Here is a 140,360-nt window from a genome sequence, read left to right on the forward strand (position 1 = left end):
ATGAGGTCCTGTACAAGGAGGAGAAAGGCAGTGATAATGTACCACAGGCATATCAGAGGAAAACTCTTTCCATTTTCTCATTTAAAATCACCAAAAATTGCCCATTTCTAGGCAGATATTTTGAAGGTCTCTTTCATTGATTCTGCCTGAGAGTGTTTCTGGGAGCAGGAGACTTTTCTGTGGGCAGTGGAAGAGATAGTCCTGCACTACAGCCAGAGGTAGTAGCATGGTAGTAACATGGTAGTAACATGGTAGGAATATGGGGTAGTCTCAGATTCACTTTACTGCTGATATCAAAGAGATTTCTCCGGTTTTGCTCCCAGTTCACCTAACTGCAGAGCAGAGGTGTGAAGATTTAGTTATATAATTATTTGTTTTCTATTTTTATTTTTTACCTGCCCCACCACACCTGAGGAGTGATTCTAAGGCACAAATCCTTGGCGTTCTGCTGCACTCCAAGCAAAACCTTTTGGATCCTCAGAGGCAAAGAGACTGTCCCTTTAGTGCAGAGCGTCCCACAAAGACAACAGCCAGTCTGTTCATCAGTGCTGGTCTCAGCTGGGCTGGCATCTCTTCGACTGCAGGACGATTGCACTAAGGAGGTTGTCCTGAGAAGAGCTTGAACACTGCTGAGAGCAGAGGAATCCTGGCTCCAAGTGCCCATCTCCAGACCCCTCACCCTATCCCCGTACTCCCCTTCCCCCAAGCACCCCGAGGGCTCACTCCATGGGCAGGTGAAACCCCCAAACCCAGGCAACCTGGGAACAAGAGCAGCAGCAGCACGGCCAGGTGGAGAAGCCAGGAGGAATGGCAGCGTGCTGCTGCCAGGGGAGGCAAGGCCAGGGAGGGACAGACGGACACTCAGCACACCCTCCTGTGCTGCTGCTCTGCCTGCAGAGGAGGCAGCTCCTGCTCACTGCAAACGATCTGTGCTCCCCTCAAGCCTGCAAAGACCTCCCAAAGGCAGGGCACTGGGCATCGGAGGGTTTGCAGCTCCCAAAGATCAACTAGGATAAAGCCTGAGAGGACCACAATGACGGTGTTGATGCAGTCTGTGGGCTGAGGTGCGGGAAGGGACTTTATGAAGTTCATTGATGGCATATTGGTCCCTCTCTGCAATGCTCTAGGAGTCTCAATCTCCTGTACAATCCTGACAAACCATGACCATGAAACCTGCCTCCCCTCCACTGCAGGATTCTTCAGGCACCGAGTGCAGAAAAAGTCTTGCCTTTCTGGTAGTCCCTGCCTTGGTCTTTCTCTTGAAAATTGCAACCATAAATGCCATTCTCTACAGCATCTTCTACTCCTAGCTGGAGAAACAGAGAGACCCATCCCGACAGATGCTATTAGGCATCGGATGTGCCAGCTGTAGAAGACCCCTCTGGCAACCCCACCTGCATGGCCCTGCTGCCACAGCCTCACGGTGCCAAGAGCCTGCAGATCTGTCCTGCCACACGCTGCCCTCTGTTGCTGCGCTCCTCACTGCCTCCAAGCCCTCTCTCCTTCTCTCCTGTCCCCGTGCCAGCTGCGGTCAGAGCCCCCAGCCCTGCTGCGCTGTGCACAGGAGCTGCTCCTGGGCAGAGCTGTCTCTCTGCACCAGGGCCCTCTTGCCATGAGTTCTCTCTGTCCCACTGTCTTGGTTCCAGTTAGGACAGAGTTAATTTTCCCTCCTAGTAGCTGGTAGGGTGCTATGTTTTGGATTAGGATGAGAAGAGCGCTGATAACATGCTGATGTTTTAATTGTTGCAGAGCAGTGTTTACACCAAGCCAAGGACTTTCCGGCTTCTCGCTCTGTCCTGCCAGCGAGCAGGCTGGGGGTGCAGCAGGAGCTGGGAGGGGACAGACCCAGGAGAGCTGACCCAAACTGGCCAAAGGGGTATTCCATACCATCTGACGTCATGCTAAACAATATATAGGGGTGGCTGGCCGGGGTGGGGGGCCGGCTGCTCGGGGATAGGCTGGGCGTCGGTCAGCGGGTGGTTAGAAATTGCGTTGTGCATCACTTGTTTCTTACACATTATTATTATTAATACTATTATCATTATCACTATTATCATTATTGTTATTATTATTTTCCTGTCTTAATAAACTGTCTTTATCTCAACTCACAGGCTTCACTTCCCCGTTTCTCTCCCCCATCCCAGAGAGGGAGGGGGGAGGGTGAGCGAACAGCTGTGTGGTGTTTAGCTGCCAGCCGGCTTAAACCACAACAGCCCTTTTGGCGCCCAACGTGGGGCTCGAAGGGTTGAGATATAGACAGATTTGACCTGAGTGTATTAAACTAAAATTGGTATAAGTATTGGACCTGCTTAATAGTTGCTAGTCACGATGGTGATTGCCTTACTCTCCAGTCTGCTGTGCCTGTTTTCCAAACTGAGTTTTATAGCGCGTTACTTTCTGTATGTGCTCCCTGTTGCACTGTTTATCCTTTCCGGGCCCTGGTTTAAGATTGTTATGGTACTGTGCGGTGTAACAATGGCTTATGAAATGATGAAATATCTGGTCACGACTCTAACCTGGTATTTGTACTCAGCACTGACGTCGACTCTATACTTTGGAAACCATATCTCGGAAACTATTAGCAATTACACCTATTGCCTTTTTTCTTTAGGGAGCCAATCTGTGAAGGGGACAGGGGAAGACATGTTTCCCTCCCTGTTCACTCTCCCTTTCTCCTTCACCACCACCCTCTTATCCCCCAAGCTAGTTACGGTGGTTCTCCGAGATGTTGAATATCCTTGGGATACTCAGACCAGCCTGCTCTTGTTGTTATGTCTCCTGAATGCGCTTCAGATTTTGTTGAGGGTTAAACAACTACTTAGGAATCTCATCCGGAGATCTGTCTTGAGGTGGGATAGTTGCGAGTGGCAGGGAGTGTGGGAGGATATGGGCAGGTTTCTAGAGCAGTGGGCACCTCCAGTGTTTTGGACATTCACCCCTGAACAACTGCAAAATCCTAAAAAACTGCTAGAATGCTTGAAAAAAAGGTGTCATGACTCTGGCAGTTCCAAAGTGACACAAATCACTGTAGCGTGCTGGGGTCTGGCTTGTGCCTATCGAGCTGCAATTGATGCTACTATCGCTCCAGCTCCAGCTCCTGCAGCCGCTCCAGCTCCAGCTCCCGCAGCCACTCCAGACCCTGCAGCAGCTCCAGCTCCTGCAGCTGCTCCCACTTCTGTGGCTGGGTCAGAGAAAGGAGCTGTAGCAGTGCAAGTTGACCCCGCAGAGGGTATTCCAACCCCTGTGGCAGACCCTGTGGCTGGGTCAGAGAAACGAGCTGTAGCAGTGCAAGTTGCCCCTGTAGACAAGGTGAAAAAATGGTATAGAGGCTCAGGTCATTTAGAACGCAGAGTCTTCTGCGAAGTCTGGGCATAGTGAAGACGAGGCTGGGCCATCAAAGGTGCAGGAGACTGAAGATGAGGATGGGGATGTCAAAAAATCAACGGTAACTACCCGGACTCTATACCAGCGTGAGCTACGAGATGTGCGAAAAGATTTTGGTCGCTGTATAGGCGAGCAGCTTGTCACCTGGCTGCTCCGGTGCTGGGACACCGGAGCCACTTGTGTGGAATTGAGGGCAAGGAAGCCAGGCGGCTGGGATCCCTTGCTAGGGATGCATGTATTGACAAAGCAATTGGAGATGGAGCACGACCTCGCAGCCTCTGGAGGCGTCTCCTGTCAGCTGTGCAGGAAAGGTATCCCTTCAAGGAAGAACTTGTATGTCTACCAGGCAAATGGACCACCATGGAGAAGGGAATTCAGTACCTGAGGGAATTGGCCGTACGGGAAGTAATTTATAAGGACCTAGACGACGCACAAACATCCGCAGATCCAGATGCAGTCCGGTGTACACTACCCATGTGGCGGAAGTTTGTACAGAGTGCCCCATCATCATATGCCAACTCATTGGCAATACTAGCCTGGAAAACGGAGGAGAATCCCACAGTGAATGAAGTGACTAAAATACTCCGGCAGTACGAAGGAAATCTCTCCTCTTCCCTACAGGCCTGTGTCTCAGCTGTGGAGAAACTCTCTGAAGAGCTCCACCAACTTAAAGAGAATTTATCTTCCCCTCCACCTGAACGAACCAGTGTCCACCAGCTAAAAGAGAATACTTTGGAGAAACTTTCTGAAAAGATCCACCAACTTGAAGAGAGATTATTTTCCTCCCCACCTGTACAAACCAGTGTCTCAACTATTAGGGGTAAACGTTCATCTGTGCAAGGAAGACAATATGGTGGGCACACACACCGCGCCACCCTGTGGTTTTACCTACGTGACCATGGAGAGGACATGAGAAAATGGGATGGAAAATCTACTGCGACCCTAGAGGCACGGGTACGTGAATTGCAAAGGAAAACAATTGGGAAAAAGGAGTTCTCTGAAAAGTTTGCTGCTCCAACTTCCAGCAGGCAGTCCTTTAAACACAGAAACAAAGATTCTGACCAGAACTAGAGGGGCCCTGCCTCCAGCCAGGGGGAGGAAAGGGACAATCGAGTTTATTGGACTGTGTGGATTCGATGGCCTGGCACGTCAGACGCACAGAAGTATAAGGCTTTGGTAGACACCGGTGCACAATGTACTCTAATGCCATCAAGCTATAAAGGGCCAGAGCCCATCTGTATTTATGGTGTGACGGGGAGATCCCAGCAGTTAACTGTATTGGAGGCTGAAGTGAGTCTAACCGGGAATGAGTGGCAAAAGCACCGTATTGTGACTGGCCCAGATGCTCCGTGCATCCTTGGCATAGACTATCTTAGAAGAGGATATTTCAAGGACCCAAAAGGGTTCCGCTGGGCTTTTGGCATAGCTGCTTTGGAGACAGAGGACATTAAACAGTTGTCTACCTTGCCCGGTCTCTCAGAGGACCCTTCTGTTGTGGGGTTGCGGACGGTTGAAGAACAGCAAGTGCCGATCACTACCACAACTTTGCACCGGCGGCAATATCGCACCAACCGAGACTCCCTGAGTCCCATCCATAAGCTAGTTCGTCAACTGGAGAGCCAAGGAGTGATCAGCAAGACTCATTCACCTTTTAATAGTCCCATATGGCCAGTGCGAAAGTCTAATGGTGAGTGCAGACTAACAGTGGACTATCGTGGCCTGAACGAAGTCACGCCACCACTGAGTGCTGCAGTGCCGGACATGCTAGAACTCCAGTATGAACTGGAATCAAAGGCAGCCAAGTGGTATGCCACAATTGATATCGCTAATGCATTTTTCTCCATCCCTCTAGCAGCACAGTGCAGGCCACAGTTTGCTTTCACTTGGAGGGGAGTCCAATATACTTGGAATCGGCTGCCCCAGGGGTGGAAACACAGCCCTACCATTTGCCATGGACTGATCCAGTCTGCGCTGGAGCAGGGGGAAGCTCCTGAACACCTGCAGTACATCGATGACATCATTGTGTGGGGTGACACTGCAGAAGAAGTTTTCGAGAAAGGGAAGACAATAGTCCAAATCCTTCTGAAGGCCGGTTTTGCCATAAAACAGAATAAAGTTAAAGGACCTGCACGAGAGATCCAGTTTTTAGGAATAAAATGGCAAGATGGACGTCGTCAAATCCCAATGGATGTGATCAACAAAATAACAGCTATGTCTCCACCAACTAGCAAAAAAGAAACACAAACTTTCCTAGGTGTCGTGGGGTTTTGGAGAATGCATATTCCAAATTACAGTCTGATTGTAAACCCGCTCTACCAAGTAACCCGTAAGAAGAATGCTTTTGAATGGGGCCCTGAGCAACGACAAGCCTTTGAACAAATTAAGCAGGAAATAGTTCATGCAGTAGCCCTCGGGCCAGTCCGAACAGGACCAGATGTAAAGAATGTGCTCTACACCGCAGCCGGGGAGAATGGTCCCACCTGGAGCCTCTGGCAGAAAGAACCTGGGGAAACTCGAGGTCGACCCCTGGAGTTTTGGAGTCGGGGATACAGAGGATCTGAGGCCCCCTATACTCCAACCAAAAAGGAGATATTGGCAACATATGAAGGAGTTCGATCTGCTTCGGAAGTGGTCGGTACTGAAGCGCAGCTCCTCCTGGCACCCCGACTGCCGGTACTAGGCTGGATGTTCAAAGGAAGGGTCCCCTCTACACATCGTGCAACTGATGCTACATGGAGCAAGTGGGTTGCACTGATTACTCAGCGGGCTCGAATAGGAAACCCCAGTCGCCCAGGAATCTTGGAGGTGATTATGGACTGGCCAGAAGGCAAATACTTTGGGATATCATCAGAGGAGGAGGTGGTTCGTGCTGAAGAAGCCCCACTGTACAACAAGCTACCAGAAAATGAGAAGAAATATGCCTTGTTCACTGATGGGTCCTGTCGTATTGTGGGAAAGCATCGGAGATGGAAAGCTGCTGTATGGAGTCCTACACGACGAGTTGCAGAAGCTGCTGAGGGAGAAGGTGAATCGAGTCAGTTTGCAGAAGTGAAAGCCATTCAGCTGGCTTTAGATATTGCTGAACGAGAAAAGTGGCCAGTTCTCTATCTCTGTACTGATTCATGGATGGTAGCAAATGCCCTGTGGGGGTGGTTACAGCAATGGAAGCAGAACAACTGGGAGTGCAGGGGCAAGCCCATCTGGGCTGCTGCATTGTGGCAAGATATTGCTGCCCGGGTAGAGAACCTGGTTGTAAAGGTACGCCATGTAGATGCTCATGTGCCCAAGAATCGGGCTACTGAAGAACATCAAAACAACCAGGAGGTGGATCAGGCTGCTAAGATTGAAGTGGCTCAGGTGGACCTGGACTGGCAACATAAAGGTGAATTATTTATAGCCCGATGGGCCCATGACACCTCAGGCCATCAAGGTAGAGATGCAACCTACAGATGGGCTCGTGATCGAGGGGTGGACCTGACCATGGACACTATAGCACAGGTTATTCATGATTGTGAAACATGTGCTGCAATCAAGCAAGCCAAATGGTCCAAGCCTCTTTGGTATGGAGGACGATGGCTGAAATATAAAAATGGAGAGGCCTGGCAGATTGATTACATCACACTCCCTCAAACCCGCAACGGCAAGCGCCACGTACTTACAATGGTGGAAGCAACCACCGGATGGCTGGAAACATATCCGGTGCCCCATGCCACCGCCCGGAACACTCTCCTGGGCCTTGAAAAGCAAGTCCTATGGCGACATGGCACCCCAGAGAGAATTGAGTCAGACAGCGGGACTCATTTCCGAAACAACCTTATAGACACTTGGGCCAAAGAACATGGTATTGAGTGGGTGTATCACATCCCCTATCATGCACCAGCCTCTGGAAAAGTTGAACGATACAATGGACTGTTAAAGACTACACTGAAAGCAATGGGTGCTAGGACATTCAAAAACTGGGATAAACATTTGGCAAAGGCCACCTGGTTAGTCAATACCAGGGGATCTGCCAACCGAGCTGGACCTGCCCAATCAAACCTGTTACACACTGTAGAAGGGGATAAAGTTCCTGTAGTGCACGTAAGAAACATGCTGGGTAAAACAGTCTGGGCTACTCCTGCCTCAGGAAAAGGCAAACCCATTCGTGGGATTGCTTTTGCTCAGGGACCTGGATGCACTTGGTGGGTAATGCAAAAGAATGGGGAGGCCCGGTGTGTACCTCAAGGGGATTTGATACTGGGTGAGAATAGCCCATGAGTTGAATTGTAGTATGTTAATTATCATATAATACTGTATGTCATCACTACCATGATTGCTATATCTCATAGATGAAAATGGTGATTAATTACAAGGTATTGGAAAGAGTGTAACCTGAGCATGACATAAATGGTATGGAATAAGGGGTGGATATCTGTCCTGGTTCCAGTTAGGACAGAGTTAATTTTCCCTCATAGTAGCTGGTAGGGTGCTCTGTTTTGGATTAGGATGAGAAGAGCGCTGATAACATGCTGATGTTTCAATTGTTGCAGAGCAGTGCTTACACCAAGCCAAGGACTTTTCAGCTTCTCACTCTGTCCTGCCAGCAAGCAGGCTGGGGGTGCAGCAGGAGCTGGGAGGGGACAGACCCAGGAGAGCTGACCCAACCTGGCCAGAGGGATATTCCATACCATCTGGCGTCATGCTAAACAATATATAGGGGTGGCTGGGCGGGGTGGGGGGCCGGCTGCTCGGGGATAGGCTGGGCATCGGTCAGCGGGTGGTGAGCAATTGCATTGTCCATCACTTATTTCATACACATTATTATTATTAATACTATTATCATTATCACTGTTATTATTGTTGTTATTATTATTTTCCTGTCTTAATAAACTGTCTTTATCTCAACTCACAGGCTTCACTTTCCCGTTTCTCTCCCCCATCCCAGAGAGGGAGGGGGGAGGGTGAGCGAACGGCTGTGTGGTGTTTAGCTGCCAGCCGGGTTAAACCACAACAACAAGCTTGAAATTTGGGCCCATATTAACCATGGAGGGTCAACAAGTGCAAGTGCAAGGTGCTGCACCTGGGCCGGGGAAATCCCAGACATGGGGATAGGCTGGGAGAAGAACTCATTGAGAGCAGCCCTGCAGAGAAGGACTTGGGAGTTCTGCTGGATGAAAAGCTCGAAATGAGACAGCAGTGTGTGCTGGCAGCCCAGAAGGTGAACTGCATCCTGGGCTGCATCAAGAGAGGAGTGGGCAGCAGGTGGAGGCAGGTGATTGTCCCCCTCTGCTCTGCCCTTGTGAGGCCCCACTTGGAGTCCTGCATCCAGGTCTGGGGCCCCCAGCACAAGAAGGGTGTACGCTGGTAGAGTGGGTCCAGAGGAAGGCCACAAAGATGATCAAGGGGCTGGAGCACCTCTCCTATGAAGAAAGGCTGAGAGAGCTGGGGCTGTTCAGCCTACCAGAAGAGAAGGCTCTGGGGTGATGTTGTTGCAGACTTTCAATACTTAAAGGGTGTTATAACGGGGATGGAGAAGGACTTTTTACTCAGGTAGATAATGATAGGACAAGGGGAAGTGGTTTTAAATTAAAAGGGGAAATTCCTATTAGAGGTTAGCAGGAAATTTTTCACTCAGAGGGTAGTGAGGCACTGGAACAGGTTTTCCACAGAGGTATTGGATGCCCCGTCTCTGCAGGTCTTCAGGAGCAAGTTAGATGAAGTCCTGAGCAACCATGATCTCCTGGGAGGTGTCACTGCCAATGGTAGGGGGGTTGGAACCAGATGATCTTTGAGGTCCTTTCCAGCCCAGGCCATTCTGTGATTCCATGACTCTATGACTGGTTAAAAATAATTTTAAAAGTTGTTATGTAGAAGGATAAGAATAACATTATTTCCATCAATACAAAATGTTGTTAAAATATTAATAAAAATATACTTAAGGAAATCATTCTATGTGTTTCACAAAAAAATATCTAGTCCTGTTAGGATTATTTCTAATATTACATTTTGATAATAAGTTTAATAATAAAATGATATGGTAATAATCACAATAATGAAGTCATTCTTGATGATGAAGAAGCATGTATAGAAATAGTTTCCTCACTGCATCTTTGAGCTCCTGGTTCCTCATGCTGTAGATGAGGGGGTTCAGTGCTGGAGGCACCACCGAGTACAGAACTGCCACCACCAGGTCCAGGGATGGGGAGGAGATGGAGGGGGGCTTCAGGTAGGCAAACAGGACAGTGCTGACAAACAGGGAGACCACGGCCAGGTGAGGGAGGCACGTGGAAAAGGCTTTGTGCGGGCCCTGCTCAGAGGGCATCCTCAGCACTGCCCTGAAGATCTGCACATAGGAAAAAACAATGAAAAAAAAACAACCAATTCCTAAACAGAAGGTGATTACAGTAAGCCCAACTTCCCTGAGGTAGGCATCTGAGCAGGAGAGCTTGAGGATCTGGGGGATTTCACAGAAGAACTGGTCCACAGCATTACCTTGGCAGAGGGGCAGGGAAAATGTAGTGGCCATGTGCAGGACAGCATTGAGAAAGCCACTGCCCCAGGCAGCTGCTGCCATCTGGGCACAAGCTCTGCTGCCCACGAGGCTTCCGTAGTGCAGGGGCTTGCAGATGGCAACGTAGCGGTCGTAGGCCATGATGGTGAGAACATAAAATTCTGACAAAATCAAGAAGACAAATAGAAAGACCTGTGCAGCACACCCTTGATAGGAGATGGCCCTGGTGTCCCAGAGGGCATTGGCCATGGCTTTGGGGAGAGTGGTGGAGATGCAGCCCAGGTCGAGGAGGGCAAGGTTGAGGAGGAAGAAGTCCATGGGGGTGTGGAGGCGGTGGTCGCAGGCTACGGCGGTGAGGATGAGGCCGTTGCCCAGGAGGGCAGCCAGGTAGATGCCCAGGAAGAGCCCGAAGTGCAGGAGCTGCAGCTCCCGCGTGTCTGCGAATGCCAGCAGGAGGAACTCACTGATGGCACTTCTATTGGACATCTGCTTGTTTTGGGATGTGGTCCTGCACAAGGAAGAGAAAGAACAGTAATAATGTACAACAGACTTACCAGAAGAAAACTCATCCCATTTCTCATTTAATATTGCCAAAAACATTCTCCACTTCCAGGAAGACATTTGGCGGGTCCCTTTCATAAGTTCTTCCTGATGCTGCCTGAGGGTATCCCTGGGAGCAGTGGACTCCTTTGTGGGCAATGGAAGAGTCAGTTATGCCCTATAGGCAGAGGTAAAGAGGAACATGGGGTTATCTCAGATTCACTTCAGGCCTGATATCAAAGAACTTTGCCCCAGTGTTGCTCCCAGGTCACCCAACTGCAGAGCAGATATATATATATGGATTTTTTTTTTCATTTTCCTTTCATGGGGTCATATTGTGTCTTGTTGCTACCCCACAACACCTGATGAGTTTTTCTAAAACAGAAATCCTGGGCATTTCTCCTGCACTTGAAGGGAAACTTTGTGGATCCTCAGAGAAAAAGGGACTGGCCATATAGTGCAGAGTGTCCTTTAGTGAGGACAGGCAATCTGTCCATCAGTGCTGGTCTCAGCTGCCCTGTGAGAGCTGCAGGAAAGCTGTACTCAGTTGTTCATCTGAAAAGAACCAGGACACTGCTGAGAGCAGAGGAATCCAGGCTCCAAGTGCCCATCTCCAGACCCCTCACCCTGTCCCCGTACTCCCCTTCCCCCAAGCACCACGAGGGCTCACCCCATGGGCAGGTGAAACCCCCATCCCTAGGCAGCCTGGGAACAAGAGCAGCAGCAGCACGGCCAGGTGGAGAAGCCAGGAGGAATGGCAGCGTGCTGCTGCCAGGGGAGGCAAGGCCAGGGAGGGACAGACGGACACTCAGCACACCCTCCTGTGCTGCAGCTCTGCCTGCAGAGGAGGCAGCTCCTGCTGGGGACAGCGGGGGCTTGAGGGCAGAGGCTGTGCTGGTGGCAGAGGAGAGCAGGGGGTGTCCCAGGGAAGGCGCCTGCCCTGCAGGGGATGGCAGGGAGGTGCCTGAGCCCTCCCTCGCACAGCATTTCTGGCAGCAGCTCCCTCTCACCGCCTGCCCATGTCCCTGCTGCCTGCCCGTGTCCCTGCTGGGAGCCGCTTCTGTGTTCTCACGTCTCCTCCCTGTCCATGCTCACAGACCCCATCCCACAAGCTGTGCGCTCAGATTCACTCAGATTCCCTTCCAGAACAGGAGTCTGAAAGCACAGAATCCAATAAAAGGTCTTTCCCTTTCAGATAAACCAAGCCTCAGTCTTCCTCTGGAAATTTCCTCTTGTAAATGCCATTCTCTACACCATCTTCTACACTTTGCTGGAGAAATAGAGATACACCTATCCCAACAAATGCTGTCAGGCATCGGATGTGCCAGCTGTAGAAGACCCCTCTGGCAACCCCACCTGCATGGCCCTGCTGCCAGAGACTCACGGTGCCAAGAGCCTGCAGATCTGTCCTGCCACACGCTGCCCTCTGTTGCTGCGCTCCTCACTGCCTCCAAGCCCTCTCTCCTTCTCTCCTCTCCCCGTGCCAGCTGCGGTCAGAGCCCCAAGCCCTGCTGCGCTGTGCACAGGAGCTGCTCCTGGGCACAGCTGTCTCTCTGCACCAGGGCCCTCTTGCCACGAGCTCTCTCTGTCCCACGAGCCCGGCCCAGCTCAGCACCACACGCCCAGCCCAAGGCATTGGAATCCCCCCTCGGGGGGCTCTGGTGAGGAGCCCACGAACCTCAGGCACTGAGAGACAATTGAAGACATCTCTCAACAAGTCCAAGTCAGAGGCAAGTTTCCTGCAGTGTCCCCCTGAGGGCCAGCACTGACACAGCCTCCCTTGGAGCTCGTTAGAGCAGAGCATTGGAGGCAGTGAGGACAAGGAGACAAAGGCAATGTGAAGGTGACCCTGATGTGTAGGAAATCTGGATGAGTTTCACCAAGCACAAGGGTCTGGCCTTGACCCCTGGAACCCTGGAAGAGAGACCTGTTCCTGTCACACCTTGCTCAGGGCTCTTCGTGGGGCAGGAGGAGATGGGGATGTGCATGGCCAAGTGCAGGAGAATGGTACGAACCCTGCCTGGTTCGTGGGTGGGGGCGAGGAGACAATGAGGCCCTGGTGCTTTACCGATAAGCTGTCTCCTCCTAGGCCTCAGTGGCAGAGACAACAGCCAGAGCCATGGACACAAAGCCCTGGGTCCTGTTGGGACTCTCAGCCTTGTTACAGCCCTTGCTGCTCTCCACACTAGGCTGTCCTAGGGATTTCCAGACCTGTACCTGTTTTCTTGCTGGCTGCAGACCCTTGTCCGTGTGGTATCTCACAGGATCTGACCTGAGTCTGATAACTCAGATTTTTTGGTGGCCATGCTCCTCGTAAGGCAGCTCTGTAGGAAGCTGGCCTGGTTCCTGGGGAGCAGCACCACTGCTCGTATGGCATCCCTCGTGGTGCCCAGGCCCTCCTCCTCCTGGGCACTGCTCACTCAGCAGGGTCCCAGTCTGCCCTGATGTGCGGGGTTATTGTTCTTCTGGTGCAGGACTGGGCTCTTCTCCTTGTAAATGCCACGATGTTTCCGTAGGCAAAATCCTGCGGTTTCTCAAGGTTCTCCCACATGGATGCTGCATTCTGTCAGCTGTTAACATCTGCAGGCAGACAGTTCAACCTTCGTGTGATTGTGCTTTCTCTGACAAGACAGCGGCATGAGGAGCTGCAGGAAGGTTTGGATAACACAGGAGTAACCAGCTGAATGGAATCGCAGCACAGAGTCACAGAAGGGCAGGGGATGGAAGGCTGCCAGGTTCCACCTCCTCTGTGCTTCCTTCTCATGCATGCTGTCAGTTTGTCTGGAGCTGTGTCCGGAATGTAATGGGACTGTGCAGGTCAAAGATAGAAGGGCCAAAGCGCTGGTAGAGCTTGTCCTGGTTCCAGTTAGGACAGAGTTAATTTTTCCTCCTAGTAGCTGGTAGGGTGCTATGTTTTGGATTAGGATGAGAAGAGCGCTGATAACATGCTGATGTTTTAATTGTTGCAGAGCAGTGCTTACACCAGGCCAAGGACTTTTCGGCTTCTCGCTCTGTCCTGCCAGCGAGCAGGCTGGGGGTGCAGCAGGAGCTGGGAGGGGACAGACCCAGGACAGCTGACCCAAACTGGCCAAAGGGGTATTCCATACCATCTGACGTCATGCTAAACAATATATAGGGGTGGCTGGCTGGGGTGGGGGGCCGGCTGCTCGGGGATAGGCTGGGCATCGGTCAGCGGGTGGTGAGCAATTGCATTGTGCATCACTTGTTTTCTTACACATTATTATTATTAATACTATTATCATTATCACTATTATTATTATTATTGTTATTATTATATTCCTGTCTTAATAAACTGTCTTTATCTCAACTCACCGGCTTCACTTTCCCGTTTCTCTCCCCCATCCCAGAGAGGGAGGGGGGAGGGTGAGCGAACGGCTGTGTGGTGTTTAGCTGCCAGCCGGGTTAAACCACCACAGAGCTCAATCTGTCTACTACTGTCAAAGACAATAAAAACCGTTTATATAAACACTTTAATAAAGGAGGACTAAGAAGACTCATCATCCTTTAATGGATGTGGGGGTAAACCTGGTGACAAGAGATGAGGTAAAGGCTGAGGCACGTAATGTCTTCTTTGCCTCAGGCTCTAGCAGCAAGACCAGTTGTTCCCATGGACTTTTCCTCCTCCTCATGGTGAGTGCCAACATTCCAAAGTGAATTCTGTGGCACTTTTTTCTCTCCTGCTCTTTCCTACTACCAAAGAAAGCTCCATCAGGGTGGAAACCACTCCTGAAGCAGGCATCCCAACCCATCAGGCTCCTTGCGGCCTGTCAGCCAAGCAGACAGAAGTCACCTCAGCAGCATCTTCCAAGGCCTGGGCCTGCTGCTGGCCTTGCAGCTTCTTGGCTAGACACAGCCAAGCCTTGTGCCTCCTGCTGTCCAGTCCTGGACTCAAGCAGAAGGGACAGGACAACCCCTGTGCGGGCCTTCTTTCTGTCTGGGTCCTCCTGGGGATGGAGGCAGAGGGGATCCCACAGGCAGCATGCCAAGCAGGGGCCTTCTGCTGGCCTAGCAGGGCCACTGGCAGATGGCAGCCCCAAAGTGCACATCCCAGGGAGAAGTCAAGGCTGACCTGCCACCTCCAGACACAAGGGACCTCACAGTCCCTTTGCGTGACACGTTCCTGCTGCTGCCATATCAGCTGCAGAGACAGAAGTGACCTCCCAGTCCCTGCCCCAGTCACATTTCTCCTGTTAGTGTTGGGGAGAATCGAATGGATGTTTTATTAATGTCTCTTAGGTGATGGGTCATACAGTATAATTAAGCATTGCCAAATGTACTTACATTATCAATTAATTTATGTATACTGGGAAGTTTAGGGAGTATATTATCAAATACTGGGAAACTTAGGGAGTATACTGAACAGTCAAATGAATCTTTGAAGGGGAACCCTGGGAGGGAACAGGTACAACCTGACCTTGGATAAGGGCCTGGAAGTGCTGAAATGAGTTGAAGCAGAACCAAGGAGCGGAGGGAGCATGCATCGAGTGAGAAAGGTGAAAATTTTAGCAGAGAGGAAGACTCCTTACTTCATCTGGACGACCACCTGGACGACCACCAGAGAGCACCACGCATGTGCAAATGGGAGGAGAGCTAATTATAATGGAATGCGAGGCTGATGTTGCAACCTGTAATGAATATGTATGCCTTACGTAATGTTGAATGTATAAATAATGGCTGGGAAGTAACGGGACTTGAAGCCAGATTTGGGCACCTGCCCCGGCTTCCAGTGCTGAATAAAGCACCTTCATATAATCACTTGGTGGTTATGTGGTTGCTACGCTAACACTCCTGCTGGGGCAGGAGATCCTGAGGCAGAGCTGAGCTCAGCAGAGCATTCCCACCCATCTCCTCCTTGTGGCCCACAAGCTGATCAGATCCATGGCCCCTCACACTCATTTCTGAATGCCATGTGACTGCACAGCAACCTCACTGTTCCTGCCCTGCTCCAAGGGGCCAAGCACCTTAAGTTAAGGCTTAGGAGAGGGGTTGAAGGTGACGATGTTAATGTACAGGAGGACAGGTTTCGGATGTTAGCTGTTCATGTATGGCATTAGGGACTACCGCGAACCTTTCCGGGTGAGAGCTTAAGCAAATATTGAGTGGGAGGGTTTGGTGTTGTGCTTGGGGTGTCAGGTCTGTGGTTACGGTATGGGCAAGCTCTTTGGTTTAGTGTTTTATTTAGGTCTGCAAGAATACTAGAGTTTATTAGAGCATTTAAATGCTAGTGTTAAGGGCAGGGATCAGGGTGAGCAATAGAGTAAAGGTAATGTAAATGACGTTATGGACTAATTTTGGCTTCAATGGATATTGTGGTCAAAAATTAGAGCAGTGGATTCCTGTCAGGGTTTGGAGTGGCATTTAGATTTTGGAATTAATATTACAGGCTAAAATAGGTTAAGGGCCTCACATGACTGCTTTAAGTCTGCATTATGGTGGGATCGACATTACCTGAGCATTCTTACCTCTCCAAAATCATTAGCTTCTGCTGGCCAAGCTCTTCTTCCCTCCCCCAAATCTCACATCTCTCCTGGCCAGGCTTCTCCTGACTTCCCCATATCAGTCATCTTCTCAGGGGCAGCTTTCTGATGGCTTTCATGAACTCAGAGTATCTGTCTCACCTCTGTTGGCTACTCTGCTCCTGAGAAAGAATCAGCTTTCAAGCCAGCATGGAGAAGCACACAAAGGCTGTAGGAGCACCCTGGAGAATGTGCCCAGCAGCTCTGCACCACCACAAAAGCAGCCCTGAAAGATGAGTTGAGGCAAATGCTGAAACCTCTGACATGACAACCCGTATTCACGACCTCTTCCACTATGGGGGCTACCATCTACTTAGGAAGAGAGGATCTCACAAACTGTGTGCAGAGCAGACGCATCTGGTGGCCTGTCATGGAGACCAGCAGATGTGAGCCTAAAGGCACAGATCCCAGCCAGGAGTCAAGGGATGACCTGTCAGCTGCTTCAGAAAAAAGTCACCTCCCAGGCCACTTAACAGCCATTAGCTTCCTACTGGACTTGGAGCTTCTGAGGCACCACTGAGCTCATAATACCACACCTACAAAACAACCCCTTTTTGGACCAGAATCTGCCCAGGTAGAAGTGATCTGGTTGTGATCCTTCCAGCCCATGGCACAGCTCCTGGGCTCCCAGCCTCTCTGGCACACAGGAGCCAGTGCTGTGCCAGTTCTGGGAGGTGCTAGGGTAGGAGGGACCTTGCAGTCAAATCACTCGCCAGACTCCTTGGCTGGGGCTGCTGCATGCCCTGGGGCTGCAGAGCTCTCCTCTGCCTGCTCACAGCAGACTGAGCCCTTGAGCTGTGGAGAGTCCACCTTGGAGGAGATCCCCCCTTAGGAGGGAAGTGCTGCAGTGCAGGCCAGCTGTGCCACTGCCGTGCCCACTGCCTGTCCCTGCCTGCAGTCCCAGCACAGCCCCACAGCAGCACTGGCACCAAGCTACAGGAGCAGCCGGGCCTGACCCCACCAGCAGGGCTCAGCACGAGAGGGGGGCAGTGGCAAGAGAGCAGCTCGGCATGCCCCAAGCGCTGGTGCTCCCTGGCCGTGCTGCTGGGATGGGACTCTTTTCCTCTGCAGCCCTGCACATGGCACTGCCCCTGCAGAGCCAGAGCAGCTCTCACAGGAAGGAGGTCACACAACGAAGGCAGTGCAGGCTCCTTTCTTTTATTTCAATTCACAGAGGGCCTGGCTCCTCATATACAGCATCTCTGAGCTATACTCGACAGGTACATAGCGTGAAAGAAATGAGAGGAATCATATCATTTTAATGGGCAACTTTAGCCGTATTAAAACAAAGTCCTGTAACGAAAACACTCATAAATATACAAACACACACAAAAATAATCATATCTATAATATTAGTTGTTCTTGTAGTCATTGACATTATTAGTCACCTGCAGAGGTAGAATGGAAATTTATTGCTTCCGAAACACATCTAGTCATCAATTTCCAGAGCACATGATTGAGCTCCTTGTTCCTCATGCTGTAGATGAGGGGGTTCAAGGCTGGAGGCACCACTGAATACAGAACTGCCACCAGCAGGTCCAGGGATGGGGAAGAGATGGACGGGGGCTTCAGGTAGGCAAACATGGCAGTGCTGACAAACAGGGAGACCACGGCCAGGTGAGGGAGACACATTGAAAAGGTTTTGTGCCGGCGCTGCTCAGAGGGCATCCTCAGCACGGCCCTGAAGATCTGAATATAGGACAAAACAATGAAAACAAAACAGCCAGAAGCTAAAGAAACACTACACACAAGTGCCCCAACTTCCCTGAGGTAGGCATCTGAGCAGGAGAGCTTGAGGATCTGGGGGATTTCACAGAAGAACTGCTCCACAGCATTGCCTTGGCAGAGGGGCAGGGAAAAGGTAGTGGCCGTGTGCAGGACAGCAGTGAGAAAGCCACTGCCCCAGGCAGCTGCTGCCATCTGGGCACAAGCTCTGCTGCCCACGAGGCTCCCGTAGTGCAGGGGCTTGCAGATGGCAACGTAGCGGTCGTAGGACATGATGGTGAGAAGGGAATACTCTGCTCCAACAAAGAAGACAAAAAAGAAGACCTGTGCAACACACCCTTGATAGGAGATGGCCCTGGTGTCCCAGAGGGCATTGGCCATGGCTTTGGGGAGAGTGGTGGAGATGGAGCCCAGATCGAGGAGGGCGAGGTTGAGGAGGAAGAAGTACATGGGGGTGTGGAGGCGGTGGTCGCAGGCTACCGCGGTGAGGATGAGGCCGTTGCCCAGGAGGGCAGCCAGGTAGATGCCCAGGAAGAGCCCGAAGTGCAGGAGCTGCAGCTCCCGCGTGTCTGCGAATGCCAGCAGGAAGAACTCGGTGATGGAGCTTTTGTTGGACATCTGCTGTTTAGTCGCATCGGGTTCTGCTCAAAGAATAGAAAGACGTTAATAACGTACATCCTACTTAGCAGAGGAAAACTCCCACTATTTCTCATTTAAATTTCCCCAAATGAACTCAGATCTTCTTGGTGGCCATGCTCCTCGTAAGGCAGCTCTGTAGGGAGCTGGCCTGGTTCCTGGGGAGCAGCACCACTGCTCGTATGGCATCCCTCGTGGTGCCCAGGCCCTCCTCCTCCTGGGCACTGCTCACTCAGCAGGGTCCCAGTCTGCCCTGATGTGTGGGGTTCCTCTTCCTGTGGTGCAGGACTGGGCTATTCTCCTTGCAAATGTCAAGAGGTTTCTGCAGGAGAAATCCTTCATTTTTTCGTTGTTCCTCCACACTGATGCTCCATTCTGTCAGCTGTTAATATCTGCAGGCAGATGGCTCACCCTGGTTATGCTGTCTATTACAAGATAACTTCATCAACAATTGCAGGACAATTTGGACAACACAGGGTTTAGTGGAATAAAACTGGAGCATACTATCACGGAATTATAGGGGATTGAATTCCACTGGATTCTACCTTTTCTCTGCTTCCTTCTCATGTATGTTGTCATTTTGTTTGGAACCGCATTCTAAATGTTGTGAGGCTGTGCAGGGACAAAATTAGAAGGTCGAAAAACCAACTGGAGCCCAACCTATCTATTAAGGATAATTAAAAAAATAATAATTATTTTTTTTTAATTCATAAAATAAAAAAAATAAAAGGAGGAGTAATGAGAATCTTCATCCTCTATTGGTTGTGGGGGGAAACATAGGTAAAGGTGATGAGTAAAATGCTGAGGTTTTTATTGCTTCCTTTGCCTCATTCTCCAGCAGCAAGAACAGTTGTTCCCCTGGTACTCAGACTCCTGAGCTGGTACATAGGGACAGCGAGTGGCATGAAGCCCTCATAATCCGTGAGGAAAGGTTTTGAGACCTGCTACTCCACTTAGATGTACGCAAGTCTATGGGGCCAGGTGGGATCCACGTGTTGGTACTGAGGGAGCTGGCAGAAGTGCTCACCAGGCCACTTTCCATCATTTTTCAGCAGTCCTGGCTATCAGGCAAGGTCCCAGTTGACTGGCGACTAGCCAATGTGACGGCCATCTACAAGAAGGGGCAGAAGGAGGATCTGGGGAACTACAGGCCTGTCAGTCTGATCTCGGTGGTGGCGAAGCTCATGGAGACGATTATCTTGAGTACCACCACGTAACACTTCCAGGACCACCAGGTGACCAGGCGCAGTCAGCATGGGTTTACCAAAGCCAGGTCCTGCTTGGCAAATCTTATCTCCTTCTAAGTCAAGGTGATGTGCTCAGTGGAGAAGAGAAAGGCTGTGGATGTGGTCTACCCAGACCTCAGTAAGGCTTTTGAAACTGTTTCCCCCAGCATTCTCCTGGGGAAACTGGCTGCTCAAGGCCAGGAGGGATGTATGCTTTCTTGGGTTAAAAATTGGCTGTATCTTCTTTTTCAATAATTTCATCAGTGATCTGGATGAAGGGATCGAGTGCACCCTCAGTAAGTTTGCAGACGACACCAAGTTAGATGCAAGTGTAGATCGACTCAAGGGTAGGAGGGCTCTGCAGAGGGATCTGGATAGGCTGCACCCATGGGCTGAGATCAACTGTATGAAGTTCAACAAGGCCAAGTGTCGGGTCCTGCACTTGGGGCACAACAGCCCAACATAATGCTGGGGGAAGGGTGTCTGGACAGCTGCCCAGGGGAAAGGGACTTGGGGGTATTGGTGGATAGTCAGCTGAATAGGAGCCAGCAGGGTGCTCAGGTAGCCAAGAAGGCCAACAGAATCCTGGATTGTACCAGGAATACTGTGGTCAGCAGGAGTAGGGAAGTGATTGTCCCTCTGTACTCGGCCCTGGTGAGGCCACACCTTGAGTACTGCGTTCAGGTCTGGGGCCCCCAGCACAAGAAGGACATGGATCTATTAGAATGAATCCAAAGGAGGGCCACGAGGATGATCAAGGGGCTGAAGACAGGCTGTCTCCTCTGAAGACAGGCTGAGGGAGTTGGGGTTTTTCAGCCTGGAGAAGAGAAGGCTCAAGGGAGACCTTACAGCGGCCTTCCAGTACCTAAAGGGGCCAACAGGAAAGCTGGGGAGGGACTCTTCATCAAAGAGAGCAGCGATAGGACTAGGGGTAATGGTTTAAACTGAAAGAGGGTAGATTCAGATTAGACATTAGAAAGAAGTTCTTTACTCAGAGGGTGGTGAGGAAGAGGCTGCCCAGAGAAGATGTGGAAGCCCCATCTGTGAAAGTGTTCAAGGCCAGGTTGGATGGGGCTTTGAGCAACCTGGTCTAGTGGAAGTTGTCCCTGCCCAGGGCAGGTGAGTTGGAATGATGTGATCTTTAAGGTCCTTTCATACCCAAACTGTTCTGTAATTCTGTAAATATGAAACACAGCACCATACCAGCTACTAGGAAGAAAAATTTGCTCTATTGCAAGGCAAAACTAGGACAATATCCACCCCTCATTCCATATCATGTCTGTCATGCTCTGGTCTGACACTTTCCAATTAATCACCAGCACCTTTCCTGTCTTATGATATGCACTCAAAAATATCATGCCCTTAGTCTATTAGTGTCTAGAACATTAAAATTAACATTAACAATAATAATAATAACGTCTTCCTTTTGTGTCCTATGAAACTGCCTTTATCTCTACCCATGAACTTTTACATTTTTTTTCCTCCCAGTTCTTTCCTCCATCCCAGTGGATGAATAGCTTTGTAGTGCTGAGCTGCCTGCCTGGTCAAATCACAGCAAGTCTTCTTGGTGCCTAGCATGGAGCACAAAGGTTGAGATGACAGATCTGCGAAAAAAGAAAGTGTACGGCTGCTGGAAGGAGGGTCTGGTGACGTGGAAGGAATACAGGGACACTGTTTGCGTTTGTAGGGAGAAAATTTGTGTGGCCAAAGCCCAACTACAGTTGAAGCTGGCCAAGTCTGGGGGAGGCAATAAAAAGGTTTTTTTAGATATGTGAACAGAAAAAGGAAGACCAAAGAAAACATAGGTCCGCTACTAGAAGGGGAGGGTCTCCTCGCAGACAATGACATAGGCAAAGCAGAGACGTTTAACGTTTTCTTTGCCTCTGTCTTCAACACTGATGATGGACTTCGGGACCCAGGGTGCCCTGAGCTGGAGGAACATGACAGTGGGAATGACAAACTCCCAACTGACCTTGAATGTGTGCGGGATTTGCTGCTCCACCTGGATCCATACAAGTCCATGGATCCGGATGGAATTCATCCCAGGGTGCTTAAAGAGCTGGCTGATGTCATCACAAGACCTCTCTCAATTATTTTTCAACGATCTTGGGAATCTGGAGAGGTCCCATTGGACTGGAAGCTGGCTAATGTTGTGCCAATTTTCAAGAAGGGCAAGAAAGAAGACCCTAGCAATTACAGGCCTGTCAGTCTCACGTCAGTGCCTGGTAAAATTGTGGAGAGGATGATCCTTGAAGTTATTGAAGCGCACGTGGGGGACAATTCAGTCACTGGTCCCAGCCAACACGGGTTCGCAAGGGGTAGGTCCTGCCTAACAAATTTGATTTCCTTTTATGATAAGATCACCCATCTAGTCGATCAAGGGAAACCAGCTGATGTGATCTTTTTGGACTTCAGCAGAGCTTCTGACACGGTTTCCCATAGGATCCTACTGGACAAAATGTCCAGCATACAACTAAACAAAAACATCATACGATGGGTGAGCAATTGGCTGACGGGCAGGGCTCAAAGGGTTGTGGTAAATGGGGCCACATCTGGCTGGCGGACGGTCACTAGTGGGGTCCCTCAAGGCTCCATTTTAGGGCCAGTCCTCTTCAATGTTTTTATAAATGATTTGGATGTAGGACTAGAAGGTGTTTTGAGCAAATTTGCCGACGACACTAAACTTGGAGGAGTTGTGGACTCGGATGAGGGTGGAAAGGCCTTGCAGAGAGATCTGGACAGACTGGAGAACTGGGCGATCACCAACCACATGAAGTTTAACAAAAGCAAGTGCCGAGTCCTGCACCTGGGAAGGGGCAACCCTGGCTATACGTACAGACTGGGCAATGAGATGCTGGAGAGCAGCCCTGCAGAGAGGGATCTGGGGGTTGTGGTTGACAGCAAGTTGAATATGAGCCAGCAGTGTGCCCTGGCAGCCAGCAGGGCCAACCGTATCCTGGGGTGCATCAAACACGGCATTGCTAGTCTGTCGAGGGAAGTGATTGTCCTGCTCTACTCTGTGCTGGTGCGGCCTCACCTCAAGTACTGCGTGCAGTTCTGGGCACCACAGTACAAAAAGGACATTAAACTGTTGGAGAGTGTCCAGAGGAGGGTGATGAAGATGGTGAAGAGCCTAGAGGGGAAGACATATGATGAGCAGCTGAGGTCACTGGGCCTATTCAGCCTGGAGAAGAGGAGGCTGAGGGGGGACCCCTCATCGCAGTCTACAACTTCCTCACGAGGGGGAGTGGAGAGGCAGGTGACCTATTCTCCGTTATCACCAGGGACAGGACCTGCGGGAACAGTGTCAAGCTGAGGCAGGGGAAGTTTAGGCTGGACAAAAGGAAGAGGTTCTTCACCGAAAAGGTGGTCGCCCACTGGAACAGGCTCCCCAGGGAAGGAGTCACTGCACCAAGCCTGTCTGAATTTAAGAAGCGATTGGACTGTGCACTTAGTCACATGGTCTAAACTTTTGGGCAGACCTGTGTGGTGCCAGAAGCTGGACCTGGTGATCCTTATGGGTCCCTTCCAACTCAGGATATTCTATGATTCTATGATTCTATAATATCCAACCTAAACCTCCCCTGGTGCAACTTTAGCCCACCCCCTCTTCCTATCACCAGACACATGGGAGAATAGACCAATCCCCACCTCACTACAGCCTCTTTTAAGGTACCTAGAGAGAGCGATAAGGTCGCCCCTGAGCCTCCTCTTCTCCAGGCTGAACAACCCTAGCTCCCTCAGCCGCTCCTCGTAAGACTTGTTCGCCAGACCCCTGAGTGAACCGTCTGTGGTTTAATTTGGTAGAGAAAGGTAAAGGAAAAGGTGAAACTGAGGAGCCCATGGGTTAAAGAGGGCTCTGCAATTCCAGAAGGGTTTAGAGGAGCCTGCTGGCAAAGGCACATAAAAGTCCAGTGTAGTTAAGGGCAACCTCTCTGAAACCCCACAATTGCGACCTAGTGTAGCACTCGCCTGCCATTTATGCCCTTAGAGAAACCCCACGGTCCTGCCAAAGCACTGCCCTGTGCTGCTGAGCCATAAGGGGAGATGGAAAGGGGCTAAGCAGCAGAGATCCCCACGGAGTTCAGTCTGCTGCCCACCCTGAGCAGAATGAGCAGAGGGGAACTCCCTGGATGACCAAGGACACCAAAACCCCTGGCTCTGAAGAGCAGCACCACCAGCTCTACGCCCTCCATCTCCTGAGCCGTGGCTGGCCCCAGCGCGGGGGCTGCTGGGGAGGCCCAGAGCCGCCTTTGTGCTAGCAGCTGCGGTGCCTTGCAAGGGGCTGGGGCTGTGCTGGCCGTGCCCAGAGCCCTGCAGCAGGCTGCGGTGGGCACTGGCCTGGGGCCAGCCCAGCCTGCGCTGCTGGGCTGGGGAGAGGTCCGGGAGGTGGGGAGAGGTGGGCAGGGGCTGGGCTGGGCTGGGCAGTGCCCGGCAGAGGGCAGCAGCAGCGTCAGGGAGCGGTGGCAGCATGCAGGGGAGGGCTCCCAGCAGGGCTTGGTGCTGCAGAGCCAGGGCTGGGGAAGGGAGCCCAGAGCTGCAGGGGCAGGGGACACGAGGCCGCTCGGGGCCCTTGCTGGCCTGGGCAGAGCAGGAAGGGGGCCCAGGGCATTCGTCCCCTCACCGCAGACTGCCACGACCTGCACGGCGCTCACAGAGCATCCAGGGCCAGGCTCTGCCCCGTGGTGCGCAGGGAGAGAGCAAAGCCTCTCTGAAGAAGAGGCTGAAAGTGAAAAAGGTCCCTCCGCTGCCCTGTGGTGTGACAGGGCCAGGGTGGGACAGCTGACCTTTATTTGATGTAGTTCTTGTATACTTTGCATTGGTGATGGCACAAAAAGTCAGCTCCTTCACCAGTCATGTACATCCTTCTTCATGTTAGGACACCACTCAACGTCCTCCACTCTGCTTTATCTCACAGATGAACTGGATTAGGTCTCCTTGATTACTCTGAGGCACAGTGCAATGCTTTTTTTCCTTCTGCTACTCCAGCACAATATGTGTGACTTTCCCTTACTCTGCACGTTGATCTGACGGGTCATGTCACATTTTTCACTTTCATATCCCTAGTTGGAAGGGGATGATTCCCCAAAGTGGGGCAAGCTGATGGGTTCTGCCTCAGCCATTTGAAGTGTCCTGCTCTTGAGTCTTTCAGCCTCAGTTTTCCACAGAAGACCTAGGTCGGTAAATGGATATATAGGTGCCTACTACGAAGGAGGGAGAGTGTCTTGGGATCCCAATGGCCATTTCAAATTTAGGTCTAATCCCTAGAAACTGCTGAAGAAGGAATTTGCCTTGAATGGTTTCCTGTGCTGGTCTGGGCCGCAGTTTCAAGGAGAAAGACCACTACTGGCAGTGGAGGTGCCCGGGAAACATCACCTGTCCCCACCTTATCCACCAACGGGCTCTGGTCTCCTGCAGGTCCTTTCAGACAGCTTCCATTCCAGGGAATTACTCTAAATGCACCAGAGCCTCTGGAGGCCTAATGATTTCATTGAAAGCATAACCAGGAAATGGGATTTCAAGGAAATATTTCAAATGTGAGTAAACTACTCTGAAGACCTTGGCACTGGTTGCTTATGGTCAGACAGCAAAGCTCTGCCTGAATACTCATTATTTTTTTTAGTACTTTTATTGTATTTATTAGTACTTTAATACTAATAAAGCACCTACTCGTCAGCTCAAATGATTCAATCCCTTCCGTAAAAAGTCATGAAATGTCGTGAAAAGACGTGAAATGTAATTTCTATCATGAAGAAATGTGAATTTCCATCATTTATATTCAACGCAGGAGAAGAAATACTGATTATCTCCTTTACTTGCATTGTCATCGCTTTGTCTATCATGGTGTGTTCCCTCATCTTCCAGGCTCAAAACCTGACTTGATTACACAGACGCTGCTGGGTGTCCCCTTTCCAGCTGCCTGTCTGGACCCATGCACTTCCCATGGTTCTTCTGCTTTGCCCTCCCCTTACTCTTTGATCATTCAGACCGCTCTCACCAACCCAGTTGCTGCTTTGAGTTTCAGTGAGTTCCAGCTCGCCCATCTCTCAGCAGTCTGTCTAATGGTTTCCTTAGCAAGAAACTCATCGTTTCTCATTGAATTAGTATGATATGGGTTAATATTAACACTATTATTTTAAATTTCCTATTAATCAGTGTAAAATATATCATGTATAGTCATCCTTTTGGGAAGGTAAACGTCACTGGAGGCAACAAAATGAGGAACTTGAACTTTGTTTTTTTTTGAAAATTGCAGCATGATTTCCTGTTGTTTGTTTTTAGATAGGAAAAACCCTGCTTTTCCTACCTATGCAGGGCTTCAAAGGAGTAACCCTAGACCAATATCTCTAGGAAAATGATGCTCCAAACTGAAATGCAACAAAATTCAGCCTTTAAAATGTGGAAAGATTTCTTTTAGATGCTCTTTGAAATCTTCCTCCTTAACTGCACCATGAAAGCTCTCCAATTAGCTGCACAAGTCCTGAAGACATGACGAAAACTGTGGGAGAGATATGGCTGCTTAGAACTTTGTCTGTTTTAATGAGTTCCATGGTGTATTTTGGTGCTGAGTCAATGTAACTTGGGTACTGAGAGGAGGATGATGCAACTGCTTGAGAAATTAAAGTCAGAAGGAAAAGTTGAAGTGACTTGGAGTATTAATGGGCCCCACTGAGGGCTGTTCCTAACAAAGCCTCCCCAGGGACTTGTTAGGGCAGATCATTGGAGGCCATGATTCCAGACAGGCAAAGCGCTGTGCTGAGAAAAGTCTTGGTTGGTTTTGGTGAAGCAGAAGGGCCAAGGCCTGACCCCAGCCACTGGGAGGGGAGATCCTGCACCCCCCCGTCTGGCTCAGGGCTCTTCTTGGGGTCTGTATGATGTGGTGGGCAGTGTGATGCCACGAGATGAACTTCATTAGGACACCTCCCCACCCCTGCACAGGGTATCAAGGAAGCAAAGAGGCCCCATTGCAATGACTATATCTCGTCTCCTCAGAAGCTCTAGGCAAAGGGACAAAAAGGTCAGGGCTGTTGGGGCCTTCCCTTCTTGACAGCACCCTCTGCCTTCTCCTCTGCAGGCTTTCCTATGCTGTTCCAGACTTTAGTCTGGACACTTTAGTGCAACTTTAGTCCAAATTTAGTTTAAAGACATTAGGAAGAAGTTCTTTATTAAGAGGGTGGTGAGGAACAGGCTGCCCAGAGAAGTTGTGGATGCCCCATCTCTGGAAGTTTTGAAGGCCAGGTTGGATGGGGCTTTCAACAACCTGGTCTAGTGGAAGGTGTCCCTGCCCATGGCAGGGGAGTTGGAATGATGTAATCTTTAAGGTCCTTTCATACCCAAACTGTTCTGTAATTCTGTAAATATGAAACACAGCACCATACCAGCTACTAGGAAGAAAAATTTACTCTTCTGCAGCAAAAACTAGGACAATATTCACTGCTTATTCCATACCATCTCTGTCATGCTCAGGTCCAACACTTTCCAATTAATCACCACCACCCATCTTTTCTGTCTTTTGATATGCTCACAGAAATACCATTTCCTTAGTCTATTTGTGTTTATAATAATAATAATAATAATAATAAGAAGAAGAAGAAGAAGAAGAAGAAGAAGAAGAAGAAAAGAATAATAATATATTAAGAATAATAATATATTAAGAATAATAATATATTAAGAATAATAATATATAATAATAACAATATATTATTGTTGTTGTTATTGTTTTTATGCTTTTATATCAACCCATAAACTTTTTTTTTTTTTTTCCTCCCAGTTCTCTCCTCCATCCCAGTGGATGAATAGATTTGTAGTGCTGAGCTGCCTGCCGGGTCAAACCACAGCAAGTCTTCTTGGTGCCTAGCGTGGAGCACAAAGGTTGAGATGACAGATCTGACCAGAGTGTTTTAAAAGTAAGTTGTTCTAAGTATTAGATCAGTCTAACAGTTGCTGATCACAATGTCGACCTTTTTGATCTGGGGTCTGTTGTGCTTGTTTTCAGAATTGTGTTGTATAGCACATTGCTAACTGTCTGTCTTCCATGTCATGCTGTTCATCAATTCTGGGAGCAGGTTTAAGGTTAATCTTTTGCAGTATTGGGTAACACTGACTTCTGATAGAATAAAATAATTGCCCCCTCAATACCTCAGGAATCATCTATTCATTTCTTAAAAATTATTTAGAATTACACTCTTTTATACTTTTTGCCTTTTCTCCTCGGGAAGTAAATCTATGCAGGGCGGGTGGTGATGGTGGGTGGAACTGGGATGGACAGTGGGGGGTACTTTTCCCCACTTCTTCCCTCTCCCTTTCTCCTGCACCTCCCCCTTCTCCTCCAGGACAGGCATATAGCCTTTCCAAAGTCACTCCAAACATTGCAACAAGCATTGCAGGCACTCCAGATCCTGAGGTGCACCCAAAGTTAAACCGACCCCTGTGACAGGCCCTAGAGCCACTTCCAAACCTGTGATGGGCCCTGCAGCCACTCCAACTGCTCTGAAAGGCCCTGCAGCCAGAACAACTCCTGTGATGGGCCCTGCAGCCACTCCAGCCCCTGAAATGGACCCCATGGCTGGGCCAAAGAACCAGCCTGTGCCAGTATCGGTTGCCTCTTTATGAAAGAGAAAACAGTGGGTGTGGAAGTCAGTTTTTCTTTAGAAAGGAAAGAAACTCCTACCCAGACAAGAAAGGAGGAAGAAGATAAGGCAGGTTTCTCCAAAGCTGGGCCACCATGGAAGCAGGAGGACAAAGAAGAAGAGATCATATAAGCATCAGAAACCAACTGGTCCTTATCCCAGTGTTAGCTAGTAGATATGGGAAAAGATTTCAGCCACCATCTTAGTGAGCACATTGTCACCTGGCTGCTCCAGAGCTGGGAGAACAGGGCCAATAGCCTGGAATTAGAGGGCAGGGAAGCCAAACAGCCGGATTTTGATTGACAAAGCCATTGGAAAAGGACACAAGGAACTTAATCCTGTCATGCTTGGACGAATGGTATTCCTTCAAGAAAGATCTTGTATGTCAACCAGGAAAGTGGACCAACATGGAGAGGGGTAACCTGTACCTGAAGGAATTAGCCATGTTGGAGGTGATTGATAGTAACCTAGACAACAAACAGCTGTCCAAAGATCCAGATGAAGTCGAGTGCACACGACCCATGTGGCAGAAGTTTGTACAGAGCGCACCATCACCATATGCCAACTCATTGGCAGTAATGACCTGGAAAGACCAAGAGGAACCCACATGGATGAATCAGCTAGCCAACTCTGGCATTACAAAGAAAGTCTTTCTTCTTCCTATGGGCCTGTGTCTCATCTACAGAGAAACTTTCTCATGAGTTCCAACAACTACAAGAGGATACATCTTCCTCCCCACCTGCACGAACCAATAGCTCAGCTATCAGGTGTAAGTATCCATCTGCTTAAGAAAGTTGATATAGTGGGTGCATACTACGTGCAACCCTGTGGTTTTAACTGTGTGACCATGAGGAGGCCATGAGAAAATGGGATGCCAAAATCTACCTCCATCCTAGAGGCATGGATACATGAAGTGCAAGTGGCCAGGTTCAGGGGGACCCCTGCTTGGGGAAAGACTGGGCATCGGTCAGTCTGTGATGAGCAATTGCATTCTGCATCACTTGCGTTATATATCTGTCCTGGTTCCAGTTAGGACAGAGTTAATTTTCCCTCCTAGTAGCTGGTAGGGTGCTATGTTTTGGATTAGGATGAGAAGAGCGCTGATATCATGCTGATGTTTTAATTGTTGCAGAGCAGTGTTTACACCAGGCCAAGGACTTTTCGGCTTCTCGCTCTATCCTGCCAGCGAGCAGGCTGGGGGTGCAGCAGGAGCTGGGAGGGGACAGACCCAGGACAGCTGACCCAAACTGGCCACAGGGGTATTCCATACCATCTGGCGTCATGCTAAACAATATATAGGGGTGGCTGGCCGGGGTGGGGGGGCCGGCTGCTCGGGGAGAAGCTGGGCATCGGTCAGCAGATGGTGAGCAATTGCATTGTGCATCACTTGTTTTCTTACACATTATTATTATTAATACTATTATCATTATCACTATTATTATTATTATTGTTATTATTATATTCCTGTCTTAATAAACTGTCTTTATCTCAACTCACCGGCTTCACTTTCCCGTTTCTCTCCCCCATCCCAGAGAGGGAGGGGGGAGGGCGAGCGAACGGCTGCGTGGTGTTTAGCTGCCAGCCGGGTTAAACCACAACAACATGGAATAATAATAATAATGAAATGTGTTATTCTTTATTATTATTGTTACTGTTATTCTTATATCTTTATTTTCTGTCTTGTTAAACTGTCTATATTTTAACAAATAAGCTTTTGAGTGGAGGGTGTGAGCTAACAGCTCTGTATTGCTTCGGTGCCTGACAGGTTAAAGCACAACATGTTTGACAACCACAGTTCAACGGCACAAATCACACTTGTAAAAGTCATCTCTCCTGTGTTCAGAGAAGGTCAGTCGGTGATGACTTCAGTCTGCTTCAAACACCACAGCCCAGCAGAGACCCTGCTGCCTTCGGGAGCTGTCAGCCCTGAGGCCTTGGGGACACCTCAAGGGAGCCCAATGGCACAGAGCAAGCGATGCCATGGTCGGGTGCTGTGCTGCTGAGCTGGGCCGGGCTCCTGGGCCCAAGGGGAGCTCGTGGCAAGCGGGCAGTGCTGCAGAGAGACAGCTGTGCCCAGGAGCAGCTCCTGTGCACAGCGCAGCAGGGCTGGGGGCTCTGACCGCAGGTGGCACGGGGAGAGGAGAGAAGGAGAGAGGGCTTGGAGGCAATGAGGAGCGCAGCAACAGAGGGCAGCGTGTGGCAGGACAGATCTGCAGGCTCTTGGCACCGTGAGTCTCTGGCAGCAGGGCCATGCAGGTGGGGTTGCCAGAGGGGTCTTCTACAGCTGGCACATCCGATGGCTGATAGCATCTGTTGGGATGTCTGTTTCTCCAGCGAGGAGTAGAAGATGCTTTAGTGAATGGCATTTATATGGGGGCATTTGAAGGGGAAGACTGAGGCTTGGTTAATCTGAGATTTTTGGATTCTGTGCTTTCAGATTCCTGTTGTGGAGGGGAATCTGAGTGAATCTGAGCACATGGACTGTGGGATGGGGTCTGTGAGCATGGACAGGGAGGAGACATGGGGACACAGAAGCGGCTCCCAGCAGGGACACGGGCAGGCAGCAGGGACATGGGCAGGCGGTGAGAGGGAGCTGCTGCCAGAAATGCTGTGCGAGGGAGGGCTCAGGCACCTCCCTGGGACAATCGCTGCTCTCCTCTCCCACCAGCATAGGGCAGCTGAGACCAGAACTGATGGACGGACTGGCTGTGCTCTCTGAAGTACACTCTGCACCAGAGGAATAGTATCTGTGACACTGAGGATCCACAAGGTTTCACTTGAATTGCAGCAGGAATTACAGTAGAGAAAAAAGAAATCGCCATAGCCCTTGTCTGCCGTTAGGGGACTTGGGAGTAAAAATTTGTTCACATCAAGAGTTAAAATCATCTGAGAATACTCCATGTTCCTCTTTACTTCTTTTTATAGGTAAGGACTGTTAACTACACTGCCCACAGCAGAGTCCCCTCCTTCCAGGGACAGCCTCAGGCAGCCCCAGTCAGACCTCGTGAAAGGGACCTGCCTAATGTCTGCTTAATAGGCTGAAATTGAATCACATATTAACAGACAATTCTGTTGTATTTTCTTACTGCCTTTTCCCTCCTTGCTGGCCTGGTCAGCACCCCATGCCCAGAACCAGCAAATGCCCAACAGCAGCTCTGTGAGCGAGTTCCTCCTGCTGGCATTCGCAGACATGCGGGAGCTGCAGCTCCTGCACTTCGGGCTCTTCCTGGGCATCTACCTGGCTGCCCTCCTGGGCAACGGCCTCATCCTCACCGCCGTAGCCTGCGACCACCGCCTCCACACCCCCATGTACTTCTTCCTCCTCAACCTCGCCCTCCTCGACCTGGGCTGCATCTCCACCACTCTGCCCAAAGGCATGGCCAATGCCCTCTGGGACACCAGGGCCATCTCCTATCAAGGGTGTGCTGCACAGGTCTTTTTCTTTGCCTTTTTGATTGGAGCAGAATTTTATGTTCTCACAGTCATGTCCTACGACCGCTACGTTGCCATCTGCAAGCCCCTGCACTACGGGAGCCTCGTGGGCAGCAGAGCTTGTGCCCAGATGGCAGCAGCTGCCTGGGGCAGTGGCTTTCTCACTGCTGTCCTGCACACGGCCACTACATTTTCCCTGCCCCTCTGCCAAGGAAATGATCTTGATCAGTTCTTCTGTGAGCTTCCTCAAATCCTCAAGCTCTCCTGCTCAGTGTCATTTCTCAGGGAGGTTGGGCTTATTGTAGTTAGCGTGTGTTTAGCATTTGGTTGCTTTGTTTTCATTGTGCTGTCCTATGCGCAGATTTTCAGGGCCGTCCTGAAGATCCCCTCTAAGCAGGGCCAGCACAAAGCCTTTTCCACGTGCCTCCCTCACCTGGCCGTGGTCTCCCTATTTATCAGTACTGGCATGTTTGCCTACCTGAAGCCCCCCTCCATCTCCTCCCCATCCCTGGACCTGTTTGTGGCAGTTCTGTACTCGGTGGTTCCTGCTGCCATGAACCCCCTCATCTACAGCATGAGAAACAAGGAGCTCAAGGATGCAGAGAGGCAACTCTTTGGATACATTTCTTCATCATTAATAATCGGCGCAAAGTCCTAACGGGACACTATTTTTTTTTTCTTTTTTCTTAGTATGTTGGAACAGTCTTACTTCACTTTTATAATATTTTCTGAACCTTGTGATTTTCATTCAGTAATGATCTACTTACTATCCTATGTGTTTATCATTGTATTTTAGTTTTGAACCAAGTATCTCATGCACTTATGGAAGTGGGCTTCCCATTTAGCTAAAGACAAAAAAGAGTTGAGCAGAAATGCATTGGTCTCAGCTTCCATCCCTTCCCATCTTTTCTGGAGCTGGGGGAGCAGCCCCAGCACGCAGGAGGGGCTCAGGGCCCAGAGCCCAGCTGCCACAGGGAGGAGCAGCCCCGCTGGCCCTCGCGGCTGCCCCTCACTGCCCGCTGGGCTCTGCCTCTCTGCTGCCTTCGGGTCGGGGCTGCTGCTTCCCTGGAGCCATGGGCATGGCCAGCAGCAGGACGAGGCCTTTTCACTGCTGCTCTCTTTTTGGTTCCACATTGTTTTCTTGTGCTCTTGTATCTGTGTTAGTCCTGAGGTCTCATGTACCTTGGTGACAGTCCTGTTGTCTCTGCAGTGACATCCCTGTGGCTGCAGGCAGCAGCAGGCACTGTGCAGCCCTGGGTCACAGCTGGCCTCCCTGCTAGCACCACAGTAACAAGAGGGGCTGCTCAGGGCAAACCCAGAAGCCTGGGCACCTCTTCCAAATGTGCTATCAGGAATAGAGCCAAGGGGTTGCTCCCTGCTCTTCTGTTTCCTGGGCTTCTTCATGGAGCGAAGGACACTGGCTGAAAGTCCCAGGGTGGTCTCTGAAGGAACAAAGTGATGGACCAAGCGCTCAGTTTGTGGTGGCACTTCCCTAAGCAGACAACAACTGGTCTTGGACTTAGCAGCATGGGACTGTGCCTCCCGCAGTGGGGCTGATGGCAGATTCCAGCCTTGAGAGGAATCTGGAGCTGCCAGGAGATGTCAGGGGATCTCCAGGGACAAGGAGCTCAGTGGGTAGTGAATAGAAAACTTCATAAAATGAGTGACCATCCAAAGAACTGTCTGGTAAAGGAAAAGTCAAATCTGAGGGGACCATGTGCTGAGGGGGATGCACAAACATCCTCCAGTGAGATGCCACTACTGCAGGGGAAGAGGGGAAGGTTGGCGAGCTACGTGGGACCTGCAGGCAAGAGTAGTGTGCGCAAAGCATTTGGGGATATTTGCAGGGGCAGCGTGAGCCTGGGAGACAGCAGTGAATGGAGCCTGCAGAGCGTGAGCCTGTCCCATGTGGACTGACCAGAGCTCAAGTGCTCAATCTGGTGTGAGCAGGCAGAGGAGAGCTCTGCAGCCCCAGGGCACGCAGCAGCCCCAGCAAAGGAGTCTGGTGAGCGATTCCTTGCAGCCCTGGGCCAACAGCAGTGACCCCATGAGCTGGGTCTACCTCCCAGGCTGCCCAGCACGGCCCTGCAGAGTACCCCCGTGCCCCGGGCACCACAGCCCCCTCACTCTGCAGAGCAGCACAGCCAGCTGGGGTTGGGGCTGGGGCTGGGAGGGCGCTTCCCCTGAGTATCTTCTAGGCCAGCTTCAGGCACATGGTTTCTGGATGTGAGTGCGATGTTTGCTGTGTGCAAGGAGCTGAGAGACCGCCAACAGGCACGGGGCTGGAACATTGCCTGCAAGGTCCCTCCTGCCCTAGCACCTCCCAGGACCGGCACGGAACTGGCTCCCATGCATCAGAAGGTCTGGGAGCCCAGCAGCAGTGCCACGGGCTTGAAAGGTCACAACCAGATCAATTCTACCTGGGCAGGTCCTGGGCCAAAAAGGGGGTGTTTTGTAGGTGTGGTATTATGAGGTAAGTGTTGCCTCAGAAATTCCTTATCTGTTCCTAAGTCAATGTCTCTAAAGCGGATTGTGAGTTGAGCTCTTTCTGAAGCAGCCGACAGGTCCCCCCTTGGCTCCTGGCTGGGATCAGTGCCTTTAGGCTCACATCTTCCAGGGTCCATGATAGGCCAGCAGAAGGCACCTGCTTTGCACACAGTTTGTGAGATCCTCTCTTCCTAAGTATTGGGTAGGCCCCGTAGAGGAAGAGGTCTTGGACAGGGGTCGTCATGTCAGAAGTTTTGGTTTTTGCCTAAAGTCATCCTTCAGGACTGCTTTCAAGTCTCTACAAAGAAGTGGCCACTGCCTCCAAGATGCCAGGAGCAAAGTGAAGCATGCATGAGGGCCTGGGGAAGTTACCCTGGATCCATAGGAGCCATTCTAGATCCAAAAGCTGGAGGCAGGAAGCAGAATTATAGGGTGGTGCAGAGCTGCTGGGCACATTGTGCAGGGTGCTCCTACAGCCTTTGTGTCCTTCTCCATGCTGGCTTAGGAGCTGCTTCTTTCTCAGGAGCAGAGTAGCCAACAGAGGTGAGACAGATACTCTGAGTTCATGAAAGCCATCAGAAAGCTGCCCCTGAGAAGATGACTGATATGGGGAAGTGAGGAGAAGGCTGGCCAGGAGAGATGTGAGATTTGGGTGAGGGAAGAGGAGCTTGGCCAGCAGAAGCTAATGATTTTGGAGAGGTAAGAATGCTCAGGTAATGTTGATCCCACCATAAAGCTGACTTAAAGCAGCCCTGATCCTATTTTAACCTATAACATTAATACCTAAATATAAATGCCACTCCACACCCTGACAGGAATCCACTGCTCTAATTATTGACCACAATATCCCTTGAGCCAAAATTAGTCCATAACCCCTTTCCATTACCTTATCTCTCTTGCTCATCCTTAACACAAGCATTAAAATGTTCTATTTAACTCTAGTATTCCTAGAGACCTAAACAAAAGGCTAAAGCAAAGAGCTTGCACATACCCTAACCATAGACCTGACACCATAAGCACAACACCAAACCCTCCCACTAAAACTTTGCTTAAGCTCTCACCCAGAAAGTTTCACCGTAGTCCCAAATGCCATACATGAACAACTAACATCCAAACCCTGTCCTCCTGTGCATTAACCTCCTCACCTTCAACCCCTCTCCTAACCTTTAACGTAAGGTTCTTTTTCCCTTGGGGCAGGGCAGGAACCATGAGGTTGCTCTGCAGTCCCATGGCATTCAGAGATGGATGTGAGGGGCCATGGATCTGATCAGCTTGTGGGCCACAAGGAGGAGATGGGTGGGAATGCTCTGCTGAGCTCAGCTCTGCCTCAGGATATCCTGCCCCAGCAGGAGGAATGGGACTGGGGCAGTGACTGGGAGGTCACTTCTGTCTCGGCAGCTGATAGGGCAGCAGCAGGAACGTGTCACGGAAAGGGACTGTGAGGTCCCTTGTGTCTGGAGGAGGCAGGTCAGCCTTGGCTTCTCCCTGGGATGTGCACTTTGGGGCTGACATCTGCCAGTGGCCCTGCTAGGCCAGCAGAAGGCCCCTGCTTGGCATGCTGCCTGTGGGATCCCCTCTGCCTCCATCCCCAGGAGGACCCAGACAGAAAGAAGGCCCGCAGAGGGCTTGTCCTGTCCCTTCTGCTTGAGTCCAGGACTGGACAGCAGGAGGCACAAGGCTTGGCTGTGTCTAGCCAAGAAGCTGCAAGGCCAGCAGCAGGCCCAGGCCTTGGAAGATGCTGCTGAGGTGACTTCTGTGTGCTTGGCTGACAGGCCGCAAGGAGCCTGATGGGTTGGGATGCCTGCTTCAGGAGTGTTTTCCACCCTGATGGAGCTTTCTTTGGTAGTAGGAAAGAGCAGGAGGGGAAAAAGTGCCACAAAGTGCACCTTGGAAGGGTGGCAGTTGTGGTGTCTGAGGCATGTTTGTTCATTATTTCCCATGGCTATATTAAGAAAGAACAAAGGGAGCCGCCAGGTGGCTGTAAGGACCTTGAGGCTCCCTGCCTGTTGCTGTCTGGGGCGGATAGTTGAGAGAACTTTGTGTAAATACTATAACTGCAAATCTGGATAACCCACCTTTCCTATCTGAAGACAAAACAGCATGACCGGCTACGGAGGGAAAACATCACGTACCAAGCGGAGGAAGACTATGGCCTTCATCCGTGCGACCACCAGAGGGACCAGAGACGACCCCCTAGCAACAGTCGACGCGGCCGCAGTAGCAGGAAGGGGGGCTACGTAACCCCGGAAGAACTCGATGATAAAAGGGGACTGTGAAAGGGGGGGGGGGGGGCGCGCCGTTTGGAGGAGCATGGACTCCCAGGCCGCCCAGCGCTGTTTTGCTTGCTGATCGCTTACTCAATAAACTAATTCCTTCTGGCTAAAAGAGTAATTTATAACAAATTTGGTGCCGTGACTCGGATAGAGGTACGTCAATCAGGAAGCCTGTCGAGGTGGGTGCCCCGCCGATTTCGGCAGCCTTCGCCGGGACTCTTCCCGTTTGGGCCCTCTACCGACGAACCCTAAATTTCGGGCATTAAGCAAATAAAGCCGGCAAACCCCTAGGTAATCTTTGTGCACGAAGGCCGAATGACGACCCACGGGGTGGGTAAGTACAGACTCGTGTTCCGTTCGGTTGGGGTTGGTGTTCCCGGAGCGCGTCTGTGTGAGACATCCAATTGCGGACGAAGTGAGTGCGGACCCCTCAGTAGTGCGGTTCCCACATCCCGCAAGGGACTGGGCCACGACCAGGGGGAAGCGGCTCTGTGTGTGTGTGAAGGCGCTCCAGAAGATGGGACAGAAAAAGAGTAAGCTTTCTGGTCCCATGGGAGGGGTTAGGTTGACACCTATACCCCCGGATAGTCCACTGGGGTTACTGATTAAGAACTGGAATGATTCCCCTTCTAGGCGGGGAAAGGACAAAGTAAAAATGATTCATTATTGTATTGAAGTTTGGGCAGGTCAGCAGATTCAAGGCAACAGTCTCTATTGGCCCTTGTATGGGTCGTCTGACGACGGGGTGTGTCAAGCTTTAAATGTTTACGTGAATGCCAAAGAACCTTTTTGTTTAGAAGAAAGCGAATATGTGAATTTCTGGCTGGGCTCGGGGGATTGTGTTAATTTGTATTCGTTAAAAGAGAAAGGGGAGGAGAAACGTAAGAAAAAGAATCGGGAATTGGAGGTCCTGGTATCACCACCTCCCTGTGTCCTGCCCACAGCCCCCCCAGCCCCCCCCGGGCCTTCGAACCCGCAGTCTTCAGGGGAGTCAGACAGTGATGTCGATCAGGGGCCGGTAACTAGGAGTCGAATTAGAAAATGGAAACAGAAATCTCAGAAATCTGAGAGCGTGGGGGGGCTGTATCCGTTGAGAGAAATATCTATGGGAGGCCCGCAACCCGAAATGGGGTATGTGGCGGTCCCCCTTAATTCAGGGGATGTCCGCGATTTTAAGAAAGAGATGGGAAGTTTGTTGGAGGACCCCCTCAGAGTAGCAGAGCGTGTTGATCAGTTTCTGGGACCCAATGTGTACACTTGGGAAGAGATACAGTCTATATTAGGGATTTTATTTACCTCGGAAGAGAGAGGAATGATTAGGAGAGCGGGGATGCGAATCTGGGATCAACAGCATCAGCAAGGTCCAGCTGCAGATATTAAATGGCCACTGCAGAGACCTAATTGGAATAATCAGGACCCCGTACACCGTGGTCATATGCAGGATCTAAGAATCATTATTATACAAGGGATTAGGGAGTCAGTTCTGAGAGGTCACAACATTAATAGGGCTTTTAGCGAACAACAAAAAAAAAGATGAAACCCCGACGGAGTGGCTAGAGAGGCTGCGTAAAAGCCTGCAGCTATATTCGGGGGTGGATCTGGGGACTCCTGTGGGGGAGGCCCTATTGAAAACTCAATTCGTAGCAAAATCTTGGCCGGATATCAGGAAGAAATTAGAGAAGATAGAAGATTGGCAGGCTCGGGGTCTGGACGAGTTGTTAAGAGAAGCACAGAAAGTGTTTGTCAGGAGAGAGAATGAGAAGGAGAAAAAACAAGTGCGAATGATGGTGGCAGCGGTCAGAGAAGGACAGAGGATGTTTGAGCATAAACAAGGGTCTGGAGTGGCTTATCGGAAGCAAGGGGGGGGGGGACAGGTCAATTACTCTCAAGAGATGTGACTTGCTTTTACTGTAATAAAAAGGGTCACATGAAAAGGGAATGTCGACAGAGGTTGGCTGACGAGAAAATGTTTAAGGAAGATTAGGGGTGTCAGGAGCTCTATTTGCTGGGGACCTGGAATACCACTGAGCCCTTGATAAAATTAAAAGTAGGTCCCCAGCGGAAGGAGGTGGAGTTTCTCATAGATACAAGGGCTGAAAGATCTACAGTCCAAGTTCTGCCTCCGGGGTGTAATATATCGACTGAGAAGGTACAGGTGATTGGGGCTAAAGGGGAACCGTTTGGGGTCCCCATTATAAAAGAAGTGCTGATTGAATCTAATTCGAAATTGGGGATAGGGTCTTTGCTTTTGGTACCTGAGGCAGATTATAATTTATTAGGTAGGGATTTAATAGTAGAATTAGGTATAAGTCTAGAAGTAGTAGATAAGGAATTGAAAGTCAAATTATGTCCTCTGAGAGTAGAGGATGAGCAAGATATAAATCCAGAAGTTTGGTATACTCCTGACAGTGTGGGAAAACTGGATATTGCACCTTTTAAAGTGACTATAACCAACCCAAGTGTGCCAATACGAATTAAACAATACCCCCTGTCTGAGGAAGGCAGGCGAGGGTTAAAGCCTGAGATCGAACGATTGCTACAACAAGGGTTATTAGAACCCTGTATGTCCCCCTTTAATACCCCAATTTTGCCAATAAAGAAAAAGGATGGTAAATACCGGTTGGTTCACGATTTAAGAGAAATTAATAAAAGAACAGTAACCAGATTTCCCGTGGTAGCTAACCCCCATACCCTGCTAGGTCATTTGCACCCGGAGGATCGATGGTATAGTGTGATAGATTTGAAAGATGCATTCTGGGCATGTCCCCTGGAAGAAAAGAGCAGAGATTATTTCGCTTTCGAATGGGAGGATCCAGATACCCACCGGAGACAACAATTACGGTGGAGAGTACTTCCCCAGGGGTTTACCAAATCCCCCAATTTGTTTGGACAAGCATTAGAAAGGATTCTGCAGGGTTATGACAGAATACCAGGGGTAACCTTAGTGCAATACGTGGGTGATTTATTACTAGCAGGAAAGGATGAAACTGCTGTTAGACAAGCGAGCATAAGGCTGTTAAATTTTCTTTGCTCACAGGGATTAAAGGTTACAAAATCAAAATGGCAATTCGTAGAACAAGAAGTAAAGTACCTGGGGCACCAGTTAAGTAACGGCACTAAGAAGCTAGACCCTGACAGAATCAGTGGAATATTAGCATTAACACCCCCACAAACTAAAAGGCAGGTGCGGCAACTGTTGGGACTAATAGGCTGTTGTAGACAATGGATGGAGGATTATAGTGGAAAGGTAGAATTTCTCTATGAAAAACTTACTAAGGACGGGTTGCTGAAATGGACCAAGGAAGACGAGGAGTGACTAAATAAGCTAAACGAAGAACTAGCACGCCCTCCAGTGTTAAGTTTGCCAGATTTAAAGAGGCCGTTCTTTTGTTTGTGAACAGCGCAGACGGCACAGCATACGGAGTGCTGGCCCAAGAATGGGCAGGGAGTAAAAAACCTGTGGCCTATTTGTCTAAATTATTAGACCCAGTTAGCCGAGGGTGGCCAAATTGTTTGCAAGTAGTGGTGGCTGCCGCCTTACTGGTAGTGGAAGCACAAAAAATCACCTTTGGAGGGGAAATTAAAGTAATATCTCCACATAATATACGTGGAGTACTGCAACAAAAGGCAGAAAAATGGATCACTGATGCCAGGTTATTGAAATATGAAGGAATATTAATCTCGTCTCCGAAATTAACACTGGAAACAACCTCACTGCAGAACCCTGCTCAATTTCTTTATGGAGAACCAGATGGGTCCTTAAGTCATAACTGCTTCCGAAATATAGAAGAGCAAATGAAATTAAGACCTGATTTAGAAGAAGTGGAATTACCTGGTGGTGAGCAAATATGTGTGGACGGTTCCTCAAGAATAGTTGAGGGGAAACGAAAATCAGGGTATGCGCTAGTAAATGGGAAAACATTTGAGAGAGTAGAATCCGGACCCCTGAGCCCTAGCTGGTCGGCCCAAGCTTGTGAACTATATGCCATCTTGCGAGCCCTAAAGTTGTTAAAGAACAAAAGTGGCAAAATATTCCAAATATGCTTATGGGGTAATACATACATTTGGTAAAATATGGGAAGAAAGAGGGCTCATCAATTCACAAGGAAAGGTTTTAATACATCAGGAATTAATTGCCCAGGTCCTACAAGCTATTAGAGAACCTAAGGAAATTCCTGTAGTACATATAAAAGGACATCAAAGGGGCCTCACCCCTCAGGTTAGGGGTAATAACCTGGCAGATCAGGAGGCAAAAAGAGCATCATTAACGAGTATGAGAACCACAAGAACGAGGGAAAATTGCCCAGACTGTGGCAAAAACTCAAAAGAATTTCCATGTGATACCTGTTGGAAGGATTTCGGCTTTGATGCTATACAATGCAGTTGCTTGTCCTGGGAAAAGGAGGAGGGGAAAAAGTCACATTGTTATTGTTATTTACACGGACCTATATATACATTACTGTGTTTTACACAGCCAGAAAAGGATAAAATGGCTCAAATGGGCATAAAAGAAATAGATGGGGGTAAATGGATATTGCCCGATGGAAGGGAAATGCTTCCTAAGTCTGCAGCTCTGCGAGTGCTACAGAGGTTTCATGAGAACACCCACTGGGGAGCTCAAGCACTAGTGGACCAATTCGCTACAAAATATATGTGTATTGGAATATACAATGTAGCAAAACGAATTGTGCATGATTGTCTTGTTTGTAAGAGAGTGAATGCCCGACAAATGAGGGAAAGAGTATTAGGGGTTCGGGAATTAGCACACCGACCTTTTGCCAGAATTCAATTGGATTTCACAGAACTTCCAAAAGTGGGAAGGTACAAATATTTATTAGTAATTGTAGACCATCTCACTCATTTTGTCGAGGCTTTCCCAACAACGAGGACAACGGCCCAAGCTGTGGTAAAAATACTGTTAGAAAACATTATCCCGAGGTATGGGATTGTAGAAACAATTGATTCTGACCGCGGCCCGCACTTTATATCAAAGGTGTCCAAAGAGGCTATGAGAGCCCTGGGGACGAGTTGGGAATATCATACACCGTGGCACCCTCAGAGCTCTGGAAAGGTAGAATGAATGAATGGGGAAATTAAAAAGCAACTAACGAAGCTTATGATGGAGACAAAAACCTCCTGGGTGAAATGTTTACCGCTTGCACTATTGAATATTCGAACACAGCCTCGAGCCGATGTTGGAATCTCACCTTTTGAAATGCTATACGGTATGCCTTTTGATCTAGAGATACCAGCTGATCATCCCCCGATACAGGACACACAATTAACACCTTATTTAATACAGCTCATGAATAGACGGAGGGAATTACGAGCGAAAGGGTTGGTAGCACAGCGTCCCCCGTTAGATATAGCAATCCATAGAATACAGCCTGGAGATAGGGTTCTAATTAAGACATGGAAAGAAACATCTTTAACACCACGGTGGGAAGGCCCTTATGTTGTTTTACTCACTACAGAGACGGCTATCCGGACGGCTGAGAAGGGGTGGACGCATGCCAGTCGTGTGAAGGGACTAATCCAGACAAGCAAATGGGAAGCGGTTGCAGGCCCAGATGACTTAAAGCTCACTCTGAAACGGACTCAATAAGTATATACTGTCACTGTCTATGTATCGTAAAAAGGGGGAGGAGGGAGGCTCTGTGTGATTGGTAACAGGTACGAGGTCACTGACCGAGAAACTCCCCTGAAGAACACTACTGCTGCCGAGAAGAACCCACACCTTGTAGTTCGCTGCAACTGAACTGACAAGCGAGGCAGAGAGTGAAATGGTGGGGATCTGCGTGACCAGGTAAAAACCCTAGAGATGGGCCCTATCTCCATCCACTTTTTGCGATACATAGTAATAAGTGTATGTATTTGTACTGTTCCTGGGTCTGCATACCCTCATAAACCTTTTAGTTGGAGCCTAATCAGATGGGGAGATCACCGTCTGGTACAGCAAATAATCACCGCCGGAGGCCCTAGTTTTAAAGTCGCTCTGTGCGACCTTGTGACATGGGGCAAAAATGCAAACATATGCTCTGGTCAACTGAGCTTCTATATGTGCCCAAGCTTTAACCCGGGAAGACCGCATTGTAACGATTCACATGAATACTTTTGTGCCTATTGGGGTTGTGAAACTATTGCCACAGACTGGACTCCTGGAGCTGGAGCAGACAAGTATTTGAAGGTGGGGTACGGGCCACCAGGATGTAACTGTAATTGCAGGTTCATATACATCAATGTAACCCATCCGGAAGACCAAAGGTGGACCCTAGGACTACGTTGGGGAATTAGGTTGCATGAATCCGGAGCTGATAGGTGAGGGATACTACATATAAGGAAAGAAGAAATTAAGAACCCCCAACAGGTGGGGCCAAACCAAGAACTATCAGAAAATGTTTTGACACAAGCCTCTGAAATGCAAACTACAAATAGCCCTAAGCTACTAGAGGTCATTAACAAATCAATGGGCCAAAAATATGACAAAAATGAAGGGATGACTGAAAATAGCATGTGGAAAATCATGGATGCTAGTTATTTCTTACTAAATCAAACAAATCCCAACATCCCTAAACCTTGTTGGTTATGCCTTGATATAAGGCCTCCATATTATGACGCCATTGGGGATCTGGGAGAAGCCACCCGTTCACGTCACCCCAACCCTCCACAATGCAATTGGGGAAAAGATGTAGGAATAACATTGACGGAAGTAACTGGGAATGGAAGATGTGTAGGTACAATCCCTAGGGAGAAGCTCCATCTATGCAATATTATAGAGAAGGTTACACCAGGAAGTAGAGAAAGGTGGTTAATACCCGCAAACAATGCTAGATGGGTCTGCTCATCGATAGGTGTTACTCCTTGTTCATCACTTGAACTCTTTAATGTATCCCAAGATTTCTGTATACAAGTGATAATTGTACCAAGAATCCTATACCATTCTGAAGAGTATGTATATACACAGCACATAGTAACAGAGAACCACTTAACAAGAAGAGAACCAATCACAGCTATAACATTGGCAACGTTAATAATTTTGGGAGGCACCGGGGTGGGCACTGGAGTTGCCTCTCTGGTCAGACAGAGTCAGGAGTTTACCTCCCTATGTGTGACCGTAGATGAGGACTTAACTCGAATTGAACAGTCGATTACTGCCCTGGAAAAATCGGTACGGTCACTATCAGAAGTTGTTTTACAAAATCGTAGAGGATTGGATCTGGTGTATTTACAACATGGTGGATTATGTGCCGCCTTGAAAGAAGAATGCTGTGTATATGCAGACCACACTGGAGTAGTGAGGGATACAATGATGAAGCTCAGAGAAGGATTAGAGAAAAGAAAGCAAAAAAATGAGGTTAAAGAGAATTGGTACAAATCTTGGTTTAATTATTCACCCTGGCTTACAACTTTACTGTCGACAATAGCGGGACCTTTGTTGTTACTAATATTGAGTCTAACTTTTGGACCATGTATTCTTAATCGTGTAATTGCGATTGTAAAAAACCGTTTGGAGGCAGCACATTTGATGCATATTAGTGCCAAATGCGAATCCATGACCACGAGTGAGGATGCTGAATCTCTAATGCTCAGCAGACAGGCATACCAGGAATTAATGAACAAAATAACTAACTAAAAGAAAAAGGAGCGATTGTGGTGTATGAGGCATGTTTGTTCATTATTTCCCATGGCTATATCAAGTAGGAACAAAGGGAGTCTCCAGGTGGCTGTAAGGACCTTGAGGCTCCCTGCCTGTTGCTGTCTGGGGCGGATAGTTGAGAGAACTTTGTGTAAATACTATAACTGCAAAATTTGATAACCCACCTGTCCTATCTGAAGACAAAACAGCATGACCGGCTACGGAGGGAAAACATCACGTACCAAGCGGAGGAAGACTACGGCCTTTATCTGTGCGACCACCAGAGGGACCAGAGACGACCCCCTAGCAACAGTCGACGCAGCCGCACTAGCAGGAAGGGGGGCTATGTAACCAAGGAAGAACTCGGTGATATAAGGACTGTGAAAAGTGGGGGGGGGATGCGGGCCGTTTGGACTCCAAGGCCGCCCAGCACTGTTTTGCTTGCTGATCGCTTACTCAATAAACTAATTCTTTCTGGCTAAAAGAGTAATTTATAACACCATGAAAAGAACTTCATTAGGACACCTCCCCACCCCTGCACAGGGTATCAAGGAAGCAGTGAGGCCCCATTGCAATGACTCTATCTCATCTCCTCAGAAGCTCTAGCTAAAGGGACAAAAACATCAGGGCTGTTGGGGCCTTCCATTCTTGCCAGCACCCTCTGCCTTCTCCTCTGTAGGCTTTCCTATGCTGTCCCACTCTTTGCCCTATTTCCTTGAAGCCTGCAGACACCCATCTCTGTCCACCACCTTGCTCTCATCCCGGCATTTCCATAATCTCACCCATGTCTCGTCAACCCTCATCAGCTGTTCCTTGATGAACTCAAAGCCTGGGTCTGATCATAAACTCTCTTTCAGTGACCTCTGTCACCACTACACGACCCTTTGAGGGACATTTCTTCCTCCTTGTGGCCAGTGCCACCCTTCTAAGGTGCACTTTGTGGCAGTTTTTTCTCTCCTGCTCTTCCCTACTACCAAAGAAAGCTCCATCAGGGTGGCAACCACTCCTGAAGTAGGCATCCCAACCCATCAGGCTCCTTGCGGCCTGTCAGCCAAGCAGACAAAAGTCACCTCAGCAGCATCTCCCAAGGCCTGGGCCTGCTGCTGGCCTTGCAGCTTCTTGGCTAGACACAGCCAAGTCTTGGGCCTCCTGCTGCCCAGTCGTGGACTCAAGCAGAAGGGACAGGACAAGCCCTCTGCGGGCCTTCTTTCTGTCTGGGTCCTCCTGGGGATGGAGGCAGAGGGGATCCCACAGGCAGCATGCCAAGCAGGGGCCTTCTGCTGGCCTAGCAGGGCCACTGGCAGATGTCAGCCCCAAAGTGCACATCCCAGGGAGAAGCCAAGGCTGACCTGCCACCTCCAGACACAAGGGACCTCACAGTCCCTTTGCGTGACACGTTCCTGCTGCTGCCCTATCAGCTGCAGAGACAGAAGTGACCTCCCAGTCACTGCCCCAGTCCCATTCCTCCTGCTGGGGCAGGAGATCCTGAGGCAGAGCTGAGCTCAGCAGAGCATTCCCACCCATCTCCTCCTTGTGGCCCACAAGCTGATCAGATCCATGGCCCCTCTGAATGCCATGTGACTGCACAGCGACCTCGCAGTTCCTGCCGTGCCCCAAGGGGCCAAGCACCCAAAGTTAAGCTTTAGGAGAGGGTCTGAAGGTTCGGAGGTTAATGCACAGGAACGAGGGCTTTGGTCAGTGTTTACGTTTGGGATTAGGGACCAGGGCTCACCATTCTGGGTTAGAGATTAAGCAAAGGTTTTGTGGGCAGGTTTGATGTTCTGCTTGGGGTGTCATGTCTGTGCTTAGGGGATGGGCAGGCTTTGTGGTTTAGGGTTTTGTTTAGGTTTTTGATTCTTGTTTAACCCTTGAAGTCTAGGGTTAAATAGAGCAATTACAAGCTAGTGTTAAGGGCAGGGATCAAGGTAAGCAAGAGAATAAATGTAAGGGAAAGAGGCTATGGGCTGAGTTTTGGCTTCAGTGCATACTTTGAGGTTAGGCATAAGAGGAGTGGATTTATGTCAGGGTGTGGGGTAGCAGTTCGATTTATGAACTAAAGTTACTGATTGAAACTGGGGAAGGGCCTTATGTGACTGTTTTAAGTCACTGTTACAGCAGCATCAGCATAACCTGAACCCTCTTACCTCTAGAAATTCCTTAATTTCTGCTGGCCAAGCCCCTATTCCCTCCCCCAAATCTCACTTCTCTCCTGTCCATGCTTCTCCTGACCTCCCCATATCAGTCATCTCATTGGGATCAGCTTTCTGATGGCTTTCATGATCTCAGAGTTAAGGTTTAGGAGAGGGTTTAAGGTGAGGAGGTTAATGCACAGGAACAGGGGCTTTGGGTGAGAGATTAAGCAACTGTTTAGTGGGAGGGTTTGGTGTTCTGCTTGGGGTGTCAGGTCTGTGGTTAGGCTATGGTAAACTTTGCGCTTTAGGGTTTGCTTTAGCACTGGTAAGAATTTCTCTAGGATTAAAAAGAGCATTTTAATGCTAGTGTAAAGGGAAGGGATCAGGCTGAGCAAGAGACCAAGTGTAAAGGTAAGGGGCTGAGTTTTGGCTTCACGGGATTCTTTGAGGTCAGGCATTAGAGTAGTGAATTCCTGTCAGGGTGTGGAGCAGCATTTAGGTTTAGGGATTAAGGTTACTAGTTAAAATAGGGGCAGGGCTTTATGTGACTGTTTAAGTCAGTGTTACAGCAGAATGAACATTACGTGAACCCTCTTTCCTCTTCAAAATTGTTAATTTCTTCTTGTCAAGCCCCTGTTCCATCCTGAAATCACACACCTCTCCTGGCCAGGCTTCTCATGAACCTCCCATATCAGTTGTCTTCTAAGGGGCAGCTATCTGATGGCACTCGTGATCTCACAGTTCATGATCTCTGTCTCACCTCTGTTGGCTCCTCCATTCCTGAGACAGAAGTGGCGTTGTAGTCAGGAGGGCAAAGGGCACAAAGGAGCACCCTGTAGGAGCACCCTGCACAAGGTGCCCAGCAGCTCTCCACCACCACCACAGTGATCTTCCTGCTTACGTGTTTTGGTTTGGGAATGGCTTCTGTGGATCCAGGGTAATGTTTCCCAGGCCATCATGCAGGCCTCAGATGGCCTCCTGGGCATCTGGGAGGCAGTGGCCACCTCTGTGTAGAAAGCTGCAAGCAGCCCTGAGGGATGACTTCAGGCAAAAGTTGGACTCTCTGACATGACAACCAGAGGAGCTGCTCTGCAGAGCAAGGGGTCGTGCAGAGGGAGGGCTGTGCTGGGCAGGTGGGGAGGCAGACCCACCTCATGGTGTTTAGCGATATGCACTGCTGGGCAACAACTAAGCCATCAGTGTGTGATAATCATTCTTCTCATGTTAAATCCAAAACACAGCATCATACCAGCTACTAGGAGGAAAATTAACTCAATCCTAGCCAACTCCACGACACCCACAGACTAAGGGCATGATATCTCTGTGTGTATATCAAAAGAGAAAAGGTGGTGGAGCCGAATGGGATGCACCCAAGGGTACTGAAAGAACTGGCGGAGGAGCTGGCCGAGCCGCTTTCCATCATTTGTCGGCAGTCCTGGCTATCGGGGGAGGTCCCAGTTGACTGGCGGCTAGCCAATGTGACGCCCATCTATAAGAAGGGCCGCAGGGCAGACCCGGGGAACTATAGGCCTGTCAGTTTGACCTCAGTGCCAGGAAAGCTCATGGAGCAGATTATCTTGAGGGTCATCACGCGGCACTTGCAGGGCAAGCAGGCGATCAGGCCCAGTCAGCATGGCTTTATGAAAGCAGGTCCTGCTTGACGAACCTGATCTCCTTCTATGACCAAGTGACGCGCTGGTGGATGAGGGAAAGGCTGTGGGTGTGGTTTACCTTGACCTCAGTAAGGCTTTTGACACAGTTCCCCACAACATTCTCCTCAAGAAACTGGCTGCTCGGGGCTTGGACTGGCGTACGCTTCGCTGGGTTAGAAACTGGCTGGATAGCCGGGCCCAGAGAGTTGTGGTGAATGGAGTCAAATCTGGTTGGAGGCTGGTCACTAGTGGTGTCCCCCAGGGCTCAGTACTGGGGCCGGTCCTCTTTAATATCTTTATCGATGATCTGGATGAGGGCGTCCAGTGCACCCTCAGTAAGTTTGCAGATGACACCAAGCTAAGTGCGTGTGTCGATCTGCTCGAGGGCAGGAAGGCTCTGCAGGAGGATCTGGATAGGCTGGAGTGATGGGCTGAGGTCAACTGTATGAAGATCAACAAGTCCAAGTGCCGGGTCCTGCACCTGGGGCGCAACAACCCCAACCAGAGCTACAGGCTGGGAGATGAGTGGCTGGAAAGCTGCCTGGCCGAGAAGGACCTGGGAGTATTGGTTGATAGTCGGCTGAATATGAGCCAGCAGTGTGCCCAGGTGGCCAAGAAGGCCAACATCATCCTGGCCTGTATAAGAAGCAGTGTGGCCAGCAGGTCTAGGGAAGTGATTGTGCCCCTGTACTCGGCTCTGGTGAGGCCGCACCTTGAGTACTGTGTTCAGTTTTGGGCCCCTCGCTACAGGAAGGACATGGAGGTGCTCGAGCGAGTCCAGAGAAGGGCGACCAAACTGGTGAGGGGCCTGGAGAACAAGTCTTACGAGGAGCGGCTGAGGGAGCTGGGCTTGTTCAGCCTGGAGAAGAGGAGGCTCAGGGGCGACCTTATCGCTCTCTACAGTTACCTTAAAGGAGGCTGTAAAGAGGTGGGGGTTGGTCTGTTCTCCTACGTGCCTGGTGACAGGACGAGGGGGAATGGGCGAAAGTTGCGACAGGGGAGTTTTAGGTTGGATGTTAGGAAGTACTTCTTTACCGAAAGGGTTATTAAGCATTGGAACGGGCTGCCCAGGGAGGTGGTGGAGTCACCATCCCTGGAGGTCTTTAAAAGACGTTTAGATGTAGAGTTAACGATATGGTTTAGTGGAGTACTTCGTGTTAGGTCGGAGGTTGGACTCGATGATCTTGAGGTCTCTTCCAACCTAGAAATCTGTGATACTGTGATACTGTGATTAATTAGAAAGTACTGGAGCTGAGCACGATGCAGATGGTGTGGAATATGGGGTGGATATTGTCCTCGTTGTGGCTGGGATAGAATTAATTTTCTTCCTATTAGCTGGTATGGTGCAGTGTTTTGTACATGGGACACAGTTCCAGACAAAATAACAGCATGCATGAGAAGGAAGAAGAGAAAAAGTGGAATCTGGCAGCCTTCTATCCCGTACCCTTAAATGAGTTTGTGCTGCAATTCCATTCAACTAGTTACTGCGGTATTGTCCAAACTGTCCTGCAAAATCCTGCTGCTCTTCCCTTGTGAGAGATGGCATAATCAGCGTGAGCTATCTGCCTGCAGACATTTACAGCTGACAGAATGCAGCATCTGTCCAGGGGAACCTTGAGAAACTGCAGGATTTTGCCTACAGAAACCTCTTGACAGTTACAGAGAGAAGACCCCAGTCCTGCACCAGAGGAAGAGGAACCCCACATATCAGGGCAGACTGGGACCCTGGTGAGTGAACAGTGCCCAGGAGGAGGAGGGCCTGGGCACCACAAGGGATGCCATACGAGCAGTGGTGCTGCTCCCCAGGAACCAGGCCAGCTTCCTACAGAGCTGCCATACGAGGAGCAAGGCCACCAAGAAGATCTTAGTTATCAAACTCAGTTCAGATCCTGTGAGATACCACACGGACAAGGGTCTACAGCCATCAGGGAAAGATGTGCAGCTTTGAGAGTGCCTAGGTTAGCCTGTTGTGGAGAGCAGCAAGGGCTGTAGCAAGGCTGAGAGTCCCAACAGGACCCAGGGCTTTGTGTCCATGGCTCTGGTGTTGTCTCTGCCACTGAGGCCTAGGAGGAGACAACTTATCGGTAAAGCACCAGGGCCTCATTGCCTCCTTGCCCCCACCCATGAACCAGGCAGGGCTCGTACCATTCTCCTGCACTTGGCCATGCACATCCCCATCTCCTCCTGCCCCAGGAAGAGCCCTGAGAACTGTGTGAAGGGAAAGGATCTCCCTTCCCAGGGGCTGGGGGTCAAGGCCTGACCCTTGTGCTTGGTGACACACATCCAGATTTCCTACACATCAGGGTCACCTTCACACTGCCTTTGTCTCCTTGTCCTCACCGCCTCCAATGCTCTGCTCTAACGAGCTCCAAGGGAGGCTGTGTCAGTGCTGGCCCTCAGGGGGACACTGCAGGAAACTTGCCTCTGACTTGGACTTGTTGAGAGATGTCTTCAATTGTCTCTCAGTGCCTGAGGTTCGTGGGCTCCTCCCCAAAGCCCCCCGAGGGGGGATTCCAATGCCTTGGGCTGGGCGTCTGGTGCTGAGCTGGGCCGGGCTCGTGGGACAGAGAGAGCTCGTGGCAAGAGGGCCCTGGTGCAGAGAGACAGCTGTGCCCAGGAGCAGCTCCTGTGCACAGCGCAGCAGGGCTGGGGGCTCTGACCGCAGCTGGCACGGGGACAGGAGAGAAGGAGAGAGGGCTTGGAGGCAGTTATCAGTGGGAGGATGCTGAGAGCTGCCTGCAGGAGAAGTCTGCACAGCCCTTGACAAGGTACGTCTCTGGCTGCAGGGCCATGCAGGTGGGGTTGCCAGAGGGGTCTTCTACAGCTGGCACATCCGATGCCTGACAGCATCTGTCGGGATGGGTCTCTCTCTTTCTCCAGCAAAGTGTAGAAGAAGCTGTAGAGAATGGCATTTATAAGAAGAAATTTCGAAGGGAAGACAGAGGCTTGGTTTATCTGAAGGGAAGAGATTTTTTGGACTCTGTGCTTTCAGATTCCTGCAGTGGAGGGGAATCTGAGTGAATCCGAGTACACATCTTGTGGGATGGGTGTGTGAGCATGGACAGGGAGGAGACGTGGGGACACAGAAGCGGCTCCCAGCAGGGACACGGGCAGGCAGCAGGGACATGGGCAGGCGGTGAGAGGGAGCTGCTGCCAGAAATGCTGTGCGAGGGAGGGCTCAGGCACCTCCCTGCCAGCCCCTGCAGGGCAGGCGCCTTCCCTGGGACACCCCCTGCTCTCCTCTGCCACCAGCACAGCCTGTGCCCTCAAGCCCCCGCTGTCCCCAGCAGGAGCTGCCTCCTCTGCAGGCAGAGCTGCAGCACAGGAGGGTGTGCTGAGTGTCCGTCTGTCCCTCCCTGGCCTTGCCTCCCCTGGCAGCAGCACGCTGCCATTCCTCCTGGCTTCTCCACCTGGCCGTGCTGCTGCTGCTCTTGTTCCCAGGCTGCCTGGGGATGGGGGTTTCACCTGCCCATGGGGTGAGCCCTCGTGGTGCTTGGGGGAAGGGGAGTACGGGGACAGGGTGAGGGGTCTGGAGATGGGCACTTGGAGCCTGGCTTCTTCTGCTCTCAGCAGTACCCAGGTTCTTCTCAGGAGAACCTCCTTAGTGCAATTGTCCTGTAGCTCAAAGAGATGTCAGCACAGCTCAGACCAGCACTAATGGACAGACTGGCTGTCGTCTCTGTGGGACACTCTGCACTAAAGGGACATTCTCTTTGCCTCTGAGGATCCACAAGGTTTTACTTGGAGTGCAGCAGAACGCCCAGGATTTATGCCTTAGAAACACTCCTCAGGTGTGGTGGGACAGCTAGAACGAAAAATACAAAACAATTAAATAACTAAATCTCCACACCTCTGCTCTGCAGTTGGGTGAACTGGGAGCAAAACTGGAGAAATCTCTTTGATATCAGCAGTAAAGTTAATCTGAGACTACCCCATGTTCCTACCATGTTACTACCATGCTACTACCTCTGGCTGTAGTGCAGGACTGATTCTTGCATTGCCCACAGATGAGTCCCCTGTTCCCAGAGACACTCTCAGGCAGAATCAATGAAAGAGACCTTCAAAATATCTGCCTGGAAATGGGCAATTTTGGGTGATTTTAAGTGAGAAAATGGAGAGTTTTCCTCTGATATGCCTGTGGTACATTACCACTGCCTTTGTCCTCCTTGCACAGGACCTCATGACCAGAATTAGCAGATGTCCAACAGCAGCTCCATCACTGAGTTCCTCCTGCTGGCATTCGCAGACACGCGGGAGCTGCAGCTCCTGCACTTCGGGCTCTTCCTGGGCATCTACCTGGCTGCCCTCCTGGGCAACGGCCTCATCCTCACCGCCGTAGCCTGCGACCACCGCCTCCACATCCCCATGTACTTCTTCCTCCTCAACCTCGCCCTCCTCGACCTGGGCTGCATCTCCACCACTCTGCCCAAAGCCATGGCCAATGCCCTCTGGGACACCAGGGCCATCTCCTATCAAGGGTGTGCTGCACAGGTCTTTTTCTTTGCCTTTTTGATTGGAGCAGAATTTTATGTTCTCACAGTCATGTCCTACGACCGCTACGTTGCCATCTGCAAGCCCCTGCACTACGGGAGCCTCGTGGGCAGCAGAGCTTGTGCCCAGATGGCAGCAGCTGCCTGGGGCAGTGGCTTTCTCACTGCTGTCCTGCACACGGCCACTACATTTTCCCTGCCCCTCTGCCAAGGAAATGATCTTGATCAGTTCTTCTGTGAGCTTCCTCAAATCCTCAAGCTCTCCTGCTCAGACTCAGACTACTTCAGGGAAGTTGGGTTCATTGCATTTAGCTTCTGTTTAGGTGTTGTTTGCTTTGTTTTCATTGTGCTGTCCTATGTGCAGATCTTCAGGGCCGTGCTGAGGATGCCCTCTGAGCAGGGCCGGCACAAAGCCTTTTCCACGTGCCTCCCTCACCTGGCCTTGGTCTCCCTCTCTATCAGCACTGCCACATTTGCCCACCTGAAGCCCCCCTCCCTCTACTCCGCACACCTGGACCTGGTGGTGTCAGTTCTGTACTCAGTGGTACCTCCAGCAGTGAACCCCCTCATCTACAGCATAAGGAACCAGGAGCTCAAGCACGCACTGAAGAAGTTATTTCAGTTGTCTTCCAGAAGCAGTTAGCTGCATCTGTGCTGTTAAAATGGGAATAAGTCGCAAAAAAATAATCACAGTATCATAGAATATCCCGAGTTGGAAGGGATGCATAAGGATCATCAAGTCCAGCTCCTGGCACCACACAGGTCTACCCCAAAATTCAGACCATGGGACTAAGTGCACAGTCGAAATGTTTCTTAAACTCTGAGAGGCTTGGTGCAGTAACTAGTTCCCTGGGGAGCCTGATCCAGTGGGCGACCATCCTCTCGGTGAAGAACCTCTTCCTGATGTGTAGCCTAAACCTCCCCTGCCTCAGCTTGACACCATTCCCATGGGTCCTATCACTGGTGACTAAAGAGAATAGATCGGCGCCTTCCCCTCCACTCCCCACCGTGAGGAAGCTGTAGACTGCGATGAGGTCTCCCCTCAGCCTCCTCTTCTCCAGGCTGACCAGGCCAAGTGACCTCAGCCGCTCCTCATACGTCTTCCCCTCTAGGCCCTTCACCACCTTAGGAGCCCAGTATCTTACTGACTTGAAGAAAGAGGCTTTAATCTCTCCTGGTTTGTTTCCTAATGAAGGAGCACGAAAGAGATGCGTGTCCTTGTCTCTGAAGAGGAGGTGAAGGAACAGCTAGGGTAAGGAACACAAAAATCAGTTGCGCCAGACTAAACTGTGGTTGTATCTGAGCTTGGAGACTGCAACCCTCTTCAGACTTCCAGATCTAGAGGAACACTTTGGCTGCAGCCTAAAAGCCACATGTACATAAGCTCCCCCAAGCCAGCCAATCTCCTTCCCATGACCTGCCAGGAAACAGCAATGTAGGCATGTAACCAAATTAAAGCCCAAACCTTCAGCCCAGCCCTTGACCTGAATAGTGAGTGAGGATCCGGATCCTGGCATTTATACATGAGAGTCAGTCAAAGTAAATACTGTAGTCAGAGGTCACGGGGCTAGATTTTGAAAAGTCCTACAGAAAGAAGAGATCTCAGAAAAGCAAATTTAAATAACATTAATGTCAAGAAAAGTAATTCTGATTGCTATATTCTTTATCTGCCGTGACTAGACAGAAGGAAATCTATGATAACAATTTTGCCTTTAAGGTCATTTTCTTTTTCCTTTTATTTCTTCTATTTATTTATAAATTGATTGATTGATTGATTGATTTTAACAGGCTCTGTACTAATTTTCCTCACAGAATGACTAAGAGAAATGTGACCCTTGTGCACCATTTGTAGTTAATTCATTAGGTCAACTCTAACCACTAAGCCCCTTCTCAGGCTATTTCTATTAGTGATAAGGAGCGATTGACCTTCAAAGACTGAAGCCAGGAAGATGAGCCTATTCCACAAGGTCTCTTGGCTCCACCCTTGTTAAGTGAAATCTGCCAGGTGTGGATCATTTGACCTTTGCTCTATAGGAAGCATGAGGAGTGGTGGGGAATTGCCTCCCCAGGGGAGTTGGAGGCTTGTGTTATTTAGGGTGTGCAATGTTGTGGTGCAATGGACTCAGTGTTCCCCATAGGCTGCTTTTTCTTCATGTTTTCTACCATCTCTGTGAAATAGTTTTAGTGACTCTAGGAGCTAGCTACATTGGTGGTGCCTTCTCAGTACAGTAAAACACTGGTGGTACGACTTCACTGTGAAGTAGTTGGGAAGTGACTCAAGCTCAGAAGCTGGCAGGTAAGTGTTCCTGGGTTCTACAGTTGTTTGATGTTGAGGAGTTTGAGTACTTCCTTCACCTTGTCTGTTTTCAGTGAAATTACTTACATGGGTTCTGAGCTCCCTTTCCAGCCCTTAAAAATAAAATAAAATAACAATAAAAAAGACAAACTCAGAAGCTCAAGTGTTTACAGGTAAGCCTGACTTTGAAGAATGTTCTTAAGTATTTGTTAAGATGGAACAACAGCCTGTGTGAAAAAGGTGCCTTAATGTGAACTCAGATGATGTCTTGTGGTAAGTAGAAACAGATCTGGATAGATACTGGTGGCATTAGTGTTACTTTCACTAAGTGGAAATTGTGAGAATGTTCTGTTCCTACAGAAAATAATGTTCTCACTATAGGCAAGTCAAAAGCAGTGGGAAGGAAGCCTGTCCTCTTCCCTACAGGCCTGCATCTCGACTGTGGAGAAACTTTTGGAAGAGGTCCACCAACTTAAAGAGAACTGATCTTCCTCCCCACCTGTACAAACCAGTGTCTCAGCTCTCAGGGTTAAGCGTCCTTCTGTGCTAAGAAGATGACAGAGTGTGTAGAGGCTACCCGAGAAACTCCCCTGAAGAACACTACTGCTGCCGAGAAGAACCTGCACCTTGTACTTTGCCGCAACCGAACTGACAAGCGAGGCAGAGAGTGAAACGGTGGGGAACTGTGTGACCAGGTAAAGAACTCCGGAAAATGAACCCTATCCACTTTTTGCGATACATAGTAATAGGTGTGATTGTTTTCACTGTTCCTGGGTCTGCGCACCCTCATAAACCTTTTACATGGAGCCTAATTAGATGGGAAGATCACCATGTTGTGCAGCAGATAACTACTGCTGGAGGCTCTAGCTTTAAGGTCTCACTGTGTGACCTTGTGACATGGGGCAAAAATATAGCAAACGTGTTCTGGTCAATTAAGCTTCTATATGTGCCCAAGTTCTAACCTGGGAAAGCCGTATTGTAATTATCCACATGAATACTTTTGTGCTTATTGGGGTTGTGAGACTATCGCCACAGACTGGAATCCCGGAGCTGGAGCAGATAAATATTTGAAGGTGGGATATGGGCCACCAGGATGTAATTATAAGGGTGAACTACGGCACTACACCACCCTCCATGGCGGAGGTCTACAGTACTCCAGGTCAGATTGCAAATTCACATACATCAATGTAACCCAACCGGGGGATCAAAGATGGACCCTGGGACAACGTTGGGGAATCAGGTTTTATGAATCTGGAGCTGACAGGGGAGGGATAATGTATATAAAGAAAGAAGAGGCTAAGAACCCCCAACGGGTGGGACCAAACCAAGAACTGTCAGGGAGTATTTTAAGGATTCAACATAGACAAGCTTTTGAAATACAAACTGCTAATAGCCCAAAACCACTAAAGGTTATTAATAAATCAGTGGGTCAAAAATATGAAATTAAAAATGAAGAGATGACTGAGAATAACAGGTGGAGAATCATGAATGCTAGTTATTACTTATTGAATCACACAAATCCAAACGTACCTAGACCTCGCTGGTTATGTCTTGATATAAGGCCTCCATATTACAACGCCGCTGGGGATCTGGGAAAGGCCACCCATTCAAGTAACACCAACCCTCCACAATGCAATTGGGGAAGGGATGTGGGAATAACATTGACGGAAGTAACTGGGAATGGCAGGTGTGTAGGTACGATCCCTAGTGAGAAGCTCCATCTATGCAGTATTATGGAGAAGATTACACCAGGAGGTAAAGAAAAATGGTTAATACCCGCAAATAACGCTAGATGGGTGTCCTGGTTCCAGTTAGGACAGAGTTAAGTAGCTCATAGTAGCTGGTAGGGTGCTATGTTTTGGATTAGGATGAGAAGAGCGCTGATAACATGCTGATGTTTTAATTGTTGCAGAGCAGTGTTTACACCAGGCCAAGGACTTTTCGGCTTCTTGCTCTGTCCTGCCAGCGAGCAGGCTGGGGGTGCAGCAGGAGCTGGGAGGGGACAGACCCAGGACAGCTGACCCAAACTGGCCAAAGGGGTATTCCATACCATCTGACGTCATGCTAAACAATATATAGGGGTGGCTGGCCGGGGTGGGGGGGGCCGGCTGCTCGGGGATAGGCTGGGCATCGGTCAGCGGGTGGTGAGCAATTGCATTGTGCATCACTTGTTTTCTTACACATTATTATTGTTAATACTATTACCATTATCACTATTATTATTATTATTGTTATTATTATTTTCCTGTCTTAATAAACTGTCTTTATCTCAACTCACCGGCTTCACTTTCCCGTTTCTCTCCCCCATCCCAGAGAGGGAGGGGGGAGGGTGAGCGAACGGCTGTGTGGTGTTTAGCTGCCAGCCGGGTTAAACCACAACAGTCCTTTTGGCACCCAACGTGGGGCCCGAAGGGTTGAGATATCGACAAATCTGACCAGAGTGTGTTAAACTAAAATTGGTATAAGTATTGGACCTGCTTAATAGTTGCTAGTCACGATGTTGATTGCCTTAATCTCCAGTCTGCTGTACCTGTATTCCAAATTGAGTTTTATGGTGCGTTACTTTCTGTATGTGCTCCCTGTTGCACTGTTTATCCTTTCCGGGCCCTGGTTTAAGATTGTTATGGTACTGTGCGGTGTAGCAATGGCTTATGAAATGATGAAATATCTGGTCACGACTTTAACCTGGTATTTGTACTCAGCACTGACGTCGACTCTATACTTTGGAACCCATATCTCGGAAACTATTAGCAATTACACCTATTGCCTGTTTTCGTTAGGGAGCCAATCTGTGAAGGGGACAGGGGAAGACATGTTTCCCTACCTGTTCACTCTCCCTTTCTCCTTCACCACCACCACCCTCTTATCCCCCGAGTTAGTTACGGTGGTTCTCCGAGATGTTGAATATCCTTGGGATACTCAGACCAGCCTGCTCTTGTTGTTATGTCTCCTGAATGCGCTTCAGATTTTGTGGAGGGTTAAACAACTACTTAGGAATCTCATCCGGAGATCTGTCTTGAGGCGGGATAGTTGCGAGTGGCAGGGAGTGTGGGAGGATATGGGCAGGTTTCTAGAGCAGTGGTCACCTCCAGTGTTTTGGACATTCACCCCTGAACAACTGCAAAATCCTAAAAAGCTGGCAGAATGCTTGAAAAGAAGGTGTCATGACTCTGGCAGTTCCAAAGTGACACAAATCACTGTAGCGTGCTGGGGTCTGGCTTGTGCCTATCGAGCTGCAATTGATGCTACTAGCAACCTAGCTCCGGCTCCTGCAGCCGCTCCGGCTCCGGCAGCCGCTCCGGCTCCTGCAGCTGCCCCAGCTCGTGCAGCTGCTCCCACTCCTGTGGCTGGGTCAGAGAAACGAGCTGTAGCAGTGCAAGTTGACCCCGCAGAGGGTATTCCAACCCCTGTGGCAGACCCTGTGGCTGGGTCAGAGAAACGAGCTGTAGCAGTGCAAGTTGCCCCTGTAGACAAGGTGAAAAAATGGTATAGAGGCTCAGGTCGTTTAAAACGCAGACAGTCTTCTGCTAAGTCTGGGCGTAGTGAAGACGAGGCTGGGCCATCAAAGGTGCAGGAGACTGAAGATGAGGATGAGGATGGCGAAAAATCAACAGTAACTACCCGGACTCCATACCAGCCATCAAAGGTGCAGGAGACTGAAGATGAGGATGAGGATGTCGGAAAATCAACAGAAACTACCCGGACTCTACACCGGCCATCAAAGGTGCAGAAGACTGAAGATGAGGATGAGGATGTCGAAAAATCAACAGTAATTACCCGGACTCTATACCAGCGTGAGCTACGAGATGTGCGAAAAGATTTTGGTCGCTGTATAGGCGAGCAGCTTGTCACCTGGCTGCTCCGGTGCTGGGATACGGGAGCCAATTATGTGGAATTGGAGGGCAAGGAAGCCAGGCGGCTGGGATCCCTTGCTAGGGACGCATGCATTGACAAAGCAATTGGAGATGGAGCACAATCTCGCAGCCTCTGGAGGCGTCTCCTGTCAGCTGTGAAGGAAAGGTATCCCTTCAAGGAAGAACTTGTATGTTTACCAAGCAAATGGACCACCATGGAGAAGGGAATTCAGTACCTGAGGGAATTGGCCGTACGGGAAGTAATTTATAAGGACCTAGACGACGAACAAACATCCTCAGATCCAGATGCAGTCCGGTGTACACTACCCATGTGGCGGAAGTTTGTACAGAGTGCCCCATCATCATATGCCAACTCATTGGCAATACTAGCCTGGAAAACGGAGGAGAATCCCACAGTGAATGAAGTGACTAAAATACTCCGGCAGTACGAAGGAAATCTCTCCTCTTCCCTACAGGCCTGTGTCTCAGCTGTGGAGAAACTCTCTGAAGAGGTCCACCAACTTGAAGAAAGATTATCTTCCCCTTCACCTGAACGAACCAGTGTCCACCAGCTAAAAGAGAATACCTTGGAGAAACTTTCTGAAAAGATCCACCAACTTGAAGAGAGATTATTTTCCTCCCCACCTGTACAAACCAGTGTCTCAGCTATTAGGGGTAAACGTTCATCTATGCAAGGAAGACAATATGGTGGGCACACACACCGCGCCACCCTGTGGTTTTACCTACGTGACCATGGAGAGGACATGAGAAAATGGGATGGAAAATCTACTGCGACCCTAGAGGCACGGGTACGTGAATTGCAAAGGAAAACAATTGGGAAAAAGGAGTTCTCTGAAAGGTTTGCTGCTCCAACTTCCAGCAGGCAGTCCTTTAAACACAGAAATGAAGATTCTGACCAGGACTAGAGGGGCCCTGCCTCCAGCCAGGGGGAGGAAAGGGACAATCGAGTTTATTGGACTGTGTGGATTCGATGGCCTGGCACGTCAGACGCACAGAAGTATAAGGCTTTGGTAGACACCGGTGCACAATGTACTCTAATGCCATCAAGCTATAAAGGGCCAGAGCCCATCTGTATTTATGGTGTGACGGGGGGATCCCAGCAGTTAACTGTATTGGAGGCTGAAGTGAGTCTAACCGGGAATGAGTGGCAAAAGCACCGTATTGTGACTGGCCCAGATGCTCCGTGCATCCTTGGCATAGACTATCTTAGAAGAGGATATTTCAAGGACCCAAAAGGGTTCCGCTGGGCTTTTGGCATAGCTGCTTTGGAGACAGAGGACATTAAACAGTTGTCTACCTTGCCTGGTCTCTCAGAGGACCCTTCTGTTGTGGGGTTGCTGAGGGTTGAAGAACAGCAAGTGCCGATCTCTACCACAACTGTGCACCGGCGGCAATATCGCACCAACCGAGACTCCCTGAGTCCCATCCATAAGCTAATTCGTCAACTGGAGAGCCAAGGAGTGATCAGCAAGACTCATTCACCTTTTAATAGTCCCATATGGCCAGTGCGAAAGTCTAATGGTGAGTGCAGACTAACAGTGGACTGTCGTGGCCTGAACGAAGTCACGCCACCACTGAGTGCTGCAGTGCCGGACATGCTAGAACTCCAGTATGAACTGGAATCAAAGGCAGCCAAGTGGTATGCCACAATTGATATCGCTAATGCATTTTTCTCCATCCCTCTAGCAGCACAGTGCAGGCCACAGTTTGCTTTCACTTGGAGGGGAGTCCAATATACTTGGAATCGGCTGCCCCAGGGGTGGAAACACAGCCCTACCATTTGCCATGGACTGATCCAGTCTGCGCTGGAGCAGGGGGAAGCTCCTGAATACCTGCAGTACATCGATGACATCATTGTGTGGGGTGACACTGCAGAAGAAGTTTTCGAGAAAGGGAAGAAAATAGTCCAAATCCTTCTGAAGGCCGGTTTTGCCATAAAACAGAATAAAGTTAAAGGACCTGCACGAGAGATCCAGTTTTTAGGAATTAAATGGCAAGATGGACGTCGTCAAATCCCAATGGATGTGATCAACAAGATAACAGCTATGTCTCCACCAACTAGCAAAAAAGAAACATGCTGGGTAAAACAGTCTGGGCTACTCCTGCCTCAGGAAAAGGCAAACCCATTCGTGGAATTGTTTTTGCTCAGGGACCTGGATGCACTTGGTGGGTAATGCAAAAGAATGGGGAGGTCCGGTGTGTACCTCAAGGGGATTTGATACTGGGTGAGAATAGCCCATGAGTTGAATTGTAGTATGTTAATTATTATATAATACTGTATGTCATCACTACCATGATTGCTATATATCATAGATGAAGATGGTGATTAATTAGAATGTATTGGACAGAGTGTAACCTGAGCATGACATAAATGGTATGGAATAAGGGGTGGATATCTGTCCTGGTTCCAGTTAGGACAGAGTTAAGTAGCTCATAGTAGTTGGTAGGGTGCTATGTTTTGGATTAGGATGAGAAGAGCGCTGATAACATGCTGATGTTTTAATTGTTGCAGAGCAGTGTTTACACCAGGCCAAGGACTTTTCGGCTTCTTGCTCTGTCCTGCCAGCGAGCAGGCTGGGGGTGCAGCAGGAGCTGGGAGGGGACAGACCCAGGACAGCTGACCCAAACTGGCCAAAGGGGTATTCCATACCATCTGACGTCATGCTAAACAATATATAGGGGTGGCTGGCCGGGGTGGGGGGGGGCGGCTGCTCGGGGATAGGCTGGGCATTGGTCAGCGGGTGGTGAGCAATTGCATTGTGCATCACTTGTTTTCTTACACATTATTATTGTTAATACTATTACCATTATCACTATTATTATTATTATTGTTATTATTATTTTCCTGTCTTAATAAACTGTCTTTATCTCAACTCACCGGCTTCACTTTCCCGTTTCTCTCCCCCATCCCAGAGAGGGAGGGGGGAGGGTGAGCGAACGGCTGTGTGGTGTTTAGCTGCCAGCCGGGTTAAACCACAACAATGGGTCTGCTCATCGATGGGTGTTACCCCTTGTTTATCACTTGAACTCTTTAATGTATCTCAAGGTTTCTGTATACAGGTGATAATTGTACCAAGAATTCTATACCATTCTGAGGAGTACGTATATACATGGCACACGGTAGCAGAGTACCATCTAACAAAAAGAGAACCAATCACGGCTGTAACATTGGCAACGTTGATAATTCTGGGAGGTACCGGGGTGGGCACTGGAGTTGTCTCTCTGGTCAGACAAAGCCAGGAGTTCACCTCCCTATGTGTGGCTATATGTGAAGACTTAAGTCAAGTTGAACAGTCGATTACTGCCCTGGAAAAATCGGTACGGTCACTATCAGAAGTTGTTTTGCAAAACCGTAGAGGACTAGATCTGATATTTCTGCAACAAGGTGGATTATGTGCCGCCTTGAAAGAAGAATGCTCTGTATATGCAGACCACACTGGAGTAGTGAGGGATACAATGAGGAAGCTCAGAGAAGGATTGGAAAAGAGGAAACGAGAAAATGAAGCCAGGCAGAATTGGTACGAATCTTGGTTTAATTATTCACCTTGGCTTACAGCTTTGCTGTCAACAATAGCAGGACCATTGTTGTTATTAGTGTTAGGGCTAACCTTTGGACCATGTGTTTTTAACCGAGTAATCGCGATTGTAAAAAGCCATTTAGAGGCAACGCATTTGATGCATATCCGTGCTAAATATGAACCCATAACTACGGATGAGGATGCTGAAACTGCTGAAATGTTAATGCTTAGTAGTCAGGCATACCAGGAATTAATGAACAAAATAACTAACAAAAAGAAAAAGGAGGGATTGTGATGTATAAAGCATGTTTGTTCATTATTTCCCATGGCTATATTAAGAAGGAACAAAGGGAGTCACCCAGGTGGCGGCAAGAACTGTGAGGCACCCAGCCTGTTGCTGTCTCGGACAGAAGATTGAGAGAACTTTGTGTAAACAATGTAATTGGAAAAATGATAACCCACTGCCCTATCTTAAGACAAACCAACCTGACCAATTAAGGAGGGGAAAACACCACATACCAAGCAGGGGAAGACTACTGCCTTCATCCGTGCGACCACCGGAGGGACCGGAGATGACCCGCTAGCAACAGTTGACGCAGCCGCAGTACCAGGAAGGGGGGCTACGTAACCCCGGAAGAACCTGGTGATAAAAGGGTACTGCGAAGGGGGGGGGGGGGGGGCACGCACCGTTTGGAGGAGCATGGACTCCCTGGCCGCCCAGCGCTGTTTTGCTTGCTGATCGCTTACTCAATAAACTAATTCTTTCTGGCTAAAAGAGTAATTTATAACAGTATAGTCATTGCAATGGGGCCTCACTGCTTCCTTGATACCCTGTGCAGGGGTGGGCAGGTGTCCTAATGAAGTTCTTCTCGTGGCATCACACTGCCCACCACATCATACAGACCCCAAGAAGAGCCCTGAGCCAGACGGGGGGATGCAGGATCTCCCCTCCCAGGGGCTGGTGTCAGGCCTTGGCCCTTCTGCTTCACCAAAACCAACCAAGACTTTTCTCAGCACAGCGCTTTGCCTCTCTGCAATCATGGCCTCCAATTATCTGCCCTAACAAGTCCCTGGGGAGGCTTTGTTAGGAACAGCCCTCAGTGGGGCCCATTAATACTCCAAATCACTTCAACTTTTCCTCCTGACTTTACCTTCTCAAGCAGTTGCATCATTCTCCTCTCACTACCCAAGCTTAGTAGTGTCAGCACTAAAATACACCACGGAACTCATTAAAACAGAGAAAGTCCTAAGCAGCCATATCTCTCCCACAGTGTTCTTCAAGTCTTCAGGACTCGTGCAGCTAACTGGAGAACTTTCATGGCGTAGTTAAGGAGGAAGATTTCAAAGAGCATCTAATAGAAATCTTTCCTCATTGTAAAGGCTGATTTTTGTTGCATTTCAGTTTGGAGCATCATTTCCCTATAGATATTGGTCTAGGGTTACTCCTTTGAAGCCCTGCTTAGGTAGGAAGAACAGGGGTTTTCCTATTTAAAAACAAATAACAGGAAATCATGCTGCAATTTAAAAAAAAAAAAAACTTCAAGTTCCTCATTTTGTTGCCTCCAATTATGTTATCCTTCCCATAAGAATGACTGTACACGATATATTTTACACTGATTAATAGGAAATTTAAAATCATAGTATTAATATTAATCCATACCATAGTAATTCAATGAGAAATGATGAGTTTCTTGCTAAGGAAACCATTAGACAGACTGCTGAGAGATGGGCGAGCTGGAACTCACTGAAACTCAAAGCAGCAACTGGGTTGGTGAGAGCGGTCTGAATGATCCAAGAGTAAGGGGAGGGCAAAGCAGGAGAACCATGGGAAGTGCATGGGTCCAGACAGGCAGCTGGCAAGGGAACATTCGGCAGGGTCTGTGTAATCAAGATTGGTTTCATGCCTGGAAGATGAGGGAGCACACCATGATAGAAAGTGATGACAAAGCAAGTACAGGCGAACACCAGGATTTCTTCTCCTGTCCTGAATATATATCCTGAAAATTTCTTCATGATAGAAATTATTCACGTGAGACATTTAATGGAAGGGATTGAATCATTTGAGCTGATGAGTAGTTGCTTTATTAATTGAGTACTAAAGAATTTATTGGGTATTCGGGCAGAATATTGCTATCCGACCACAAGCAACCACGGAAAACCTCCTGTGGCCCCATTTTGTTTGAGGCACTTCCCTGGACCAGCAGATGTCAGAAAAGACCTGCAGGAGACCGGAGCCCTTTGGGAAAATCAGGTGGAGCCAGGTGGAGTTCCCAGGGCACCTCCACTGCCAGCAGTGGTCTTTGTCCCTGTAACTGCAGCCCAGCCCAGCACAGGAAACCCCTTCAAAGACAACACCCTAGTTCAGTGTGTTCCTGGGATTGACCTAGATTTGAAATGGCCTTTGGGAACGATGATACTTTCCCTTTTTCCTACGAGACACATGAACATCCGTTTAGATTCCTGGGTCATCTTTAGCAAACTCAGGCTTCAAAACTCAAGTATAGCATGCTTCAAATGGCTGAGGCAGGACCCATCAGCTTGCCCCACTTTAATAATGGTCCCTGTACAACTGAGGTTTTGAAAGTGAAAAATGTGAAATGACCCGTCAGGTCAACGCGCAGAGTAAGGGAATGTCATAGGCATTGTGCTGGAGTGTCAGAAGGCAAAAAGCACTGCACTGTGCCTCAGAGTAATCAAGGAGACCTAATCCAGTTCATCTGTGAGATAAAGCAGAGTGAAGGACGTTGAGCTGTGTCCTAACGTGAAGAAGGATGTACATCACTGGTGAAGGAGCTCTCTTTTTGTGCCATCACCAATGCAAATTACACAAGAACTACATCAAATAAAGGTAAGCTGTCCCACCCTGGCCCTGTCACACCACGGGGCAGCGAAGGCAGTGTTTTCAGTTTCAGCCTCTTTTTCAGAGAGGCTTTGCCCTCTTCCTGCGCACCATGGCGCAGAGCCTGGTCCTGGATGCTGCGTGAGCGCCGTGCAGGTCGTGGCAGGCTGCGGTGAGGGGACGAATGCCCTGGGCCCCCTTCCTGCTCTGCCCAGGCCAGCAAGGGCCCCGAGCGGCCTCGTGTCCCCTGCCCCTGCAGCTCTGGGCTCCCTTCCCCAGCCCTGGCTCTGCAGCACCAAGCCCTGCTGGGAGCCCTCCGCTGCATGCTGCCACCGCTCCCTGACGCTGCTGGTGCCCTCTGCCGGGCACTGCCCAGCCCAGCCCAGCCCCTGCCCACCTCTCCCCACCTCCCGGACCTCTCCCCAGCCCAGCAGCCCAGGCTGGGCTGGCCCCAGGGCAGTGCCCACCGCAGCCTGCTGCAGGGCTCTGGGCATGGCCAGCACAGCCCCAGCCCCTCGCAAGGCACCGCAGCTGCTGGCACAAAGGTGGCTCTGGGCCTCCCCAGCAGCCCCCGCGCTGGGGCCAGCCACGGCTCAGGAGATGGAGGGCCGTGAAGCTGCAGGAGCCCTGCTCTCCTGCCTGGGACATCCCCAGCACAGAGTGCCTGTGCCCCGCAGGGCCAGCCCCGCTCCCCAGGCCAGCACAAGAGGCCTGGCCCAGGCATAGAGCAGCTCCAGGTTCCTCTCCAGGATGCTATTTGCCATCAGACCCAGCACCACTGGGACAGTCCCAAGCAGATAATTCAAGGGCCAGTTATTGTTTGCTGGGCCATAGGCAAGCAAGAAGGCAGCTCCCAGTGCAGCCCTTGATCCTTCACTGATCACGCTGGGGTTCTGATCCATTGTGAGGCCCAGAAAAGCAAGAGGTCTGTTCAGGAAGCAGCTCCTTGGGTGTATTCCTGAAACCAGGTTTGCGGGAGGCGTGCAGAGATATTGAAGAGATGCCAGTGTAGAGATAAGAGGACTGTCACCAACACACATGAGATCTCAGGGCTTATCCAAATACAAGAAGCACAATGTGGAAGCCAGAAGAGAGCAGCAGTGGAAAGGCCACGTCCTGCTGCTGGCCATTGTACTCCATTGTACTTGTTTTGTTTCTTCAGGTGGTCTCAAACCTGCTCTTCACTTACAGCAGGTGGGACTTTGCCCCCCAGCCTCCATCTCTGGGTTCAGGGAAATGAAAGACTTGGGAAGCCTGACTGGCAGTGAAGACTGAGGAGAAGACATTGCTGAGTCCCTCAGCCTTCTCCATGGCTGTCATTACCAGTTCACCCTTCTCATCCATCAGAGGGGGTACACTCTCCTTGGCCTTTCTTTTCTGAGCAATGTATCTGTAGAATCCCTTCCTGTTATTCCTTGGATCCCTTGACAAGCACAGTTCCATCTGTGCCTTGGCTTTCCTTATTCGATCCCTGCACATCTAAAACTGAAACATGCATGAGAAAAAAGTAACCCTGGATCCAGTGTGATTCTGTGGAGGTGCAGAGCTGATGGGCCGATTGTTCAGGATGCTCCTAAAGACCTTCGTGTCCTTTTCTCTCCTGACTACAATGCCACTTCCTTCTCAGGAATGGAGTAGACAACAGAGGTGAGACAGATACTCTGAGGTCAGGAATGTCATCAGAAAGCTGATCCCAGTAAGATATGGGGAGGCCAGAAGCAGCCTGGACACGAAACATATGAGATTTTGGGGTGGGAAGAGGAGCATGACCACCTGAAATAAGAGGGTTCATGTAATGTCGAAGCTGTGGTAACACTGACTTAAAACAGTCATGTGTGGCTCTTACCTTATTTTAACCAGTAGTTTTAATCCCTGAAACTAAATGCTACTCCAACAAGCTGTCAAGAATCCGCTACTCTAATGCTTGAACTCAAAATATCCCTTGAAGCAAAACTCACCCATAGCCCCTTTCCCTTCCCGTTACTCTCTTGCTCACTCTAATCCCTTCCCTGGACATTAGCATTAAAATGTTATATTGAGGCCTAGAAAAGTTCTTGGCAGACCTAAAAAGACCCTAAACCAGACAGCTTTCCCATACCCTAATCACAGAGGAAGACCAAACCTTCCCATTAAACCTTTGTTTACTCTCTGACCCACAAAGTTGAGCCCTATTCCCATGGGGACGAGAAAGTGGTCAGCTCTGCCTCAGGATCTCCTGCCCCAGCAGGAGGAATGGGACTGGGGCAGTGACTGGGAGGTCACTTCTGTCTCTGCAGCTGATAGGGCAGCAGCAGGAACGTGTCACGCAAAGGGACTGTGAGGTGCCTTGTGTCTGGAGGTGGCAGCTCACCCTTGGCTTCTCCCTGGGATGTGCACTTTGGGGCTGCCATCTGCCAGTGGCCCTGCTAGGCCAGCAGAAGGCCCCTGCTTAGCATGCTGCCTGTGGGATCCCCTCTGCCTCCATCCCCAGGAGGACCCAGACAGAAAGAAGGCCCGCAGAGGGCTTGTCCTGTCCCTTCTGCTTGAGTCCAGGACTGGACAGCAGGAGGCACAAGGCTTGGCTGTGTCTAGCCAAGAAGCTGCAAGGCCAGCAGCAGGCTCAGGCCTTGGAAGATGCTGCTGAGTATCTATAATCAGACTCTAGCTTTGTGTTTCAAGGAACAGCTGGTGAGGGTTGATGAGATATTGGTGAAATGATGGAAATGCTGGGATGAGAGCAAGGTGGTGAACAGAGATGGGTGTCTGCAGACTTCAAGGAAATAGGAGAAAGTATGGGACAGCATAGGAAAGCCTGCAGAGAAGGCAGAGGGTGCTGGCAGGAATGGAAGGCCCCAACAGCCCTGACGTTTTTGTCCCTTTGGCTATAGCTTCTGAGGAGATGAGATAGAGTCATTGCAATGGGGCCTCACTGCTGCCTTGGAACACTGTGCAGAGGCTGGGAGGTGCCATAATGAAGTTCTTCTCATGGCATCACACTGCCCACCACATCATACAGACCCCAAGAAGAGCCCTGAGCCAGACGGGGGGGTGCAGGGTCTCTCCTCCCAGGGGCTGGGGTGAGGCCTTGGCCCTTCTGCTTCACCAAAACCAACCAAGACTTTTCTCAGCACAGCGCTTTCCCTGTCTGTAATCATGGCGTCCAATTATGTGCCCTAACAAGTCCCTGGGGAGGCTTTGTTACTAAGAGCCCTCTGTGCGGCCCATTAATACTCCAAGTCACTTCAACTTTTCCTTCTGACTTTACCTTCTCAAGCAATTGCATCATTCTCCACTCAGTACCTGAGCTTCATAGACTGAGCACCAAAATACACCATGGAACTCATTACAATGCAGAACGTCCTAAGCAGACATATCTCTCCCATAATTTTTTTCAAGTCTTCAAGACTTGTTCAGCTAATTGGAGAGCTTTCATGGTGTAGTTAAGGAGGAAGATTTCAAGAAGCACATGAAAAAAATCTTTTCTCATCTTAAAGGATGCGTTTAGTTGAATTTCGGTTTGGAGCATTATTCTCTAACTGATATTGATCCAGGGTGTCTCCTTTGGAGACCTGCATAGGGAGGAAAAGCTGACACTTGAGGTCTGACACTGCATGGAGAACCTTGCTCCTCAGCACCCCAGCCCTGACATTTCTCTCTTTGGCACTTGCGTCACTTTTCCTTCCACCAGACTTCGGCCCAGAAGTCTGCAGCTGGATGTTACAGCTCCTTTGCACCAGCTCCCTCCTGCTTGCCTTAGAGACCTGGATGCACACAGGCGCAGAAGGGTTTCTCCTTATTTCAAAACAAAGAGCATAAGAGAACAATTTGGAAGCAAAAGAGATCAGCAGTGAAAAGGCCACGTCCTGCTGCTGGCCATGGCCATGGCTCCAGGGAAGCAGCAGCCCCGACCCGAAGGCAGCAGAGAGGCAGAGCCCAGCGGGCAGTGAGGGGCAGCCGCGAGGGCCAGCGGGGCTGCTCCTCCCTGTGGCAGCTGGGCTCTGGGCCCTGAGCCCCTCCTGCGTGCTGGGGCCTGTCCTCAATAAAGGACATTGCACTATAGGGCCAGTCCCTTTTTTCTGAGGATCCACAAAGTTTCCCTTCAAGTGCAGGAGAAATGCCCACGATTTCTCTTTTAGAAAAACTCAGCAGTGGCCAGGTTCTGTAGGCACTGGAACAGCTACCGCAGGGAAGTGTTCACAGCGCTGAGGCTGTCAGAATTCAACAAATATTTGGGCAACCCCCTCAGGCATATGGACTGATTTTTGGGTGTTCATGTACAAATTCAGGAGTGGGATTTGATGATCCTTGTGGAACCCTTCCAAGTCAGGATATTCTACAGCTTCTAGAGGATTCTACAACTCTAGGAACACAGGAGGAGAATTGTCCTGGAGCTCAAAGACCTGCCAACACAGGGCAGCTGGACCAGGACTGATGGACTGACTGCCTCTCCTCTCTGAAGGGCACTCTGCTCTAACAAGGCAGTATCTGTGACTGTAAGGATCTACAAGGTTTCACGTGGAGTGCAGCAGAATGCCCAGGATTTATGCCTTAGAAACACTCCTCAGGTGTGGTGGGGCAGCTGAACAAAGAGTACAAATCAAACAAACAAAGAAACAAATAAATAAATAAATATCCACATTTCTGCTCTGTGATGAACTAGGAGCAAAACTGGGGAAATCTCTTCTATATCAGGAGTGAAGTGAATCTGAGACTACGCCATGTTCCTACCATGTTGCTACCTTCAGCTACGTCTGATTCTTCCATTGCCCACAGAAGAGTACTCTTCTCGCAGAGAAACTCAGAACCAGTTGGAAGTCATTAAAGGGAACTTCAAAATAACTGCCTGCAAGTGGACAATCTTTTTGATATTTTTTAATGAGAAAATTGAATTTTCCTCTGATAAATCTGTTGTATATTATTACTATTCTTTCTCTTTGTGCAGGACCACATCACAGAACTAACAGATGTCCAACAGAAGCTCCAACACTGAGTTCCTCCTGCTGGCATTCACAGACACGCGGGAGCTGCAGCTCCTGCACTTCGGGCTCTTCCTGGGCATCTACCTGGCTGCCCTCCTGGGCAACGGCCTCATCCTCACTGCCGTAGCCTGTGACCGCCACCTCCACACCCCCATGTACTTCTTCCTCCTCAACCTCGCCCTCCTCGACCTGGGCTGCATCTCCACCACTCTCCCCAAAGCCATGGTCAATGCCCTCTGGGACACCAGGGCCATCTCCTACCAAGGGTGTGCTGTCCAAGTCCTCTTTTCAGTCTTCTTCTTGGAGCAGAGTATTCCCTTCTCACCGTCATGTCCTACGACCGCTACGTTGCCATCTGCAAGCCCCTGCACTACGGGAGCGTCGTGGGCAGCAGAGCTTGTGCCCAGATGGCAGCAGCTGCCTGGGGCAGTGGCTTTCTCAGTGCTGTCCTGCACACGGCCACTACATTTTCCCTGCCCCTCTGCCAAGGCAATACTGTGGACCAGTTCTTCTGTGAAATCCCCCAGATCCTCAAGCTTTCCTGCTCAGATGCCTACCTCGGGGAAGCTGGGCTTACTGCAATCACCTTCTGTTTAGGTATTGGTTGCTTTGTTTTCATTGTGGTGTCCTATGTGCAGATCTTCAGGGCAGTGCTGAGGATGCCCTCTGAGCAGGGCCAGCACAAAGCCTTCTCCACGCGCCTCCCTCACCTGGCCGTGCTCTCCCTGTTTGTCAGTACTGCCATGTTTGCCTACCTGAAGCTCCCCTCCATTTCTTCCCCATCCCTGGACCTGGTCGTGTCATTTCTGTACTCAGTGGTGCCTCCAGCAGGGAACCCCCTCATCTACAGCAAGAGAAACAAGGAGATCAAGGGTGCAGTGAGGAAACTGTTTCTCTACATGCTTCTTAAGTATTAAGAATGTCTTCAATATCTTTGATTTTGATTTAATAGTATTCTTGGCCTTTTGCTTATTAATTAGTTTACTTACTTTGACAGTATTATCTAAACTACTTATAGAAGTACGCTTCCAGTGTACATATAGGCAAAAAAGAAGCCACGAGGACTTTCTCGATCTCAACTTTCCTCTCTTCCCATCACCTCTGTAGCTGGGGGAGCAGTCCCAGCTCAGGGCCAAGAACCCAACTGGCACTGGGAGGAGCAGCCCTGGTGGCCCTCAGGGCTGCCCTTCACTGCCCGCTGGGCTCTGCCTCTCTGCTGCCTTGATAGAATCATAGAATCATTAAGGTTGCAAAAGACCTCCACGTCCATCCCATTCAATGGCTGTCCTACTAATAAGGTCATCACAAAACCATATCGCTAAAGACCATGAGGTGGGTCTGCCTCCCCGCCTGCCCAGCACAGCCCTCCCTCTGCACGACCCCTTGCTCTGCAGAGCAGCTCCTCTGGTTGTCATGTCAGAGATTCCAACTTTTGCCTGAAGTCATCCCTCAGGGCTGCTTGCAGCTTTCTACGCAGAGGTGGCCACTGCCTCCCAGATGCCCAGGAGGCCATCTGAGGCCTGCATGATGGCCTGGGAAACATTACCCTGGATCCACAGAAGCCATTCCCAAACCAAAACACGTAAGCAGGAAGATCACTGTGGTGGTGGTGGAGAGCTGCTGGGCACCTTGTGCAGGGTGCTCCTACAGGGTGCTCCTTTGTGCCCTTTGCCCTCCTGACTACAACGCCACTTCTGTCTCAGGAATGGAGGAGCCAACAGAGGTGAGACAGAGATCATGAACTGTGAGATCACGAGTGCCATCAGATAGCTGCCCCTTAGAAGACAACTGATATGGGAGGTTCATGAGAAGCGTGGCCAGGAGAGATGTGTGATTTCAGGAGGGAACAGGGGCTTGACAAGAAGAAAATAACAATTTTGAAGAGGTAAGAGGGTTCACGTAATGTTCATTCTGCTGTAACACTGACTTAAACAGTCACATAAAGCCCTGCCCCTATTTTAACTAGTAACCTTAATCCCTAAACCTAAATGCTGCTCCACACCCTGACAGGAATTCACTACTCTACTGCCTGACCTCAAAGAATCCCTTGAAGCCAAAACTCAGCCCCTTACCTTTACACTTGCTCTCTTGCTCAGCCTGATCCCTTCCCTTTACACTAGCATTAAAATGCTCTATTTAATCCTAGACAACTTCTTAACAGTGTGTTGTGGTTTAACCCGGCCGGCAGCTAAACACCACACAGCCGTTCTCTCACCCTCCCCCCTCCCTCTCTGGGATGGGGGAGAGAAACGGGAAAGTGAAGCCTGTGAGTTGAGATAAAGACAGTTTATTAAGACAGGAAAATAATAATAATAATAATAATAATAATAATAATAATAATAATAATAATAATGTGTATGAAACAAGTGATGCACAATGCAATTGCTCACCACCTGCTGACTGATGCCCAACCTATCCCCAAGCAGCCGGCCCCCCACCCCGGCCAGCCACCCCTATATGTTGTTTAGCATGACGCCAGATGGTATGGAATACCCCTTTGGCCAGTTGGGGTCAGCTGTCCTGGGTCTGTCCCCTCCCAGCTCCTGCTGCACCCCCAGCCTGCTCGCTGGCAGGACAGAGCGAGAAGCCGAAAAGTCCTTGGCTTGGTGTAAACACTGCCCTGCAACAATTAAAACATCAGCATGTTATCGGCGCTCTTCTCATCCTAATCCAAAACAGAGCACCCTACCAGCTACTAGGAGGAAAGTTAACTCTGTCCTAACTGAAACCAGGACACAGTGCTAAAGAAAACCCTAAAGCACAAAGTCTGCCCATAGCCTAACCAAACACCTGACACCCCAAGCAGAACACCAAACCCTCCCACTAAACAGTTGCTTAATCTCTCACCCAAAGCCCCTGTTCCTGTGCATAAACCTCCTCACCTTAAACCCTCTCCTAAACTTTAACTCTGAGATCATGAATGCCATCAGAAAGCTGATCCCAATGAGATGACTGATATGGGGAGGTCAGGAGAAGCATGGACAGGAGAGAAGTGAGATTTGGGGGAGGGAATAGGGGCTTGGCCAGCAGAAATTAAGGAATTTCTAGAGGTAAGAGGGTTCAGGTTATGCTGATGCTGCTGTAACAGTGACTTAAAACAGTCATGTGTGGCCCTTCCCCAGTTTCAATCAGTAACTTTAGTTCATAAATCGAACTGCTACCCCGCAGCCTGACACAAATCCACTACTCTTATGCGTGACCTCAAAGTATGCACTGAAGCCAAAACTCAGCCCATAGCCTCTTTCCCTTACCTTTACTCTCTTGCTTACCTTGATCCCTGCCCTTAGCACTAGCTTGTAATTTTTCTATTTAATCGTAGACTTCTAGGGTTAAACAACAAACAAAAACCTAAACGAAACCCTAAACCACAAAGCCTGCCCATCCCCTAAGCACAGACATGACACCCCAAGCAGAACATCAAACCTGCCCACAAAACCTTTGCTTAATCTCTAATCCAGAATGGTGAGTCCTGGTCCCTAAACCCAAATGTAAAAAGTAACGAGACAAAGCCCTCGTTCCTGTGCATTAACCTCCTCGCCTTCAGCCTCTCACCTGACCCTTAACTTTGCGTGCTTGGCCCCTTGAGGCAGGGCAGGAACCGTGAGGTTGCTGTGCAGTCACATGCCATTCAGAAATGGATGTGAGGGGCCATGGATCTGATCAGCTTGTGCGCCACAAGGAGGAGATGGGTGGGAATGCTCTGATGAGCTCAGCTCTGCCTCAGGATATCCTGCCCCAGCAGGAGGAAGGGGACTGGGGCAGTGACTGGGAGGTCACTTCTGTCTCTGCAGCTGATAGGGCAGCAGCAGGAACGTGTCACGCAAAGGGACTGTGAGGTCCCTTGTGTCTGGAGGTGGCAGGTCAGCCTTGGCTTCTCCCTGGGATGTGCACTTTGGGGCTGACATCTGCCAGTGGCCCTGCTAGGCCAGCAGAAGGCCCCTGCTTGGCATGCTGCCTGTGGGATCCCCTCTGCCTCCATCCCCAGGAGGACCCAGACAGAAAGAAGGCCCGCAGAGGGCTTGTCCTGTCCGTTCTGCTTGAGTCCAGGACTGGACAGCAGGAGGCTGTGTCTAGCCAAGAAGCTGCAAGGCCAGCAGCAGGCCCAGGCCTTGGGAGATGCTGGTGAGGTGACTTCTGTCTGCTTGGCTGACAGGCCGCAAGGAGCCTGGTGGGTTGGGATGCCTGCTTCAGGAGTGGTTTCCACCCTGATGGAGTTTTTTTTTTGTTGTAGAGAAGAGCAGGAGAGAAAAAAACTGCCACAAGGTGCACCTTGGAAGGGTGGCACTGGCCACAAGGAGGAAGAAATGTCCCTCAAAGGGTCGTGCTGTGGTGCCATATGTCACCCAAAGAGTGTCTGTGATCAGACCATTGCTTTGTGTTTCAAGGAACAGCTGATGAGGCTTGATGAGACATTGGTGAATTGATGGAAAGTCCTGGATCAGAGTAAGGTGGTGGACAGAGATGGGTGTCTGCAGGCTTCAAGGAAATAGGACAAAGTATGGGACAGCATAGGAAAGCCTGCAGAGGAGAAGGCAGAGGGTGCTGGCAAGAAGGGAAGGCCCCAACAGCCCTGATGTTTTTGTCCCTTTAGCTAGAGCTTCTGAGGAGACGAGATAGAGTCATTGCAATGGGGCCTCACGGCTTCCTTGATACCCTGTGCAGGGGTGGGGAGCTGTCCTAATGAAGTTCTTCTCATGGCATCACACTGCCCACCACATCATACAGACCCCAAGAAGAGCCCTGAGCCGGACGTGGGGGTGCAGGATCTCCCCTCCCAGTGGCTGGTGTCAGGCCTTGGCCCTTCTGCTTCACCAAAACCAACCAAGACTTTTCTCAGCACAGCGCTTTGCCTGTCTGTAATCATGGCTTCCAATTATCTGCCCTAACAAGTCCCTGGGGAGGCTTTGTTAGTAACAGCCCTCAGTGGGGCCCATTAATACTCTAAGTAACTTCAGCTTTTCCTTCTGACTTTACCTTCTCAAGCGGTTACATCATTCTCCTCTCAGTACCTGAGCTTCATAGACCGAGCACCAAAATACACCATGGAACTCATTAAAAGAGAGAAAGTCCTAAGCAGCTATAACTCTCCCACAGTGTTCTTAATGTCTTCAAGACTTGTGCAGCTAATTGGAGAGCTTTCATGGTATAGCTAAGGAGGAAGATTTCAAAGAGCACCTAATAGAAATCTTTCCTCATTTTAAAGGCTGAATTTTGTACCATTTCAGTTTAGAGCATCATTCTCCTATAGATATTGGTCTAGGTTTTCTCCTTTGGATCCCTGCCTAGTGTAGGAAGACCAGGTTTTTTCCTATTGAAAAGCAAAGAATAGGAAACCATGCTGCAATTTTCAAAAAAAAAAAACAACCAATGTTCTTGTTCCTCATTTTGTTGCCTCCAGTGATGTTTACCTTCCCAAAAGGATGACTGTACATGATCTATTTTACACTGATTAATAGGAAATTTAAAATAATAGTGTTAATATTAACCCATATCATAGTAATTCAATGAGAAATGATGAGTTTCTCGCTAAGGAAACCATTAGACAGACTACTGAGAGATGGGCGAGGTGGAACTCACTGAAACTCAAAGCAGCAACTGGGTTGGTGAGAGCGGTCTGAATGATCCAAGAGTAAGGGGAGGGCAAAGCAGGAGAACCATGGGAAGTGCATAGGTCCAGACAGGCAGCTGGAAAGGGGACATTCAGCAGGGTGTTGTGGTTTAACATGGTAGGCAGCTAAACACCACAGAGCTATCTCTGTAATCAAGTCAGGTTTTGTGCCTGGAAGATGAGGGAGCACACCATGACAGACAAAGCGATGACAATGCAAGTACAGGTGAACACCCGTATTTCTTCTCCTGCGAAGAATATACATCCTGAAAATTCACTTTTCTTCATGATAAAAATTATCATTCACGTGAGATATTTAACGGAAGGGGTTGAATCGTTTGAGCTGATGAGTAGTTGCTTTATTAGTTAAGTACTAAAAAAAATTACAGGGTATTCAGGCAGAGCTTTGCTGTCTGACCATAAGCATAACCAGGGAAAACCTCCTGTGGCCCCGTTGTGTTTGTGGCACTTCCCTGGACCAGCAGATGTCAGAAAAGACCTGCAGGAGACCGGAGCCCTTTGGGAAAATCAGGTGGAGCCAGGTGGAGTTCCCAGGGCACCTCCACTGTCAGCAGTGGTCTTTGTCCCTGTAACTGCAGCCCAGCCCAGCACAGAAAACCCCTTCAAAGACAACACCCTAGTTCAGTGGGTTCGTGGGACTGACCTAAATCAGAAATGGCCATTGGAAACCCGTGATGCTCTCCTTTATACCTACGAGACACTCGAACATCCGTTTCCCTTCCTGGGTCATCTTTAGCAAATTCTGGCTGAAAAACTCAAGTATAGCACGCTTCAAATGGCTGAGGCAGAACCCATCAGCTTGCCCCACTTTGGGGAATCATCCCCTTCCAACTAGGGATATGAAAGTGAAAAATGTGAAATGACCCGTCAGGTCAATGCTCAGAGTAAGGGAAAGTCACACATATTGTGCTGGAGTGTCAGAAGGCAAAAAGCACTGCACTGTGCCTCAGAGTAATCAAGGAGACCTAATCCAGTTCACCCGTGTGATAAAGCAGAGTGAAGGACGTTGAGCTGTGTCCTAATATGAAGAAGGATGTACATCACTGGTGAAGGAGCTGTCTTTTTGTGCCATCACCAATGCAAATTACACAAGAACTGTATCAAATAAAGGTAAGCTGTCCCACCCTGGCCCTGTCACACCATGGGGCAGCGGAGGGACCTTTTTCACTTTCAGCCTCTTCTTCAGAGAGGCTTTGCCCTCTCCCTGCGCACCACGGGGCAGAGCCTGGCCCTGGATGCTCCATGAGCGCCGTGCAGGTCGTGGCAGGCTGCGGTGAGGGGACGAATGCCCTGGGCCCCCTTCCTGCTCTGCCCAGGCCAGCAAGGGCCCCGAGCGGCCTCGTGTCCCCTGCCCCTGCAGCTCTGGGCTCCCTTCCCCAGCCCTGGCTCTGCAGCACCAAGCCCTGCTGGGAGCCCTCCCCTGCATGCTGCCACCGCTCCCTGACGCTGCTGGTGCCCTCTGCCGGGCACTGCCCAGCCCAGCCCAGCCCCTGCCAACCTCTCCCCAGCCCCCGGACCTTGCCTGGTCACCCAGTCTTGGCCCTTTCCTACAGTTCACTGAAGGCCTCTGAGACCTTTGTGCTGTGGCCTCGCTGTGTGTCCTGGCATTGCAGAGCTCCCATCAGCCCGTGCATCCTTTGGCTTAGCTTTACTGTGAAGACCCACTTGCTGCCCACCCAACACAAGGCACACGGCATCCCAGGAGAACCCTTAGGATATCCTGGTGGCTCCCGATACCTCCCTGATGCCACCAGCCCGGTCACATTTCAATCCCAGGAAGCTGCTTCTTGACTGCTCCGGGCCTCCAGGGGCACTGGGCATCCACCAGTGACGACTCAGTCCAGCCCTGACTCCCTCACCCAGCACCACATGCCCTCCTGCCCCTGTGTCCAGGTGGCAGCCAAGCACAAGAGTGAGGCCTTGAGCCTGGCATTCCCTGAGCGTCTTCTGCACTTCAGTTTGGGAAGAAGAGCCCTGAGCACTCAGCAACTTCACTTTTATTGAAAAGATGCCACAATGGAGGCCAGGTGTCATTTAGGAATAAACACATTCAGAGAAAGCCTCTGAGTCACACAGAGGGTTGGTCATCTGGAAAAGAGGATTGAAAGCAAATATTTATCTGTAAACAGAATTTTAAAAAATACTGAACTAAAGGTCACAAATTGCCTGAGATTAACTTGAGTAAAACTAGAAAAGGGAGATAGCCAATTCATTGCTAAGTAAATATTACCACTAGAATCATTTTCTTCAGTGTGTCTTTCAGGTCCTGGTTCCTCATGCTGTAGATGAGGGGGTTCAGTGCTGGAGGTACTACTACATATAAAACTGCCAGCAGCAGGTCCAAGGATGGTGAGGAGATGGAGGGGGGCTTCAGGTAGGCAAACATGGCAGTGCTGACAAAGAGGGAGACCACAGCCAGGTGAGGGAGGCACGTGGAAAAGGCTTTGTGCGGGCCCTGCTCAGAGGGGATCCTCAGCACAGCCCTGAAGATCTGCACGTAGGACAACACAATGAAAACAAAACAACCAAATACCAAAGAAACACTAAACACAAGTGCCCCAACTTCCCTGAGGTAGGCATCTGAGCAGGAGAGCTTGAGGATCTGGGGGATTTCACAGAAGAACTGCTCCACAGCATTGCCTTGGCAGAGGGGCAGGGAAAAGGTAGTGGCCGTGTGCAGGACAGCACTGAGAAAGCCACTGCCCCAGGCAGCTGCTGCCATCTGGGCACAAGCTCTGCTGCCCACGAGGCTCCCGTAGTGCAGGGGCTTGCAGATGGCCACATAGCGGTCATAGGACATGCTGGTGAGAAGGGAATACTCTGCTACAACGAAAAAGACAGAAAAGAAGACCTGTGCAGCACACCCTTGATAGGAGATGGCCCTGGTGTCCCTGAGGGAATTCACCATGGCTCTGGGCAGAGTGGTGGAGATGCAGCCCAGGTCGAGGAGGGCGAGGTTGAGGAGGAAGAAGTACATGGGGGTGTGGAGGCGGTGGTCGCAGGCTACGGCGGTGAGGATGAGGCCGTTGCCCAGGAGGGCAGCCAGGTAGATGCCCAGGAAGAGCCCGAAGTGCAGGAGCTGCAGCTCCCGCGTGTCTGCGAATGCCAGCAGGAGGAACTCGCTCACAGAGCTGCTATTGGACATTTGCTGTTTCTGGACATGGGGTTCTGACCAAGGAGGGAAAAGACAGTAAGAAAATACAACAGAATTATCTGATAATATGTGATTCAGTTTCAGCCTCTTAACCACACATTATGCAGGTCCCTTTCATGACCTCTGACTGGGGCTGCCTGAGGCTGTCCCTGGAAGCAGGGCACTCTGCTGTGGGCAGTGTAGTTAACAGTCCTTACCTATAAAAAGAAGTAAAGAGGAACATGGAGTATTCTCAGATTAATTTAACTCTTGTTGTGAACAAATTTTTACTCCCAAGTCCCCTAATGGCAGAGAAGGGATGTGGTGATTTCTTTTCCTATACTCTCATTCCTGCTGCAATACAAGTGAAACCTTGTGGATCCTCAGTGTCACAGATACTATTCCTCTAGTGCAGAGTGTACTTCAGAGAGCACAGCCAGTCTGTCCATGAGTTCTGGTCTCAGCTGCCCTATACTGGTGGGAGAGGAGAGCAGCGATTGTCCCAGGGAGGTGCCTGAGCCCTCCCTAGCACAGCATTTCTGGCAGCAGCTCCCTCTCACCGCCTGCCCATGTCCCTGCCTGGAGCCAGATCAGTGTCAGATCAGTTAAATCCTGAGGGGAGCACAAACATGATGTTGGTGCAGTCTTTAAACTGAGGTGACTGTAAGGACTTTATGAATTTCATCGCTTCCATACTGAAATCTCAGTGCAATGCTCTAGGAGTTTCAGTCTCCTGTACAATCCTGACAAATTACCATGAAACCTTCCTCCTCTGCGCTGTAGTAACCTGAAAGCACAGACCATAGAAAAAATCTTACCCTTCAGGTAACCCCTGTCTTAGCCTTCCTCCTTAAATGTCCAATCATAAATGTCATTATCTAAAGAATTTTCTACTCATTTCTGGAGAGACAGAGAGACAACTATCCCGACAGATGCTATCAGCCATTGGATGTGCCAGCTGTAGAAGACCCCTCTGGCAACCCCACCTGCATGGCCCTGCTGCCAGAGACTCACGGTGCCAAGAGCCTGCAGATCTGTCCTGCCACACGCTGCCCTCTGTTGCTGCGCTCCTCACTGCCTCCAAGCCCTCTCTCCTTCTCTCCTCTCCCCGTGCCACCTGCGGTCAGAGCCCCCAGCCCTACTGCGCTGTGCACAGGAGCTGCTCCTGGGCACAGCTGTCTCTCTGCAGCGCTGCCCGCTTGCCACGAGCTCCCCTTGGGCCCCTGAGCCCGGCCCAGCTCAGCAGCACAGCACCCGACCATGGCATCGCTTGCTCTGTGCCATTGGGCTCCCTCGAGGTGTCCCCAAGGCCTCAGGGCTGACAGCTCCTGAAGGCAGCAGGGTCTCTGCTGGGCTGTGGTGTCTGAAGCAGGCTGACATCATCGCCAACTGCTCCTCTTTGTAGATGTCAGAGACTGATTTTTACAAGTGTGATTTGTGCTGTTGGACTGTGATTGTCAAATGTTGTGCTTTAACCCGTCAGCCACCTTAGCACCACACAGATGTTAGTTGACACCCACCTCCAAAAGATAATGGGTTGAAATAAAGATAGTTTAAATGGACAGAAATTGAAGAGATAGTAATAACTTTAACAATACTACTAATAAATAATAATAATTTTTTTATTATTATTATTATATGTATAAAGCAAGTGATGCACAATGCAATTGCTCATCACCAACTGACTGATGCCCAACCTTTCCCCAAGCAGGGGTCCCCCTGAACCTGACCAGCCTGCATTATGTTCTCCTGTGCAGGTCCCTTGACCTTACTTTGGTTTAGGGCAATACAAGCTTTCAGAAGGATTAGGACTATTTTCTTCCCTTTCTCAAATACTTCTTGAGCTGTGTTGCCCCATGTGATGACAACATCAATGTACTGGAGGTGTTCAGGAGCTTCCCTGTGTTCCAGGGCAGTCTGGATCAGCCCATGGCAAATGGTAGGGCTGTGTTTCTACCCCTGGCGCAGTCGATTCCAGGTGGACAGGACGCCCCTCCAACTGAAAGCAAAGTGTGGCCTTCACACTGCTGCCAAAGGGATGGAGAAAAATGCATTAGCAGTATTAATTGTGGCAGAGCGCTTGGCTGCCTTTGACTGCAGTTCGTACTGAATGAAGTTCTAGCATGCCCAGCACAGCAGCACTCAGCGGTGGTGTGACTTCATTCAGGCCACAGAAGTCCACCATTCTCTTCCACTCACCATTAGAATTTTGCACTGTCTGTATGGGACTACTAAAGGGTGAGCAAGTGTTGCTGATCACTCCTTGGCTCTGCAGTCAATGAACCAGCTCATGCATGGGAATCAGGGAGTCTCTGTGAGTGCAATACTGCCTCAGGTGCGCTGTTGTGGTAGCGATTGGCACCTGCTGCCCATTGGCCATCAGCACCTGCACAGCAGAAGGGTCCTGTGAGAGAGTGGGCAAGGTAGACAACTGTTTGATGTCCTCCATCTCCAAGGGAGTCATGCCCAAAGTCCATCCAGTAAACGTTTGGATCTTTGAAGGACCCTCTTGTGATTTAGTCTATGTCAAGGTTGCACAGAGCCTCCAGGCCAGTCCCAGTGGGGTGCTTTTGCCACTCCTTCCCAGTTAGGCTCACTTTAGCCTCCAGTACAGTTAACTCTTGGGTTTGATGTGCCAGGCCAATACTCCTCAGAGTCCAATACACCCGATTGTCCCCTTCCTCCCCCTGGCTGGAGGCAGGGCCCCTCTCGTCCTGCTCATAGTATTCCTTACTGTGTCTGCAGGACAGCCCACTGGAAATTGGAGCAGCAGTTCTCTAAGAACCCCTTTTAGGGATTGTTGTTCCTTGCCACTCACATACCCGTGCCTCTAGGGTTGAGGCAGATTTTCCATCCCACTTTCTCATGTCCTCTCCATGGTCACACAGGTGAACCACAGGGTGACACATCGTGTGTACCCACCATCTCTCCTTTCCTGCCCTCTAAGTCCAGGGAGGGGCCCCGCTTCTCCCAGAACCAGAGCAGCACAGGGATAGGGATCGTGTGATTACTGATGCTCTTAGGACCTGTTCCTCTTGGTCCTCCTACTCACATGATGGCCCAACTTTTCTGAAGCCTGCCTCATCTTCTTTCTCCTCCTTTCTTGTCTGGGTAGGAGTTTCTTTCCTTTCTTAAAAAAAAATGACTTTCATATACATTGTTTTTCTTGCGTACAAGAGCAACTGATACAGACACAGGTTGCTTCTCTGGCACAGACACAGGGCCCATGAAAGGAGCTGGAGTTGCTGCAGGGCATTTTGCAGATGCTGTAGTGGCTGCAGGGTCTGTCAGAGGGGTTGGAGTGGCTGCAGGGCTTGTCACAGAGGTTGGAGTGTCATTGATTGTGGCTCTGTAAGCATAGGCCGAGACCCAGCACACTGCAGTGGTATGTGTCTCTTTGGAAATGCCAGGGTGATAACACCACTTTTCCAAGCATTTAACCAGATTTTAGGATTCTATGTTTGCTCAGAGGTGAAGTTCCAAAGCACTGGAGGTGCCCCCTGCTCTAGGTGCCTGCCCAGATCCTCCCACTCTCCCTGCCACGCCTCACTCTCCTGCCTCTGGACAGATCTCTGGATGGCATGCTTAAGTGGTTGTTTGACATTAAACAAAAGCTGAAACACATCCAGGAGATGTAACAATACGAACATGCTGGATTGACCATTCCAAGGATATTCAAAGCTTTGAAGAGCTAGTGTAATTAGCCTGGAGGAGAAGGGGGAGGTGAAGGAGAAAGGGAGAGGGAACCAGTGGGGAAAAGTGTCCTCCCCTTGTCTCCCCCATGCCTTGGTTTCCTGAGGAGAAAAGGTCAAGAGTGTAATTCTTAATAGTTTCTGAGAGATGGCTCCCAAGGTATGGAGGTAATGGCAATGCTGAGTACAAGTACCAGATTAGTTTCATGACCAGGAATTTTATCATATCACAAGCCAGTGTTACACGATACAACAAAAGAATAAACTTGAAGGAGCCATCAGAAAAGATAAACAGCATGACAGGGGAGACATACAGGAAGTCATGTGCTGTACAACACAGATCTGAAATTGAGCACAACAGACCTGAGATTTAAAAAGTAATAAAAATAAAAAAATCGACTTTGTGATCAGCAACCATTAAAATCAACTCATGCTTATAACGGCTTTCTTTTAACATGCTGTGGTGAGATCTGTCATTGGCTGAAACTTTGTGCTCCATGTCGGGCACCAAAAAGAGCGTGGTTTAACCCGGCAGGCAGCTCAGCACCACACAGCCATTCCCTCACACACACACCCTGCTACACCCCCAGCGGATGCAGGAGAGAATGAGCAGGGGGAAAAAAAAATAAATTAAAAAAAAAAAATCATGGGTTAAATTAAAAAAAAAATCATAGGACAGAAAGGGAAGACAAATAATACAAACAATGGTGATGATGACCATGATGGTGATTGCCTATCCAGCAGCAGTGGTACCCCCTACCCTGGCCAGCCACCCCATATTGATTGTTCAGCATGACGGCTGCGGTATGGAACATCCCTTTGGCCACTTGGGGTCAGCTGTCCTGCTTCTGTCCCGCCCAGCTCCTCAGGCACCCCCAGCCCTCCACTGCCGGGCAACAACTAAGCCATCAGTGTGTGATCATCATTCTTCTCATGCTAAATGCAAAACACAGCATCATACCAGCTACTAGGAGGAAAATTAACTCCATCCTAGCCAACTCCAGGACACCCACAGACGAAGGGCATGATATCTCTGTGTGTATATCAAAAGAGAAAAGGTGGTGGTGATTAATTAGAAAGTACTGGAGCTGAGCACGATGCAGATGGTGTGGAATATGGGGTGGATATTGTCCTCATTTTGGCTGGGATAGACTCAATTTTCTTCCTATTAGCTGGTATGGTGCAGTGTTTGTATATAGGACGCAGTTCCAGACAAAATAACAGCAGGCATGAGAAGGAAGAAGAGAAAAAGTGGAATCGGGCAGCCTTTTATCCCGTACCCTTCTGTGATTCTGTGCTGTAATTCCATTAAACTGGTTACTGCGGTATTGTCCAAACTGTCCTGCAAATTCCTGCTGCTGTTACCTTGTGAGAGTCGGCACAATCAGGGTGAGCCATCTGCCTGCGGACATTAACAGCTGACAGAATGCAGCATCTGTCCAGGGGAACCTTGAGAAACTGCAGGATTTTGCCTACAGAAACCTCTTGACAGTTACAGGGAGAAGAGCCCAGTCCTGCACTGGAGGAGGGGGAACTCCACACATCAGGGCAGACTGGGACCCTTCTGAGTGAGCAGTGCCCAGGAGGAGGAGAGCCTGGGGCACCACGAGTAGTCTCATACGAGCTACTGAGCTAAGAACCCGTATGACAGCATACGGACAAGGGTCTACAGCCAGCAGCGAAAGAGGTGTAGGTCTTGGAGACGCTAGGATGCTCTGGTCATCAGAGGAGCAAGGAGATAGCCAAGGCTGAGAGTCCCAACAGGACCCAGGGCTTTGTGTCCATGGCTCTGGCTGTTGTCTCTGCCACTGAGGCCTAGGAGGAGACAGCTTATCGGTAAAGCACCAGGGCCTCATTGCCTCCTCGCCCCCACCCATGAACCAGGCAGGGCTCGTACCATTCTCCTGCACTTGGCCATGCACATCCCCATCTCCTCCTGCCCCACAAAGAGCCCTGAGCAGTGTGTGAAGGGAAAGGATCTCCCTTCCCAGGGGCTGGGGGTCAAGGCCTGGCCCTTGTGCTTGGTGAAACACATCCAGTTTTCCTACACATCAGTGTCACCTTCACAGTGCCTTTGTCTTCTTGTCCTCACTGCCTCCAATGCTCTGCTCTAACGAGCTCCAAGGGAGGCTGTGTCAGTGCTGGCCCTCAGGGGGACACTGCAGGAAACTTGCCTCTGACTTGGACTTGTTGAGAGATGTCTTCAATTGTCTCTCAGTGCCTGAGGTTCGTGGGCTCCTCCCCAAAGCCCCCCGAGGGGGGATTCCAATGCCTTGGGCTGGGCGCCTGGTGCTGAGCTGGGCCGGGCTCGTGGGACAGAGAGAGCTCGTGGCAAGAGGGCCCTGGTGCAGAGAGACAGCTGTGCCCAGGAGCAGCTCCTGTGCACAGCGCAGCAGGGCTGGGGGCTCTGACCGCAGGCACCCAGGCAGAAAGGGATTCCAGGCAGCCTGCAGGGTGCGGGCAGAGGAGAGCTCAGTGCAGGAGAAACCTTCACAGCCCTGCACACGGTAAGTCTCTGGCTGCAGGACAGTGCAGGGGAGGTTCCTGGAAGGGGCTCCTGGGTCCGGGACATCTCTGCCTTGCCAGGAGCTGCCAGGATGTCTCTCATGGCTTGTGCGGTGTCGAGGAAAAGCGCTGCAGGGCAGCCCTGGGCAGAGGAAGGGGAGGGCAGGGGCTGCCTGCAAAGAGAAGGCACTTTCTGCAGTCTCTGCCTGCATTTTCCTGCTTTAATTCTTGGGCGGGCTCTGTGTTAACAGAGTTGTAGGGATTGCACAAATGATGGAAATTCCTATTGCATTGAACCGAGACAATTGAACTTACTCCCAAATTCCTACCATACGACAAGGAGCACATTCCAAACGCTTCTTGCACTCCAGAGCTCTTTTCCCTCTGCTGGCTGTGCCGGGCAGATGGTACAGGGGTGTGAGGACAGGCTCTACCTCACCGACACCGCAGCCTCGGCACCGTGTTGGGTCCGCCCTGCCTGCCCATGCCTGCTTCTCTGCCTTGCCCAGCGTGGCAGCTGCTGGTGCCTGATTCTGACAGGGAGTGCTGTGCACGGAGGGTGAGGAAGAAGGAGATGCTCCCTGCTCTCTCCGGCCAGGCACGCACGATCCACCTGCTGCTTTTGTCTCCTAGGTATTGAACAGGGAAGATGCACACGGAGTCACACAGCCAAACACCCCTCACTCAACCGAGGGAGCCCCTTCCCAGGAACCTGCCCTCTTGGGACCTCCAATGGAGCAGAGCAGGCTCATTGGGAGCTGCTGGGCAGAGGCAGCTGCAGTGTACAGGACACTCAGCAAGCACAGAGCAGGGCTCCACACACGGAGACAGACAGAGGTCCTCTTGGAAAAAGGGAACATGAGGCTTTAACTGGGAATTAACTGAACTTTTCTCAGAGACTTTACGCATAACACTCTCTCTCTATATATTTTTTTTTCTTTCTCATTTGGCAGTGTCCATGACCAAAGCCAGTAAATGGCCAACAGCAGCTCTGTGAGCGAGTTCCTCCTGCTGGCATTTGCAGACACGCGGGAGCTGCAGCTCCTGCACTTCGGGCTCTTCCTGGGCATCTACCTGGCTGCCCTCCTGGGCAACGGCCTCATCCTCACCGCCGTAGCCTGCGACCACCGCCTCCACACCCCCATGTACTTCTTCCTCCTCAACCTCGCCCTCCTCGACCTGGGCTGCATCTCCACCACTCTCCCCAAAGCCATGGCCAATGCCCTCTGGGACACCAGGGTCATCTCCTATCAAGGATGTGTCGCACAGGTCTTCTTTTTTGTCTTCTTCATTGGAACAGAGTATTCCCTTCTCACCGTCATGGCCTACGACCGCTACATTGCGACCTGCAAGCCCCTGCACTACGGGAGCCTCGTGGGCAGCAGAGCTTGTGCTCAGATGGCAGCAGCTGCCTGGGGCAGTGGCTTTCTCAATGCTGTCCTGCACACGGCCACTACCTTTTCCCTGCCCCTCTGCCAAGGCAATGCTGTGGACCAGTTCTTCTGTGAAATCCCCCAGATCCTCAAGCTCTCCTGCTCAGACACCTACCTCAGGGAAGTTGGGGCACTTGTCTTTACTCTTTCTTTAGTATTTTTTTGTTTTCTTTTCATTGTGCTGTCCTATGTGCAGATCTTCAGGGCTGTGCTAAGGATCCCCTCTGAGCAGGGCCGGCACAAAGCCTTTTCCACGTGCCTCCCTCACCTGGCCGTGGTTTCTATGGCTGTTAGCACTGGCTTGTTTGCCTACCTGAAGCCTCCCTCCATCACCTCCCAATCCCTGGACCTGGTGCTCTCTTTTCTGTACTCAGTGGTGCCACCAGCACTGAACCCCCTCATCTACAGCATGAGGAACCAGGAGATCAAAGATGCAGTGAGGAAAATATTTCTATACATGCTTCTTCATCATCAATAATGACTGCATTATTGTAATTATTATCATACCATTTTTTCATTATACTTATTATCAAAATGTAATATTAGAAATAATCCTAACAGGACTACCTGGTTATTTGGGAAACTGAGTGAATGATTTCCTTAAGTATTTTTATTAATATTTTAACAACATTTTATATTGATAGAAATAATGTTATTCTTATCCTTCTGCATAACAAGTTTTAAAAATATTTTTAACCAGTCATAGAGTCATGGAATCACAGAATGGCCTGGGCTGGAAAGGACCTCAAAGATCATCTAGTTCCAACTCCCCTACCAAAGGCAGTGACACCCCCAAGGAGATCATGGTTGCTCAGGACTTCATCTAACTTGCTCTTGAAGACCTGCAGGGATGGGGCATCCAATACCTCTGTGGAAAAACCTGTTCCAGTGCCTCACTACCCTCTGAGTGAAAAATTTCCTTCTAACCTCTAATAGCAATCTCCCTTCTTTTAATTTAAAACAACTTCCCCTTGTCCTGTAATTATCTACCTGAGTAAGGAGTCCTTCTATGTCCCTTTTATAAGGCCCCTTTAAGTATTCAAAGTCTGCAATGACATCACCCCAGAGCCTTCTCTTCTCCAGGCTGAACAGCCCCAACATTCTCAGCCTTTCTTCATAGGAGAGGTGCTCCAGCCCCTTGATCATCTTTGTGGCCTCCCTCTGGACCCACTCTAACAGCCCACATCCTTCTTGTGCTGGGGGCCCCAGACCTGGATGCAGGATTCCAAGTGGGGCCTCATAAGTGCAGAGCAGAGGGGGACAATCACCTGCCTCTAACTGCTGCCCACCCCTCTCTTGATGCAGCCCAGGATGCACTTGGCCTTCTGGGCTACAAACGTTCACTGCTGGTTCATGTCAAGCGTTTCATGCAGCAGAACCCCCAAGTCCTTCTCTGCAGGGCTGCTCTCAATGAGTTCTTCTCCCAGCCTATCCCCATGTCTGGGATTTCCCCGGCCCACGTGCAGCACCTTGCACTTGGACTTGTTGACCCTCCTTAAGTTAACATGGACCCAAATTTCAAGCTTGTCCAGGACCCTTTGGATGGCATCCCTTCCTCTGTTGCATCCACTACACCCCTCAGCTTCGTGTCATCTGCACACTTGCTGAGGGTGCACTCTACCCCACTGTCCCTGTCATTGATAAAGATATAAAACAGTACCGATCTCAGGATAGACCCTGAGGGACACCACTCACCACCAGCCTCCACTTGGACATAGAGCCGTTGACCATCGCTCTCTGGGTGTGACCTTCAAGCCCACTCCTTATCCACTCAATGGTCCACCCATCAAATGTGTATCTCTACAATTTGGTGACCAGATTATCATGGCTGACTGTGACAACACAAATCCAGGTAGTTGACATCAGTCGGTCTTCCCTTGTTGTCTGATGTGGTCACTCCATTGTAGAAAGCCATCCAATTGGCCCAAAACAATTTACCCTTTGCTGAAGCCATGCTGGCTGTTTCGGATCACTTTTTTGTCTTCCATGTGCCTTGACATTGATTCCAGAGGATCTTTTCCATGATCTTGCCAGGCACAGAGGTGAGGCTCACCGTTCTGTAGTTCCCTGGGTCTTAATTTCTACCCTTCATCAAAAGTGGAGTGATGTTTCCCTTTTCCCAGTCACCAGGGACTTCACCTGACTACCAGGACTCTTCAAATATGATGGAGAGAGGCTTGGCGACTACATCAGCCAGTTCCCTCAGGACCTGCGGTGCAAGTCATCAGGCCCCATAGACCTGTGCATGTTTAGTTTCATCAGGTGGTCTCGAACCTGCTCTTCACTTCCAGCAGGTGGGACTTTGACCCCAGCCTCCTTCTCTGGGTTCAGGGAAATGAAAGACTTGGGAAGCCTGACTGGCAGGGAAGACTGAGGAGAAGACGTTGTTGGGTTCCTCAGCCTTTTCCATGGCTGTCATTACCAGTTCACCCTTCTCATCCACCAGAGGGGGTACACTCTCCTTGGCCTTCCTTTTCTGAGCAATGTATCTGTAGAATCTCTTCCTTTTATTCTTTGCTTCACTTGATAAGCTCAGTTCCATCTGTGCCTTGGCTTTCCTTACCCCTCCGTGCACATCCAAAACAAAACCATGCGTGAGGGCCTGGAAAAAGGAACCCTGGACCAGAGAAGCCATTCGAGAAACAAAACTTTTAGGTAGGAAGCGCAGTTTTGTGGAGGTGCAGAGCTGATGGGCACATTGTGAGGGATGCTCCTAAAGACCTTGTGCCCTCTTCCCTCCTGACTACAATGCCACTTCCTTCTCAAGACTAGAGTAGCCAGCAGAGGTGAGACAGATATTCTGGGATCATGAATGTCATCAGAAAGCTGATCCCAATAAGATATGGGGAGGTCAGGATCAGCCTGGACAAGAGAGATGTGAGATTTTGGGGTGGGAAGAAGAGCTTGGCCAGCAGGAATTAATGATTTCGTAGAGGTAAGAGTGGTCATGTAATGTTGATGCTGCAGTAACGTTGACTTAAAGCAGTCACGTATGGCCCTTACCTTACTTGAACCAGGAATTTTAATCCCTAAACCTAAATGCTACTCCAGCACTCTGAAAGGAATCCATTTTCTCTCTTGTTCGCCCTGATCCCTTTTCTTAACACTAGCATTAAAATGCTCTACTTAAAACTAGACTTCTTGGCAGACCTAAAACACCCCTAAACCACAGAGCTTGTCCATACCTTAACCACAGACCTGACACCACAAGCAGAACACCAAACACTCCCACTAAAACTTTGCTTAATCTTTAACACAGAAAGTGAAAAACAGGTACTGAGGGGGCTAGAGAGAGGTCAGCTCAGCCTCAGGATCTCCTGCCCAAGAAGGAGGAATGTGACTGTGTCTTTGGATACATGCTTATCCAATGTTGATAAAGGGCCAATTACCTTAAGAGAACTCTCAAAAAATATTATGACAATCTTTTGTTTTTCTTCTGTATTATTACTTTCTTACAAGTATGAAAATATATTTATTTAAATATTTTATAGGTATCCCCTAATCTATTGATTATTACATTTACTTTGATCCAATACTATCACGTAGCTGTGTAACCGGGCATCATGGGTACTTAAATACAATAAAAGAATCCAAAAGAATTTCACTGTTTCCAAGTCCTATCTCTTTTCTTCTTCTGGAGGTGGGGGAGCAGCCCCAGCACGCAGGAGGGGCTCAGGGCCCAGAGCCCAGCTGCCACAGGAAGGAGCAGCCCCGCTGGCCCTCGCGGCTGCCCCTCGCTGCCCGCTGGGCTCTGCCTCTCTGCTGCCTTCGGGTCGGGGCTGCTGCTTCCCTGGAGCCATGGCCATGGCCAGCAGCAGGACGTGGCCTTTCCACTGCTGCTCTCTTTTTGGTTCCTCATTGTTTTCTTGTGCTCTTGTATCTGTGTTAGTGTTGAGGTCTCATGTACCTTGGTGACAGTCCTGTTGTCTCTGCAGTGACATCCCTGTGGCTGCAGGCAGCAGCAGGCACTGTGCAGCCCTGGGTCACAACTGGCCTCCCTGCTAGCACCACAGTAACAAGAGGGGCTGCTCAGGGCAAACCCAGAAGCCTGGGCACCTCTTCCAAATGTGCTATCAGGAATAGAGCCAAGGGGTTGCTCCCTGCTCTTCTGTTTTCTGGGCTTCTTCATGGAGGGAAGGACACAGGCTGAAAGTCCCAGGGCGGTCTGTGAGGGACCAAGGGCAGGACTAAGAGCTCCCTTTGTGGCAGTACTTGCTTAAGGAGATGACAACTGATCCTAAACTCATCTGCATGGGACTGTGCCCCCTCAGTGGGGCTGATGGCAGATTCCAGCCTGGAGAGGAATCTGGAGCTGGCAGGAGATGTCAGGGGATCTCTGGGGACAAGGAGCTCAGTGGGTACTGACTAGAACCTCATAAAATGACCGTGCAAGGTAGTGTCTGGTAACAAACAAGGTGAATCTGAGGAGTGCATGGGCTGCTCAGATTGGTCAGGCTGGGTCAGCTGTCACAGCAGGTTCCACTCCCGGCCTCTTGCCCACCTGCAGCCAACTCACTCCTGGGGCAGAGTGAGAAGCAGAGAAAGCCTTGATGCTGTGCAAGCAATGCTCAGGAACAGCGACCACAGCCATGGCTAACCAAAAATTCTCTGGTCACCTATAGAAAACACAGCACCACAGGGCTGCTCTGCAGAGAGTATCTCTGTCCCAGCCAGAGACAGTAGAGGGCCCCACACTGGACAAGAAGGCTCCTTCTGAGATCTGGAAGGAGCCAGGAAGTCCTCATAAACACCAGGACAACTGAGAAAGCCCAAAGGCCCTTCTGAAGGGTCACTGAGTGCCACCTGAGAGGCAGTGCTGTGCAATGGGGAGGGGAAGGAGAACAACTTGTGTGAAGGCTGTGAGAAACGAGGAAATTGAGGGCTTTAGCAGATCCTTAAAGTCCTGCCTGAGTCCCCAGATGGAAAGCAATGTATGTCTGTGGGTGGAGGAGGAGGAGGCGAGTCCCAGGACAGGGGCAGGGCTGAAGGGCCCTGCGCGAAGTTGGGCTGATGGAGAAGTGTCCACCTTGCGTGTGTGCCTCAGCCTGGGAGAAGGGGCCTGCCCGCAGTGCGGGATGGCTGGGCTGTGCTCAGCCAGGCCCCAGGAGCTGACCTTGCTCTCTTCCTCCCCGCCACTCCCCACACGGAGCAGGCCCTCAGGAAACACCCCTGAGCCTGGAGATGCCCCAACCTGCTGCGGTGAGGTGCCACTACTGCAGGGGAAGAGGGGAGGGTTGGAGAGACACGTGGGGCCTGTGGGAAGAGTGGTGTGGCCTGGGGAAGTGAGGGCCTGGGAAAAGTTACCCTGGATCCATAGGAGCCATTCTGGAAAGAAAACTTGTAGGCAGGAACAGCACATTTCTGGAGGTGCAGAGCTGCTGGGCACGTTGTGCAGGGTGCTCTGATGGACTTTTGTGTCCTTTTCCATCGTGTCTTCAGTGCCACTTTTCTCAGAAATAGAGTAGCCAACAGAGGTGTGATGGATACTCTGAGATCATGAAAGCCATCATTAACATGCCCCTAAGAAGATGACTGATATGGGGAGGTCAGGAGAAACCCAGGGCAGGAGAGATGTGAGATTTGGAGGAGGGAACAGGGGCTTAGCCAGCAGAAATTAAGGATTTTGTAGAGGTAAGAAGGTTCAGGTTATGCTGATGCTGCTATAACTGTGACTTAAAATAGTCACACGAAGCCCTTCACCGGCTTCAACCAGTAAACTTAATGCCTAAATTTAAATGCTACTCCACACCCTGACAGGAATCCACTACTCTTATGCCTGAGCTCAAAGTATGCACTGAAGCCAAAACTCAGCCCATAGCCTCTTTCCCTTACCCTTACTCTCTTGCTTACCTTGATCCCTACCCTTAAAACAAGATTTAAATGCTCTATTTAAGCATAGACTTCTTGGAAGAACTAAACAAAATCCTAAATCACAAGGCTTGTCCATACCCTAACCACACACCTGACACACCAAGCAGAACACCAAACCCTCCCACTAAATCTTCGTTTAAACTCTAACCCAGAAATATAAGACCTAGTCCCTAATCGCATTCATGAAAATCTAACACATAAAGCCCCTGTCCCTGTGCATTAACCTCCTCACCTTCAGCCCCTCTCCTAACCCTTAACTTAAGGTGCTTGGCCCCTTGGGGCAAGGCAGGAACTGTGACAATTCTCTGCAGTCCCATGGCATTCAGAGATGGATGTGAAGGGCCTTGGATCTGATCAGCTTGTGGGCCACAAGGAGGAGATGGGTGGGAATGCTCTGAGGAGCTCAGCTCTGCCTCAGGATCTCCTGCCCCAGCAGGAGGAATGTGACTGGGGCAGTGACTGGGAGGTCACTTCTGTCTCTGCAGCTGATAGGGCAGCAGCAGGAACGTGTCACGCAAAGGGCCTGTGAGGCCCCTTGTGTCTGGAGGTGGCAGGTCAGCCTTGGCTTCTCCCTGGGATGTGCACTTTGGGGCTGCCATCTGCCAGTGGCCCTGCTAGGCCAGCAGAAGGCCCCTGCTTGCCATGCTGCCTGTGGGATCCCCTCTGCCTCCATCCCCAGGAGGACCCAGACAGAAAGAAGGCCCGCACAGGGGTTGTCCTGTCCCTTCTGCTTGAGTCCAGGACTGGACAGCAGGAGGCACAAGGCTTGGCTGTGTCTAGCCAAGAAGCTGCAAGGCCAGCAGCAGGCCCAGGCCTTGGGAGATGCTGGTGAGGTGACTTCTGTCTGCTTGGCTGACAGGCCGCAAGGAGCCTGGTGGGTTGGGATGCCTCCTTCAGGAGTGGTTTCCACCCTGATGGAGCTTTCCTTGGTAGGAGAAAAGAGCAGGAGACAAAAACTGCCACAAGGTGCACCTTGGAAGGGTGGCACTGGCCACAAGGAGGAAGAAATGTCCCTCATAGGGTCGTGGCGTGGTGACAGACGTCACCCAAAGAGAGTCTATGATCACACCAAGGCTTTGTGTTTCAAGGAACAGCTGGTGAGAGTTGAATAGACATTGGTGAAATGATGTAAAGTCCTGAATGAGAGCAAGGTGGTGGACAGAGATGGGTGTCTGCAGACTTCAGGGAAATAGGGAAAAGTGTGGGACAGCATAGGAAAGCCTGCAGAGGAGAAGGCAGAGGGTCCTGTCAAGAAGGGAAGGCCCCAACAGCCCTGACGTTTTTGTCCCTTTGGCTAGAGCTTCTGAGGAGACGAAATATAGTCATTGCAATGGGGCCTCACTGCTTCCTTGATACCCTGTGCAGGGGTGGGGAGGTGTCCTAATGAAGTTCTTGTCGTGGCATCACACTGCCCACCACATCAGACAGACCCCAAGAAGAGCCCTGAGCCAGACGGGGGGGTGCAGGATCTCCCCTCCCACGGGCTGGGGTCAGGCCTTGGCCCTTCTGCTTCACCAAAACCAACCAAGACTTTTCTCAGCACAGCGCTTTGCCTGGCTGGAATCATGGCCTCCAATGATCTGCCCTAACAAGTCCCTGGGGAGGCTTTGTTAGGAACAGCCCTCAGTGGGGCCCATTAATACTCCAAGTCACTTCAACTTTTCCTCCTGACTTTACCTTCTCAAGCAGTTGCATCATTCTCCTCTCAGTACCCAAGTTTCACTGACTCAGCACTAAAATACACCATGGAGCTCATTAAAATGCAGAATGTCCTAAGCAGCCATATCTCTCTCACAGTTCTCTTCACGTCTTCAAGACTTGTGTAGGTAATTGGAGAGCTTTCATGGTGTAGTTAAGGAGGAAGATTTCAAAGAGCATCTAATAGAAATCTTTCCTCTTTTTAGAGACTGAATTTTGTTGCATTTCAATTTGGAGCATCATTTTCCCATAGATATTGGTCTAGGGTTACTCCTTTGAAGCCCTGCTTAGGTAGGAAGAGCAGGGTTTTTCCTATTGAAAAACAAACAACAGGAAATCATGCTGCAATTTTCAAAAAAAAAAAAAGTTCAAGTTCCTCATTTTGTTTCCTCCAGTGATTTTATCCTTCCCATAAGAATGACTGTACATGATATTACACTGATTAATAGGAAATTTAAAATCATAGTGTTAATATTAATCCATACCACTAATTCAATGAGAAAGAATGAGTTTCTTGCTAAGGAAACCAGACTGCTGAGAGATGGGTGAGCTGGAACTCACTGAAACTCAAAGCAGCAACTGGGTTGGTGAGAGCGGTCTGAATGATCCAAGAGTAAGGGGAGGGCAAGCCAGGAGAACCATGGGAAGTGCATAGGTCCAGACAGGCAGCTGGCAAGGGGACATTCGGCAGGGTCTGTGTAATCACGATGGGTTTCATGCCTGGAAGATGAGGGAGCACACCATGATAGACAAAGTGATGACAAAGAAAGTACAGGTGAACACCAGGATTTCTTCTCCTGTCCTGAATATATATCCTGAAAATTTCTTCATGATAGAAATTATCATTCATGTGAGACATTTAATGGAAGGGATTGAATCATTTGAGCTGATGAGTAATTGCTTTATTAATTGAGTACTAAAGAAATTATTGGGTATTCGGGCAGAATTTTGCTGTCCGACCACAAGCAACCAGGGAAAACCTCCTGTGGTCCCATTCTGTTTGAGGCACTTTCCTGGACCAGCAGATGTCAGAAAAGACCTGCAGGAGACCGGAGCCCTTTGGGAAAATCAGGTGGAGCCAGGTGGAGTTCCCAGGGCACCTCCACTGCCAGCAGTGGTCTTTGTCCCTGTAACTGCAGCCTAGCCCAGCACTGGAAGGGAAGCCCAGCACTAAAGGGAAACCCCTTCAAAGACAAACCCCTTCTTCTGTGGGTTCCTAGGATAGAGCTAGATTTGAAATGGCCATTGGAAACCCATGATACACTTCCTTATTCCTACGAGACACTTGAACATCCGTTTCCCTTCCTGGGTCATCTTTAGCAAACTCAGGCTGAAAAACACCAGTATAGCATGCTTCAATTGGCTGAGCCAGAACCCATCAGCTTGCCCCACTTTGGGGAATCATCCCCTTCCAACTAGGGATATGAAAGTGAAAAATGTGAAATGACCCGTCAGGTCAAAGCACAGAGTAAGGGAAAGTCACACAGATTGTGCTGGAGTGTCAGAAGGCAAAAAGCACTGCACTGTGCCTCAGAGTAATCAAGGAGACCTAATCCAGTTCATCTGTGAGATTAAGCAGAGTGAAGGACATTGAGTTGTGTCCTAACATGAAGAAAGATGTACATCACTGGTGAAGGAACTCTCTTTTTGTGCCATCACCAATGCAAATTACACAAGAACTACATCAAATAAAGGTCAGCTGTCCCACCCTGGCCCTGTCACACCATGGGGCAGCGGAGGGACCTTTTTCACTTTCAGCCTCTTCTTCAGAGAGGCTTTGCCCTCTCCCTGTGCACCACGGGGCAGAGCCTGGCCCTGGACGCTGCGTGAGCGCCGTGCAGGTCGTGGCAGGCTGCGGTGAGGGGACGAATGCCCTGGGCCCCCTTCCTGCTCTGCCCAGGCCAGCAAGGGCCCCGAGCGGCCTCGTGTCCCCTGCCCCTGCAGCTCTGGGCTCCCTTCCCCAGCCCTGGCTCTGCAGCACCAAGCCCTGCTGGGAGCCCTCCCCTGCATGCTGCCACCGCTCCCTGACGCTGCTGGTGCCTTCTGCCGGGCACTGCCCAGCCCAGCCCAGCCCAGCCCCTGCCCACCTCTCCCCACCTCCCGGACCTCTCCCCAGCCCAGCAGCCCAGGCTGGGCTGGCCCCAGGGCAGTGCCCACCGCAGCCTGCTGCAGGGCTCTGGGCACGGCCAGCACAGCCCCAGCCCCTCGCAAGGCACCGCAGCTGCTGGCACAAAGGCGGCTCTGGGCCTCCCCAGCAGCCCCCGCGCTGGGGCCAGCCACGGCTCAGGAGATGGAGGGCCGTGAAGCTGCAGGAGCCCTGCTCTCCTGCCTGGGACATCCCCAGCACAGAGTGCCTGTGCCCCGCAGGGCCAGCCCCGCTCCCCAGGCCAGCACAAGAGGCCTGGCCCAGGCACAGAGCAGCTCCAGGTTCCTCTCCAGGATGCCATTTGCCATCAGACCCAGCACCACTGGGACGGTACCAGGCCAGTCAAGGCCAATTACTGTTTTCTGGGGCATAGTCAAGGAAGAAGGCAGCTCCCGGTCCAGCCCTTGGTCCTTCACTGATCACTCTGGGGTTCTGATCCATTGTGAGGCCCAGAAAAGCAAGAGGTCTGTTCAGGAAGCAGCTCCTGGGGTGTATTCCTGAAACCAGGTTTGCAAGAGGCGTGCAGAGACATTGAAGAGATGCCAATGTAGGGATAACAGGACTGTCACCAACATACATGAGATCTCAGGGCTTATCCAAATACAAGAAGCACAATGTGGAAGCCAGAAGAGAGCAGCAGTGAAAAGGCCACGTCCTGCTGCTGGCCATGGCCATGGCTCCAGGGAAGCAGCAGCCCCGACCCGAAGGCAGCAGAGAGGCAGAGCCCAGCGGGCAGTGAGGGGCAGCCGCGAGGGCCAGCGGGGCTGCTCCTCCCTGTGGCAGCTGGGCTCTGGGCCCTGAGCCCCTCCTGCGTGCTGGGGCTGCTCCCCCAGCTCCAGGCAAGGGGAGAAACGGAAGCTGAGACCTATGAAGTTCGCAAGGTTTCCTCAGTAGGTGTAGGTACACAGGAAGCCGGCTTCTATAGGTAAATAACTGACAAGTAGGAGACTAAGAATAACATTATTTAATCAAAAGCATATTAATTATATAAAATAATAATACAGGCATTTAGTAACAGAAGAAATCTTGAAAATTTCTGAGAAAAGTTGAGATTTTTAATTGTAGGCATATTATTATAGGTGAATTTGCTGAAGACGTGTGCATTCAAGTAGTGTCCTCACTGAATCCCTTAGTTCCTGGTTCCTCAGGCTGTAGATGAGGGGGTTCACTGCTGGAGGTACCACCGAGTACAGGAAAGACACCAGCAGGTCCAGGGATGGGGAAGAGATGGAGGGGGGCTTCAGGTAGGCAGAAATGCCAGTGCTGACCATCAGGGAGACGATGGCCAGGTGAGGGAGGCACGTGGAAAAGGCTTTGTGCTGGCCCTGCTCAGAGGGCATCCTCAGCACCACCCTGAGGATCTGAATATAAGAAATAACAATGAAAATAGAACAACCAAATAATACAGAAATACTGATTACAAGTGCCCCAACTTCTCTGAGGTAGGCATCTGAGCATGAGAGCTTGAGGATCTGGGGGATTTCACAGAAGAACTGGTCCACAGCATTGCCTTGGCAGAGGGGCAGGGAAAAGGTAGTGGCCGTGTGCAGGACAGCATTGAGAAAGCCACTGCCCCAGGCAGCTGCTGCCATCTGGGCACAAGCTCTGCTGCCCACGAGGCTCCCGTAGTGCAGGGGCTTGCAGATGGCAACGTAGCGGTCGTAGGACATGACGGTGAGAAGGGAATACTCTGCTCCAAGCAAGAAGACAGAAAAGAAGACCTGTGCAGCACACCCTTGATAGGAGATGGCCCTGGTGTCCCAGAGGGCATTGGCCATGGCTTTGGGCAGAGTGGTGGAGATGCAGCCCACGTCGAGGAGGGCGAGGTTGAGGAGGAAGAAGTCCATGGGGGTGTGGAGGCGGTGGTCGCAGGCTACGGTGGTGAGGATGAGGCCGTTGCCCAGGAGGGCAGCCAGGTAGATGCCCAGGAAGAGTGCGAAGTGCAGGAGCTGCAGCTCCCGTGTGTCTGCGAATGCCAGCAGGAGGAACTCGCTCACAGAGCTGCTGTTGGACATCTGCTTTTTTGGGATGTGGTCCTGCACAAAGAGAAAGAATAGTAATAATGTACAACAGATTTACCTGAGGAAAATTTAATTTTCTCATTAAAAAACATCAAGAGGATTGTCCTATTGATGGCAGTTATTTTGAAGTTCCCTTTAATGACTTCCAACTGCTTCTGAGTTTCTCTGCAAGAAGAGTACTCTTCTGTGGGCGATGGAAGACTCAGTCGTGCACTACAGCTCAAGGTAACAACATGGTAGGAGCATGGCGTAGTCTCAGATTCACTTCACTCCTGATATAGAAGAGATTTCCCCAGTTTTGCTCCTAGTTCATCACAGAGCAGAAATGTGGATATTTATTTATTTATTTGTTTCTTTGTTTGTTTGATTTGTCCTCATTGTTGAGCTGCCCCACCACACCTGAGAAGTGTTTCTAAGGCATAAATCCTGGGCGTTCTGCTGCACTCCAAGTGAAACCCTGTAGGTCCTCAGAGTCACAGATACTGCCTTGTTAGAGCAGAGTGCCCTTCAGAGAGGAGAGCCAGTCATTCCACCAGTCCTGGTCTCAGCTGCCCTGTGTTGGCAGGTCTTTGAGCTCCAGGACAATTCTCCTCCTATGTTCCTAGAGTTGTAGAATCCTCTAGAAGCTGTAGAATATCCTGACTTGGAAGCGTTCCACAAGGATCATCAGATCCCACCCCTGAATCTGTACAAGAACACCCAAAAATCAGTCCATACACCTGAGGGTGTTGCCCAAATATTTGTTGAATTCTGTCAGCCTCAGCACTGTGAACACTTCCCTGGGGTAGCTGTTCCAGTGCCTACAGAACCTGGACACTGCTGGGAGCAGAGGAATCCAGGCTCCAAGTGCCCATCTCCAGACCCCTCACCCTATCCCCATACTCCCCTTCCCCCAAGCACCCCGAGGGCTCACTCCATGGGCAGGTGAAACCCCCATCCCCAGGCAGCCTGGGAACAAGAGCAGCAGCAGCACGGCCAGGTGGAGAAGCCAGGAGGAATGGCAGCGTGCTGCTGCCAGGGGAGGCAAGGCCAGGGAGGGACAAACGGACACTCAGCACACCCTCCTGTGCTGCAGCTCTGCCTGCAGAGGAGGCAGCTCCTGCTCATTGCAAACGATCTGTGCTCACCTCAAGCCTGCAGGCACCTTCCAAAGGCGGGGGGGTATCAGGGCTTTTGTAGCTCCTAAAGATTAGCTAGGATAAAGCCTGAGAGGACCACAATGATGATGTTGGTGCAGTCTGTGGGCTGAGGTGTGGGAAGGGACTTTTTGAAGTTCATTGATGACATATTGGTCCCTCACTGCAATGCTCCACGGGTCTTAATCTCCAATACAATCCTGACCACTCATTACCATGAAACCTGCCTCCCCTCCACTGCAGGATTCTTCAAGCACAGGCTACAGACAAAGTCCTGCCTTTCTGGTAGCCCCTGACTTGGTCTTTCTTTTGAAAATTGCAATCATAAATGCCATTCTCTAAAGCATTTTCTACTCCTTGCTGGAGAAACAGAGAGACAACTATCCCGACAGATGCTGTCAGGCATCGGATGTGCCAGCTGTAGAAGACCCCTCTGGCAACCCCACCTGCATGGGCCTGCAGCCAGAGACTCACGGTGCCAAGAGCCTGCAGATCTGTCCTGCCACACGCTGCCCTCTGTTGCTGCGCTCCTCACTGCCTCCAAGCCCTCTCTCCTTCTCTCCTGTCCCCGTGCCAGCTGCGGTCAGAGCCCCAAGCCCTGCTGCGCTGTGCACAGGAGCTGCTCCTGGGCACAGCTGTCTCTCTGCACCAGGGCCCTCTTGCCACGAGCTCTCTCTGTCCCAGGAGCCCGGCCCAGCTCAGCAGCACAGCACCCGACCATGGCATCGCTTGCTCTGTGCCATTGGGCTCCCTCGAGGTGTCCCCAAGGCCTCAGGGCTGACAACTCCTGAAGGCAGCAGGGTCTCTGCTGGGCTGTGGTGTCTGAAGCAGACCAAAGTCATCGCCGACTGCTCCTCTTTGTAGATGTCAGAGACTGATTTTTACAAGTGTGATTTGTGCTGTTGGACTGTGGTTGTCAAACACATTGTGCTTTAACCCGTCAGCCACCTTAGCACCACACAGATGTTAGTTGACAACCACCTCCAAAAGATAATGGGTTGAAATAAAGGTAGTTTAAATGGACAGAAATTGAAGAGATAGTAATAACTTTAACAATACTACTAATAAATAATAATAATTTTTTTTATTATTATTATATGTATAAAGCAGGTGATGCACAATGCAATTGGTCATCACCCACTGACTGATGCCCAACCTTTCCCCAAGCAGGGGTCCCCCTGAACCTGACCAGCCTGCATTATGTTCTCCTCTGCAGGTCCCCTGACCTTACTTTGGTTTAGGGCAATACAAGCTTTCAGAAGGATTAGGACTATTTTCTTCCCTTTCTCAAATACTTCTTGAGCTGTGTTGCCCCATGTGATGACAACATCAATGTACTGGAGGTGTTCAGGAGCTTCCCTGTGTTCCAGGGCAGTCTGGATCAGCCCATGGCAAATGGTAGGGCTGTGTTTCTACCCCTGGCGCAGTCGATTCCAGGTGGACAGGACGCCCCTCCAACTGAAAGCAAAGTGTGGCCTTCACACTGCTGCCAAAGGGATGGAGAAAAATGCATTAGCAGTATTAATTGTGGCAGAGCGCTTGGCTGCCTTTGACTGCAGTTCGTACTGAATGAAGTTCTAGCATGCCCAGCACAGCAGCACTCAGCGGTGGTGTGACTTCATCCAGGCCACAGAAGTCCACCATTCTCTTCCACTCACCATTAGAATTTTGCACTGTCCATATGGGACTACTAAAGGGTGAGCAAGTGTTGCTGATCACCCCTTGGCTCTGCAGTCAATGAACCAGCTCATGCATGGGAATCAGGGAGTCTCTGTGAGTGCAATACTGCCTCAGGTGCGCTGTTGTGGTAGCGATTGGCACCTGCTGCTCATTGGCCATCAGCACCTGCACAGCAGAAGGGTCCTGTGAGAGAGTGGGCAAGGTAGACAACTGTTTGATGTCCTCCATCTCCAAGGGAGTCATGCCCAAAGTCCATCCAGTAAACGTTTGGATCTTTGAAGGACCCTCTTGTGATTTAGTCTATGTCAAGGTTGCACAGAGCCTCCAGGCCAGTCCCAGTGGGGTGCTTTTGCCACTCCTTCCCAGTTAGGCTCACTTCAGCCTCCAGTACAGTTAACTCTTGGGTTTGACGTGCCAGGCCAATACTCCTCAGAGTCCAATACACCCGATTGTCCCCTTCCTTCCCCTGGCTCGAGGCTGGGCCCCTCTCATCCTGCTCATAGTATTCATTCCTGTGTCTGCAGGACTGCCCGCTGGAAAGTGGAGCAGCAGTTCTCTAAGAACCCCTTTTAGGGATTGTTGTTCCTTGCCACTCACGTACCCGTGCCTCTAGGGTTGAGGCAGATTTTCCATCCCACTTTCTCATGTCCTCTCCATGGTCACACAGGTGAAACCACAGGGTGACACATCGTGTGTACCCACCATCTCTCCTTTCCTGACCTCTAAGTCCAGGGAGGGGCCCCGTTTCTCCCAGCACCAGAGCAGCATAGGGATAGGGATCGCGTGATTACTGACGCTCTTAGGACCTGTTCCTCTTGGTCCTCCTACTCACGTGATGGCCCAACTTTTCTGAAGCCTGCCTCATCTTCTTTCTCCTCCTTTCTTGTCTGGGTAGGAGTTTCTTTCCTTTCTTAAAAAAAAAATGACTTTCATATCCATTGTTTTTCTTGCGTATAAGAGCAACTGATACAGACACAGGTTGCTTCTCTGGCGCAGACACAGGGCCCATGAAAGGAGCTGGAGTTGCTGCAGGGCATTTTGCAGATGCTGTAGTGGCTGCAGGGTCTGTCAGAGGGGTTGGAGTGGCTGCAGGGCTTGTCACAGAGGTTGGAGTGGCATTGATTGTGGCTCTGTAAGCATAGGCCAAGAGCCAGCACACTGCAGTGGTATGTGTCTCTTTGGAAATGCCAGGGTGATAACACCACTTTTCCAAGCATTTAACCAGATTTTAGGATTCTATGTTTGCTCAGAGGTGAAGTTCCAAAGTACTGGAGGTGCCCTCTGCTCTAGGTGCCTGCCCAGATCCTCCCACACTCCCTGCCACGCCTCACTCTCCTGCCTCTGGACAGATCTCTGGATGGCATGCTTAAGTGGTTTTTTGACATTAAACAAAACTGAAACACATCCAGGAGATGTAACAATACGAACATGCTGGTTTGACCATTCCAAGGATATTCAAAGCTTTGAAGAGCTATTGTAATTAGCCTGGAGGAGAAGGGGGAGGTGAAGGAGAAAGGGAGAGGGAACCAGTGGGGAAAAGTGTCCTCCCCTTGTCTCCCCCATGCCTTGGTTTCCTGAGGAGAAAAGGTCAAGAGTGTAATTCTTAATAGTTTCTGAGAGATGGCTCCCAAGGTGTGGAGGTAATGGCAATGCTGAGTACAAGTACCAGATTAGTTTCATGACCAGGAATTTTATCATATCATAAGCCAGTGTTACACGATACAACAAAAGAATAAACTTGAAGGAGCCATCAGAAAAGATAAACAGCATGACAGGGGAGACATACAGGAAGTCATGTGCTATACAACACAGTTCTGAAATTGAGCACAACAGACCTGAGATTTAAAAAGTAATAAAAATAAAAAAATCGACTTTGTGATCAGCAACCATTAAAATCAACTCATGCTTATAACGGCTTTCTTTTAACATGCTGTGGTCAGATCTGTCATTGGCTGAAACTTTGTGCTCCATGTCGGGCACCAAAAAGAGCGTGGTTTAACCCGGCAGGCAGCTCAGCACCACACAGCCATTCCCTCACACACACACCCTGCTACACCCCCAGCGGATGCAGGACAGAATGAGGAGGGGGAAAAAAAAATAAATTAAAAAAAAAAAAATCATGGGTTAAATTAAAAAAAAAATCATAGGACAGAAAGGGAAGACAAATAATACGAAGAATGATGATGATGATCATGATGGTGATTGCCTATCCCGCAGCAGTGGTACCCCCTACCCTGGCCAGCCACCCCATACTGATTGTTCAGCATGACGGCTGCGGTATGGAACATCCCTTTGGCCACTTGGGGTCAGCTGTCCTGCTTCTGTCCCCCCCAGCTCCTCAGGCACCCCCAGCCCTCCACTGCTGGGCAACAACTAAGCCATCAGTGTGTGATAATCATTCTTCTCATGCTAAATGCAAAACACAACATCATACCAGCTACTAGGAGGAAAATTAACTTGATTCTAGCCAACTCCAGGACACCCACAGACTAAGGGCATGATATCTCTGTGTGTATATCAAAAGAGAAAAGGTGGTGGTGATTAATTAATTAAGAAAGTACTGGAGCTGAGCACGATGCAGATGGTGTGGAATATGGGGTGGATATTGTCCTCATTTTGGCTGGGATAGACTCAATTTTCTTCCTATTAGCTGGTATGGTGCAGTGTTTGTATATAGGACGCAGTTCCAGACAAAATAACAGCAGGCATGAGAAGGAAGAAGAGAAAAAGTGGAATCGGGCAGCCTTTTATCCCGTACCCTTCTGTGATTCTGTGCTGTAATTCCATTAAACTGGTTACTGCGGTATTGTCCAAACTGTCCTGCAAATTCCTGCTGCTGTTACCTTGTGAGAGTCGGCACAATCAGGGTGAGCCATCTGCCTGCGGACATTAACAGCTGACAGAATGCAGCATCTGTCCAGGGGAACCTTGAGAAACTGCAGGATTTTGCCTACAGAAACCTCTTGACAGTTACAGGGAGAAGAGCCCAGTCCTGCACTGGAGGAGGGGGAACTCCACACATCAGGGCAGACTGGGACCCTTCTGAGTGAGCAGTGCCCAGGAGGAGGAGAGCCTGGGGCACCACGAGTAGTCTCATACGAGCTACTGAGCTAAGAACCCGTATGACAGCATACGGACAAGGGTCTACAGCCAGCAGCGAAAGAGGTGTAGGTCTTGGAGACGCTAGGATGCTCTGGTCATCAGAGGAGCAAGGAGATAGCCAAGGCTGAGAGTCCCAACAGGACCCAGGGCTTTGTGTCCATGGCTCTGGCTGTTGTCTCTGCCACTGAGGCCTAGGAGGAGACAGCTTATCGGTAAAGCACCAGGGCCTCATTGCCTCCTCGCCCCCACCCATGAACCAGGCAGGGCTCGTACCATTCTCCTGCACTTGCCCATGCACATCCCCATCTCCTCCTGCCCCACGAAGAGCCCTGAGCAGTGTGGGAAAGGAAAGGATCTGCCTTCGCAGGGGCTGGGGGTCAAGGCCAGTTTTCCTACACATCCAGTTTTCCTACACATCAGTGCCACCTTCACACTGCCTTTGTCTCCTTGTCCTCACCGCCTCCAATGCTCTGCTCTAACGAGCTCCAAGGGAGGCTGTGTCAGTGCTGGCCCTCAGGGGGACACTGCAGGAAACTTGCCTCTGACTTGGACTTGTTGAGAGATGTCTTCAATTGTCTCTCAGTGCCTGAGGTTCGTGGGCTCCTCAGCAAAGCCCCCCGAGGGGGGATTCCAATGCCTTGGGCTGGGCGTGTGGTGCTGAGCTGGGCCGGGCTCGTGGGACAGAGAGAGCTCGTGGCAAGAGGGCCGTGGTGCAGAGAGACAGCTGTGCCCAGGAGCAGCTCCTGTGCACAGCGCAGCAGGGCTGGGGGCTCTGACCGCAGGCACCCAGGCAGAAAGGGATTCCAGGCAGCCTGCAGGGTGTGAGCAGAGGAGAGCTCAGTGCAGGAGAAACCTTCACAGCTCTGCCCATGGTAAGTCTCTGGCTGCAGAACAGTGCAGGGGAGGTTCCTGGAAGGGGCTCCTGGGTCCGGGACATCTCTGCCTTGCCAGGAGCTGCCAGGATGTCTCTCATGGCTTGTGCGGTGTGGAGGAAAAGCGCTGCAGGGGAGCCCTGGGCAGAGGAAGGGGAGGGCAGGGGCTGCCTGCAAAGAGAAGGCACTTTCTGCAGTCTCTGCCTGCATTTTCCTGCTTTAATTCTTGGGCGGGCTCTGTGTTAACAGAGTTGTAGGGATTGCACAGATGATGGAAATTCCTATTGCATTGAACCGAGACAATTGAACTTACTCCCAAATTCCTACCATACGACAAGGAGCACATTCCAAACGCTTCTTGCACTCCAGAGCTCTTTTCCCTCTGCTGGCTGTGCCGGGCAGATGGCACAGGGGTGTGAGGACAGGCTGTACCTCACCGACACCGCAGCCTCGGCACCGCGTTGGGTCCGCCCTGCCTGCCCATGCCTGCTTCTCTGCCTTGCCCAGCGTGGCAGCTGCTGGTGCCTGATTCTGACAGGGAGTGCTGTGCACGGAGGGTGAGGCAGGAGGAGATGCTCCCTGCTCTCTCCGGCCAGGCACGCACGATCCACCTGCTGCTTTTGTCTCCTAGGTATTGAACAGGGAAGATGCACACGGAGTCACACAGCCAAACACCCCTCACTCAACCGAGGGAGCCCCTTCCCAGGAACCTTCCCTCTTGGGACCTCCAATGGAGCAGAGCAGGCTCATTGGGAGTTGCTGGGCAGAGGCAGCTGCAGTGTACAGGACACTCAGCAAGCACAGAGCAGGGCTCCACACACGGAGACAGACAGAGGTCCTCTTGGAAAAAGGGAACATGAGGCTTTAACTGGGAATTAACTGAACTTTTCTCAGAGACTTTACGCATAACACTCTCTCTATATATATTTTTTTTTCTTTCTCATTTGGCAGTGTCCATGACCAAAGTCAGGAAATGGCCAACAGCAGCTCTGTGAGCGAGTTCCTCCTGCTGGCATTTGCAGACACGCGGGAGCTGCAGCTCCTGCACTTCGGGCTCTTCCTGGCCATCTACCTGGCTGCCCTCCTGGGCAACGGCCTCATCCTCACCGCCGTAGCCTGCGACCACCGCCTCCACACCCCCATGTACTTCTTCCTCCTCAACCTCGCCCTCCTCGACTTGGGCTGCATCTCCACCACTCTGCCCAAAGCCATGGCCAATGCCCTCTGGGACACCAGGGCCATCTCCTATCAAGGATGTGTCGCACAGGTCTTCTTTTTTGTCTTCTTCATTGGAACAGAGTATTCCCTTCTCACCGTCATGGCCTACGACCGCTACATTGCGACCTGCAAGCCCCTGCACTACGGGAGCCTCGTGGGCAGCAGAGCTTGTGCCCAGATGGCAGCAGCTGCCTGGGGCAGTGGCTTTCTCAATGCTGTCCTGCACACAGCCACTACATTTTCCCTGCCCCTCTGCCAAGGCAATGCTGTGGACCAGTTCTTCTGTGAAATCCTCCAGATCCTCAAGCTCTCCTGCTCAGACACCTACCTCAGGGAAGTTGGGGCACTTGTCTTTACTCTTTCTTTAGTATTTTTTTGTTTTCTTTTCATTGTGCTGTCCTATGTGCAGATCTTCAGGGCTGTGCTAAGGATCCCCTCTGAGCAGGGCCGGCACAAAGCCTTTTCCACGTGCCTCCCTCACCTGGCCGTGGTCTCTATGGCTGTTAGCACTGGATTGTTTGCCTACCTGAAGCCTCCCTCCATCACCTCCCAATCCCTGGACCTGGTGCTCTCTTTTCTGTACTCAGTGGTGCCACCAGCACTGAACCCCCTCATCTACAGCATGAGGAACCAGGAGATCAAAGATGCAGTGAGGAAAATATTTCTATACATGCTTCTTCATCATCAATAATGACTGCAGTATTGTAATTATTATCATACCATTTTTGTCATTATACTTATTATCAAAATGTAATATTAGAAATAATCCTAACAGGACTACCTGGTTATTTGGGAAACTGAGAGAATGATTTCCTTAAGTATTTTTATTAATATTTTAACAACATTTTATATTGATAGAAATAATGTTATTCTTATCCTTCTGCATAACAAGTTTTAAAAATATTTTTAACCAGTCATAGAGTCATGGAATCACAGAATGGCCTGGGCTGGAAAGGACCTCAAAGATCATCTAGTTCCAACTCCCCTACCAAAGGCAGTGACACCCCCCAGGAGATCATGGCTGCTCAGGACTTCATCTAACTTGCTCTTGAAGACCTGCAGGGATGGGGCATCCAATACCTCTGTGGAAAAACCTGTTCCAGTGCCTCACTATCCTCTGAGTGAAAAATTTCCTTCTAACCTCTAATAGCAATCTCCCTTCTTTTAATTTAAAACAACTTCCCCTTGTCCTGTAATTATCTACCTGAGTAAGGAGTCCTTCTCCGTCCCTTTTATAAGGCCCCTTTAAGTATTCAAAGTCTGCAATGACATCACCCCAGAGCCTTCTCTTCTCCAGACTGAACAGCCCCAACATTCTCAGCCTTTCTTCATAGGAGAGGTGCTCCAGCCCCTTGATCATCTTTGTGGCCTCCCTCTGGACCCACTCTAACAGCCCACATCCTTCTTGTGCTGGGGGCCCCAGACCTGGATGCAGGATTCCAAGTGGGGCCTCATAAGTGCAGAGCAGAGGGGGACAATCACCTGCCTCTAACTGCTGCCCACCCCTCTCTTGATGCAGCCCAGGATGCACTTGGCCTTCTGGGCTACAAGCGTTCACTGCTGGTTCATGTCAAGCGTCTCATGCAGCAGAACCCCCAAGTCCTTCTCTGCAGGGCTGCTCTCAATGAGTTCTTCTCCCAGCCTATCCCCATGTCTGGGATTTCCCCGGCCCAGGTGCAGCACCTTGCACTTGGACTTGTTGACCCTCCTTAAGTTAACATGGACTCAAATTTCAAGCTTGTCCAGGACCCTTTGGATGGCATCCCTTCCTCTGTTGCATCCACTACACCCCTCAGCTTCGTGTCATCTGCACACTTGCTGAGGGTGCACTCTACCCCACTGTCCCTGTCATTGATAAAGATATAAAACAGTACCGATCTCAGGATAGACCCTGAGGGACACCACTCACCACCAGCCTCCACTTGGACATAGAGCCGTTGACCATCGCTCTCTGGGTGTGACCTTCAAGCCAACTCCTTATCCACTCAATGGTCCACCCATCAAATGTGTATCTCTACAATTTGGTGACCAGATTATCATGGCGGACTGTGACAACACAATTCCAAGTAGATGACATCAGTCGGTCTTCCCTTGTTGTCTGATGTGGTCACTCCATTGTAGAAAGCCATCCAATTGGCCCAAAACAATTTACCCTTTGCTGAAGCCATGCTGGCTGTTTCGGATCACTTTTTTGTCTTCCATGTGCCTTGACATTGATTCCAGAGGATCTTTTCCATGATCTTGCCAGGCACAGAGGTGAGGCTCACAGTTCTGTAGTTCCCTGGGTCTTAATTTCTACCCTTCATCAAAAGTGGAGTGATGTTTCCCTTTTCCCAGTCACCAGGGACTTCACCTGACTACCAGGACTCTTCAAATATGATGGAGAGAGGCTTGGCGACTACATCAGCCAGTTCCCTCAGGACCTGCGGTGCAAGTCATCAGGCCCCATAGACCTGTGCATGTTGAGTTTCATCAGGTGGTCTCGAACCTGCTCTTCACTTCCAGCAGGTGGGACTTTGACCCCAGCCTCCTTCTCTGGGTTCAGGGAAATGAAAGACTTGGGAAGCCTGACTGGCAGGGAAGACTGAGGAGAAGACGTTGCTGAGTCCCTCAGCCTTCTCCATGGCTGTCATTACCAGTTCACCCTTCTCATCCACCAGAGGGGGTACACTCTCCTTGGCCTTCCTTTTCTGAGCAATGTATCTGTAGAATCTCTTCCTTTTATTCTTTGCCTCACTTGATAAGCTCAGTTCCATCCGTGCCTTGGCTTTCCTTACCCCTCCGTGCACATCCAAAACAAAACCATGTGTGAGGGCCTGGAAAAAGGAACCCTGGACCAGAGAAGCCATTCGAGAAACAAAACTTGTAGGTAGGAAGCGCAGTTTTGTGGAGGTGCAGAGCTGATGGGCACATTGTGAGGGATGCTCCTAAAGACCTTGTGCCCTTTTCCCTCCTGACTACAATGCCACTTCCTTCTCAAGACTAGAGTAGCCAGCAGAGGTGAGACAGATATTCTGGGATCATGAATGTCATCAGAAAGCTGATCCCAATAAGATATGGGGAGGTCAGGATCAGCCTGGACAAGAGAGATGTGAGATTTTGGGGTGGGAAGAAGAGCTTGGCCAGCAGGAATTAATGATTTCGTAGAGGTAAGAGTGGTCATGTAATGTTGATGCTGCAGTAACGTTGACTTAAAGCAGTCACGTATGGCCCTTACCTTACTTGAACCAGGAATTTTAATCCCTAAACCTAAATGCTACTCCAGCACTCTGAAAGGAATCCATTTTCTCTCTTGTTCGCCCTGATCCCTTTTCTTAACACTAGCATTAAAATGCTCTACTTAAAACTAGACTTCTTGGCAGACCTAAAACACCCCTAAACCACAGAGCTTGTCCATACCTTAACCACAGACCTGACACCACAAGCAGAACACCAAACACTCCCACTAAAACTTTGCTTAATCTTTAACACAGAAAGTGAAAAACAGGTACTGAGGGGGCTAGAGAGAGGTCAGCTCAGCCTCAGGATCTCCTGCCCAAGAAGGAGGAATGTGACTGTGTCTTTGGATACATGCTTATCCAATGTTGATAAAGGGCCAATTACCTTAAGAGAACTCTCAAAAAATATTATGACAATCTTTTGTTTTTCTTCTGTATTATTACTTTCTTACAAGTATGAAAATATATTTATTTAAATATTTTATAGGTATCCTCTAATCTATTGATTATTACATTTACTTTGATCCAATACTATCACATAGCTGTGTAACCGGGCATCATGGGTACTTAAATACAATAAAAGAATCCAAAAGAATTTCACTGTTTCCAAGTCCTATCTCTTTTCTTCTTCTGGAGCTGGGGGAGCAGCCCCAGCACGCAGGAGGGGCTCAGAGCCCAGAGCCCAGCTGCCACAGGAAGGAGCAGCCCCGCTGGCCCTCGCGGCTGCCCCTCGCTGCCCGCTGGGCTCTGCCTCTCTGCTGCCTTCGGGTCGGGGCTGCTGCTTCCCTAGAGCCATGGCCATGGCCAGCAGCAGGACGTGGCCTTTCCACTGCTGCTCTCTTTTTGGTTCCTCATTGTTTTCTTGTGCTCTTGTATCTGTGTTAGTGTTGAGGTCTCATGTACCTTGGTGACAGTCCTGTTGTCTCTGCAGTGACATCCCTGTGGCTGCAGGCAGCAGCAGGCACTGTGCAGCCCTGGGTCACAACTGGCCTCCCTGCTAGCACCACAGTAACAAAAGGGGCTGCTCAGGGCAAACCCAGAAGCCTGGGCACCTCTTCCAAATGTGCTATCAGGAATAGAGCCAAGGGGTTGCTCCCTGCTCTTCTGTTTTCTGGGCTTCTTCATGGAGGGAAGGGCACAGGCTGAAAGTCCCAGGGCGGTCTGTGAGGGACCAAGGGCAGGACTAAGAGCTCCCTTTGTGGCAGTACTTGCTTAAGGAGATGACAACTGATCCTAAACTCATCTGCATGGGACTGTGCCCCCTCAGTGGGGCTGATGGCAGATTCCAGCCTGGAGAGGAATCTGGAGCTGGCAGGAGATGTCAGGGGATCTCTGGGGACAAGGAGCTCAGTGGGTACTGACTAGAACCTCATAAAATGACCGTGCAAGGTAGTGTCTGGTAACAAACAAGGTGAATCTGAGGAGTGCATGGGCTGCCCAGATTGGTCAGGCTGGGTCAGCTGTCACAGCAGGTTCCACTCCCGGCCTCTTGCCCACCTGCAGCCAACTCACTCCTGGGGCAGAGTGAGAAGCAGAGAAAGCCTTGATGCTGTGCAAGCAATGCTCAGGAACAGCGACCACAGCCATGGCTAACCAAAAATTCTCTGGTCACCTATAGAAAACACAGCACCACAGGGCTGCTCTGCAGAGAGTATCTCTGTCCCAGCCAGAGACAGTAGAGGGCCCCACACTGGACAAGAAGGCTCCTTCTGAGATCTGGAAGGAGCCAGGAAGTCCTCATAAACACCAGGACAACTGAGAAAGCCCAAAGGCCCTTCTGAAGGGTCACTGAGTGCCACCTGAGAGGCAGTGCTGTGCAATGGGGAGGGGAAGGAGAACAACTTGTGTGAAGGCTGTGAGAAACGAGGAAATTGAGGGCTTTAGCAGATCCTTAAAGTCCTGCCTGAGTCCCCAGATGGAAAGCAATGTATGTCTGTGGGTGGAGGAGGAGGAGGCGAGTCCCAGGACAGGGGCAGGGCTGAAGGGCCCTGCGCGAAGCTGGGCTGATGGAGAAGTGTCCACCTTGCGTGTGTGCCTCAGCCTGGGAGAAGGGGCCTGCCCGCAGTGCGGGATGGCTGGGCTGTGCTCAGCCAGGCCCCAGGAGCTGACCTTGCTCTCTTCCTCCCCGCCACTCCCCACACGGGGCAGGCCCTCAGGAAACACCCCTGAGCCTGGAGATGCACCAACCTGCTGCGGTGAGGTGCCACTACTACAGGGGAAGAGGGGAGGGTTGGAGAGACACGTGGGGCCTGTGGGAAGAGTGGTGTGGCCTGGGGAAGTGAGGGCCTGGGAAAAGTTACCCTGGATCCATAGGAGCCATTCTGGAAAGAAAACTTGTAGGCAGGAACAGCACATTTCTGGAGGTGCAGAGCTGCTGGGCACATTGTGCAGGGTGCTCTGATGGACTTTTGTGTCCTTTTCATTGGGTCTTAAGTGCCACTTTTCTCAGAAATAGAGTAGCCAGCAGAGGTGTGATGGATACTCTGAGATCATGAAAGCCATCATTAACATGCCCCTAAGAAGATGACTGATATGGGGAGGTCAGGAGAAACCCAGGGCAGGAGAGATGTGAGATTTGGAGGAGGGAACAGGGTCTTGGCCAGCAGAAATTAAGGATTTTGTAGAGGTAAGAAGGTTCAGGTTATGCTGATGCTGCTATAACTGTGACTTAAAATAGTCACACGAAGCCCTTCACCGGCTTCAACCAGTAAACTTAATGCCTAAATTTAAATGCTACTCCACACCCTGACAGGAATCCACTACTCTTATGCCTGAGCTCAAAGTATGCACTGAAGCCAAAACTCAGCCCATAGCCTCTTTCCCTTACCCTTACTCTCTTGCTTACCTTGATCCCTACCCTTAAAACAAGATTTAAATGCTCTATTTAAGCATAGACTTCTTGGAAGAACTAAACAAAATCCTAAATCACAAGGCTTGTCCATACCCTAACCACACACCTGACACACCAAGCACAACACCAAACCCTCCCACGAAAACTTTTTTAATCTCTAACCCAGAAATATGAGACCTAGTCCCTAATCCCATTCATGAAAATCTAACACATAAAGCCCCTGTCCCTGTGCATTAACCTCCTCACCTTCAGCCCCTCTCCTAACCCTTAACTTAAGGTGCTTGGCCCCTTGGGGCAAGGCAGGAACTGTGACAATTCTCTGCAGTCCCATGGCATTCAGAGATGGATGTGAAGGGCCTTGGATCTGATCAGCTTGTGGGCCACAAGGAGGAGATGGGTGGGAATGCTCTGAGGAGCTCAGCTCTGCCTCAGGATATCCTGCCCCAGCAGGAGGAATGTGACTGGGGCAGTGACTGGGAGGTCACTTCTGTCTCTGCAGCTGATAGGGCAGCAGCAGGAACGTGTCACGCAAAGGGACTGTGAGGTCCCTTGTGTCTGGAGGTGGCAGGTCAGCCTTGGCTTCTCCCTGGGATCTGCACTTTGGGGCTGACATCTGCCAGTGGCCCTGCTAGGCCAGCAGAAGGCCCCTGCTTGGCATGCTGCCTGTGGGATCCCCTCTGCCTCCATGCCCAGGAGGACCCAGACAGAAAGAAGGCCCGCACAGGGGTTGTCCTGTCCCTTCTGCTTGAGTCCAGGACTGGACAGCAGGAGGCACAAGGCTTGGCTGTGTCTAGCCAAGAAGCTGCAAGGCCAGCAGCAGGCCCAGGCCTTGGGAGATGCTGGTGAGGTGACTTCTGTCTGCTTGGCTGACAGGCCGCAAGGAGCCTGGTGGGTTGGGATGCCTGCTTCAGGAGTGGTTTCCACCCTGATGGAGCTTTCCTTGGTAGGAGAAAAGAGCAGGAGACAAAAACTGCCACAAGGTGCACCTTGGAAGGGTGGCACTGGCCACAAGGAGGAAGAAATGTCCCTCATAGGGTCGTGGCGTGGTGACAGACGTCACCCAAAGAGAGTCTATGATCACACCAAGGCTTTGTGTTTCAAGGAACAGCTGGTGAGAGTTGAATAGACATTGGTGAAATGATGTAAAGTCCTGAATGAGAGCAAGGTGGTGGACAGAGATGGGTGTCTGCAGACTTCAGGGAAATAGGGAAAAGTGTGGGACAGCATAGGAAAGCCTGCAGAGGAGAAGGCAGAGGGTCCTGTCAAGAAGGGAAGGCCCCAACAGCCCTGACGTTTTTGTCCCTTTGCCTAGAGCTTCTGAGGAGACGAAATATAGTCATTGCAATGGGGCCTCTTTGCTTCCTTGATACCCTGTGCAGGGGTGGGGAGGTGTCCTAATGAAGTTCTTCTCGTGGCATCACACTGCCCACCACATCAGACAGACCCCAAGAAGAGCCCTGAGCCAGACGGGGGGGTGCAGGATCTCCCCTCCCAGGGGCTGGGGTCAGGCCTTGGCCCTTCTGCTTCACCAAAACCAACCAAGACTTTTCTCAGCACAGCGCTTTGCCTGTCTGCAATCATGGCCTCCAATGATCTGCCCTAACAAGTCCCTGGGGAGGCTTTGTTAGGAACAGCCCTCAGTGGGGCCCATTAATACTCCAAGTCACTTCAACTTTTCCTCCTGACTTTACCTTCTCAAGCAGTTGCATCATTCTCCTCTCAGTACCCAAGTTTCACTGACTCAGCACTAAAATACACCATGGAGCTCATTAAAATGCAGAATGTCCTAAGCAGCCATATCTCTCTCACAGTTCTCTTCACGTCTTCAAGACTTGTGTAGGTAATTGGAGAGCTTTCATGGTGTAGTTAAGGAGGAAGATTTCAAAGAGCATCTAATAGAAATCTTTCCTCTTTTTAGAGACTGAATTTTGTTGCATTTCAATTTGGAGCATCATTTTCCCATAGTTATTGGTCTAGGGTTACTCCTTTGAAGCCCTGCTTAGGTAGGAAGAGCAGGGTTTTTCCTATGTAAAACCAACAGGAAATCATGCTGCTATTTTCAAAAAAAAAAAAAGTTCAAGTTCCTCATTTTGTTTCCTCCAGTGATGTTATCCTTCCCATAAGAATGACTGTACATGATATTACACTGATTAATAGGAAATTTAAAATCATAGTGTTAATATTAATCCATACCATACTAATTCAATGAGAAAGAATGAGTTTCTTGCTAAGGAAACCAGACTGCTGAGAGATGGGTGAGCTGGAACTCACTGAAACTCAAAGCAGCAACTGGGTTGGTGAGAGCGGTCTGAATGATCCAAGAGTAAGGGGAGGGCAAGCCAGGAGAACCATGGGAAGTGCATAGGTCCAGACAGGCAGCTGGCAAGGGGACATTCGGCAGGGTCTGTGTAATCAAGATGGGTTTCATGCCTGGAAGATGAGGGAGCACACCATGATAGACAAAGTGATGACAAAGCAAGTACAGGTGAACACCAGGATTTCTTCTCCTGTCCTGAATATACATCCTGAAAATTTCTTCATGATAGAAATTATCATTCATGTGAGACATTTAATGGAAGGGATTGAATCATTTGAGCTGATGAGTAATTGCTTTATTAATTGAGTACTAAAGAAATTATTGGGTATTCGGGCAGAATTTTGCTGTCCGACCACAAGCAACCAGGGAAAACCTCCTGTGGTCCCATTCTGTTTGAGGCACTTTCCTGGACCAGCAGATGTCAGAAAAGACCTTCAGGAGACCGGAGCCCTTTGGGAAAGTCAGGTGGAGCCAGGTGGAGTTCCCAGGGCACCTCCTCTGCCAGCAGTGGTCTTTGTCCCTGTAACTGCAGCCCAGCCCAGCACTGGAAGGGAAGCCCAGCACTAAAGGGAAACCCCTTCAAAGACAAACCCCTTCTTCTGTGGGTTCCTAGGATAGAGCTAGATTTGAAATGGCCGTTGGAAACCCATGATACACTTCCTTATTCCTACGAGACACTTGAACATCCGTTTCCCTTCCTGGGTCATCTCTAGCAAACTCAGGCTGAAAAACACCAGTATAGCACGCTTCAATTGGCTGAGGCAGAACCCATCAGCTTGCCCCACTTTGGGGAATCATCCCCTTCCAACTAGGGATATGAAAGTGAAAAATGTGAAATGACCCGTCAGGTCAAAGCACAGAGTAAGGGAAAGTCACACAGATTGTGCTGGAGTGTCAGAAGGCAAAAAGCACTGCACTGTGCCTCAGAGTAATCAAGGAGACCTAATCCAGTTCATCTGTGAGATAAAGCAGAGTGAAGGACGTTGAGTTGTGGCCTAACATGAGGAAGGATGTACATGACTGGTGAAGGAGCTGTCTTTTTGTGCCATCACCAATGCAAATTACACAGGAACTATATCAAATAAAGGTAAGCTGTCCCACCCTGGCCCTGTCACACCACGGGGCAGCGGAGGGACCTTTTTCACTTTCAGCCTCTTCTTCAGAGAGGCTTTGCCCTCTCCCTGTGCACCACGGGGCACAGCCTGGCCGTGGACACTCCGTGAGCGCCGTGCAGGTCGTGGCAGGCTGCGGTGAGGGGACGAATGCCCTGGGCCCCCTTCCTGCTCTGCCCAGGCCAGCAAGGGCCCCGAGCGGCCTCGTGTCCCCTGCCCCTGCAGCTCTGGGCTCCCTTCCCCAGCCCTGGCTCTGCAGCACCAAGCCCTGCTGGGAGCCCTCCCCTGCATGCTGCCACCGCTCCCTGACGCTGCTGGTGCCCTCTGCCGGGCACTGCCCAGCCCAGCCCAGCCCCTGCCCACCTCTCCCCACCTCCCGGACCTTGCCTGCTCACACAGTCTTGGTCCTTTCCTACAGTTCACTGAAGGCCTCTGAGTCCTTTGTGCTGTGACCTCGCTGTGTGTCCTGGCACTGCCGAGCTCCCATCAGCCCGTGCATCCTTTGGCTTAGCTCTACTGTGAAGACCCACTCGCTGCCCACCCAACAAAAGGCACACGGCATCCCAGGTGAACCCTTAGGGTATCCTGGTGGCTCCCAGTACCTCCTTGATGCCACCAGCCCTGTCACGTTTCAATCCCAGGAAGCTGCTTCTTGACCAGTCAGGGCCTCCAGGGGCACTGGGCATCCGCCAGTGAGGACTCAGTCCAGCCCTGACTCCCTCACCCCCCACCCCGTGCCCTCCATCCCCTGTGTCCCGGTGGCACCCAAGCACAAGAGTGAGGCCTTGAGCCTGGCATTCCCTGAGCATCTTCTGCACTCCACTTTGGGAAGAAGAGCCCTGAGCACTCAGCAACTTCACTTTTATTGACAAGATGCCACAATGGAGGTCAGGTGTCATTTAGGAATAAACACATTCAGAGAAAGCCTCTGGGTCACACAGAGGGTTGGTCATCTGGAAAAGAAGAATGAAAGCAAATATTTATCTGCAAACAGAATTTTAAAGAATACGTACCTAAAGGTCAAGAATTGCCTGAGATTAACTTGAGTAAAACTAGAAAAGGGAGATAGCCAATTTATTGCTAAATAAATATTACCACTAGAACCAGTTTCTTCAGTGTGTCTTTCAGGTCCTGGTTCCTCATGCTGTAGATGAGGGGGTTCACTGCTGGAGGTACTACTACATATAAAACTGCCAGCAGCAGGTCCAAGGATGGTGAGGAGATGGAGGGAGGCTTCAGGTAGGCAAACGTGGCAGTGCTGACCATCAGGGAGACCACAGACAGGTGAGGGAGGCAAGTGGAAAAGGCTCTGTGCCGGCCCTGCTCAGAGGGCATCCTCAGCACTGCCCTGAAGATCTGCACATAGGACAACACAATGAAAACAAAACAACTAAAGACTAAAGAAACACTAAACACAAGTGCCCCATCTTCTCTGAGGTAGGCATCTGAGCAGGAGAGTTTGAGGATCTGGGGGATTTCACAGAAGAACTGGTCCACAGCATTGCCTTGGCAGAGGGGCAGGGAAAATGTAGTGGCCGTGTGCAGGACAGCATTGAGAAAGCCACTGCCCCAGGCAGCTGCTGCCATCTGGGCACAAGCTCTGCTGCCCACGAGGCTCCCGTAGTGCAGGGGCTTGCAGATGGCAACGTAGCGGTCGTAGGACATGACGGTGAGAACATAAAGTTCTGCTGATATAAAGAAGAGAAAGAAAAAGACCTGAGCAGCACACCCTTGATAGGAGATGGCCCTGGTGTCCCAGAGAACATTGGCCATGGCTTTGGGGAGAGTGGTGGAGATGCAGCCCAGGTCGAGGAGGGCGAGGTTGAGGAGGAAGAAGTACATGGGGGTGTGGAGGCGGTGGTCGCAGGCTACGGCGGTGAGGATGAGGCCGTTGCCCAGGAGGGCAGCCAGGTAGATGCCCAGGAAGAGCCCAAAGTGCAGGAGCTGCAGCTCCCGCGTGTCTGCGAATGTCTGCAGGAGGAACTCAGTGATGGAGCTGCTGTTGGACATCTCCTAATTCTGGTCATGAGGTCCTGTACAAGGAGGACAAAGGCAGTGATAATGTACCACAGGCATATCAGAGGAAAACTCTTTCCATTTTCTCACTTAAATTCACCAAAAATTGCCCTATTCCAGGCAGATATTTTGAAGGTCTCTTTCATTGATTTTGCCTGAGAGTGTCTCTGGGAACAGGGGACTCATCTGTGGGCAATGCAAGAATCAGTCCTGCACTGCAGCCAGAGGTAGTAGCATCGTAGTAACATGGTAGTAACATGTTAGGAACAGGGTAGGAACATGGGGTAGTCTCAGATTCACTTTACTGCTGATATCAAAGAGACTTCCCCAGTTTTGCTCCTAGTTCACCCAACTGCAGAGCAGAGGTGTGGAGATTTAGTTATTTAATTATTTGTTTTGTACTTTTGGTTTTAGCTGCCCCACCACACCTGAGGAGTGATTCTAAGGCAAAAATCCGGGGCGTTCTGCTGCACTCCAAGTAAAACGTTGTGGATCCTCAGAGGCAAAGAGACTGTCCCTTTAGTGCAGAGCGTCCCACACAAACACCCAGTCTGTCCATCAGTGCTGGTCTGAGCTGTGCTGGCATCAGCAGCATATTTGAGCATTTGAGCTGCAGGACAATTGCCTTCAGAGGTTGACCTGAGAAGAACCAGGACACTGCTGAGGGCAGAAGAAGCCAGGCTCAAAGTGCCCATCTCCAGACCCCTCACCCTGTCCCCATACTCCCCTTCCCCCAGGCACCCCGAGAGCTCACTCCATGGGCAGGTGAAACTCCCATCCCCAGGCAGCCTGGGAACAAGAGCAGCAGCAGCACGGCCAGGTGGAGAAGCCAGGAGGAATGTAAGCGTCTACTTCATACTGGAGAAACAGAGATATCCATCCTGTCAGATGCTATCCGCCATGAGATGTGTTGGCTTCAGAAAAACTCTTTGGAAATCCCATTTACATGTTCCTGCTGCCAGAGACTCACAGTGCCAAGAGCCTGCAGATCTGTCCTGCCACACGCTGCCCTCTGTTGCTGTGCTCCTCACTGCCTTCAAGCCCTCTCTCCTTCTCTCCTCTCCCCGTGCCAGCTGCGGTCAGAGCCCCCAGCCCTGCTGCGCTGTGCAGAGGAACTGCTCCTGGGCAGAGCTGTCTCTCTGCAGCGCTGCCCGCTTCCACGAGCTCCCCTTGGGCCCAGGAGCCCGGCCCAGCTCAGCAGCACAGCACCCGACCATGACATCGCTTGCTCTGTGCCATTGGGCTCCCTCGAGGTGTCCCCAAGGCCTCAGGGCTGACAGCTCCCGAAGGCAGCAGGGTCTCTCCTGGGCTGTGGTGCTTGGAGCAGACTGACTTCATCACCAACTGCTCCACACTGGAAGTGGGAAAGACTGGTTTTAGAAGTGTGATTTGTACTATTAAAGCTATTTTCTTCCCTTTCTCAAATACTTCTTGAGATGTGTTGCCCCATATGAGGGCGACATCAATGTACTGGAGATGTTCAGAAGCTTCCGGCTCTTCCAGGGCAGTCTGGATCAGCCCATGGCAAATGGTAGGGCTGTGTTTCTACCCCTGGCGCAGTCGATTCCAGGTGGACAGGACGCCCCTCCAACTGAAAGCAAAGTGCGGCCTTCACACTGCTGCCAAAGGGATGGAGAAAAATGCATTAGCAGTATTAATTGTGGCATAGCGCTTGGCTGCCTTTGACTGCAGTTCGTACTGAATGAAGTTCTAGCATGCCCAGCACAGCAGCACTCAGCGGTGGTGTGACTTCAGTCAGGCACAGAAGCCCACCGTTCTCTTCCACTCACCATTAGAATTTTGCACTGTCCATATGGGACTACTGAAGGGTGAGCAAGTGTTGCTGATCACTCCTTGGCTCTGCAGTCAATGAACCAGCTCATGCATGGGAATCAGGGAGTCTCTGTGAGTGCAATACTGCCTCAGGTGCGCTGTTGTGGTAGCGATTGGCACCTGCTGCTCATTGGCCATCAGCACCTGCACAGCAGAAGGGTCCTGTGAGAGAGTGGGCAAGGTAGACAACTGTTTGATGTCCTCCGTCTCCAAGGGAGTCATGCCCAAAGTCCATCCAGTAAACGTTTGGATCTTTGAAGGACCCTCTCCTGATTTAGTCTATGCTAAGGTTGCACAGAGCCTCCAGGCCAGTCCCAATGGGTTGCTTTTGCCACTCCTTCCCAGTTAGGCTCACTTCAGCCTCCAGTACAGTTAACTCTTGGGTTTGATGTGCCAGGCCAATACTCCTCAGAGTCCAATACACGCGATTGTCCCCTTCCTCCTCCTGGATGGAGGCTGGGCCCCTCTAGTCCTGCTCATAGTATTCATTACTCTGTTTGGAGGACTGTCTGCTAGAAACTGGAGCAGTAATTTTCTCAGAAGAACCACTTTTTTGCGAATGCTTTTCCTTGCGCTTCATGTATCCTTGCCTCTAGGGTGGAGGTAGGGCGGATTTTTGCATCCTGTTTTCTCATGGCCTTTCCGGGGTCACACAGTTAAAACCACGGGGTGGCACATAGTACGCACCCACTATATCAACTTTCTTGAGCAGAGGGATGCTTACACCTGATAGCTGAGCTATTGGTTCGTGCAGGTGGGGAGGAAGATGTATCCTCTTGTAGTTCTAGCATCTCGTGAGAAAGTTTCTCTCTAGACGAGATGCAGGCCCATAGGGAAGAAGAGAGACTTTCTTTGTAATGCCAGAGTTGGCTAGTTGGCTAGCCGATTCATCCATGTGGGTTCCTCTTGGTCTTTCCAGGTCATAACTGCCAATGAGTTGGCATATGCTGATGGTGTGCTCTGTACAAACATCTCCCACATGGCTCGTGTGCACTTGACTTCATCTGGATCTTTGGATAGATGTTCATTTTCTAGGTTTCTACAAATGGCATTCAGCATGGCTAATTCCCTCAGGTACCGGATACCCCTCTGCATGTTGGTCCACTTTCCTGGTTGACATACAAGATCTTCCTTCAAGGGATACCTTTCCTTGACGCCTGACAGGATTAAGTTTCTTGTGCCCTTTTGCAATGGCTTTGTCAATCACCCCTTTCTTACGTGGGGCACCCATCTGCTTGGCTTCCCCGACCTATAATTCCAGGCTATTGGCCCTGTTCTCCCAGCACTGGGGCAGCCAGGTGACAGTGTGCTCATCAAGATGATGGCTGAAATCTTTTCCCTTATCTCATAGCTTACCCTGGGAAAGGGATCACGTGGTTTCTGATGTTTAGGTGATTTCTTCTTCTTTGTCATCCTGCTTCCATGTAGGCCCTTCTTTGGTGAAACCTGCCTTATCTTCTTCTTCCTCCTTTCTTGACTGGGTAGGAGTTTCTTTCCTTTCTAAAGAAAAACTGACTTCCACACCCATTGTTTTCTCTTGCATAAAGAGGCAACCAATAGTGGCACAGGCTGGTTCTGTGGCCCAGCCATGGGGCCCATTTCAGGGGCTGGAGTGGCTGCAGGGCCCATCACAGGAGTTGTTCTGGCTGCAGGGCCTTTCAGAGGAGTTGGAGTGGCTGCAGTGCATATTGCAGTTTTTGGAGTGGCTCTAGGGCCTGTCACAGGGGTTGGTTTAAATTTAGGCCCATCTCAGGGGGTGTGGTGCTTGAAGCAGACTGAAATCATCAGCGACTGCCCTTCTCTGTACACAGGAGAGATGAATTTTACAAGTGCGATTTGTGCTATTAGAGTGTGGTTGTCAAACATATTGTCCTTTAACCTGGCAAGTAGCTCAGCACCACACAGCAGTTAGCTCACACCAACCCCCCAAATGCTTATGTGTTGAGATAAGGGCAGTTTAACGGACCGAAAGGGAAGAGAAATAATAATAATAGTAGCTTTTATGATGATGATGATGATGATGATGATGATGATGATGATGATGATATTTATTATTTTTATTATTGTTATGTACAAAGCAAGCTGTGCACAGTGCAATTGCTCATTACTTACTGATGTCCAGCCTGTCCCCAACTGGTAGAACATTGTGGTAACCACCTGCACCTGCTCTTCTTTGACCTTCAACGACTCCACAAACAGAAGGCTCCTCCCAGAGACTGGGCAAGGTAGACAACTCTTTAATATCCTCTGTCTCCAAGGCAGCTATCCCAAAACCCCACCTGTACCCTTTTGGATCTTTGAAGTACCCCCTCGTGGGGAAGTCTGTGTCAAGGTTTCATAGATCAACATTCTTCTTCCTCCTTTCTTTTCTGGGAAGTAGTTCTTTTCCATTCTAAGGAGCCTGATTTTCACACCCATTGTTTTCTCCTGCATATAGAGGCAACGGATACTGGCACAGGTTGGTGCTGTGGCCTAGCAGGACCAGACCTGGGGGGTCTGGTCTAGTCCCCAGACTAGACCTGGGGCCTGTCCCAGGGGCTGGAGCGGCTGCAGGACATGTCAGAGGTGTTGGAGTAGCTGCAGGGCCTGTCACAGGGGTTGCAGTGGCACTGACTGAGGCTCAGTAAGCACAGACCAAGTCCCAGCACATTCCAGTGATTTGTGTCCCTTTGGAATTGCCAAGGTGATAACACCTCCTTTTCAAGCACTTCTACAGTTTTTAAGGATTCTGCAGGTGCTCAGGGAGAAGTTCCAAAGCCCTGGAGGTGCCCACTGCTCTAGGTGCCTGCCCTTATCCTCCCACTCTCCCTGCCTCTCCTAACTCTCCTGCCCTGGGGCAGGTCTCTGGAGGGCATTCTTAAATAGTTGTTTATCCTTAAACAGAAGTTGAAACGCATTCAGGAGACATCACAATAGGAGCATCCTAAGGATATTCTAAGCTTTGTAGAGCTAGTGTAATTAGCCTGGAGGAGAAGGGGGAGGTGAAGGAGAAAGGGGGACTGAATAAGTGGGGAAGTGTCCCTCCCTTTTCTCCCCCTAGATTGGCTCCCTAAAGCAAAAAGGTCAAGAGTGTAATTCTTAATTTTCTGAGTTATGGTTCCTGAGGTATGGAGGTGGTGGCAATGCTCAGTAAAATAACACATTTGTCACATGACCAGACATTTTATAGAATCATAAGCCAGTGTTACACAACATAGCAAAATAACTTTAAACCAGCCCCAGAAATGATAAACAGCACAACGGGAACACATGCAGTAAGTAATGTGCTATACAACACATTTCTGAAAGCAAGCACAACAGACCTGAGATCCAAAACGTCGACATTGTGATCAGCAACTACTAAACTGGTCTAATGCTTATAACAATTTAATTTTAGCACTCTCTGGTAAGATCTGTCATTATCTCAACCCTTCGTGCCCCACTCTGGGTGCCAAAAAGACTGCTGTGGCTTAACGCGGCAGTTCGAGTACATGGAATTATTTGAACAGGTCCAGAGGAGGGCCACAGAGATGGTCAAGAGGCTGGAGCATGTCTGCTGTGAAGGCACGCTGAGCGAGCTGGTACTGCTCATCCTGGAGAAGACAAAGCACTGGAGAAACCTTAGAACAACCTTGCAGTACTTAAAGAAGACCTGCAGGAAAGCTGGGGAGACAGTCTTTGTCAGGGAGTGTAGTGATAGGACAAGGAGTAATGACCTTAAACTAAAAGAGGGTAGGTTTAAATGAGATATATGGAAGGGATTCTTTAGAATTCTTCAGAGGGATCTGGATAGGCTGGATTGCTGGGCTGAGATGAATGGGATGAAGTTCAAGAAGGCCAAGTGCAGGGTCCTGCAATTTGGCCGCAATAACTCCATGCAACGCTATAGGCTTGGGGCAGAGTGACTAGAAGACTGTGAAAAGGAAAGGGACCTGGGAATGTTGATTGATGCTCGGCTGAACATGAGCCAGCCGTGTGCCCAGGTGGCCAAGAAGGCCAACGGCAACCTGGCTTGTATAAGAAACAGCGTGGCCAGCAGGAGCAGGGAGGTGATCGTCCCCCTGTACTATGCTCTGGTGAGGCCGCACCTCGAGTACTGTGTTCGGTTTTGGGCCCCTCACTACAAGAAGGACATCGAGGCCCTGGAGTGTGTCCAGAGAAGGGCAACCAAACTGGTGAGGGGTCTGGAGCACAAGTCTTATGAAGAGTGGCTGGGATTGTTTAGTGTGGAGAAGAAGAGGCTCAGGGGAGACTTTATTGCACTCTACAACTACCTGAAGAGATGTTGTGGTGAGGCGAGGGTCAGCCTCTTGTCTCAGATAACTAACGATAGGACTCGAGGAAATGGCCACAGGTTGCGCATGGGGAGATTTAGATTAGATGTCACGAAAGACTTTTTCTTTCAAAGAGTAGTCAGGCACTGGAATGGTCTGCCCAGGGAGGTGGTGGAGTCACCGCCCCTCGCAGTGTTCAAGAAGCACCAGGACAAGGTGCTACGGTATCTGATTTAGTAGCTTAGTGGGTAGTAGTAGTGATAGGATGGTTGGACTAAATGATTCTTTCCAACTTTGTGTTTCTATGATTTCTATGATTCTATGATAGGACAAGGGGAATGGTTTTAAACTTGAAGAGGGTAGATTTAGAGTAGATAGTCAGATGAAATTCTTGACTTGGAGGTGAGGCACTGGCACTGGTGCTGTGGGTCCAGAGGTCACCCAAAGGGAGTTTGGATCAGCCCATGCCCTTGTGTTTGAAGGAACAGCTGGCGAGAGTGGAGAGGCATCAGTGAAATCCTGGCAATACCAGAGTGAGAGCCAGGTGGGGAAGAGAAGTGGCTGTCTGCAGCCTTCAGAGAGGTGTGGGACAGCACAGGAAAGCCTGCAGAGGAGAAGGCAGAGGGCTCTGACAAGAATGGAAGGCCGCAGCAGCACTGACATCTTTGTCTCCGCAACCATGGCTTATGAGGAGACGTGTTATTCTCATGGCACTGGGACCATGTATTTTCCTTTCAACCACGTGCAAACACTGGGAGGTGTCATACCATTGTCCTTCACATGATCTTATGGGCATCGTCCCCTACCCCACAGACCCCAGGAAGAGCCCTGAGTGAGACATGGGGGTGCAGGATCTGTCCTCCAGTGGCTAGGGTCAGGTCTTGGCCCTTCTGCTTCACCAAAACCAACCAAGACTTTTCTCAGCACAGCGCTTTGCCTGTCTGTAATCACGGCCTCCAGTTAGCTGCCCTAACAATTCCCTGGGGATGCTTTGTTAGTAACAGACTAGAATAGCCATCAGACTGTATAGTGTACTCTATTACTACAGGATAGAGTAACCAACAGAGGTGAGACAGGTACTCTGAGATCATGAAAGGCATCAGAAAGCTGATCCCAGTTAGATGACTGATATGGGGGGGTCAGGAGTAGCCTGGCAAGGAGATATGTGAGATTTGGGGGTGGGAAGAGGAAGGGAAGAGGAGCTCAGAAGCTTCCTTTCTAGAGGTTAGAGGGTTCATGTAATGTTGATGCTGTAACACTGACTTCAAACAGTCTTCTGTGTCCCTTACACTATTTTCAACAGTAACAAAAATCCCTCAACATAAACATTAGTATACCAACCTGACAGGAAACCACTACTCTAGTGCAGAAGTCAAAGTATCACTTAAAGGAAAACTCAGCCCATAGCCCCTTTCCCTTAACTTTCCTTTCTTGCTCACCCTAATCACTGCCCTTAACACTAACATTGAAACGCTCTATTTAAACCCAGACTTTTTGAGAAACCTAAACAAAACCCTTAACCATAGTGCATGCCCATACCCTAACCAGAGACCTGACTCCACAAGCAGAAATCCAAAAACACCCACTAAAACTTTGCTTAATCTCTAACCGAGAAAGTGAAAAACAGGTACCGAGGGGGCTCTGTAGGTCAGCTGCGTCTCCCCTAGGTCAGCTCTCCCTCAGGATCTCCTGCCCCAGCAGGAGGAATGGGACTGGGGCAGTGACTGGGAGGTCACTTCTGTCTCTGCAGCTGATAGGGCAGCAGCAGGAACGTGTCACGCAAAGGGACTGTGAGGTCCCTTGTGTCTGCAGGTGGCAGGTCAGCCTTGGCTTCTCCCTGGGATGTGCACTTTGGGGCTGCCATCTGCCAGTGGCCCTGCTAGGCCAGCAGAAGGCCCCTGCTTGGCATGCTGCCTGTGGGATCCCCTCTGCCTCCATCCCCAGGAGGACCCAGACAGAAAGAAGGCCCGCACAGGGGTTGTCTTGTCCCTTCTGCTTGAGGCCAGGACTGGACAGCAGGAGGCACAAGGCTTGGCTGTGTCTAGCCAAGAAGCTGCAAGGCCAGCAGCAGGCCCAGGCCTTGGACGATGCTGGTGAGGTGACTTCTGTCTGGTGGGCTGACAGTCCGCAAGGAGCCTGATGGGTTGGGATGCCTGCTTCAGGAGTGGTTTCCACCCTGGTGGAGCTTTCTTTGGTAGTAGGAAAGAGCAGGAGAGGAAAAACTGCCACAAAGTGTACCGTGGAAGGTTGGCACTGGCCATGAGGAAGAAGAAAAGTCGAGGGGATCAACTGGCCTTGCTGCTACAGACTAGGGCAAAGAAGGCATTAAGTGTCTCAGCCTTTACCTCCTCTCTTGTCACCAGGTTTCCTCCCACATCCATTAAAGGATGATGAGTCTTCTTAATCCTCCTTTATTAAAGTGTTTATATTAACAATTTTTATTGTCTTTGACGGTAATAGATGGATTGAGCTCCAGCAGGGCTTTGGCCCTTCTGATTTTGACCTGCACAGCCCCATAACGTTCAGGGCACACCACCAGACAATGTGACAGCAAGCATGAGAAGGAAGCACAGAAGAGGTGGAACCTGGCAGCCCTCCATCCCCTGCCCTTCTGTGACTCTGCACTGCAATTCCATTCAGCTGGTTCCTCCTGTATTATCTAAACATCCCTGCAGCTCCTGATGCTGCTTGTCAGAGATAGCACAATCACACGAAGGTTGAACTCTTTGCCTGCAGATGTTAACAGCTGACAGAAAAGAGCATCAGTCCAGGGGAACCTAGAGAAATTTCAGGGTTTTGCCTACAGGAACCCCTTGATATTTACAAGGAGAAGAGCCCAGTCCCGCACAGGAGGAAGAGGAACCCCACACATCAGGGCAGACTGGGACCCTGCCGAGTGAGCAGTGCCCAGGAGGAGGAGGGCCTGGGCACCATGAGGGATGCCATACGAGCAGTGGTGCTGCTCACTACGAACCAGGCCAGCTTCCTACAGAGCTGCCTTATGAGGAGCATGGCCACCAAGAAGATCTGAGTTACCAGACTCAGCTCAGATCAGGTGTGACATCACACGGACAAGGGTTGAGAGCCAGCAGAAAAGGGGTACAGGTCTGGGAGTCCCTAGCACAGTCTGGTGTGGAGAGGAGCAAGGGCTGTGACAAGGCTGAGAGTCCCAACAGGACCCAGGTCTTTGTGTCCATGGCTCTGGCTGTTGTCTCTGCCACTGAGGCCTAGGAGGAGACAGCTTATCGTGAAAGCACCAGGGCCTCATTGCCTCCTCGCCCCCACCCATGAACCAGGCAGGGCTCGTACCATTCTCCTGCACTTGGCCATGCACATCCCCATCTCCTCCTGCCCAAGAAAGAGCCCTGAGCAAGGTGTGACAGGAACAGGTCTCTCTTCCAGGGTTCCAGGGGTCAAGGCCTGACCCTTGTGCTTGATGAAATTCATCCAGCTTGCAAAAGTGACATCAGGGTCACCTTCACACTGCCTTTGTCTCCTTGTCCTCCCTGCCTCCAATGCTCTGCTCTAACGAGCTCCAAGGGAGGCTGTGTCAGGGCTGGCCCTCAGGGGGACACTGCAGGAAACTTGCCTCTGACTCGGACTTGTTGAGAGATGTCTTCAATTGTTCGTGATTCTTCAATTGTTCAATTGTTCAAAGGTTCGTGGGCTCCTGAGCAGAGCCCCCCGAGGGGGGATTCCAATGCCTTGGGCTGGGCGTGTGGTGCTGAGCTGGGCCGGGCTCGTGGGACAGAGAGAGCTCGTGGCAAGAGGGCCCTGGTGCAGAGAGACAGCTCTGCCCATGAGCAGCTCCTGTGCACAGCGCAGCAGGGCTGGGGGCTCTGACCGCAGCTGGCACGGGGAGAGGAGAGAAGGAGAGAGGGCTTGGAGGCAGTTGGCAGTGGGAGGATGCTGAGAGCTGCCTGCAGGAGAAATCTGCACAGCCCTTGACAAGGTACGTCTCTGGCTGCAGGGCCATGCAGCTGCACGTCCTGGAAGGGTCTCCTGCTGGGTCTTGTTCCTGGGAGGGCAGTGGGCAATGCAGTAGGCTTTGGGGGTCCTGCTGGATGGCACTGCGAGGTGAGGAAGTCTGGCAGAAGCCCCTTGGAGTGTCATAACCCAGCTGCCCCTGGTCAGCCAAGATTGGAGTGGCCAATCCTCCTCCAGATACTGCAGGGGATGCAGATGGGATAGTGGAACAGCCCGGACTGCAGATATTCATGTCTGTCTGTGGGGTGTTCTTCTGGGCTGGAGGCTGCTCTCCAGCACGATGCAGCTCTCTCGTGGCATCCTTGTGTTATCCAGGTGCCCCAAGGAGAAGACACCTCCGTGCTAAGGCCATGTCCGTGCTGCTGGATGGCTGCCTGTGGGCAGCTGGAGTGAGGCCTCTGCAGCCCTGGCAAAGAGGGAAAAGCTGAGATCCTGCTCATGCAAGACCAGGTGAGGATCCTGTCCAGCTGCACTTGGTCTGGGGCTTCTCTGCTCTCAGCTTTCAGTAGTTTCTTCTCCTGGGAACACCGAATAGATGGTTCTTCCTAAACATTACAGCCGTAGCTACCAGAAAATGAAGCAAATAAATGTCCCTTCTTCTACACAATCGTTGGGTACTTTCCTTGAAGCAACACTGCAAATCTTCTGGTCTGACCAGTGGACTGAACTTGAGTTTCCCCCATGTTCCTGCTTCCCTCCTGCTGCACAGCAGGAAGGACTCCTCTGGAGCCCACAGCAGCCCCTGCTCCCAGTGCCACTCTCAGCCAGCACCAGCTGCAACTGAAGCAGGAGAGCTGCAAAAAGGTTCTTCTGCACAGAGAGAGGCTTGGGCTGGGGGTGCTCTAAGGCTTGCAGTAGGTTTTCCTCAGAGAAGTCTGTTTTAACTTTTTTCTGCCTTATCCTCTTCAACAGACAGCTGTGTTTAATGTTAGCAAATGCCCAACATCAGCTGTGTGAGCGAGTTCCTCCTGCTGGCATTCGCAGACACGCGGGAGCTGCAGCTCCTGCACTTCGGGCTCTTCCTGGGCATCTACCTGGCTGCCCTCCTGGGCAACGGCCTCATCCTCACCGCCGTAGCCTGCGACCACCACCTCCACACCCCCATGGACTTCTTCCTCCTCAACCTCGCCCTCCTCGACCTGGGCTGCATCTCCACCACTCTCCCCAAAGCCATGGCCAATGCCCTCTGGGACACCAGGGCCATCTCCTATCAAGGGTGTGCTGCACAGGTCTTTTTCTTTGCCTTTTTGATTGGAGCAGAATTTTATGTTCTCACAGTCATGTCCTACGACCGCTACGTTGCCATCTGCAAGCCCCTGCACTACGGGAGCCTCGTGGGCAGCAGAGCTTGTGCCCAGATGGCAGCAGCTGCCTGGGGCAGTGGCTTTCTCAATGCTGTCCTGCACACGGCCACTACATTTTCCCTGCCCCTCTGCCAAGGCAATGCTGTGGACCAGTTCTTCTGTGAAATCCCCCAGATCCTCAAGCTCTCCTGCTCAGGTTCAGACTACCTAAAGGAAGTTGTACTTCTGGTTGTTAGTGCATGTTTAGCATTCGGCTGTTTTGTTTTCATAGTGGTGTCCTATGTGCAGATTTTCAGGGCAGTGCTGAGGATGCCCTCTGAGCAGGGCCGGCACAAAGCCTTTTCCACGTGCCTCCCTCACCTGGCCGTGGTATCCCTGTTTGTCAGCACTGCCCTGTTTGCCTACCTGAAGCCCCCCTCCATCTCCTCCCCATCCTTGGACCTGCTGGTGGCAGTTTTATATGTGGTAGTACCTCCAGCAGTGAACCCCCTCATCTACAGCATGAGGAACCAGGAGCTGAAAGCCACACTGAAGAAACTGATTCTAGTTGTATTATTTACTTAGTAAGGAACTGTCTATCTCTCCTTTCTAGTTTAACTCTAGTTAATCTCAGGCAAGTTGTGACCCTTAGGTGTAGCATTTGTCCTGGTTTCAGTTAGGACAGAGTTAATTTTCCTCCTAGTATCTGGTAGGGTGCTCTGTTTTGGATTAGGATTAGAAGAGCGCTGATAACATGCTGATGTTTTAATTGTTGCAGAGCAGTGCTTACACCAGGCCAAGGACTTTTCAGCTTTTCGCTCTGTCCTGCCAGCAGGCAGGCTCGGGGTGCAGCAGGCGCTGGGAGGGGACAGACCCAGGACAGCTGACCCCAACTGGCCAAAGGGGTATTCCATACCATCTGACGTCATGCTGAACAATTTATATGGGGGTACTGGCCACGATAGGGTGGCCGGCTGCTTGGGGATAGGCTGGGCATCGGTCAGCGGGTGGTGAGCAATTGCATTGTGCATCACTTGTTTGTACACATTATTTTTATTACTATTATTATTATTATTAATATGCATAGTCGGCACAAAGCCTTTTCCACGTGCCTCCCTCACCTGGCCGTGGTCTCCCTCTTTGTCAGCACTGCCATGTTTGCCTACCTAAAGCCCCCCTCCATCTCTTCCCCAACCCCGGACTTGGTGGTGGCAGTTCTGTACTCGGTGGTGCCTCCAGCACTGAACCCCCTCATCTACAGCATGAGGAACCAGGACCTCAAGGAGGCCATGAAGAAACTCTTTGGATACATGCTTTTTTTGAACCATTCATGTTCACTTGAGTTCCAGGTTTATTTCAGAAACTGGAAAATATTTTTTATTATTTGTCTTTATGAATATTTTCTCCAAGTTGTGGTTTTCATTTAAATAAAGTTATTCTTGACATTCTGCCTGTTATTTTTTCTAACTTACTTTGACCCAATAGTCTCATGTAAAACTGGGCTTCACGTGTAGATAAATACAGTAAAGAAGCCAGGAGAAATTCATTGTTATCAGCTGCCGTCTCTTCCCATCTCCTGTGCAGCTGGGGGAGCAGCCCCAGCATGCAGGAGGGGCTCAGGGCCCAGAGCCCAGCTGCCACAGGGAGGAGCAGCCCCGCTGGCCCTCGCGGCTGCCCCTCACTGCCCGCTGGGCTCTGCCTCTCTGCTGCCTTCGGGTCGGGGCTGCTGCTTCCCTGGAGCCATGGCCATGGCCAGCAGCAGGACGTGGCCTTTCCACTGCTGCTCTCTTTTTGGTTCCTCATTGTTTTCTTGTGCTCTTGTATCTGTGTTAGTCCTGAGGTCTCATGTACCTTGGTGACAGTCCTGTTGTCTCTGCAGTGACATCCCTGTGGCTGCAGGCAGCAGCAGGCACTGTGCAGCCCTGGGTCACAGCTGGCCTCCCTGCTAGCACCACAGTAACACGAGAGGCTGCTCAGGGCAAACCCAGAAGCCTGGGCACCTCTTCCAAATGTGCTATCAGGAATAGAGCCAAGGGGTTGCTCCCTGCTCTTCTGTTTTCTGGGCTTCTTCATGGAGCGAAGGACACCGGCTGAAAGTCCCAGGGTGGTCTGTGAAGGAACAAAGTGATGGACCAAGAGCTCAATTTGTGGTGGCACTTCCCCAAGCAGACAACAACTGGTCTTGGACTTATCAGCACGGGACTGTGCCTCCCGCAGTGGATCTGATGGCCGATGCCAGCCTGGAGAGGAATCTGGAGCTGCCAGGAGATGTCAGGGGATCTCCAGGGACAAGGAGCTCAGTGGGTAGTGAATAGAAAACTTCATAAAATGAGTGACCATCCAAAGAAAAGTCTGGTAAAGGAAAAGTCAAATCTGAGGGGACCATGTGCTAAGGGGGATGCACAGAGCTCCTCCAGTGAGATGCCACTACTGCAGGGGAAGAGGGGAAGGTTGGAGAGCCACGTGGGACCTGCGGGCAAGAGTAGTGTGTGCAAAGCATTTGGGGATATTTGCAGGGGCAGCGTGAGCCTGGGAGACAGCAGTGAATGGAGCCTGCAGAGCGTGAGCCTGTCCCATGTGGACTGACCAGAGCTCAAGTGCTCAATCTGCTGTGAGCAGGCAGAGGAGAGCTCTGCAGCCCCAGGGCACGCAGCAGCCCCAGCAAAGGAGTCTGGCGAGCGATTCCTTGCAGCCCTGGGACAACAGCAGTGACCCCATGAGCTGGGTCTGCCTCCCCGCCTGCCCAGCACGGCCCTGCAGAATGCCCCCGTGCCCTGGGCACCACAGCCCCCTCGCTCTGCAGAGCAGCATCGCCAGCTGGGGTTGGGGCTGGGGCTGGGGCTGGGGCTGGGGCTGAGACTGGGACTGGGGCTGGGGCTGGGGCTGGGGCTGGGAGGGCGCTTCCCCTGAGTGTCTTCTAGGCCAGCTTCAGGCACATGGCTTCGGGATGTGAGCGTGTTCTTTGCTGTGTGCAAGGAGCTGAGAGACCACCAACAGGCACGGGGCTGGAACATTGCCTGCAAGGTCCCTCCTGCCCTAGCACCTCCCAGGACCGGCACGGAACTGGCTCCCATGCATCAGAAGGTCTGGGAGTCCAGCAGCAGTGCCACGGGCTTGACAGGTCACAACCAGATCACTTTTACCTGGGCAGATTCTGGGCCAAAAAGGGGGTGTTTTGTAGGTGTGGTATTATGAGGTAAGTGTTGCCTCAGAAATTCCTAATCTGTTCCAAAGTCAATGTCTCTAAAGCGGATTGTGAGTTGAGCTCTTTCTGAAACAGCCGACAGTTCCCCCCTTGGCTCCTGGCTGGGATCAGTGCCTTTAGGCTCACATCTGCTGGTCTCCATGACAGGACACCAGATGCATCTGCTTTGCACACAGTTTGTGAGATCCTCTCTTCCTAAGTCTTGGGTAGGCCCCATAGAGGAAGAGGTCTTGGACAGGGGTCGTCATGTCAGAGGTGTTGGCTTTTGCCTAAAGTCATCCTTCAGGACTCCTTTCAGGTCTCTACAAAGAAGTGGCCACTGCCTCCAAGATGCCAGGGGCAAACTGAAGCATGCATGACGGCCTGGGAGAAGTTAACCTGAATCCATATGAGCCATTCTAGATCCAAAAGCTGGAGGCAGGAAGCACAATTTCAGGGTGGTGCAGAGCTGCTGGGCACATTGTGCAGGGTACTCCTACAGCCTTTGTGTCCTTCTCTGTGCTGGCTTAGGAGCTGCTTCTTTCTCAGGAGCAGAGTAGCCAACAGAGGTGAGACAGATACTCTGAGTTCATGAAAGCCATCAGAAAGCTGCCCCTTAGAAGATGACTGATATGGGGAAGTCAGGAGAAGCCTGCCCAGGAGAGATGTGAGATCTGGGGGAGGGAAGAGGAGCTTGGCCAGCAGAAGCTAATGATTTTGGAGAGGTAAGAATGCTCAGGTAATGTTGATCCTGCAGTAAAGCTGACTTAAAGCAGTCATGTGAGGCCCTTGCCCTATTTTAACCTGTAACATTAATACCTAAATCTAAATGCCACTCCACACCCTGACAGGAATCCACTGCTCTAAGTATTGACCACAATATCCCTTGAAGCCAAAATTAGTCCATAACACCTTTGCCTTACCTTTACTCTCTTGCTCACCCTGATCCCTGCCTTTAACACAAGCATTAAAACGCTCTATTTAACCCAAGCCTTCTTGCAGACCTAAACAAAATGCTAAACCAAAGAGCTTGCACATACCCTAACCACAGACCTGAAACCCAAAGCCCAACACCAAACCCTCCCACTCAATATTTGCTTAAGCTCACAGCCAGAAATCTTCGCCGTAGTCCCTAATGCCATACATGAACAACTAACATCCAAACCCTGAACTCCTGTGCATTGTTTAATCTCTAACCCAGAAATATGAGACCTAGTCCCTAATTCCATTCAAGAAAATCTAACACATAAAGCCCCTGTCCCTGTGCATTAACCTCCTCACCTTCAGCCCCTCTCCTAACCCTTAACTTAAGGTGCTTGGCCCCTTGGGGCAAGGCAGGAACTGTGAGACTTCTCCGCAGCCACATGGCATTCAGAGATGAGTGTGAGGGGCCATGGATCTGATCAGCTTGTGGGCCACAAGGAGGAGATGGGTGGGAATGCTCTGCTGAGCTCAGCTCTGCCTCAGGATCTCCTGCCCCAGCAGGAGGAATGTGACTGGGGCAGTGACTGGGAGGTCACTTCTGTCTCTGCAGCTGATAGGGCAGCAGCAGGAACGTGTCACGCAAAGGGACTGTGAGGTGCCTTGTGTCTGGAGGTGGCAGGTCAGCCTTGGCTTCTCCCTGGGATGTGCACTTTGGGGCTGACATCTGCCAGTGGCCCTGCTAGGCCAGCAGAAGGCCCCTGCTTGGCATGCTGCCTGTGGGATCCCCTCTGCCTCCATCCCCAGGACGACCCAGACACAAAAAAGGCCCGCAGAGGGCTTGTCCTGTCCCTTCTGCTTGAGGCCAGGACTGGACAGCAGGAGGCCCAAGGCTTGGCTGTGTCTAGCCAAGAAGCTGCAAGGCCAGCAGCAGGCCCATGCCTTGGGAGATGCTGCTGAGGTGACTTCTGTCTGCTTGGCTGACAGTCCGCAAGGAGCCTGATGGCTTGGGATGCCTGCTTCAGGAGTGGTTTCCACCCTGATGGAGCTTTCTTTGGTAGTAGGAAAGAGCAGGAGAGAAAAAAGTGCCACAGAATTCACTTTGGAATGTTGGCACTCACCATGAGGAGGAGGAAAAGTCCACGGGAACAACTGGTCTTGCTGCTAGAGCCTGAGGCAAAGAAGACATTAAGTGCCTCAGCCTTTACCTCTTCTCTTGTCACCAGGTTTACCCCCACATCCATTAAAGGATGATGAGTCTTCTTAATCCTCCTTTATTAAAGTGTTTATATAAACGGTTTTTTTTGTCTTTGACAGTAATAGACAGATTGAGCACTACCAGCGCTTTGGCCCTTCTAACTTTGACCTGCACAGCCCCATAACATTCAGGACACAGCTCCAGACAAACTGACAGCATGCATGAGAAGGAAGCACAGAGGAGGTGGAACCTGGCAGCCTTCCATCCCCTGCCCTTCTGTGACTCTGTGCTGCGATTCCATTCAGCTGGTTACTCCTGTGTTATCCAAACCTTCCTGCAGCTCCTCATGCCACTGTCTTGTCAGAGAAAGCACAATCACACGAAGGTTGAACTGTCTGCCTGCAGATGTTAACAGCTGACAGACTGCAGCATCCATGTGGGAGAACCTTGAGAAACTGCAGGATGTTGCCTACGGAAACATCATGGCATTTACAAGGAGAAGAGCCCAGTCCTGCACCAGAAGAACAATAACCCCACACATCAGGGCAGACTGGGACCCTGCTGAGTGAGCAGTGCCCAGGAGGAGGAGGGCCTGGGCACCACGAGGGATGCCATACGAGCAGTGGTGCTGCTCCCCAGGAACCAGGCCAGCTTCCTACAGAGCTGCCTTACGAGGAGCATGGCCACCAAGAAGATATGAGTTATCAGACTCAGCTCAGATCCTGGGAGATACCACATGGACAAGGGTCTGCAGCCAGCAAGAAAACAGGTACAGGTCTGGAAGTCCCTAGGACAGCCTGTTGTGGAGAGCAGCAAGGGCTGTGACAAGGCAGCAAGTCCCAACAGGACCCAGGGCTTTGTGTCCATGGCTCTGGCTGTTGTCTCTGCCACTGAGGCCTAGGAGGAGACAGCTTATCGGTAAAGCACCAGGGCCTCATTGCCTCCTCGCCCCCACCCACGAACCAGGCAGGGCTCGTACCATTCTCCTGCACTTGGCCATGCACATCCCCATCTCCTCCTGCCCCACGAAGAGCCCTGAGCAAGGTGTGACAGGAACAGGTCTCTCTTCCAGGGTTCCAGGGGTCAAGGCCAGACCGTTGTGCTTGGTGAAACTCATCCAGTTTGCAAAAGTGACATCAGGGTCACCTTCACAGTGCCTTTGTCTCCTTGTCCTCACTGCCTCCAATGCTCTGCTCTAACGAGCTCCAAGGGAGGCTGTGTCAGTGCTGGCCCTCAGGGGGACACTGCAGGAAACTTGCCTCTGACTTGGACTTGTTGAGAGATGGCTTCAATTGTCTCTCAGTGCCTGAGGTTCGTGGGCTCCTCAGCAGAGCCCCCCGAGGGGGGATTCCAATGCCTTGGGCTGGGCGTGTGGTGCTGAGCTGGGCCGGGCTCATGGGACAGAGAGAGCTCGTGGCAAGAGGGCCCTGGTGCAGAGACAGCTGTGCCCAGGAGCAGCTCCTGTGCACAGCGCAGCAGGGCTGGGGGCTCTGACCGCAGGTGGCACCCAGGCAGAAAGGGATTCCAGGCAGCCTGCAGGGTGCGAGCAGAGGAGAGCTCAGTGCAGGAGAAACCTTCACAGCCCTGCACACGGTAAGTCTCTGGCTGCAGGACAGTGCAGGGGAGGTTCCTGGAAGGAGCTCCTGGGTCCGGGACATCTCTGCCTGGCCAGGAGCTGCCAGGATGTCTCTCGTGGCTTGTGCGGTGCAGAGGAGAAATTGCTGCAGGGCAGCCTTGGGCAGAGGAAGGGGGGGGGCAGGGGCTTCCTGGAAAAAGAGGGCACTTTCTGCAGTCTCTGCCTGCCTTTTCCTGCTCTGATTCTGGGGCAGGCTCTATGTTGAGTGGTTGGATTTGCACAGGTGACTGAGCTTCCACTGCCTTGAACTGAGACCTAAGCAGGTTACTGACGAACCTCAGAATATCCCCTCCCTTCTCTCTACTCACAGACTGCACCAGGGTTTTTCTGTGCTGTTCTGTAGGACCTGCAGACAAGGAGATGTAATTTTTTAGCACAACCTCTGAGTGCAGCCATCCCACACCTGAGTGCTGCAAGCAGGCAGCAGCTGCGCACCAGGGGATGGACAGAGCAGCCCTCCTGGATGTGACCTCTGGCTGAGGTTTCCGCCACAGCAACAACATTTACCACTGCAGTGGAACAGAGGTGGCGCATTGGGGGCTGATGGGCAGAGGTGGCTGCTAAGTACGGGACACTCAGCAAGCACAAATCAGGGCTACAACCAGGGAGAGACACAAAGGTAACCCTGAAAGAAAGACAATGTGAAGGCTTTAATGAGAAAAGAAAAGAGTATTCCTCAGGGAAAATTACCCTAACAGTCTGTATTTTTTCTTCTTTGCAGTACCCTTGATGAAGGGCAGGAAATGCCCAACAGCAGCTCTGAGAGCGAGTTCCTCCTGCTGGCATTCGCAGACAAGCGGGAGCTGCAGCTCCTGCACTTCGGGCTCTTCCTGGGCATCTACCTGGCTGCCCTCCTGGGCAACGGCCTCATCCTCACCGCCGTAGCCTGCGACCACCGCCTCCACACCCCCATGGACTTCTTCCTCCTCAACCTCGCCCTCCTCGACCTGGGCTGCATCTCCACCACTCTGCCCAAAGCCATGGCCAATGCCCTCTGGGACACCAGGGCCATCTCCTATCAAGGGTGTGCTGCTCAAGTTCTCTTTTTTGTCTTCTTCTTTGGTTCAGAGTATTCCCTTCTCACTGTCATGTCCTACGACCGCTACGTTGCCATCTGCAAGCCCCTGCACTACGGGAGCCTCGTGGGCAGCAGAGCTTGTGCCCAGATGGCAGCAGCTGCCTGGGGCAGTGGCTTTCTCAATGCTGTCCTGCACACAGCTAATACATTTTCCTTGCCCCTCTGCCAAGGTAATGAGCTTGATCAGTTCTTCTGTGAGCTTCCTCAAATCGTCAAGCTCTCCTGCTCAAAGGCATTCCTCAGGGAGGTTGGGCTTATTGTATTTAGTGCCTGTTTATCATTTGCTTGTTTTGTTTTCATTGTGGTGTCCTATGTGCAGATATTCAGGGCTGTGCTGAGGATCCCCTCTGAGCAGGGCCGGCACAAAGCCTTTTCCACGTGCCTCCCTCACCTGGCCGTGGTCTCCCTGTTTATCAGTACTGTCATGTTTACCTACCTGAAGCCCCCCTCCATCTCCTCGCCATCCCTGGACATGGTGGTGGCAGTTCTGTACATGGTGGTACCTCCTGCAGTGAACCCCCTCATCTACAGCATGAGGAACCTGGAGCTGAAAGATGCTTTGAGGAAACTAATGCCTTGATGTTCTTCAAAATCAAGATATTGCCCTTCGTCTTCAGCCCTTCATCTTCTAATCTAACACATTACTGGCACAAGGGTTATTCTATTGGTATTGTGGTCATTTTTAATACTCTGCCGGGCAGGGCAGCAACTCGGGGCTGTGTAGAAAGTGGGTTGCATGGGGAAGGGTTGCCACAGTGTCTGTCCAGGCCAGCGCAGACGTGCTCACCTGGCAAATGCTCCTTGGGAGATGGGATGTCATGGGAGAAGAGCAGGTCCCCCTGTGTGTGCAGGAGAAAAATGGGAAGAGAAACCCTTTGCTGGTGGTGCCATCGCATGCATGTGGAGAGATGAACATGAGTGAGCACCAAGGCCATCAGCTATTCCTACAAGCCTCTTGAAGGCCAGTGGGGCAGATAGTGCCACAAGTCCAAGTAACATCCCCTGGGAAGCCACCTGAGTGCAGCTCTGGGATGTGCCTCCTTGAACCGAGGTCCCTGTGCCCACTCCTCATGCCTTGGGGCATCTCAGAGGAGGGCAGAGCAGGGTGAAGCACCGCAGGGCTGAGGTGCCTCCCAGCCTCTATCAGTGGCTGCAGGAGCCAGAGGGACACTGCAAGTGCTGCAGTGCACTGCCTGTGGGTGTGCAAGGCAGGGGCTCATGTCTCTCAACAGCCCCGTGTGTGTGAGGAGCACAGGAGGACAGCTCAGATGTGGACACCTCACAGAGCCCTGACACTGCCCTGTGTGACTCCAGAAACTATCCCTGGTGTCCTTGTGAGATTCCTGTAACCCCCGCTTGCACAGGTTCAATGCAGATGCTCCTCTCTGCCATGTCACAATACCCCGCCTTTCTGGACTGGGCTGTCAAAGGTTTGGATCAGAGATTTCTGGGGACTTGGAAAAGGCAGGCATCAAACCCATCTTCAGGAAGGGAAACAAAAAGGATTGGCAGAAGTGCAATTGTCAACTCTACTCCTGGTAACACGATGGGGAAAGTCCTGCCACAGCCATCTTCAGGCACTTGGAGGAAAACCAAGAGATTGCTGAAGCAGTAGGGGAGGGGAAAGAAGGGATCATGGTGAACCTAGACATTAGCAAGGCCTTTGCCATGGTCTCCTGGGGTCTCCCTCTAGCCAGACTGGTGATAATTGGACTGAAGAAAGAGATGATGATGTGGGGGGGAGGGTGGCTGGACATAAGTGGTACAAAGTCCTCCTGCCAGCCAGACACCAGCAGCATCCCTCAGTGATGGGGCACGTGGGTCAACACCATTGAACATCTTTGTTATCTCCCTTTATGATGGTATGGAGTGCATTTTTCAGCTCAGTTGTAGATGATGCCAAGCTAGGAGGAGTCCTTGAGCAACTTCACCTTGCGCAGAGCACAACACTATGTGGGCCGCTGCAGGGAAAGTTAACTCCATCCCAGACAGACCCAGTACAAGCAGACACCTGGTTGGCATGCTGACTGTGAGATCCCCTCTGCCTACATACCCAGTAGGACCCTTAGAGGAAGAAGGCCTGGCTATAGGTTGTCATGTTCCTTCTTGGGGGTAAGGAACTGGACAGGCTCGAGAGGTTGCTTGTGGGAACCTCATGAGACCCCACCTGCTCTCATGAGATGCCACCTGGAGTACTGCGTTCAGCTCTGGGGATCCCAATGTAAGAATGACATGAAGCTATTAGAGTGAGTCCAGACAAGGACCACAAGGATGATCAAGGGGCTGGAGCACCACTCCTATTGAAACAGGCTGAGGGAGTTGGGGTTTTTCAGCCTGGAGAAGACAAGGCTCTGAGGAGATGCATCCATCCAGTACTTAAAGGGGGCCAACAGAAAAGCTGGGGAGAGACTTTTTCTCACGGTGTGCAGTGATAGGACAAGGGGAATGGTTTTAAACTTGAAGAGGGTAGATTTAGAGTAGATAGTCAGATGAAATTCTTGACTTGGAGGTGAGGCACTGGCACTGGTGCTGTGAGTCCAGAGGTCACCCAGAGGGAGTTTGGATCAGCCCATGCCCTTGTGTTTGAAGGAACAACTGGTGAGAGTGGAGAGGCATCAGTGAAATCCTGGCAATACCAGAGTGAGAGCCAGGTGGGGAAGAGAAGTGGCTGTCTGCAGCCTTCAGAGAGGTGTGGGACAGCACAGGAAAGCCTGCAGAGGAGAAGGCAGAGGGCTCTGACAAGAATGGAAGGCTGCAGCAGCACTGACACCTTTGTCTCTGCAGCCATGGGTTGTGAGGAGACATGTTATACTCATGGCACTGGGACCATGTACTTTCCTTTCAACCATGTGCAAACACTGGGAGGTGTCATACCATTGTCCTTCACATGATATTATGGGCATCGTCCCCTACCCCACAGACCCCAGGAAGAGCCCTGAGTGAGACAGGGGGGTGCAGAATCTCTCCTCCAGTGGCTGGGGTCAGGCCTTGGCCCTTCTGCTTCACCAAAACAAACCGAGACTTTTCTCAGTACAGTGCCTTTGCTTGTCTGTAATCATGGCCTCCAGTTATCTGCCCTAACAATTCCCACGGGAGGCTTTCATAGTAACAGACTAGAATAGCCAACAGAGTATAGAGTACTCAAAAACTACAGAATAGAGTAGCCAACAGAGGTGAGACAGGTACTCTGGTATAATGAAAGCCATCAGAAAGCTGATCCCCGTTAGATGACTGATATGGGGAGGTCAGGAGTATCCTGGCCAGGAGAGATGTGAGATTTGGGAGAGGGAAGAGGAAGGGAAGAGGAGCTCAGAAGCTTACTTTCTAGAGGTTAGAGGGTTCATGTAATGTTGATGCTGCTGTAACACTGACTTCAAACAGTCTTCTGTGTCCCTTACACTATTTTCAACAGTAACAAAAATCCCTCAACATAAACATTAGTCCACCACCCTGACAGGAAACCACTACTGTAATGCAGAACTCAAAGTATCACTTTGAGGAAAACTCAGTCCATAGCCCCTTTCCCTTACCTTTACTCTCTTGCTCACCCTAATCACTGCCCTTAACACTAACATTAAAAT

At 50.6% G+C, this 140,360-nt stretch overlaps 10 protein-coding genes and 1 pseudogene across 10 annotated transcripts in view; 7 read left to right on the top strand and 4 right to left on the bottom strand.

Annotated features, from left to right (window-relative positions):
- Positions 1-9,979, bottom strand: part of LOC136787685 (olfactory receptor 14C36-like) — a gene marked incomplete at its 5' end in the record, with an annotated part of 10,963 nt that extends 984 nt beyond the window's left edge. Inside the window, one exon of the mRNA XM_066984999.1 lies at positions 9,467-9,979. Within this exon, the coding sequence (XP_066841100.1) occupies positions 9,467-9,979 (513 nt within the window). The remainder of the gene's footprint in view (positions 1-9,466) is intronic.
- A 7,271-nt stretch (positions 9,980-17,250) lies between these two features.
- Positions 17,251-24,577, bottom strand: LOC136787686 (olfactory receptor 14C36-like). The gene is made up of 2 exons (XM_066985000.1): positions 24,553-24,577; positions 17,251-18,317 (listed from the first exon to the last, which is right to left on the bottom strand). The coding sequence occupies exons 1-2, from the start codon at positions 24,575-24,577 to the stop codon at positions 17,332-17,334; spliced, it is 1,011 nt and encodes a 336-aa protein (XP_066841101.1). The 3' UTR covers positions 17,251-17,331.
- Positions 24,578-31,286: 6,709 nt separating this feature from the next.
- On the top strand, positions 31,287-32,258 carry LOC136787687 (olfactory receptor 14A16-like). Its single transcript, XM_066985001.1, has one exon. It carries the CDS (start codon positions 31,308-31,310, stop codon positions 32,256-32,258), a length of 951 nt encoding a protein of 316 aa, XP_066841102.1. The 5' UTR covers positions 31,287-31,307.
- Positions 32,259-51,977: 19,719 nt separating this feature from the next.
- LOC136787688 (olfactory receptor 14C36-like) lies at positions 51,978-52,913 on the top strand. The gene has a single exon (XM_066985002.1). The coding sequence runs from the start codon at positions 51,978-51,980 to the stop codon at positions 52,911-52,913; it is 936 nt and encodes a 311-aa protein (XP_066841103.1).
- Positions 52,914-69,741: 16,828 nt separating this feature from the next.
- On the top strand, positions 69,742-71,526 carry LOC136787689 (olfactory receptor 14I1-like; annotated as a pseudogene).
- A 6,074-nt stretch (positions 71,527-77,600) lies between these two features.
- LOC136787690 (olfactory receptor 14C36-like) lies at positions 77,601-80,982 on the bottom strand. Its single transcript, XM_066985003.1, has 2 exons — positions 80,881-80,982; positions 77,601-78,626 (listed from the first exon to the last, which is right to left on the bottom strand). Exons 1-2 carry the CDS (start codon positions 80,980-80,982, stop codon positions 77,601-77,603), a joined length of 1,128 nt encoding a protein of 375 aa, XP_066841104.1.
- Positions 80,983-85,616: 4,634 nt separating this feature from the next.
- LOC136787691 (olfactory receptor 14I1-like) lies at positions 85,617-86,975 on the top strand. The gene is made up of 2 exons (XM_066985004.1): positions 85,617-86,089; positions 86,871-86,975. Exons 1-2 carry the CDS (start codon positions 85,691-85,693, stop codon positions 86,973-86,975), a joined length of 504 nt encoding a protein of 167 aa, XP_066841105.1. The 5' UTR covers positions 85,617-85,690.
- An 18,672-nt stretch (positions 86,976-105,647) lies between these two features.
- LOC136787692 (olfactory receptor 14I1-like) lies at positions 105,648-107,605 on the top strand. The gene is made up of 2 exons (XM_066985005.1): positions 105,648-106,062; positions 107,412-107,605. The coding sequence occupies exons 1-2, from the start codon at positions 105,648-105,650 to the stop codon at positions 107,603-107,605; spliced, it is 609 nt and encodes a 202-aa protein (XP_066841106.1).
- Positions 107,606-116,470: 8,865 nt separating this feature from the next.
- Positions 116,471-117,430, bottom strand: LOC136787693 (olfactory receptor 14J1-like). Its single transcript, XM_066985006.1, has one exon. The coding sequence runs from the start codon at positions 117,398-117,400 to the stop codon at positions 116,471-116,473; it is 930 nt and encodes a 309-aa protein (XP_066841107.1). The 5' UTR covers positions 117,401-117,430.
- A 10,984-nt stretch (positions 117,431-128,414) lies between these two features.
- LOC136787694 (olfactory receptor 14J1-like) lies at positions 128,415-129,347 on the top strand. The gene has a single exon (XM_066985007.1). The coding sequence runs from the start codon at positions 128,415-128,417 to the stop codon at positions 129,345-129,347; it is 933 nt and encodes a 310-aa protein (XP_066841108.1).
- A 7,097-nt stretch (positions 129,348-136,444) lies between these two features.
- Positions 136,445-137,359, top strand: LOC136787695 (olfactory receptor 14J1-like). The gene has a single exon (XM_066985008.1). The coding sequence runs from the start codon at positions 136,445-136,447 to the stop codon at positions 137,357-137,359; it is 915 nt and encodes a 304-aa protein (XP_066841109.1).
- The last annotated feature ends 3,001 nt before the right edge of the window (positions 137,360-140,360 follow it).

The sequence above is a fragment of the Anser cygnoides genome, chromosome 30, assembly GCF_040182565.1.
Source record: "Anser cygnoides isolate HZ-2024a breed goose chromosome 30, Taihu_goose_T2T_genome, whole genome shotgun sequence".
Taxonomy (NCBI): Eukaryota; Metazoa; Chordata; class Aves; order Anseriformes; family Anatidae; genus Anser; species Anser cygnoides.

Coding starts and splice junctions, on each gene's coding strand:
- LOC136787686 (XM_066985000.1), bottom strand. CDS start 24,577: ATGACCCGTCAGATCAACGTGCAGA. Junction 18,318..24,552: donor CCGTCAGATCAACGTGCAGA/GTAAGGGAAAGT, acceptor TTCTTTGAGCAG/AACCCGATGCGACTAAACAG.
- LOC136787687 (XM_066985001.1), top strand. CDS start 31,308: ATGCCCAACAGCAGCTCTGTGAGCGAGTTCCTCCTGCTGGCATTCGCA.
- LOC136787688 (XM_066985002.1), top strand. CDS start 51,978: ATGTCCAACAGCAGCTCCATCACTGAGTTCCTCCTGCTGGCATTCGCA.
- LOC136787690 (XM_066985003.1), bottom strand. CDS start 80,982: ATGACTCCCTTGGAGATGGAGGACATCAAACAGTTGTCTACCTTGCCC. Junction 78,627..80,880: donor TGATGGCCAATGGGCAGCAG/GTGCCAATCGCT, acceptor TGTGTGGTTAAG/AGGCTGAAACTGAATCACAT.
- LOC136787691 (XM_066985004.1), top strand. CDS start 85,691: ATGGCCAACAGCAGCTCTGTGAGCGAGTTCCTCCTGCTGGCATTTGCA. Junction 86,090..86,870: donor CCCTGCACTACGGGAGCCTC/GTGGGCAGCAGA, acceptor ATGGAATCACAG/AATGGCCTGGGCTGGAAAGG.
- LOC136787692 (XM_066985005.1), top strand. CDS start 105,648: ATGGCCAACAGCAGCTCTGTGAGCGAGTTCCTCCTGCTGGCATTTGCA. Junction 106,063..107,411: donor CCTCGTGGGCAGCAGAGCTT/GTGCCCAGATGG, acceptor CTCTTGATGCAG/CCCAGGATGCACTTGGCCTT.
- LOC136787693 (XM_066985006.1), bottom strand. CDS start 117,400: ATGTCCAACAGCAGCTCCATCACTGAGTTCCTCCTGCAGACATTCGCA.
- LOC136787694 (XM_066985007.1), top strand. CDS start 128,415: ATGCCCAACATCAGCTGTGTGAGCGAGTTCCTCCTGCTGGCATTCGCA.
- LOC136787695 (XM_066985008.1), top strand. CDS start 136,445: ATGCCCAACAGCAGCTCTGAGAGCGAGTTCCTCCTGCTGGCATTCGCA.